The sequence below is a fragment of the Amphiura filiformis genome, chromosome 18, assembly GCF_039555335.1.
Source record: "Amphiura filiformis chromosome 18, Afil_fr2py, whole genome shotgun sequence".
NCBI classification, from domain to species: Eukaryota; Metazoa; Echinodermata; class Ophiuroidea; order Amphilepidida; family Amphiuridae; genus Amphiura; species Amphiura filiformis.
In genome coordinates, this window is record NC_092645.1 from 26,052,844 (window position 1) to 26,174,739 (window position 121,896).

The 121,896-nt window shown below is 36.0% G+C and overlaps 3 protein-coding genes across 3 annotated transcripts; all 3 read right to left on the minus strand.

Moving 5' to 3' along the window:
* Positions 1 to 36,676: 36,676 nt before the first annotated feature.
* Positions 36,677 to 120,569, minus strand: LOC140140048 (uncharacterized). The gene is made up of 8 exons (XM_072161860.1): positions 120,494 to 120,569; positions 119,828 to 119,952; positions 116,987 to 117,286; positions 116,311 to 116,505; positions 90,653 to 91,015; positions 44,207 to 44,584; positions 43,613 to 43,807; positions 36,677 to 41,644 (listed from the first exon to the last, which is right to left on the minus strand). The coding sequence occupies exons 2-8, from the start codon at positions 119,901 to 119,903 to the stop codon at positions 37,875 to 37,877; spliced, it is 5,277 nt and encodes a 1,758-aa protein (XP_072017961.1). The 5' UTR covers positions 119,904 to 119,952; positions 120,494 to 120,569; the 3' UTR covers positions 36,677 to 37,874.
* Positions 81,540 to 85,906, minus strand: LOC140140049 (NLR family CARD domain-containing protein 4-like). The gene has a single exon (XM_072161861.1). The coding sequence runs from the start codon at positions 85,784 to 85,786 to the stop codon at positions 83,426 to 83,428; it is 2,361 nt and encodes a 786-aa protein (XP_072017962.1). The 5' UTR covers positions 85,787 to 85,906; the 3' UTR covers positions 81,540 to 83,425.
* Positions 106,613 to 114,742, minus strand: LOC140139598 (NLR family CARD domain-containing protein 4-like). Its single transcript, XM_072161302.1, has 4 exons — positions 114,349 to 114,742; positions 112,633 to 112,827; positions 112,029 to 112,223; positions 106,613 to 110,799 (listed from the first exon to the last, which is right to left on the minus strand). The coding sequence occupies exons 1-4, from the start codon at positions 114,740 to 114,742 to the stop codon at positions 107,393 to 107,395; spliced, it is 4,191 nt and encodes a 1,396-aa protein (XP_072017403.1). The 3' UTR covers positions 106,613 to 107,392.
* Positions 120,570 to 121,896: the final 1,327 nt, after the last annotated feature.

Below are 121,896 nucleotides of genomic sequence, written 5' to 3' on the forward strand. Positions count from 1 at the left end.
ACCCGTACTCATACCCTGATTTGACTTTGGACCCGTACCCGTACCAGTACTCATGGACTGGGACCCGTACCCGTACCCGTACCCATGACCTGGGACCCGGACCCGTACCCGTACACATGGCTTGGGACCCGTACCCGTACCCGTACTCATGGTCCGGGACCCGTACCCGTACCCGTACTCATGACGGGTCCCAATACTACAAGTCTGGACTAAATATTGAACTTAACTAACGGGATATATCGATATGTCATGCCTTAAACCGATGAACCGCGTTGAACTAAATGATAATTGTAAACGATTAGTGTGTAAATATCAAATATCAAATTGATAATTAAAATGTAGTCAACTTGACTTACTATTTTTGACCGACGACGTTTCACATCCTGTTCTGGAAGCTTCCTCAAGCCGTCTGATTTCTCGTAGAAGCCGTACAGTTCTGAATATCCAAAAGATCCCTCGACGTCTTGGTTCTGTGACCCCGTCACGGGTCACTGACCAATCGCCGCCGTGAAATCAGACAGCTTGAGGAAGCATCCAGGATAGGATGTGAAACGTCGCCAGTCAAAAATATTAAGTCCAGTTGACTTGATTTTAATTATGAATTTGATATTATTGTGTAAACATTCTTTTACATTTTACGACTACCACTGTTGCAACCAACAGTATTACATAACTCCTCATCCATTGCGATGAAAATATTGACTTTATTGACATTTATTTAGTGTCGGTATGCGTTATAATTATTTCAAGGCTATACCTTTATTGAAGTTGCTCCATTCCTCTTCTAAGATCTCCTTTGCTTCTATCAGTTTACATTTTTTTAGAGCATCAAGGATTACCTTCCTTGAAGCTTTCCTTTTTCCAACTTTTTACGCCAGAAAAGTAGCACCTGAAAGGCCTGGTGTTTAAAATCGTTGGTCTCTGACTTCCGTTCAGCATTTTCAATATCAGATTGCCTGATATCAAGTTCTATATAGAGCTTCTTGAGGTTAGCATGGCTAAGATCTACATTATTTGCCACGTCTTGCAGATTTTTATTGGTTACCATACCTGCATAAAATCAAAAGGCTACGTGTAATCATAACCATGTTTACGGCTAGTTGTAGTATATTATTATAAATTAAATCTGAAAACGTGGAAACGATAACAATAAATACAAAGACAGTGTTACACACTGATTAGGAAACGCTCTTAGAAACATAATCATTATAAAGCACAAAATATGTTAAGTACCTAATAACCAGCGTGGCTGTGTTGTTATCGCTTTGCTCGGACCGGCTGAGTATTCCGCAGAGCTACTTCTACATTCACTTCCTCTCTTTTTCTTGGCATGTGTCTCGCCGTTGGCATTGTTGTCATGTTCTGCAACATCCTTCGTGACCCGCTTCCGGACTCCTTCTAGACATTCTGCTAAATTAAGCATAATCATTTTACTATTGTGACCTGGATTTTTGCTACAGAATTATCGGGTTAACTTTAATTTGGCTGGATTCTTGCCCGTTTTAGCAACTTTTAAATTTCAAATGATGGGCACCGGGGGGGCACTCAACTTTGGAAGTGACGGTATGTGCCTGTCAATAGGCCCCCTCTCTTTGAAGTCGGCTATACCCGATGACCCCCTTTTTTAAACTCATACCCGATGACCCCCCTTTTTTGTAGTCGCGGCTACCCAATGACCCCTTTTTTTGGTTGCGGTTACCCAATGACCCCCTTTTTTTAGATTTTCTAGAAGAGCATCATCAAGATGCAAAAAATAATGCAGAAACTTTCAAATTTTGCTCTATTTTTTCAAAATTATGCCGAAACTTTCAAAATTTTGCTCCATTTTTTCACTATGCCGAAACTTTCAAAATTTTGCTCCATGTTTTCAAAATTTTCTACCCGATGACCCTTTTTTGAAATCTTATACTCAATGACCCCCTTTTTCAAAATATTATACCCAATGACCCCCTTTTTTATTTTGTTTGTACCCAATGCAGGGCTACGAAATCACCGGTATCGTAGTACCGGCGTTCCCAGAAAAAAATTCAGAGTCGCAGAAAAAAATCAAGACGGGAAAAATAATCTTTAATATCATTTTTCTGAAGCTCTGAAAATATTCTGTGAACACGAACACGATCACTCGTGAAATATTTTCTGCGAACTTTCTGCGACGATAACTGATAAATAAAACTAAACGCCAGTGACAGGAATGAATATAGCATAAGTAGGATTCGTTCCCCAGAAAAGCAGGTTTTTCATTGATTTGCCAAGGAAATAATTTTTTTGTTGCATATTGTTTTGGAAAAACTTCAACTGTTCACATCTTTGGAACTAAATTAATGTTCAATAACTAGGACTTTGGGTCCTAAAAAGGGGGGATCAAAAAAAATTTCAGTCCTTAATAGAGGGGGATCAAAACAATTCGAGGTTAAAATTCCTGAGTAAAATGTACAAGAAGGCATGTACATTCCAAAAATTTTGCACGCTCCGCGCGCACGAATGTTAAGTATTCAATTTTGTAATCTCAAGCTACAAATCAACAAAATGTGCGCACTTTACAATTTGGGTGTAACACTATGACTCCAATGAGTAATAACTCCAAACAGTCATTTTTAGCTAATGACATAGGGGTAGATCCGGGGTGGGAGGGGCATAAATCCCCAATATATTGTTAGGGGATGGTCCATACAATCATCCCCACAAAATTGACGCCTGTATATGGGTTTCTAACCAAAATTAACCCCATATTTGGTCATTTTAAAATAAAAAGTGCCAATTTTTGTGCGCTTTGCGCAAATTAATTCTAAGACTGCGCTGGGGCTTTGCCCCTGGACCCCACATGTTTAATAATTGTGTTCATACTCGCGCTCCGGCTCCACGCTCGCAGAAAATATTTCAAACAACAGTTCACGTTCCCAGAAAGGAAATTATTTTTCGCTGCCCTGGTAAACATGGTCAAGAATAAAATTTGTTTATGTGCCGTTGACAACATGTTGCCAAAATGTATGTAAAAGTTGAATATTTTAATAGTATCTTCTATTCAAGTTTTGTCTGTAGCGCTACATGACCCGTGCTGGGGTCAATCAGGGCCGTCGCTATAGACGATTTTCTCATGGGGGGGTTGTAGGTTGGGGGTGTCATCGAGAAATAAACTTTGCTGGTATATCATGGCCGGATTTACCCTTTGCTGGCCCCTGCGCAACATGATTGCCACCCATCTTCAGTGGCGTACCGTGGCCACTCCTACCGGGGGGGGCTGAAGGAAATTCAATTTAGCCGCCCTTCCTCAACAGCCCGAAAATGTTGACCCAATTTTTTTTCGGTGGTTTGAAAAGTGAAGAGCAAAAAAAAAAAAAGGGATTATAAGCGCTAGCGTCCTAAAAGCAACACATTTTGATGTATAGTACAATTTTTTTCAAAATATTTGATACTTTTCAATTTTTCCGCCCTTTTTTCTTTACTAATTCTTTCTGCCGTCCCTTCTTCTTCCGCCGCCCTTCGTTTTGGCCGTCCCTGCTTTTACCCCTGGGGCTGGCGCCCACAAAGCCCCCCCCAAAAAATACGCGCATGCATCTTCGGATAGAAGACTTCCTTCCCCCACCAAGCTGTCCTCAGAACTCCTTCACCAGAAAAACGCACAAAATTTTGATACAAATGTGCGAAAATTTGCTATTTCAGTGCTAAAATCAAAGGGGGATGTACCGGAGTCACCGAGCCAGTGGGCAAAGTTCCCTCCCACTCATCTGCTACTAAAAGAACATTACTGGGACAAATGCGCAAGTGCAATTTCGATGCTAAAATGAACACAAAATATTGTCCTAAATGAACACAATTGAAGACAATTATGTCCTAAAATCGTGCCAGAAGAAAATGCATAGGCCTTTTACAACTACCTTTGGTTAATTTAGTCCCGGTATTGTGATCCAGCTCACGAGTTTTATACTTATTCCAGGCACCATAATGATTTAGATAATAGAAAGGATCTCATTTTTCAAATTCGTGATTGTGTTCAAGTTTGAGATGAAAAAAAGAAGGAATTTTTTTCAAGAGGGCGCCTCGCAGATACGCACAGAATGGGTTTGTCGAGATAAATGTGCACGAAGCGCGTGGCAATTTGGCACATTAATGTTCCAAAATTGGCTAAAATAGACCAAAAGGAAGATGCAAATCGTAAATTTTGTCACAACATTTGTGTCGATTGAGCAGGGTAGGGGACTGACTTGCCAGCCTGCCCTATGGTCAGTGGCGTAGATTTCTTTTTAACTTTGGGGACTGGGGTTTGAAAGTATAGTGAAGCACCTAATGATGACAAAATCAATTTATTGGTGACGTATGGTACAAAAGTGGAATAAATTCGGAAATTGGAACTTCTTACAATCGCAAATTTCCAATTTGAGAGTGTTCTGTTTTTGGTCAGTTCTTTTTCTTTCTTTCTTCTGTCAAACTTATAACGAGCCATCGTAGCCATATGCTTTAGGCCAATGTGACCATATTTGGTCACAAGGACCATTGGGTGGGGGCACAAATGTTACATGACCAACTCGGGGTCAAAGGTTATCCAAAGGTCATTATGGCCAAAATGTGATTTTCACTCAAATGATTCTACTTCCACAAATTACATGACACAATGTCGTCACTTGCATACCTGCAGCGCCTCTAAAAGTTGTACAAAGAATTGGGGTCAAAGGTCATTAAGGGGGTAAAATCTTACAATTGCATTATCTCAACATCCGTAAGTGGTATGGGGCTCAAACTCGGTGACAACAAATCCCATGACCAGGGGAACATTTTACAGGGGTCAGGTCAAAGGTCATACAGATGTCAAATTTTAGAAATGCATTTTCTGTACATCTGTAAGGGGTACGGGACTCAAACTCTATGACAACAAACTTAATGACCAGTGGAATATTTTGGAACACTTTGCAGAGGTCAGGTCAAAGGTTATATGGGGTCAAATCTTATAATTTCCTTTTCTGGACATCTGTAAGTAGTATGGGCTCAAACTTAGTGACAACAAATCTCATGACCAGGGGAACATTTTGCAGGGGTCAGGTCATGCAGAGGTCAAATTTTAGAAATGCATTTTTTGGACATCTGTCTGGGTTACGAGGCTCAAACTCGATGACAACAAACTTAATGACCAGGGGAATATGTTGGAACACTTTGCAGGGGTCAGGTCAAAGGTTATTTGGGGTCAAATCTTATACCGTAATTTCATTTTCTGTAAGGGGTAATGGGCCTCAATTTCGGTGACAACCTCACCTCACCTCACCAGGCTGTGTTCGACCATTGTTGGACGTAGCCCTCTTCATGATTCTTCCACTGTTCTCTGTCTCTTGCATTTCTTGTCCATGTAGGTCCCATGTAGGCAGTAATGTCATCACGCCACCTCCTCTTCTGTCTTCCTCTTAATCTTTTCCCTGTTCTTGGTTGCCATTCTGTAAGCCGTTTAGTCCACCTGTTATCTTCCCTTCGTGCAAGGTGACCTGCCCATCTCCATTTCGCTTCCTTGAGTTTCACCATAATGTCTTTGACTTGAGTTTGACGTCTTATTTCAGTGTTCTTAATTTTATCCCTTAAGGTAGTGTGAAGCATCTTCCTTTCCATTGCTCTTTGGGCTGTTTGTAATTTCTGTCCATGTTTCTGCCCCATATGTCATTGTTGGCAATACACACTGGTTGAACATTCTACTTCTCAGATGCATTGGTAACTTTTTATCACATAGAATGTCCTTGAATCTTCCAAAGCAACTCCAACCTGCCTTTATTCTGATCAAAGCTTCTTCCCTGGTGTTGTCCTCCATCTTCACTGTTTGGCCGAGATATTTGTAACCATCCACCTTTTCAATAACATCGCCTGCAACTTCAATGACATCCTCTGACTGGTAGTTTGTCATATATTTTGTTTTGCCCTTGTGTATGTTCAGTCCAATCTTTTTACTTCCTTTATTCAGATCATTTAACTGGACCTCCATATCCTTTACTGATCTTGTCACCAAAGCTACATCATCTGAGAATCTCAGATCTGTTAGCTTCTCGCCATCTATGTTGATCCCTCTCTCCTGTAGGTTCAGCTTTCTGAATATATCTTCCATTGCTGTAGTGAATATTTTGGGGGATATTGTGTCTCCCTGTCTCACACCACGCTGAATTCGGATTGTTTTTGAAACATCGTTTTCAATGTGGATTTTGGCTGTGGCATTTGTGTATATGTCCTCGAGAATTTGGACATAACCTTCATTGACTCCAACTTTACGTAGTTCTGTAAAGAGGTCTTTATGTTCCACTGAGTCAAAGGCCTTCTCATAGTCTATATATCCAATGCATAGCTTCAAATTATATTCATTTGCCTTCTCAATAAGTTGGTTGATGGCATGCAGATGGTCTACTGTTGAATATCCACTTCTGAAGCCTGCCTGTTCTCTTGGTTGGTTTCATCAAGCACTCCTTTAATTCTGTTCTGTATTATCCTTCGGTGACAACAAACCTCGGGAAACATTAAGGTCAAAGGTCAGGTCAAAAGGGTTATATGCCTTGCTATTGTCTGCGCTCTGTGAGCGCAAATTATCGCTAGTTTAATTATGTACTTGGATTAAATATACTTGGGACGATCAATAAGTTCCCAAAACTATGGTGTATATCGCTCATGTATGACTTTGATGACTTTTACTTAAATACAAGTTTGTACTTATGTCTTTGAAAAGACGCATTAGCGATTTGGAATACTTGATTATGTAATGACATTAGCATAAACACAATGGCGTATGGACTGATTTATGGTTAAAAGTAGTCAAGAAAATCTCACGCCAAAATTGAGGTATTGTTACATAATTCAAAATATTTCGAGAATAAAAGTATGGAATCTGGCGCGATTTTGCAACTTTGTAGACCTATAACATAGGGTTGATGCTATTCTCATTTTAGACCTATACCATTTGTATTAAAAAATAAAGGAATCATGTTGAATATCTTCGATTTTGAGCAGGGGTTTTTCACCTGTTGTTCTTTACATAATAAGAGATTGCAAGATTAATCGAAGATCTTTCTATATGCTGGCTGCTCCGATTAAAGAATAAAATTTGTTCATCCTAACAACCCAGAAAACTAAATAATTTTCAACCACCTTGGTAAACGCTCCCAAACTCCCTGTTGTAACACAGGGTGTAACATATATATTAAATGCGCCCTCTGTTGTTGTATCTATGTCAGTTTTGAAACCAACAATACTCAAATTTGCACATTAATATATTTTTGCTATCTTCACACTTTGGGGATCTGCCCAGAGGTGAACTACAGAAGTGAAAATCTAATCACGTCCCTAATAATCGTCTTCTTGAAAATCTATCTTGGGTTTGTGAGCTGCGAGTGGGCTTTGAAGCGCATGATCGAGGGGCGGTCAATAAGTTTGTTGAACAAAGTACAGATTACTTGAATTAACACCCGCTAAATTCTTTGCATCGCACTTTACTTTTTGGCATGATCATTGCATAACTTAATAACTTAATGAACCTGTTCCTACTACCCTTGAGAACTTAAGAACTCTCTGCCAGTAAACTGAGAGTTTGCTGATTGTTCCATCAGCAAATCTGCACTGTGAATGCTCACCAACAATGATCACAATAAATTTAAAAAAATTGTAATGCATTATCCTTTACACTCAAATAATGTATCCGAGGCGGTAAAACGTAAATAAAGCGACGAAAAAAGAAAACCCTGTTCTACGGGCAGTGCCGCCGACAAGGAAGGGTAACCGGGTGCGTTACCCCGGGGTCCTAGGGGGCCCGTAAGAAGTGAAGAAAACGTACTTTACTATGGGGCAGTAAAAGCAAAGAAAAGGGACCTCAGGGCCCGTAAAAGGTAATTAAAAAATACCTTGTAATTAAAGCATATTTTCTTTGCTTTTTCTATACGGGCCAACAAAGGTCTCTTTTCTTGTTCATTAGGCCTATAAGGTATCTCTTCTTTGCTTTTTACGGGCCCTCCGAGGTCTCTTTTTTTCTTTTTATGGGTCCATTAAGGTATCTTTTCTTTGCTTATTAAGCTTTTTTACATACTCACTAAGGTCTCTTTCCTTTCCTTTACGGGCCTATGGTATCTTTTCTTTGCTCTTTACGGGCCCACTTCCATACTGTCTCTTTTCTTTGCCTGTCATGTATAAGGTCTGTTTTCTCTGCTCTTTTGCGGCCCATAAAAAGCAAACAAAAGTAGCGGGCCCGTAAAAAACAAAGAAAGGAGACGTGCATTAAAAAAACCCAAGATAGCCTTTGAAGTACACACTCTAATAAGTAAGTTAGTTTCACTTGAATTTACTGTTTGCTTTTGCCAAAATGATCATCCTCGATATTAATGAAATCTTCGAGAAATCGGAGGAGTGCAGCTTAATCGTGGGAACACAAAATACAACTTTTCGCGCGATTCGCGTGCATTGTGCCCTATTATTTGATCATTTACCTTAAAATTGGCCAGTTTCCCGCGCTCCGCACGGCGTTTGTTTCAATAAGTTCAATATGGGAGCAAAAGTCGCTAATTCGAATTGCAAATTTTCGCGCGCTTCGCGCGTATTTGACCAGGTCAACGGTTCATACTTGGATCATTTTAGCTTCAAATTGGCTTGAAATTTTCCCGCGCTCCGCACGGAGTTTGTTTCAATAAGTTCAATATGGGAGCAAAAGTCGCTAATTCGAATTGCAAATTTTCGCGCGCTTCGCGCGTATTTGACCAGGTCAACGGTTCATACTTGGATCATTTTAGCTTCAAATTGGCTTGAAATTGGCACATTTTTGCACTTTGCGTGGAAGTTATTAAGGGAGCAAAATGCCACTTCCAAATTGCAAATTTGTGCGCGCTTAACGCGCATTTGTCTCCTCCAATGTTCATATTTGATTATTGGCAGCTTAACATGCTACTTTCGCTCCGCTTCAACATATGTTCAAGGATTTTACACCAACCAACCTCCCTCCCCCATGTCACAAAGAAATTTACACCACTGCTACCCTACCCCCTCCCCCAACCCACACGCACACACTTATGAAGTCCTGCACCGTCATCACTGATCAAAGGGGCCCGTACGTTCATATTGCCCCCGGACCTGTAATGGTGGCACTGTCTACGGGCCCGACCGACCCAGGTTTTGAACTAATTGGGAAATAAATTATATTTTCCCTGTACAAAATGAATGCCGAACCAAATTTTGGAAATTTCAGGAACAATTTTTTTTTTATTTGATGCTGGAGATTTTTTGGGTCATTTCTAAAAAAAAATTAAAAACAAAAAGCCCGACCGACCCAACTTGAAAGGTACTAGGTCCGTCCTCCCGTAGTTTTCGTCGCCTGATGGATGAGGCGTAGCCGAACCCATAATTTACACGTTTTTACTGCCGAGGATACAATATTTGCGTGTAAAGAATAATGCTGCACCATTTTTTTCTATTCTATTACCACACAATCGTGCGATTTAAATAGAAAATATCACGTTTTGCCCAAATAATATACTGCATCGCGCTTGGGGATATTCGGTGAGCGCAAATTGTACACCATATGGGGTCATTAGGTGAGAGACGGACCGTTTGGATCTAAATTCGGGGGGCATTGGGTGAGAATAAATTATGACCTATTTTAAAATGGGGTCTTTGGGTGAGAGCCAAATGAAGCCTCGAAAATTGAATTTCTAGTTCTAAATGGCTTTGTTATATCCAAAGAAGTAACAAAATCAGTGATAATGACTTGTTAATGTTCAAATGGAAATCTTTGGGTGACAGATCGAAAGGAAAAATATGGGGTCTTTGAGTGACAGAGCATGTGCTCATAAAAATATGGGGTCCTTGGGTTACAGCCCTACCCTGGTCCTTGAGAAGTCTGTCGAGAAACCAAAATACTCTCAAACAAACTGGGGACTAGTATCCCAGCAAACACAAAACGTTTTCGACATCATTCGCAAATGGTTATAAAAGGTTGTCAGAAAACGTTTAAATGTCGGGTTATATAAAGGGTACATTAATGGTATATAACGTTTTCATAACATTAAATAACATTTGTTGGTAATCTACTGCACAATAAACATAATTGTTTTACAGAAAACATTTAAATGTCGGGATAAAGGGTATAAAAACGTTTTAATAACATTCCAAAAACATTTTTGAAAACTTGGTACAAATCATTCTAAACAGAATGTTATTTTGGGGTTGAAAAATATTTTGCAAAAATGTTTGCCCAAAATATTTACAATAACGTTTTTAAATTGTTTTCACGACCTTTATATAACCCGACATTTAAATGTTATTAAAACGTTTTGTAAAAAACATTTTAAGAACATTTCTGTGTTTGCTGGGTGCAAATATTTTAACATAATGTTATTTAAGTGTTGATAAAATATTTGGCCAAAAATGTTTGCAAAAATAGTTTTGACATTTCGAAAACATTTTAAAAATATTGTTGTAGTGTGTTTTCTTAAAAAATGTTTTAAAACGATTTCATGACCTTTATATAACCCGACATTTTAATGTTATTAAAACGTTTTTATCTAAACCAAAACCCAAAATATAACTTATTTAAAACGTTTTAAAAACGTTTTTGTGTTTGCTGGGATAGCACATGTGAACTACTTCCTGATGTCATTTTTGAGACATGGCCAAAATTCGGGTCCCCAGAACGCGCTAACCATACGTCCTAGCATTATTTTGATGCCACTAGTCGATAGAGCGCCCCCTATTTCTATTTGACATACGCCCACAGAATTAATTCTGTGCATACGCCACTCTTACCCCCGATATATGGTTCCTTAAAAAGTGAGAGACCAAAATGCTCCCACAAAAACTGGGGACTAGTGCTTTTGCCCACACAATGGGGTCATTTTTGGGAGTCCCCACTTTTTAAAAATCCCTCTCAACTCCATACCCTACACCGTACACCCCTCTCTCTCTCTCTCTCTCTCTCTCTCTTTGACGACTTGGGCTAGCAACAACAACCCTGATTAGGAAAAAAACATGTTCAGATGTTATGTCTCAAAGGCCATGGCAGTTTCAAAAACGAATGTGAAATGAGGTGTTTTTTTTCCGATTTTTATTTTCTAAGAATATAAACTAAAGTTTCAGATATCATTTTCGAGTGTTCAAAAGTACACAGCATAAAATTGCGGTTGATTTACACAATACAAATATCAATTGTGTTAAACCTAAAGACCAATTCAGTAGTGATTCCAGCGCATGTGTAAAAAAATAAAATTGTTTATAAATTGCTTAAAAGTGAAGGATAAGTCATTCAAATTGTCATTTGGTATTTTTGAAATGACAAATTTGGCAAAAAAAAGAAAACAGCAGTAGGCCTACTGACGAAGTTGAAGCCCCATTCAAATACTAGTACATGAAGCTAATTTAGATCGTTGAATACACAGCTTTCGGCTGAACCACTCGTAGGCAGTGGCATAACTACGGGGGGCAGAGGGGGCAACATGCCCCGGGCGGCGCTACCCTTATGGGGGCGCCAAATGGACCAATTCAGCCATCGATTCTGCGCCCCTCCAAGCGATGAAAGTCAAAATTTTCGCTCGCTAGCGCGCATTTCAGCACAGAATCAATTGAAAGAACATTTTAAGACCGATATTCAACTTCTAGTAACAAAAATTAATTAGTGGTAAGCCTTATTTGTCCAAAATTTCGCGCGCAAATGTTTCAAGAAGATATTCTCGGTGGGGAGGGGGGGTTGTAGGGGCGCTAATTTTGTTTCTTGCCCCGGGCGCTACCAACCCTAGTTACGCCATTGCTCGCAAGCTATGTTAGCACATCTATGACAATGACAAAGATACCAAAATCTGAATTTTAATGATTTTTACGATCGTCCGGATGAGCAAATCACTGAATGGGCCTTTAACAGTGCGAGTATCGAGCCAAGTAACTTTTTTTCCAAATTTGTCTCAGAATTTTATGATTTCACGGGAAAAAACTATATAAAAAAAGGAAATAAAAAAATAATTTGCCGTTTCAGCTGACATGGACGCGCTAAGAAAAACGAGAAAAACAAAGCGGCTTTGAGACATAACAATTTTTAAGCCTAAACCTCTCGCAAAATTATGTCCGTTGCGCCGGTCACGTCACCAACATTATTAACATCGTTTGCGACTGATGTTGGATGTCCCCGAATTATGACACTCTCACGTGACTCGGCATGTCAAGGGTACAGAACACAGCTACTTTTTAGGTCTTAAAAAGTATTTTGTTATCTGTTTCACTATATTTTGAATTAATTTAAAGAAATTTTGGTTTAATTCCTTTTATACTTTAGACAGGATGTCGATTTCAAACACGCAAGCATGATAGCCGACAATTGCATTCGTCATTTTGATGCACATGAACGCATAATGGTTGCTGATTTGCCATTTTCATGAAGATATTAATTGATGTTAAAAGTAAACGTTTTTTGAACATCTTTTACAAGTGCATAACTTCAAAATTCAAACATTCTCAGTACGTGCAGAAAATGTCAATTACCGTTCAGTTATGTTCAATGCCGTTTTGTCCAAAAAAGCAAATGTAACGAATGGTTATTTGAAATTAAATATTAATATAAATTAAACTTTGAATGTTATAACAATTTACAATACTGAACAGTGGTATAAATAAATAAAGCAAACTAGAAACTTAAATAACTTATTTTTATGCAATTTTATTAAAATTGAAGGTCCAAACTTGAGTTTAAATTACAAAAAAATTAGTTAAAAAAGAACAATGAAATTGAAAAACCCCTTTGTAATTTAAACACCAATAAGCAATGTTTTTTTCTGAAAAAATCAGAAATCTGCTCTTGTCTGTATGAATTTAACTCTGTGGCTCAATCAATTCTATAGGTACAATGAGAGGGTGCAAGCTTCAATTATCCTGGATTATGACTCTTTTCATTAAATGGAATGGAAGATATCTCTAGAGGTGAATTTTATTAATTCAGTTTATTTTTGATCCAGCGCCTGATCATGCTGATGGTGCGTTTACATTTCCATGTGATTTTGTCTGTACAAATGTAATTATTGACATCATGATGATGCTGTGCCCCCCGCCAGAAAAGAAATCATGCGTACTGGCCTGGTTTCATATATCTTGTCTGTTGTTAAAGCCATAATGTATGATTTGCATCACAGCGACGCCCTCAATTTTACTCGGATTGCCACTCTTTGCATAGTTATAATGCCCAGTGGTGCACAGTGTCATCGCCCCGATATCTTCATGGCAGAAATCGCCATGGCAGGTTGAATCCACCGCCACGCATGGCCATATCGACCTGTTTAATAGTTTTGAGTCGCACAATGGGCCGAAGGACATCTGACTAAGGCTACTGACAATAGCCCCGATTAGCCCGGTGACTGACCTCGCTGTGTGTACGTCGAGCATGGTACGCCATAGGTCATATGCTTTTAGCCTACCTCCACAATTGGCCTATACACTGCGCTATATAATTCGGCACATATAAATCAGAATTATTGTCAATTTTTGACTCAAGACGCACGGGTCTTTCTCAAGACGCAAGCTAACGACTATCATATCTGTTCAAAATATATATTCAAGTGCAAGGAACCACATCTGTTTTCTTTATACGAAATCATTTACGGGAGATATTCATCATTTTCTACCCCGGTATCCAAAGATTTTCTTCTCATATCAAACTCGTGCATGTGTATCGATACCGGGTATTGATTTTAGTATCTCTGTTGACAATCTGCGTGTTTACACTGAGCACTCTGTATTTTTACACGGTATTACCTGGTAACCCACAATCCGATTCAGGCAACAACCAGCACGTTTCTATTGCTGCTTAAAATAAGGGTTGTGGTGTGTACCGGAAGTAGGCCTACTGAAAATATTTTCCTGACCCCCAAGCTGCTTTTAAGGTCACGATGTGATACATAAAATGTACATAAAAGAAGTTTAGCACCCAGCAACCGTTAACCGTTGTGTTTCCACTGACAGAAATAACGGGTATCACACCACATGGTCTACCTCATGAGGTGGATCACGGTTGCCGGGTGTCCACACCGCATCACTCTGAACCGATCTGTTTCCACTGAGCACATTAACCGGTAACACTCTAAACTAAACCACATTACCCGCCAACCATTCCCCAGTAGAAACACGCAGAATGTAATTATTAGCTAGGCGATGTCGGTGTGTGGTGTACTAAAATACCACGTAAAAGACTATAGCCTGAAGTGCTTTAATAACAATAAAATTTCATCACGTCAGCTTATATGTACACACGTCGAGCGCGATGCTCCGTGCAGTATTACATGTAGTACACGCAAATTATGTAGGCGCTGGAATGAAACTTCTTCGTATACCTCATTTATTTGGCTTGAAATTAAAAGGGGATAATGTGATCAGTGAAATCAAAAATTAAAATAGGATCTATTCTTTATGCTAATTATTGCTTTAAATCTGGTTTGAAACAAATACCATGTGTTTGTTGATTTTTCTCCAAGTAAAATGTACTGTAGGCCAGTGATTTGTAAATGTTTTGAGACTAGTAAAAAAATCTTAGTCCGAATTTGAAAAGCACTTCGCTAGTCCGAATCTGAAAAGCACTTCGCTAGTCCGAATTTAAAAAACACTGCGCTAGTCCGAATCTGAGAAACACTGCGCTAGTCCGAATTTCGGACTAGCGCAGTGTTTTTCAGATTCGGACTTGCGCAGTGCTTTTCAGATTCGGTCTAGCGCAATGGTTTTCAGTTTCGGACTAGCGGTATGCTTTTTAAATTCGGACTAGCGCAGTGTCGGACTGAAGGAGTGTTTTCCCGATTCGGACTAGCGCCGTGTTTTTCAGTTTCGGACTAGCGGAGTGTCGGACTAAAAAAGTGTTTTTCATATTCGGACTAGCGGTGTGTCGGACTAGCGCATTGCATTTCACATTCGGACTAGCGGCGTGTCGGACTGGCAGAGTGTATTTTAAATTCGGACTAGCGGAGTGTCGGACTAAAAAAGTGTTTTTCAGATTCGGACTAGCGGCGTGTCGGACTAGCGGCGTGTCGGACTAGCGGCGTGTCGGACTGAGCGGTGCACCCCCTGATACTCGTCTTTGACCATGCGCAGATCTGGCTGGTCAGGAAGATATTTAATATCCCGAATTTATAATATGCCTACCAGTTCCATCTATAACCGAATTGCTAGAGAATATTTGTTACCATGTTTAATAAATTCGTATTAATCGTATAATAAAATGTGGCCAAATGTATATTTGTGTACATAGTGTTTGGATCCACTCTTCTACGGACTTGGCTACTAAGCATGTCGGGAAGGGATATGGCGGTATGCAGACCTGGGTCAATATGTTCTGAGCAGATGAGGTCCGACCAATTGCCTACGACCTTGTGTGCGATCATGTGTAACAGGCAATTCCCGATAATAATAGAGATTCCCTGTTACACCCTTGTGATGTATGGGAACAAAGGGTACCTCTCGCTCGTGTAGGCGCTTTCACGTGACTTTCGTTTGATCACTTATTGACAGTAGCCTGTCTATTATAGCGTTAATACGCTGTCAGGACAGTTACCGATTTAATGGCGGAAGCCCTTTGTCCCGAACAAAAGGTACCTCTCGATGAATAACGTTTCGGAAACTCAAATAGGCACAAAGGAACAATATGAGTTACGTAATATATTTTCTCTCCTTTCTATCTAACCTTCTTGGTCTTTCCTATTCAGAGGAAATATTGCAATTACACACCTTATTGCCTTTTAACAATAACCAATGACACTAGCACATATCACTTCAGGGCCATGGATTCCTGAAAAGTGTAAACCCAAAGTGCATGATATGCTTGGAGTTGTTCAATGGCTACACAGAACAATAGGCACAGTGTCGACAAAATCAATATCGAGACCTGTACGTGCACACGCAATGTCCAAAGGACCTTGAAAATTCGGGGAAAACGCAAAGTTCTAATTCCCACAAAAATTAATTAACATAGCTGTCAATGTAGATGCAGCAAGTTCAAACATTCATTCAACTATCGTCAAAATTGCAGCTCAGTCGGACATTGGGAAGTGGGTCAAAATCCCGGGTTCAAAATTTGTGTGGAACAAAATCGTTCCAATTTGACAGTCATTGTTACGTTTTGTACTGACGTCTATGGGGCAGCATTGGCTATAGCGGCGAATGTCAGGTTATTATTTCCCAGTCTTGAAAAAAAATTGCAGGAAGAGGTGGGAATCGATCTCGGTATCTCCCGGTTAAAAAGCACTGTGCAAGACCATTAAGCCAACTAAATATCAGTTGTGAGATGTGTGACATTAATCTTTGATATTGCTTAATGGAACAAATGGCGGATCAGTAATAAAAGAAGTAGATTCTTATTTAGCGGTCAAATTGGATAAAAGGGGAAATATTTGTCCCTGCTCTAAAGAAAATATAGAATAGAAAATTATCAAATAAATTTAAATTGAGATTTTATATTTATTTATTTCACGAGGCGGCATTATCACAGACAAACACTGTATAAGCTAAAAACTCGACCTTCATCACTAGATGCTGTCATAGCTCAGTGGTAGAGCATCAGACTGGTAATGTCAATATCGCTGGTTCGAGTCCGCCTGCCAGCAATGGTTATATTTATGATTTTAATGCTACGCTACAATTTGATCATTTTTTTTCGTTTATTTATTTATTTATTTGTTTATATGTTTATTTATGTAAATAATTTGATATTATATTTGAAAGGGGTATTTGAGCAATTTGAAATTTTGACCCCCGTATAATCCTATGGGGTCATTTTGAACCCCCACCCCCTTCCAAGTTGCAAAACGCACAACACCTATGAGTTTGCATCATACATAATGATCAGTACGTCCATGTCATCATCATAAAAAAAAAACATTCTATGTATTCCTGACGCCGGCAACTAGACTACTAGTATCACATCTTTCCTGCTCAAGCAAATCTAATCCTGTAATATAGAACAGGTGGTCATTGTTTACATGGTTTGTTATGGTTGGGATTAGTGTCCGATCTCTGTAAATGAAGCATATTGATATTCAGGATGAATCGATCAGGGCGCTAGCTTTATTGTCCTATGAGATGTAGTGCGAACTGCTCAGCCGATTGTTCATTTAGTATCATAATCTATTAGGGAAAGATAAACACTATTCAAAATATCAATAGACAAGAAGAAAGGGATTTAGAGATTTGTAATCGAGTAGGTAGATGAATAGGCATGATTTAACAGAAGGTTCTTTCCAAAACCAACTCGTAATGATGTATCTTAATGATACACAACTCAAAGCTTTAATTCAAATCCGCTTTATGTTAGAAAGTCCAAGAAGAGTTCAATCAATGGTTCAGGAATTACAGATTCAAATTTTCTGAAAGTTTATCTACAAGGGGCAGACATACAGCAACAATGTTTCAAGTACAGATGCATCATGTGAAGGGCTTTAAAGAAGTTTAATTTAGTTCCATTATAATACCAGATAATCAGTAGCATAGCCAGCGGGGGGTAGGCAGGGGGGGGCAGAGTGCCCCCCGACAAAATATGAAAGAAAAAAGTGCCCCTCTGGCAAAGGAAAAGAAAAAGAGCAGGGAGCCCACATTGTAAAGATAAAGCCCGTTCCCTCATGATAATGGGCGAAAATAGTGTAAAATACCAATTTTGGCGCGCTACGCGCGCTACGCGTCCCAATAAAGCCTTTTGTCTGTATGTATTGTATGATGCAACTGTACTTTTTTTTTCGTCTGTGCCCCCGAGATTTTATTTTGCCCCCTCCATGACCAAAAAATCTGGCTACGCCCCTGCAGAAAATATTGACTTACCGGCATGTAATGCTGACGGTGTTGTTGAAGAGTAGTCGCTATCAGGGACCTGATGTATGTGTGGAAAATCAGATAGTTGATGCTGTGGATTTTTTGAGGTAGGGAATGTTGATGACTGGGCAACTTCAAGTGAGGGCATTAGTTCACTCGAACTGAAATGTGCCTGTGTGATATCAGCTACGGGTTGCTGGAATCCTGTCGCATATGACGTAGTTGACAGCTGGGCGTTTGGTAGAAATAAGGATTGTTCAATAGAATGCATTCGTTGTGAATGGAAATCTTGACTTGTGTGTGTTTCCAAATGGTGTTGGTATCTAGAGTATCTAGTGGTGGGGAGTGTCGTCGCTGTGTTTCTTTCAATTGATGAATGATCATCTGGAACAAAGAAATAAAATGAAAAAAATAATACTTTTAATTATTTCAATTCTGTAGGCCTATACATGATATAAGGAAACCGGAATTCGGAAAGTACAATCACTTTTATGGATTCTTGTCACGAACGCACATGGAAGCAGCACAGTGCTATCACAAAAATATTTACATAATTTGTCTCTAGCCCATCTGGGTAGAAAGTTGAATCATCTTTCATCGTATAGGGCATCTGATTGGCGTAACGTTGAAGTCCTTTAACAGTTTTAACATTGTAAATTCTGCTCGTACAATCGTTTCATCTAAATGCCCGTCAGATAAGTCTGAAAGAATTTTAATTGAAGGAATGATTCCTAACTAGGGTCCTCTTTCCAGTTAAATACAAATGAAGAACTTATTCGTGTATTCATTGGTAAAATCAACTTGACGTCCATAGTACCGCGACTGGGAGCGAGACTAATCAATACCAAGACCCCCCCCCCCACAAACCCGAATGTACCTTTGGCTTGACGGGACAGTTTAGACATTTTCTCTGATTCACACTCTATATGCATACAGGGTAGGGTGAGTTATTCGGAATTATTAATAAAAATCTAAACTACAGGGTGAGTCAAAAAAGTGCAATAGAGCAAAGAATTGATATTTATGTAAGAACCAAGTTAAACTTCCCCATTATTGAAAGTTTCTATAAATGCCACACTCAATAGTCACCTTCTGTGAAAAAATGAAGTGACTCGCTTCTACCGTTTAATTTTTATGAGTCCTTTTGCTGCGATGCCCAATTTCATTATTTGTCCACGAGGTACCATGTATTTTGAATGGGAGCACACAATGCACGATAAATGCACCAGCTCTGAAACTGACTTTAACTTAAATAAGGTTGATTTTTGCGTTATTTTTATTTCTTTTTTTCTGTTCAAACAAACTTTCTAACATTACTTTAAGTCCTTCATACCTCACTCGACTCCAACTCCAGTTTTTTTAATCCCAATATGTCCAACATACTTGATGTTTTGTAATTCACGCCAATCCAAATTGCGCGCATTTCATTTTGACATTTGAAAAACCCGCCTACAAATTTATATGGTTCTGATAGAGAATAAACAACAAATAACAACAAATAATGTTTCTTCTCCTTAAACAAGACCAAGAGCATTAACACTTTCTCCTCTTTGACCTGTTTCTCGCCGTTGCTATGGTTGTCGTCTTCTTTAATTGAAAACAGAGTATGATTGGTACATATAATAACAATATCGCATATACAATAAAATCACACAATGACAGTTTTACTATATCAGTACTTAACCAGCTGTCTTCTTGTTGGTGATCCTAGAGTTCTTGCAATGTTCTGGACGACTGATGTACTATATCCTTATTCTCTTGTTCTGCGAAAATCAGCGAAGTCCATCGTACACTTGCATTTATAAATCCTTGCACATAAAATCCTCATACGAAAATGATGATGCTTCCTCCAATCTCCTTTGCGCTGCTATCTCCACAAATATATCTCCTTGCGCTGCTTTCTCCACAATATTTCTTTGCGCTGCTTTCTCCAGAAATGGCGTTTGTTTCACCAATCACTCTTTTCCAGGGAACAGGTTTCTTTAACACAGCTCCGCTGTTTTTGACAGATGCGTGGCCTTCACAAACTCAGCAAACTCCAGCAATTCGACAGAAGAACTTTTAATCCTTTGATGAGGAAGAGCACTTTTGTGTGCTCGCTGTCTTCTTCGTTGCTGTATTAAAATTAGCTCAATTATTGGCTATATAAACTGGTTAAAATGTACTTCTTTTTTGAAGCACGAAGACCATCACACACATGTGGAGTTTTCAATCTCACATGACATTCTGTAAAGTCCCAACAAAACCTCCAGCTTTTTATATCAGTACTCATGCCAAAAAAACCATCATCTATTAATAAACCATTACTTCAATCACATTTTCACAACATTGCTGCAATCTTGGGATTTCCCAAGATTAATTATACACATTCACATTACATCACTTCCTGGGGGGCTTTCCTGATGGTGCAACAATGAACTGGGGCTTTCCAAGTTCCAAACATAGATCTGACTTTGTTTACAATAATTTGGGGAATTCCAAAATACAAGGGGTTTCCCATCTCATGAAATACTTTCAGCTTGTAAACAAAGTTAAATAATTAAATTAAATCAAATTACTCAGGGCACATCACACTCTAGTCTATCTGGGTAGAAAGTCGAATCGCCATGACTGTATTGTTGGTAGCTGGTTCACGTGATCGTCTAGGGGCATATATGATTGGCGTTGAATTCCTTCAAAAGCTTTCACATTGTACATCTTATAGTCCTTTTCAGTGATCCCAGCGCAAGTTTTTAAAAAAATCACATGTAAATGCCTTATTTTGTCTTAAATACACGGCTTTCGGCTGAACCACTAGCAGGCTATGTTAGCACATCTGTGACAATGACAAAGCTACCAAAATCTGAATTTTGATAATTTTACAATCGTCCAGATCGGCAAATCACTGAATAGGCTTTTAAAATGTTTTAATCTAAATGCAGATCAGATGAGTCTAAAAGAATTCTAAATGAAGGAATTATTACTAACTAGGGTCCTCTTTTCGGTTAAATAAAATTGAAGAACTTACTCGTGTATTCATTGGTAAAATCAACTTGACGTCCATAGTACGAGCTTGTATTACTATTAGACAACACTTGATGCGTGGAATATACTGGATATGGTGCTCTGGAAGGTATAAGATGGGCGGAGGTTCCCGGGTGAGGGTATAATAAGTCTCGCTGAGGTATATCTCCTGATAGTGACGCATTTTGGTTTCCGAACTCTGACAAAAATATAAAAATATGGGGTGATATTTATATGAGAACAAAATTAGGATCTGACAGTGCACATGCATAATAGAAATGTTTGCTGTAACTCAATGAATCTACATACCAATTCGAAGTGACGCATGAAGGCGAAAATTGGGCGCATTACGATATAATAATAATGAGAATGCAAGAACACTAAATAGGTGATTACAACACATTCTGTTATAGATTTTACTTTGCACATCACACACGTCGTCGTTAGCCCATGTGTTTACTGACGTGTGTTTTGGCTACATACTTTAACAGAAACATTACAACAGCGTGGTAATTCATTCATTTTACAGAACTGAAACCTATGATGGTAACTTGGTATAAATGAATTACATTAAAAGGTGTTTTTTTTTATTTTACTCATTTATTTTCACAATACAGCACATTTTACACAGTTAATTTAATCGTAAAGGTGTGTACCTGAAGGAGAGGACGTCCATTTTCTCACTAGCATCTCTTTGGCTTCGATTAAGCTGCACTCTATCAAGGCATTAATAATTGCCTTTCTCGTAGCTTTCTCTCCGTTGGATTGTCGCCAGAAATGTAAAACTTGAATTGACTGTAGTTGAAAATCTCTGGTGTCTGCTCTCCGCTCTGCATTCTCAACATCCAAAGGTTTTAGACCAAGTCGATGGAAGAGGTGATGTAGGTGGTCATTTCCAAGTTGCGCTTTATATACCACATCATGTATGTCACAGTCAGACACCTTGATAATCATACCTAAAGAAAAGAAAGGCTTATTTGTATGGTGAATGTGTATAGTGGCGTTTTTGAATGTTTAACTTGTTGCCACCCATTCTCATGAATAATTATGCTCTTTGACACCCTTAAAAATGTCGTTCATATCGCACGAAATGTCTTTTATATATATGTATATTATAAAATATTCAAAAGAATTACATTCTGTCTATTTAATCGTTTTGATGTTTTACTGATTAATTACCAATTAATTACCCATATAAAAATGGTTTTAATTGTTGGAAACTGGCATTTTTTGGGCAATTTTTAAGCTATTGACTGGTTTTTGCCCTCCTGGTAACACGTATTAGTCCATATCACTTTTATGATATGCCAATGTTATAGGGGCAAATACTACAACTACTGCACTGAAAATTCAGCAACTCAAGGCAAGTAATTATTGATTTATTGATCAAATATTGGTTTCCCTCATTTTTTACTATAACTCCATAACTGTTGTCTGTGCTGAAATCAAATTTCTAGTGCAGTAGTTGTAGTCCTTGCCCCTATAATATAGGCCTACATATCTTACTTGTCACCTATGCGCTATAATTTTTGAGAAAAATGCAAAAATATGCACAAAATTGGACAGGGGTGTAGTACCCGCTTAAACAGGCTAGTTTTCAATCATGGTATATAGCTTTACGCACGATTGCGTTGGATTTTTGTTTGGTTTGGTTTTTCCCCATGAGCCATTTCCTTATGAAACATATCATGCACCAAAAGCCGAGTTATAAAGCTACGACTACGAGACCACACGTTTGCATAATTAAATTCTTTATTTTGGTCACATTAGCCTGCATAATTATATTTGTCAATAATCAAATGACATCTTCTTACCCAGATCCAGTTTTCTTCTTTTCGTTTTATCTTCTTCTACTTCCTCATCTGATCCTGTTCTACTTGACGTTGCCATGTCTCAGTTTATTTAGTCGGATTATTTAGGGTTTGCCAGGTGGATGAAGTTGGCTGAAATAGGCATTATTTAAAAGGTTTAATTTACCGTTACAAAATTTTTCAAAAAATCAGAAGTGGAATTAAGCTATTTATAACTTTGTTTTAACATAATTCTAAAGCATTTACTATGTAACCTTCTGTAATATTTTCATTTTTTATTGGATTCGGTTTGGAAAACAGTGACTATCATGTAATAATACAGTAATTTAATAAATTCCATGTTTCTCTACAAAACTGTCAGTCCCGAAGAAATCAAAAATCTTATTCGGTGAGTAATATTTAGGTTTTAATTCAGTGAGCAATTTAAAAATCAATGAGTGAAATTTGGGTTTTATACAAATTCATAAAGGTAATGCTGACATCGAAAGATGTGAGCCAATGTCAATGAATGATAAAGACACTTTTCTTTTCGGTTTTTTTTTATTTTTTATTTTTTTTTTTTGACCCAAGAACAATAAATTCAGTTTTATTGACAGTTTCGTCCTAGAAATCAGTGTAACAATTTATTTGGTAATTACTGAATTGATAATATTTTTCATTATACAGAATGAATTTATATATTTGAAAAAACTTTCTTTACAAATATTTTTTAAAGCTTATTTAATAAACAATTGTAAGATATTCCTGAAATTAATAGCTTCTTTACTTGCATTTAATTTTTCGGAAATGTGTAAAATGTACAACTTCCATGGTAATATTATTATTAGTTACCAAACTTTCTCTGAAAGGTTAATGGTTATCGGTTCATTGATTTTGAAAAGGAGACCATTATTCGACGTTCATCAATTATTCCATGAGTGCACATCGTGACCTTTGGTTTCAACACCCGTGAACCGAATCTTACGAATTCATTTAACATAAAATATGTATTACATGCACGCAAGGTAGAAATCTACCAAAAAACGTTGACAACGTAAAGAAATCAGCAAGTTTAAAAAACCCACCTCGGCTCACTTTTTGAAACTTGGTCCCATTTGTAAAAGGTACTGATTTAAACTTTATCATATTTACATCAATTTAAAACATTTCCAGAAGTGTTATGTATCTTTAATGTGCTTTAATGTGATGCGATATTAATTTGTAAGCTTTCTGGAACGACCTGAACGGTTATTATCTTGTTCTTGCATGATAAGCCAATATCTTTTTGTGTTTTGTTTTATAATATCATGATTAATGATTGAATTAAACGAATAACAAGTAGGCTTGTTTGTAATCTTGTTGGAAACGCTGTATTCTGTTGAAATAAAATAAAAACACTGATTTGCTGCTGGTGTTCAAATGGGACCAAGTTTCAAAAAAGTGAGCCGAGGTGGGTTTTTTAAACTTGCTGATTTCTTTACGTTGTCAACGTTTTTTGGTAGATTTCTTTTCTTTTTATGAATGTAGCCAAACAGCTCCAAGCTTGGAAAGTCAGGTTATGAAGTGCACCATAAAACGAATAAAACGAAAAATGGATGTTTGAAGTTGCCATTCTTGATTCATGACAATAAATAATTAAAACTTTATCAGTCGTTTATTTTTAAAACTTGCTCGTCACGCGTGACTGTAATGTTCAGAGGCGTTCAATGATCAATAAACATTTTAATATACTTTAATTATTCAAGGCTACGTAAATATGTAAATAAAATGTAAATATGAACAACACACGCCCAATGTTGACAATGCCAGAGAGACACACATAGAGTAAATCCGATTTAGGCCTACTTCATGTCGGAACTGGTAAATGCGCATATATTTAAGCCTATTCGCCACTTGCACGGTTCCGCCATTATGCACTATGTGCGGGGAGAGCCTCGAACTGGCAGCATACATGAATGGGAATTGAACCAGTCATATAACATTCTGTGTAAGGTTACGTAATTCTTCCTTTCATGTATGCTGCCAGCTCGAGGCTCTCCCCGCATATAGTGCATAATGGCGGAACCGTGCAAGTGGCGAATACTACGGAAGCGTCTAAATGCCCCAGATAATCGTGTTTTAATGTTGGTGGTTCTTTGTAGCCCTACGGGGCAATCTACTTGGCTATCCGCATTTCGCGGTTTGTGGTTCTTTGTAGCCCTTCGGGGCAACCTAGTTGAATATTCCTATTAAACGGCGGTTGTCGGCGATCTTTCGTGGTTTGTGGTTTTCATCAAGCCCTGCACTCTATCGGGAGCTAATTTATAGTTTAAGCTTGTTGAATATCCATATTTCGTGGTTTGTGGATCTTTGTAGCCTTGTGGGGCGAACTAGTTGCATATGGTCGCATGTCATAAGTTGGGTACAATTTCCATTACATGGTCAAAAATGAAAAAAATGTATTTTTTGATATGTTGTATATATTGACAACCTCTAATAATTAACACCATTTTTAACCTTAACACATGCTTAATTTTTGAGATATTGCTTAATTACTAATTAATTAATACACTGGCGTCTATGTAAATCTCAATTTTCAAATGCGTTTTTCTCAAATCGGACCTCAATTACAAAAACGACTGTAAAATATTTATTTTATGAAAGAATGTCATCAGATTTGGAGGATATGGTCTCAATACATTAATGCTTCAAATTACCTATTTAAAATAATTGTACGTATGTTAATTACATTGTGGAGGTCAATGACCTTTTTACGAGTAATTACCGAGACGGTTATTCTATTATTGAGGAAATTAATATCAAGAAGAGAAATGTACATAAGCATGTTGCTAAAAATACTGAAATTCAACTAGGATTTCATTAAAAATGAAAAAAAAAATGGAAAATATAACCATTTAAGGTGGTACTTCACTCCTTGATAAATTTGTGACTATTTTTGCATTTTTCTCAAAAAATAATAACACATTGGTAACAAAAGTTGTAAATGTAAATTATAGGGGTATTAGGAATCAAGTTACTACACTGGAATTTCAGTGTCTCAAGACAAGCGGTATACTTTACTTGTGATAAAAGAGGAACTGCTAGAATGTACCTCATTTCTTAACTTATGTCTTGAATTACTGAAATTTCGGTGAAGTATAATGGATTCCTTGCCCCAATAATATACATAACTTTTGTTACCAGTGTGTACACAAAATGTAGTAATTTTGTAGTTACTTTTTGAGAAAAATGCAAAATTAGTCAGAAAATTTATCAGGGGGTGTAGTACCACCTTAAGTAGTCAGTAATTGTTTTAGTTGTACAAATTCAACATTCAAAGCTGTCAATACATCATACCCTCACTAGATTTGAAAAAGTAACCAGTAGTTTTGACATGCTGACATGTGAATTTTCACATGTAGGCCCTATTGCATACTCCCGCATCCGCCTGCTCCACATCCGCCTGCTCCTCCACCCCTGGCATTTTTCATTTCAACTGATGTGATTTTTTTACTGAATAATGTATAATTATATGCTTCAGTAGATTGAAGGAGTATAAAATTAGGCTTAAAATGAGGTATGAACCACTGCTGTAGGATATTTTTTTTACGGAAAGCCAATCAAATTTGTATCACAATTTTCAGAAAAGTGTAATCCCTCCACCCTTTTTGCATACCCAACTTGTGACATGCGACCATATCCTAATTTCGCGGTTTGTGGTTCTTTATAGCCCTGCGGGGCAATCTAGTTGGTATCAATATTTAGCGGCAGTTGTTGTTGATCTTTCGCGGTTTGTGGTTCTTTATAATCGAATAATCGATAGGCCTGCGGGCAATCTAATTGGATATCCCAATTTCGGGGTTTGTGGCTCTTTGTAGCCCAGCGGGGCAATATATATAGTTGAATATCGTGGTTTGTGGTTTTAATTTCCTTCATCAAGCCCTGCCTTCTATCGGGAGCTAGTTTATAGTCTAAGCTTGTTGGATATCCGTATTTCGTGGTTTGTGATTCTTTATAATCGATAGGCCTGCGGGCAATCTAGTCTTTCGCGGTTTGTGGTTCTTTGTAATCTTTCGTGTTTTGTGGTTTTAATTTCCCTCATCAAGTCCTGCTCTCTATCGGGAGCTAATTTGTAGTTTAAGCTTGTTGGATATCCATATTTCGTGGTTTGTGGTTCTTTGAAGCCCTGTGGGGCAATAGTTCCATATCCAAATTTCGCGGTTTGTGGTTCTTTATAGCCCTGCGGGCAATCTACTTGGATATCAATATTGAGCGGCAGTTGTTGGCGATCTTTCGCGGTTTGTGGTCTTAATTTGTTGGATATCCATATAATCGATATGCCTGCGGGCAATCTGGTTGGATATCCAAATTTCGCGGTTTGTAGTTCTTTGTAGCCCGGCGGTGCAATCTAGTTGGATGCCCCTATTAAGCGGCGGTTGTCGGCGATCTTTCGCGGTTTGGGATTTTAATTCCCCGAATTAAGTCCTGCCCTTTAGCCCTGTGGGGAAATCTAGTTGGATATCAATATTCAGCGGCAGTTGTTGGCGATCTTTCGCGGTTTGTGATTTCCATTTATAATATTTATATCAAATATAATTTCAGTCTGAGCTGTGAACAGAGCCACTGATAAATAAATAATAAATAATAAATAAATTTCGGTGTTTTAAATGACGAAGATGCCATGATAGTCAGGCATGGTGATAGCATCTGGATGGTGAAAGTAGGCCCAAGGCCTAGGCCTAAATGTGAATAAAAAATCAAACATGTTTGTTTGATGAAAAAAATAATAATATCACAATAGCAATGGGTGTTCGAAATGGTGTTATTCTTGATTTACGACAATAAATTGATTAATAAAACATTATAAAAAAGTGGTGGGAAGTTTCGAACTTGAGCAAAAATTCATAAATGGATTAGAAGTCCATGGCCTTAAGCACTTCGCCACGGGGACGTCCCGTTATTACGAAGTGTGAAAGTGGAGTATTTATTAATATGAATATATGCTGTGGTCCGGAAAGAATAAAAGAATTGTGAAAAACTTGATTTTTTGGCGAATGGGGTCCAGAATTTGTATGTAGGGTATCCAGGAAAATGCCTGGGTATATTTGAAAGTGAATCTGAAAAATTAGTGCGACAGTGACAGCCATGTATGGCTGTAGCAGTGTCGAAAGATTGTGGATATCAGTATGATTAGCTATGATTTGCCACTAATTTTGACTATGAAATACCGCGTGAAATAAAGCAAGAATGTTTGTTTATTATCAAACAATCGGATTGACTGTAAGATTCGTGTAACTTTTTGAAATAAAGAGTTATTAAAATATGACACTTTGGACAGTAAATACGATTTAGCATGGTTTTAGATATATTTTGTACCCAGCGAAAAATATCATAGAACAATAGCGTTTTGTTCCGTGTAAATATAGTCTCGCGGTGCATCTGTTTATTCTTCTTTATCAGTCGTTTTTTTTTAAACTTGCTGGTCAAGCTACCGCGTGACTCTAATATAAATAAAGTACAACATTTATGTATGCACCTTTTGCATTTCCTTTAAATTTTGAGACGTGACAGCAAATCCTGTTTGTTTAATAACTGCTAATCCTAGTTGGGATTTATCCCTTATGACAATCTTAGGTCGGTAAAATTAATTTAGATTAATGATCTGAACAAGTGATCACATACATTTAACATCACTGAAATAAAGGAAATACTAAGAGATCTGCAGGAATTGCTATTTTTGAATGATTTATTAAACCTGTTACGCAAGCTTACCACTATAATAATACCGCTTGTTTTAATCTTAATTTTGGATTTATAGTTTTATATTAAATTTAGACACTAATCTTAGACTAAGCAAAAAAAATCAACATGGGGTTGTTTTTTATAAGGATGATTTAAGATTATTAATCTAATTCTGATATGTTTACTTTTAATCTATTGGATCAAGAATATGTAGGCTACTCTGACTTTGGATTTGTCCCTCATAACATTCTTAAACCTGATGTCGTTTAAAGTCATATTATAACATTTGCTGAGGAAAACGCCCTCAAATTCATTTTATATTCTGGTTTTTACACAATTGTAATGTATGCCCTACTTCATTCAATAAAGATACTCTGCAAAAATCAAGACTTTAGGTGCTGTAGTTTTGTCAAAATCCGAGATTTTGAATAAAACGCAGGAACCGTCGTTTTATTATTACGATGGAAATATTAGTCGAACACGTATGCACAGTACGTACACGGCGTCCGGGACACACACACACCCCCACACACACCCAGAGGATAGTACCGTATTACAATCGCGGGAGTAACATGCATTGGCGCTAGTAGTAAATTCCAATTTTCTATGCTTTACCTCACTTGTTCAGCTCAAAATTAAAAGGGGACATATCTGACAGTAAAAGCTAACATTTTATGGAAAATAAATACTAATCTATTTTTACAGAAATGTTATAATATGGCTTTAACTTTTTAGTTCAGGAATTTTGAGAGTGAGCAATATCATGAATATAATAAACGCAAACAAGAATAAAAGAAATAAACGATCTGAATAAGGAGACTTTGTGGAACTTCCTATTTTGTTACCCGGGGGGGGGGCACTTCAATTTGAAATGGATATAGCTGTAGGGCTGGCGCTTTCGCACTAAGGGGCATTCGGTGAGAGCAACATGTAAAAAATATGGGGTCATTGGGTGAGATCATGATTTTTGGCATTCGGTGAGAGCAAAATGTAAAAAATATGGGGTCATTGGGTGAGAACATGACCTTTTTTAAATGGAATCTTTGGGTGAGAAACAAAACAGCGCCACAAAAACCTCGAAAATCGAATTTCTAGTTCTAAATGGCTTCAAATTTCTTTATTTTTTCAAAATAAGTTACAAAATCAGTGATAAATGAAAGTTGCTGTTCAAATTGAACTCGTAAGGGTCTTTCGGTGACAGATCAAATGGAAAAATATGGGGTCTTCGGGTGACAGAGCGCGGAGCGAGCATGTGTTCGTAAAAATATGGGGTCTTTGGGTGACAGCGATGCTGAAAAGGGGTCTTAACAGCCCTACATACGCGTCATCTCCAAAGTTGGTGTCCCCCCCCCCCCCCCGGGTTTTGTTACTGCCGGGACATTTCACTTAAATTCTTTTCTATATATCCGAACATTATTTGGAGCTTTAATAATTGTGTTATACATGCAGTAACTTCCTCATTTATATAACAGGATCTTATTCAAATAATTAATTATTTATCATCAATATTACTCTAGTCTTGCATATTTCATTATCACCAAAGAGCCAGAAGACTTTGACAGAATGGAAAAACCCTCATCCACTGAATAATTTCCTTTATTTAAATTACAACATGTCACATGATGGGCGCCATGTTGTTTTATAAACTTTTGTCTGGAAGGAAGTAAATTCATAAAAATAATTCTTGCACAATGCAATGACCAGCTATCAACGTTGAAATCATGATTTAACAATGGTTACACTTTACTATTATCGTTGGAAATGATAGTTAAAATAATCAATTTATTTTTATATCGTGTAAGTTATGCCTAATTGCATTATTTCGTTAAGCATGATTCATAAATGATAATCAATTTGAGAATGTGTTTAATATGCTGTGGACTAACGTATGTGTGCCCATTATATGGTATGGAAGTTTCACTTACCTGGGAATCGCCTTCTGCTGGTCCTGTTATTTTAACGATCCGAATTAAGGTGAAATTATTTATTTTTATTCCTATAAAATAACGACATAAAAACCAAAATGGCGATTGAAGCTGGGCACAAATGCACACCTGGTACATTTACACCAAAACTGAATATGGGAAACGTACCCAGCATACCAAATCAGTGGCGCTAACCTTGACTTTGGGCATGCTTCACTGGGTAGTCTAAAATAATATTACTGCCAAAACCGAAAAGATTTCACATTCACAGGACCATGATAGCCAGGGGTGCGGGATGCACTCCCGATAAATCGGCATAAAGTCTGCTTTGTAAAAGAAAAATGGCCAAACCTTTCATAATTTTAGATAAATATACCTCAAATCATTGTCTGCTGCAATATTAAATCGCCATAAGGCTAATGGAAGTTAATTTTATGCTTCCCGTCATGGATTTCAAATGAGGAGGTCACTTTTCATTATTCATTATTAAAAAAAAGGTTTGCTTTGTAAAAAAACAATATTTGGCCAAAACTTTCACAATTTTAGATAAATATACCCCAAGTCATTCATTTGTCTGAATAGAGTTCAACTTGATTAAAAAGATCAATCAGCTCACTCAATATTTACGGTACATATTATTTTTATGTAAGAAATTACCTTTCAACAAACAGAACCAATTCAGTCTAGGCTATATAATCACCACAAAAGATGGTTTAAATCACACATTCTTAGTCTAGTCAATTAGTATAGATGTAGTCAATCAAATATTGGAAATAAGACAAAACAATTGGAGATCATAAACAAACTGAAAGTAATTATTATTATTTCTAGTAATGCAATACCCATGCAATAGTGATAACACATCGAATTAAGTTTAACACATACAAAGTGAGAATTTTTCTAGGATTCGAGCTTTAATTTTACTGGTATCAAAATGTATTGTAATCCCGGGATTGTAATGCAAACAACAAAGCGATGACATGAAATCCTCGCTTTGTATGCATGGACAAACCACCCCATACCATGATACGTTTCCGTGATCGCGAGCAGGAAATACACATTAAAAGCTTTCCCCATTATTTGAGGTGGTGTTGAATCAATGCCTAATTAATACGATTTACAGAATACAATAGGCCCAAAAGAACTTAAGGGAATCTGTTTTTGGGGAGAACTTGTCGCAGTAGTATTTTTCCTGTCTGATTATTCCTGTCAATACATGCTAGGAATGGAAGAGGAATAAAAGGAAATAATCGTAGGCCTACACTCTAAATTTCAAGGATTTGTGATTAGGGACCAATCAAGTATTATATTTAAAATTAAATCTTATAGATTAAAAAAATTAAATCTTTAGGATTTAAAATTAAATATTTAAAAATAAAAATCTATAAGATTAATTTTAAATCTAAAATTGATTGCTCCCTAATTACAATCCTTAAGGATTTATTTTTAAATCCGTGTAATTAAGAGTGTACTCTTAATGAGATTTCCGCTCCTATACTGACGAGAAAGAACCAGGAGGTTGCATCGTCCATTGGTGGGGACGTTGGACCTCAATTCACACATAATATGTGATAACTTGTTTGGAGAGAATGTTCACACACTTCAACAATTATTCCGCTGCCGTTAGGATATATCAGAATTATTTCCGCTTCACCAAGTCTGCAACTGATGCGCAGGCACTTTCAGCGACTGTGATTACCCCCATTTTACACCTGGGTGGAGTGAAGCAATCGATATCTTGCTCAAGGAGGCAACACACTGGCCGTGGTGGGGCTCGAACTCGCAACCTTTCGATTATGAAGCTCGCGCCCTAACCATTGGGTCACCGTGCTTCCCATATTTCCGTACCTTTACATATATTGGACGACCGCAAAGATACAACAATAAATAAAAACAAACGATAAATATATTTCTTTTACAAACAAGACAAGCATTTTATTTAAACATAAAGGTAAAAGGTAAACATAAATAATTTACAAAGGCAGATAAGTCAAAAGAGGATAAAAGCCAACATTCCGCCCTCAATAGCACTAAAGTCTATAACATGTAATGTTAGTTTTGGTTAATTTGAATTAAATATAATAAGTAACGAGTGACATTAAACAATTTCATGCAATAGACAAGATTATATGAAACTAGATTTCGCGGTTCTCTGGTCGGGCGCTTCTCGTGATAGGCCTATTTCTAATTACCCAAACCCGTTACCCATATACCTGCCCTGACTTTTTAAACTACTATGAAATGCGTCTCTCAATGATCAAGACCCAACTTGACACCACTTAATCAACTCTGTTTGTTTTATAGGTGTGATGCTTACTTCGGTAGTTCGGTAGGCCTACCCATAATCTGGAAACCCATCATTCGCCTCTTCCAAGCCCTGCCCTGTTACCACATTTAGAGAAACCGAAATTAGTATCTGGACGTGGATATAGGCCGTTACTAAAGTAATGAAATCAATCGCGAGAAACGTGAACGCAAAAACGGTTATAGGCCTTACCACAACGGTAAATTTTTATGTTCACCATTCTGGAGGATTCCGGAAATAGTCATGTTCTGCTGAAATAGGCCTTTATGCACGTGTTTGGTGTGTGCACGTGTTCGGTATTATTGGTCCGATGAGATGCACCTGTTAGTCACACTGTAATGCTTTTCCGATGCGCGCACTGTACTCCGCGCACACTCCCGTTGATACTACGCGATAGCGCACCGCGAGCACGCGATAGTGCACCGCGTGAACGCGAACCGCGCGGACGCGAACGCGAACGCGATAGCGCGCGGACGGACGGACGGACGGACGGACACGCCGTTATTACGGTAGTATTAAGATAATGTGACAATGGTTTGTAATATATAACGTCAATCAATGTAAACACGAAATTCATGGTACTTACAACGAAATAACTCCCAGATGGGGTTGGAAAGCCCATAATTAATAGTTTTAACTCTTTTTTGGCATCAATTGTATTAGTTGATTTTGTTAATCTTGAGGGGTTTTGACGGCAATAAAGGCATTATTGCGTCATAACTGTTTCCCTCACAAAATTAATATACCCTCGTAACACTTTCAGGTTCAGATAGTTTGTAAGAATTACGAATTTAACATAATGGCAGTATTATCAAATATTTATATGGCTTTGTTCCATGAGGTAGGAATAACTTTCTTGTGTTTGGATCAAATGTGTTTAACTTTAATCACGTTGTTATATACTTATTGCGCATATAGTATAAAAACAATACAAACATAATTGTATACAAAATCTCCTTACATACAGGTACACAAACCAACAAACTTGAGACCCTCAATATACATATCGAAACTTTAACCTAATTGTCCAAATTAGAGATGACACAAGTTGAAATAAACATAGACATATAAATAATACAAACACGTGTCTTCACGAAAGACATTATGTGACTATCCACCACGAATGTGCTGTAATGTAGGAAGAGTTTGTTTTGAAATATGCCACATTGAACCTCTTAAGGGATCTAAAATGAGCGTTTATTGCGTTTCGACAGTATTTTTGTGGGACATGAGAGCACCTCAGACCTATCGAATTGCATTCTGAATACGAAGCATGTCTTTCTGATATCAAATAATTTTCATTTTTGAAAATCACAATATAATACAAATTTTATGACAAATTATAAAAATTTGAAATTTTGATATATAACAGTACTCGAAGTAAATTATATAAATCTAATGACATATTCTTAAAGTGTATGTAGCAGGGAGGAAAAGCCGACGGTCAATTGAAAATTTTGACCTTTCATATTGAAGATATATGCTAGCATTACTGCCTATCGGTCACGTGATCTATATCTTTGTCTAGACTTTATTATAATTTATTGTAAACACACCACAAAAATAATATGATACAACAACTCGTATCTACTTACAGTTACCCAGACCAGCGAACATGACAATCTCAAAATACATGTCGAAACTTAAAATTACACAAATGATTGTTAAAATTAGAATAGCAATAGTCAAAAAGTATCTTTAAGCATAAGCAATAAGTAATAGAAACATTTGTCTTGGCGGTCTTGTCTTGACACAGTTTAAGACACATTTTTCTCATTTGAGACATGTCTCATGAAATATTGTCTAACCAGAAAACACAACATCAAAACGTGTCTCAAACTGGCTTCAAATGACAGATGCACGGACGCATGACTCTGTCTTGTATAGAGACTCGTCTATCTGATGAAGTACAGGGACGCGTGACTCTGTGTCTTGTATAGAGACACGGTCTATCTGATGAAGTACAAGGACGCGTGACTCTGTGTCTACCCGGACGCATGACTCTGTGGCTTGAATAGAGACGCGTCTATCTGATGAAGTACAAGGACGCATGACTCTGTGTCTACCCGGACGCATGACTCTGTGTCTGTGTATAGAGACGCGTCTATCTGATGACGTACAAGGACGCATGACTCTGTGTCTGCCCGGACGCATAACTCTGTGTTTTTAATGTCCTGCACAGAGACGCGTCTATCTGAAGAAGTGTCTCGAACCTGTCTTCAATTGTCTTTATGTGTCAATTGTGTGTTCAGACAAGACACATAATTATGTTTTCTACGGTTGAAGATATGTTTAATTATTGCATGACACATTTGCAATTCACAAGTTTAACAGTGCATATAGCAAACAATGAGTATGATGAAAACTTGTTACCATGGCAATGAGAAGAATATTGCACAAAAGTCGTTTTTGCAAGACGAATTGACTCACAAAAGTGCACATAAAATCATCTATAACAAAACTCACAAAAAAATACGATTTGACAAAGTTTCTAAAAATAATGTCATTGACTTAGAGAATAAAGGTATTGTTTTTAGCCGCTGGAGTGCATCTATCGTCTCATATAACACGGGCGACATCATTATTTTAAGTAAAACAACGAGGCGGAGCCCAGTTGTTTTACGCCAAAAATAATGATGTCGCCCGTGTTATATGAGACGATAGATGCACGACAGCGGCTAAAACAATACCTTTATTCTCATTCTTAAACACTTTAATTCAAATATTTAAATTCTGCATTTTACAAGAAATTACCTAGGGCTTAAAATCGATCAGTCCCGTTGTTGCAGTGCGCCTCCGATTGTTTCAAATAGCGAGCGCGTATCGCGCCGATGCACACGCGCTTACCCGTGTGATATCGTATCATATCACACGGGTAAGAACAAATAAGATTGCAGGAACGTTCTCAAGTGTTTAAGAATGTATATTAAAACATCAGTCCATAGCTGCAGAAAGCATTAACATTTAGGGGAGGGTGGCTCAAGATAATCAATAAATAAAATATATACTATATTTATAGTAGTAGATATCCAATAAATACAATACATACTATAAACAGTTTACAACAAATATAAACAACACAATCATATCTTCTTAAACCATGCTGTCAGCAGTAGACACCAAATATATTGAATACCATCAGCACTATAGTGCAAATAAGTATAATACAATTAGAAGTAGGCATCAATTATATACAACACTACCAACACACGGTTACAAATATATTATACAATATTATAATAAGTAGACAGCAAATATATTAAATTCCATCAGCACACAAGTGTAGCAAATATAGTGAATACCATCAGAAGCAGGCAGAAAATATATACAACACTGCCAGCACACGAATACAAATAAATACAATATTATCAGAAGTAGACAGCTAATATATTGAATACCATCAGCACTATAGTGCAAATAAATATAATACTGTCTGAAGTAAGCAGCAAATATAGTGAATACCATCAGCACTAGCCCTGGGTGCAAATAAATATCAGAATCAGGCAGAAAATATATACAACACTGCCAGCACACGAATACAAATAAGGGCAATGCTGTCAGAAGTAGACAGCTAAATTATATTGAATACCATCAGCGCGATAGTGCAAATAAACATAATACTATCGGAAGTAGGCTGAGATTATACAACACTACCAGCACACGAATATAAATAAATACAATGTTATCAGAGGCAGACAACAAATTATTATATTAATATCGCTATATCATTAAATCGTAAAAACGTAACGCTATTAGAACTGGACAATATAAATAAATAAATATTATAAATAACGCTCAATCAACAATTCTTAAGGGGGTACTACACCCCTGCGATAAATTTGTGACTATTTTTTCATTTTTCTCAAAAAAGAATAACACACTGGTAACAAAAGTTATGTATATTATTGGGGCAAAGAATCCAATTACTACACTGAAATTTCGGTGACTCAAGACAAGCGGTTCAGTATTATATGATATGATATGAGGTACATCCCAGCGGTACCTTAGGCCTATTTCTTATCATAAAAAACGAACCGCTTGTCGTGGGTCACTGATATTCCAGTTTAGTAATTAGATTCCTGCCACTGTGTTATTAGTTTTTGAGAAAAATGCAAAATAGACAAAATTTATCGAGGGTGTAGTACCCCTTAAAGCTATCATAACGGAAATATGCACGGTCTCATAAGCAATCGAGCAAATGGAATTGAATCTTTTCATTATTAGTATCTAGCCATTGAAAATATGACCACTGTGGTATCATTGCGTTTTGTATACATCGAGTAATCAAGCTCGAGTTATACATTACTGTTATTTATATTAGACAGACAAACACCATCGCAAATACCAGGCGGTGATGGAAGCGATATCGCCAATTTTGAGGTCGCCATTGGATTAACACATAATCATGAAATCGTCACAAACAATTTTAAATTTGTTATGTGGTGTCAAAGCAAAATTATCTTACTCTAAAACCGTCGGGGTACGACAAAGTACCCCACTGCAAGTATGTTAATTTTCCATTTGTAATTACTAACCGTGTATTTTGAATGGGGCTGTCAGCCCAGTATCTTCGCCAGCCTCGTACGTCACGTGTTGCGCTTCCTATGCAGCCTGGCAAATACTAAACGTCTAATAGCCACCTATAAGAGGATTTATAATACATTACGTTAAAGTCAAGTCAAATATGCACAACTTTTCTTGAAGTTATATGCATAAGTAGCACAGAAGATTAAATAAGGGGCGTTTTGCGCCTGATGAGTAATCTCTTTACAGATGACAAGATATATCAAACAGTTACCCCACATACCATCAGCTACACATATTCGGCAAGAGGTGAAAAGTGGGATGTTATTGATAATAGATTTTGTGAATATTGGTTTCATAATGCAGCAAATATGTTGCACGACTACAGTATGTTTTATCATATGTAGTTAAAGTGACACTGATATTAGCATTAGTATGTTATAGATATTATCAGCGATATGATGATCGCAACTACTTTTTTGTACACATACATTATATATGCAAATTATCCGAGTCTGAGTATGTCGAGTATTTTGCCAGAAAGTAAGCGGTTTTAATAACTAAGATATTCACTTTACACGCCATAATTATACACATATTATTTCGAAGTTGATCAATGTTTTACCAAGGTCAGATAAGTGAGAATATAACATTAGGGTACAAAATATCAAGTCATTGTCACTTCATGTTGTTCACATAAAACATCCCTAATATACACTCTTAATTGGGCACCTTTCATTAAAGGATACCGTATTATATCATCGTGCAATTGACTTTAATTGTGTTACTGCAATGCTTGTTACTGCAATGATTGCTGATATGAATTTTCTTTCAATCCGGGAAACTAAATTCCTATAGATATTTCCTTGCTGCATTCTGCACTAATTGCACATCTTCGTGGTTCATTTCAATATAGTCATATATTGTGCTCTTTCCTATTGCAGCAAGACAATCCTTAACACGATCACTACACCTATTGCCAAGATAGCTAGCAAAAACCAAGTACTGAAGCTTTGTTAAATGGTGAATGTGTTTGAACAAAGCATCAACAGCATGGTTTCCAAAACATGTTGTAGACCAGAAATCAAGGTGAGTCAGATTGGGCATTAAAACAAACCTCTGTGATAGTTCAATAACACCCTCGTCTGTAATATGTGCATAATGTAAGTTTAATTTACTCAACATGGGACAAAACTGTAGTTCCTGTGCTAGAGGTACTATTGCCATTCCTACATTATTCATTGACACATTCAGTTCTTGCAGGTTGGATACCTTGTGAAGAAATTCACTCAGTATTTTAATATGTTCTTTCTGCAGCTGAGTATAACGTAAATTCAAGCTGGTCAATTTGGTGCAATACTGCAGTTGCTGTGCTAGAGACTCTATTGCCAATCCAACAATATTCTCAGACACATTCAGTTCTTGCAGGTTGGTTACCTTGGGAAGAAACTCATTCAGTATTTTAATATGTTCTTTCTGCAGCTGAGTATAATGTAAATTCAAGCTGGTTAATTTGGTGCAATACTGCAGTTGCTGAGCTAGAGACTCTATTGCCATTCCAACGGTATTTTTGGACACATTCAGTTCTTGCAGGTTGGATATCTTGTGAAGAAATTCACTCAGTATTGTAATATGTTCTTCCTTCAGCTGGGTATCAGATAAATTCAAGCTTGTTAATTTAGCGCAGTGCTGCAGTTGCTGTGCTAGGCACTCTATTGCCATTCCAACAGTATTCGCAGACACATTCAGGTTTTGCAGGTTGGATACCTTGGGAAGAAATTCACTCAGTATTTTAATATGTTCTTCCTCCAGCCGAGCATTAGATAAATTCAAGCTAGTTAATTTAGTACAATACTGCAGTTGCTTCGCTAGAGGTCCTATTGCCATTCCTACATTATTCTGTGACAAATTCAACATTTGCAGGTTAGATGCTTTGGAAAGGTATTCACTCAATGTTTTGATGTGTTCTTTTCTCAGATTATTCGCACATGCAATTACCTGTATGCGAGAATTAATAATTTGAGTAAAAAACGCGCTTGCTATTGACTTTGATAGGGAAAATCGTCCCACTTTCAATGTATACATCATCGGTTCAGTCATATCCTTGTTGTAGTGGACATCGTTGCTGTTACAATCAGCAATGTATTCTATTGACAAGTATTCAATGAGGTTATCGTTTATTTCATCTACAGGCGAATCCATATCATCCAGAGTTATTGAGATGTCCTTTAGGACAAACAATCTGAGATTGGTCGAGCCGGACAATAGTTTATTCATATTAAAAACGGCAAAACTAACCTTTTCTAACCTAATATGTGTATAATTACACCTGTGTGTGAAACTGAATAAGTGATGCAGCGGGACATTGACGTTAAGTCTGATGTCACATATAATTTGTATTTCAAACTTTGATAGTTTGTAAAGCAGTTTACCGAGTTTATCAGTCAACATTACTCCAACTTGATCAATGTGGTCAAATTCTGAAACTGTAATATTTACGTCCTGAACATCTGATATATATGTTAGCATATCAGAAATAAAACACGCAGATAAATGTGGATTAACAAAGCTAATCGACTTGACTGCTGACTGTATTGGGTCTCCTAAGTCAGAATTTCCATTGTTGTCAACTTCTGAAAACTCAAACTTTACGTCCACAACATTGGCCATACATCTTAGTATTTCAGCAGTAAAAGATGCAGATAAATGTGGGTTCACAAAGTTGATCGACTTAACCGCTGACTGTATTGGATCACCCAAGTCAGATTTGGTATTGTTGTCAACTTCTATAATCTTAAATGTCACGTACGAGACAATTGACATACATCTTAGTGTATCACCAACAACAACTGGTGATAAATGTGGATTATCAAAGCTAATAGATTTCACTGTTGATAGTATTGATAATCCTAATTCAGACCTAACAAAATTGTGAAATATTGATATTGCTTTAGGATATTTATTAGCTACAGCTATTGTGAATCCATCATCAGGAAATATTAATTTGAATGTTTGAGTCAGTGAAGACTTCAATACACCACTCGTGTGCCTATTTACAATTTCGCAATCTTTCCTCGGTGGGTCCATTGAACACTCTGTCCTACTGATGGATTTGTCTTGGCACTGCTGACTGACAGATGATTTTGGATTAAAACTGTCAACATTTGAATCACAATCACTAGTGGTCTTGTCATTTTCATACAACAAGGTCAATATGTTTACTACATTCTTCTTGCCATCGTCGGGTTTGTTATAGCCTACGCAAATGTCTTTTGGATGAGAGTGACGTCGATAAAGAGATATTGCATGTTGTATGATAGAACTTACCCCGCCTCTTTTGACTAATCCACAACAAAATTTCGCAAATTCAAAGTTGCCCATTAAAACGGTCCATGGTTTCAATCGACTCAGAATCTGACTGAACTTATCGGTATCTGTGGTATACAAACTAGCCCAGTACTTTGCTGCACAGAATTCTTGAAAGGATTTATGAAGAAATGTTACGGTACTGTGCCTACTTAACCTAGATCTTAAGCGTTCTCTGCTAAGTAGACCTGTTTCACACCCCAACTGAAACGAATTACCAAAGTCGTTATCAGTAAATACAAGCTTTTCCTGCTTGATATTATTTTCTGAACATAAGCCATCCAAGGCAACCTGACCTATTCCTAAAATAAATTGTCCGAACTCGCCATCGATGATGTTTCTGAAATCCACAGTTTTACACCACCTTTTGCAATATTTCCTCCATAAAAAGAGAACAAATTCTTGGTACAATTCTGTTTGAGTGTCTGGTAATCTTTTCTCATCTTCCCAAAGTAGACACATCAACATTAAGATTACTGGTATCTTTGACAAAAAGATTAGTCTTTCAGATTCTTCAATTTTTTCTTTGAGCGCTCTGACTTCCCCTATGTTACCACTGAAGAATCTTTTCATATACAATTCCACATTTTTGCGGGAAAATCCTAGCACATCTACTAATACGTAGCTTGATTGATGATTTTGCAAATCCTTGTGAGGTCGAGTTGACAAGATTGTGTAACAATCCCGGAAAGATTTGAAAATGAGAATTTCTTGCAAGCTCCCAACTGGGTTAGAAAGATCACTGGCCGAATACTCATCGAAGCCATCCAGTAGAAGAAGGATTGACTGCGGATGGGATTCAATATATTCTTCCAGACCATCTTTGGACACTTTTGTGTTGCTTTCAAAGATTTGCTCGAACAATTCATCAATCAAGCTAATATTTCTAACTTCACGTAAACTTAATATGAATAACAATTCAAAGTTGGAGAGTGGAGAGCCATTCTTTTGTTCTGCCCAAGTGTAGGCCAATTTGGCTAACAAAGTTGACTTTCCACTGCCAGCTACTCCCTTAAGTAGTATCCGTGTTTCTGGTTCGCCATGTGAAGATTTGATACACACAAGAGCTTCGTTATTTGACAGCGATGTTGTTCCTTTTCCAGACCTATTTTGCAACTTCAAAGTGACATAAATGTCGTTCATATCTCTTGACTCGTCACACCATGGCAACAATTGCACTCTTCTCATTTCATGGCGGTAGTATGTGACCAACTCTGTCTTGCACTCTGCCAAGTTGAATACTGGTGATGTATACACTGTAGGTAATGAGAAAACAAACGAAACATTTAGCACTAGAATTGCATGTTTTATAAGTAAGAAAGCAAGAAAAGCAAATGTAAGATAAATCGGACAAAATATTATCGCAAGTTCACTTTGAAAAAACATTCGGCATCAGAACCAAAACATATAATAATCTGTAATCCTTCTCGAAAATACGCTAATGTTTTGCATTTGGAGCAATCTTCATTGATATCAATAATTAGTTATTTAAATCTTTGCAAGTTCAAATATTAGAAAAAGTTCTGACGTCGCACCAGGAAATGAATACCTAACTTTTTATTCATAGTAATTTACTCATGATAACTGATATTTTATCACGAAGCATACGATATTTCATACTAAATGAAACGTGGGGACTACAGGGTGCATCAAAATGATTAGTACCGACGACTTCTCATTATTGCAGGATTTTTTCTACAATTTTTGTACCAATTTGGGGTTAATTGTTTTAATATTTGAAATTATAATAGTTTTATATTCTCTAAGAATTTTAGATCATTAAGATAGCACATTCCATTCAGAAGTTACATGATTCTAAAGAAAAGTAGGTGTTTTTACACGTTTCATCGCAACGGTGGATCAGTAGCGCACCATTTTCAAAGCTCTATTTTACTACAAACACCTTTTAAGTGAAAATGATATGTTGAACATTTTGGACATGTTTTATTTTTTCCTTGCCTATTTCTTCATTCATAATGGTATATATGATCTAATCAATATTTATTGGTTAAGAGTAATGCCTTTTAGGACGGTAATATAAATTGTAGTATAAGATGCATTGAGATTACTAAGTAGATGGTGTGGCAGAATGGTTATAGACTATAGACAGTGTTAGGTTAGACCTGGTAAGAGTTAATGGCTCCACAGTATTCCACACTTCAGCGTGGTTTACACGAAGCATTGGAGAAGTGCAGGGAAGATTTAGAACACAGTTTCCGAGAGCAAGGAGTATCCCATGCAAATTGCTATAACTTACAATGTTTCAAAATTTGATATGGGCAGTTACAGAATGGGCCCATCCCAGGTGTTAAGTTCATTCAAGATGGGGCTTCACCTCACACTGCCATAGTCGTAAGGCAGGAACTTCAAGAACTATCTTTCTAAAAGTACGTGTAAATCAATTTTATGTTATATAGACTGAAATGAGATATTGATTGAGAGCATGTACGCAATAACTAGTTCAAGCAGTGAACCTATTCATCTTGTGTTGTGTAAGTAAAACTATGATTATGACAATCTTTGTTTAATGACAATAGCTTCTAGATGCATCAACCTATTATCGTCAGATTATTAGATCAATAAGTTAACATATGCCCCTTTCTATTTATAGTACAAAAACTATATTAATAAGCAATTTTTTATTTTTTATATATTTTTGAAAATGTCACATATCCCGGTACCAATCATTTTGATACACCCTGTATTAAATACCGGATATTTGGGTTATACCAATGTGAACTATTTTTTATTCATCTATTTGTCAAGTTTTATGGCGTCATCAAATCATTACAATCTTTGACAAAAATGGCAACAGAACTGGCATCCAGAGTTCTGTCATTCCTACTTTCTTATTAATAACTAACAGGAAATGTTTTTAAAAAGACACTTGCGATAGGATAACAAAAAATAGAGCCTTACATGAGACATGCATAGGAGATGTAAAGTTTAAACTTTATCCAACACAACTGAGCTTGTTCCAACTCATGTTTCGAGCACAAAATATAGATCAATATAGATCGACAGAGAAAGAAATTCCTCTAAGCCTCCTCTATTTAGTGAAATATTCTCAAAGTAACACTGTTCTAGTCACCTCAACACACTCCAAATAAAAATATAAGCCCAATTTAATATTGCAATTAAAATCAATTCCGCCAGTGCTGGATGTAATCTAAGCAATTTAGAGATGCACCTGTTTTATATACAAAAAATATTGATTATTTCACCTTGTTGCCGTGATGAAGTTGTAGGTGATGTCTCTACTCGAGAAGACGATAATGATTGTGACTGATGAGTATGCTGAGCAGGGATCGTCTGAGGTGAGTTCTGACGAAAACCTTGTGAACCCGGTCCACGTGTTGGTGGTATAACATGTGCTTGCTGTTGCAATGTTGTGTTTCTTCCTAACGGGTGATGGTAACCTAAGAACAGAAGGGAAGTGAAAGGGTGTCGAGTAAGTGAGAGATCCATAGAGAGAATGGGAAAGAAGCAGAAGTTCTCTGCATTAACGAGTAAGTGGTCAGGGACTCACTAGGGATTCAACATTTACTTTTTCCGCTTTGCTGTGCCATCATTGTCACGCTTAAGCAAGAAGTTATCAACATTTTAAAGAAACGTCAATATAACATGTAGACATGTGCACACCATTATTCCTCTCAATCTGTCTACCCCAGGAGCATTGGACAATGTGGCAAAGAAAAAGACTCCTACAATACAACTTCTTATCATACTGAATATACATTTTCCAGTATACAGCCAATTTAACAAAACCATGTTACATGATTTAGCTATTTATTAAAAACCAAACAATCGTGACTTACAAGATGATGATGCATGTGCCCCAAGTTGCTCTTCGGGAACCTGGCGTACTGGTGGATAATCAGACTCTACGCGATGAGATACATTTGACAGATCAAACGATGAAGAAGATTGTACGGGATATGAAGGAACTCCTTCACCTGTAACGTGACGTGCTTGATGATGAAATTGAGGCATTGGTTGTTGTAATCCCTTTGCACAACCTGTTGATATTTGTCTATTTTGAAATGAGGATTGAGGGGAGGAGTAATTGTGAGAATGTAATTGCGAGGTATGATGTATCTGTGGTAAGTGAGGGGCTGGTTGTGGTGGTTGGTTTGGCTGCAAATGACGATGAGGTCCTGAGTAGGCTTGGTTAATGATCCATGTTGATTGTGGATCTGGAAAGAAGTACATTTTAATCACATTAATTATATTTCATGGCTTGACATTGAAAAGAAAATATCCAAATGATACACAACTCAAATCTTTTAAACATTATTTATCTTATAGAAAGTGTAAGGTTAGCAACTATTTTAAACTGTTGCGATTTGGTAGTTCACAGCATCTTGCAAATAGCTTTGGTAAAAATTGCATTGATTATTTCATAGCGAGTGTGTAGAAGATTCAAATATCACAGATATACTTGTTTATCTCCTGTGGTTCTTGAGTTACATGTATGTTGTAAAGAGGGCTGAAACAACAATACTTTTACGTACATAACTCATTAACAACAATAAATGAAGCAAGTTTTCAAAGTATATGATTTGTAGAATGAACTTTTGCAAAACATCAAAGTGTTATTTTTATTAATATATTGATTTAGATGATGAAAATCAACAATACCTACACTACCCTTAAGGAGAGCATGGAAACCACAAATGGTTCAGTGATAACATTGGATTAGAGATTCAAATATTCTGAAAGTTTATCTACACTGGCAATGGCTATTGCAAGGCTCATCAATTAGTACCAAAGTAAATATGAAGCTCATGACAGACATACTACAACAATATTTCAAATAAAAATTCATCATTTGGAAGGGCTTTAAAGAAGTTTAATTTAGCTCCATTATTAGTCTTAGTGTAGACTTGTGCCAGATTATATTCACTTACCAGATGACGGGGTTGTTGAATAGTAGTCTATATCAGGTCCCTGATGCATGCGTTGTGAGGTACGGAATGTTGATGTCTGGGCAATTGAGGGCATTAGTTCACTCGAACTGAAATGTGTTCGTGGGAAATCAGCTACTGGTTGCTGGAATCCTGTCGTATATGACGTAGTTGATAGCTGGGTGTTTGGTAAAAATGAGGATTGTCCGATAGGATGAATCTGGTGTGTATGGAAATATTGGCTTGTGTGTGGTACCAAAGGGTGTTGATATCTAGGGTATCTAGAGGTGGTGGGTGTCGTCGCTGTGTTTCTTGCAATTGATGAATGATAATCTGGAAAAAAATAAATTAATTAAAAACATTAATTTTCATTATTTTCATTATTTCAATCCACATACATTGTACTTGACTGTATAAAGAAACCGGAATTCAGAAAGCACAATCACTTTTTTACATAATTAGTCTCTAGTCTATCTGGGTAGAAAGTCGAATCACCATGACTGTATTGTTAGTAGCTGGTTCACGGTGATCGTCTAGGGGCATATGATTGGCGTTGAATTCCTTCAAAAGCTTTAACATTGTACATCTTGAAGTCCTTTTCAGTGATCCCAGCGCAAGTTTTAAAAAAAAAATCACAGATTCATGTAAATGCCTTATTTTGTCTTAAATACACGGCTTTCGGCTGAACCACTAGCAGGTTATGTTAGCACATCAGTGACAATGACAAAGCTACCAAAATCTGAATTTTGATAATTTTTACAATCGTCCAGATCGGCAAATCACTGAATAGGCTTTTAAAATGTTTTAATCTAAATGCAGATCAGATGAGTCTAAAAGAATTCTAAATGAAGGAATTATTACTAACTAGGGTCCTCTTTTCGGTTAAATGAAATTGAAGAACTTACTCGTGTATTCATTGGTAAAATCAACTTGACGTCCATAGTACGAGCTTGTATTACTATTAGACGGCACTTGTTGCGTGGGACATACTGGATATGGTGCTCTGGATGGTATAAGATGGCCGGAGGTTCCCGGGTGAGGGTATAATAAGTCTCGTTGAGGTATATCTCCTGATAGTGACGCATTTTGGTTTCCAAACTCTGACAAAAATATAATAAAGGGGTGATATTTATAATGAGAACAAAATTAGGATCTGACAGTGCACATGCATAATAGAAATGTTTGCTGTAACTCAATGAATCTACATACCAATTCGAAGTGACGCGTGAAGGCGAAAATAGGGCGCATTACGATATAATAATAATGAGAATGCAAGAACACTAAATAGGTGATTACAACACATTCTGTTATAGATTTTACTTTGCACATCACACACGTCGTCGTTTAATAGCCCATGTGTTTACTGACGTGTGTTTTGGCTACATACTTTAACAGAAACATTACAACAGCGTGGTAATTCATTCATTTTACAGAACTGAAACCTATTTTGGTAACTTGGTATAAATGAATTACATTAAGGTTATTAATTATTTTAAACTGTTGTGATTTGGTAGTTCACAGTATCTTATGAATGGTAGTGAGCTTTGGCAAAAACTGCATTGCTCAATTCATAGCGAGCGTGCAGAAGAATTAAAATATCACAGATATACTTTTATAGGTGCTGCGGTTCTTGAGTTACGTTGTAAAGAGGGCTGAAACAACAACACTTTTGTAAAAATAAATTAAGCAAGTTTGCAAAGTATACGATTTGTAGAATGAACTTTTGCAAAACATCAAGGTGTTAAATTTCAATAATATATTGATCTAGATAATGGAAAATCGATTGTTAGGTTGCTTCGACCAACAATACCTCGTCTACCCTTAAAAGGTGTGTTCCTTCATTTTACTCATTTATTTTCACAATACAGCACATTTTACACAGTTAATTTAATCGTAAAGGTGTGTACCTGAAGGACAGGAAGTCCATTTTCTCACTAGCATCTCTTTGGCTTCGATTAAGCTGCACTCTATCAAGGCATTAATAATTGCCTTTCTCGTAGCTTTCTCTCCGTTGGATTGTCGCCAGAAATGTAAAACTTGAATTGACTGTAGTTGAAAATCTCTGGTGTCTGCTCTCCGCTCTGCATTCTCAACATCCAAAGGTTTTAGACCAAGTCGATGGAAGAGGTGATGTAGGTGGTCATTTCAAGTTGCGCTTTATATACCACATCATGTATGTCACAGTCAGACACCTTGATAACCATACCTAAAGAAAAGAAAGGCTTATTTGTATGGTGAATGTGTATAGTGGCGTTTTTGAATGTTTAACTTGTTGCCACCCATTCTCATGAATAATTATGCTCTTTGACACCCTTAGAAATGTCGTTCATATCGCACGAAATGTCTTTCAACATATGTTATAAAATATTCAAAAGAATTACATTCTGTCTATTTAATCGTTTTGATGTTTTACTGATTAATTACCAATTACCAATATAAAAATGGTTTTAATTGTTGGAAACTGGCATTTTTTGGACAATTTTTAAGCGATTGACTGTTTTTTTGCCCTCCTGGTAACACGTATTAGTCCATATCACTTTTATGATATGCCAATGTTGCCAGGTCATGAATTAGGGTTAAAAGATCCAGGATTGTTTGAAAAAAAATCTATAATATTTAACCATGGAGGTATATAAATAAATGGAGAATGATCCAGCCAAGCCTCTTTTGTACTACGTTGGTTATGACCAATTATTGTTGAATAGGCAATTTCAGGTTTATATTGATTATGCTAAGCTGATTACATTGTGAAGTCTGTTTCACTGGCCATTGATTTCAATGGGGTAAAATGAAGTTTTTACTTATTGGAAAGTGCTCATGTTTCATAAAATTTTGATATCAAAATCCCATTTTCGCTAAAAATTAAATTGCATCAAGAAATCAGTCTTTTTGAAAAAAGAAACACCTTATCTGTTGTCATCTTGTGACTCCCTACATTTTGGTCATGAAAAATTGAATTATGACTTTTTTCCAAAAAGTTATGACCCCCCGTATATTTGCAACCCCTCCCTCCAAAGAAAATGATAGCCTCCTAATAATATTAATAATCATTTAGGCCTAAATACTGATAATTATTTATTATACAATGAGAAGTTTAATGATGATGATTTAGGCGGCCTATACGATTTCATGACAATACAGAATTAAAAGTTTAAAAACAATAACATGTCATCCGTCATGGCACTCAATCAATTTGACCCGAAGCTTCAACCAAAATCACGGTTATCATACACGAAACTATGAGAAACTGTTTAAACAAAGTATGTAGGGCCTATACATTCCGTATATCAATTTCTCTCTAGAAAAGATTGTCTGATCATCACTTTTGCTTGAATTCCGAAGTACTTCCGGTAAATTTTGCTCGCTCGTAACTCAAATGGCCCAAATTGGCCCAACATAATTTTTTCACAATCGGAAGGTAAAAACGTCTTGTTTTCATTTGCACTATATTTTAACTCCCTCAGACCCCCTTAAAAGCTTAATATATGAACATGAAAACTAAGTATATTTGTCAAGTTACGGCACAACTAGTGTAGAAAACAGTTTCATAACTTGAGAACAGAACATCCGAATTTCTTCGGGTTTTCGCACGATCATACATTGAAACTATAAGCTATCAAAACTGGTGACTTTGAACTAGCTGATTGACTAGCTGACGTCATTATACAGTCTCTTTTACAAGGCTTCCGGTACGGGTCAATGTAGGGTCAATTCCTATGAGGAAATTTTGGGAGTGACAATCAATGAACCATGGTAGAGGCTCATAACCATCGTGGAGATCAATAGCTTGGCTGAAGTGGCTGGTCAATTGAAGTTTGGTGACTCATTGAATAGAGGTAACGGGATAATCTCCACTTAGGAGATTAACATTCTGGCGATCATTCTCCATTTATTTATATACCTCCATGATTTAACAGGGTAGTTTTCGATCATGGTTTATCAGGAAATGTAGATTTACGCACGATTGCGCTGGATTTTTGGTTTGTTTGGTTTTTTCCCACGCCACATCTATGAAACATATCATGCGCCAAAAGCCGAGTTATAAAGCTACGACTACGAGACAACACGTTTGCGTAATTAAATTCTTTATTTTGGTCACATTAGCCTGCATAATTATTGTCAATAATCAAATGACATCTTACCCAGATCCAGTTTTCTTCTTTTTGTTTTATCATCTTCTACTTCCTCATCTGATCCTGTTCTACTCGACGTTGCCATGGCTCAGTTTAGTTTTTAGGGGTTGCCAGGTGGAGGAAGTTGGCTGAAATAGGCATTATTTAAAAGGTTTAATTTACCGTTACAAAATGTTTTCAAAAAATCAGAAGCGGAATTAAGCTATTTATAACTTTGTTTTAACATAATTCTAAAGCATTTACTATGTAACCTTCTGTAATATTTTCATTTTTCATTGGATTCGGTTTGGAAAACAGTAACTATCATGTAATAATACAGTAATTTAACCAATTCCATGTTTCTCTACAAAACTGTCAGTCCCGAAGAAATCAAAAATCTTTTTCGGTGAGTAATATTTAGGTTTTAATTCAGTGAGCAATTTAAAAATCAATGAGTGATAATTGGGTTTTATACAAATTCATAAAGGAAATCGGAAGATGTGAGCCAATATTAATGAATGGTATAGACACTTTTCTTTTCATGTTTTTTTTTTTTTTTTTTACCCAAGAACAATAATTCGGTTTTTTTTGCCACTTTCGTCGTAGAAATCAGTGTAACAAATTTTTTTGGTAATTACTGAATTGATAATATTTTTCATTATACAGAATGAATTTATATATTTGAAAAAACTTTCTTTAAAAATATTTTTTAAAGCTTATTTAATAAACAATTGTAAGATATTCCTGAAATTAATAGCTTCTTTACTTGCATTTAATTTTTCGGAAATGTGTAAAATGTACAACTTCCATAGTAATATTATTATTAGTTACCAACCTTTCTCTGAAAGGTTAATGGTTATCGGTTCATTGATTTTGAAAAGGAGACCATTATTCGAAGTTCGTCGATTATTCCATGAGTGCACATCGTGACCTTTGGTTTCAACACCCGTGAACCGAATCTTACGAATTCATTTAACATAAAATATGTATTACATGCACGCAAGGTAGAAATATAAATAAAGTACAACATTTATGTATGCACCTTTTGCATTTCCTTTAAATTTTGAGACGTGACAGCAAATCCTGTTTGTTTAATAACTGCTAATCCTAGTTGGGATTTATCCCTTATGACAATCTTAGGTCGGTAAAATTAATTTAGATTAATGATCTGAACAAGTGATCACATACATTTAACATCACTGAAATAAAGGAAATACTAAGAGATCTGCAGGAATTGCTATTTTTGAATGATTTATTAAACCTGTTACGCAAGCTTACCACTATTATAATACCGCTTGTTTTAATCTTAATTTTGGATTTATAGTTTTATATTAAATTTAGACACTAATCTTAGACTAAGCAAAAAAAAAATCAACATGGGGTTGTTTTTTATAAGGATGATTTAAGATTATTAATCTAATTCTGATATGTTTACTTTTAATCTATTGGATCAAGAATATGTACTCTGACTTTGGATTTGTCCCTCATAACATTCTTAAACCTGATGTCGGTTAAAGTCATATTATAACATTTGCTGAGGAAAACGCCCTCAAATTCATTTTATATTCTGGTCATACTGCAGTTACTGTCCGTTTTCCTATACACAATACACAGTGCTCTTTCCCATTGACGCGTGACCTTTACAAATAGCCCTACGTTAACAGTATGGGGATATGACTAGTTAACGTCGCTGTGTGAAAAATAACCGGCCAATATTAAAAGTACTCTTCTAAAGTTCTAGAAAATATAGTTTTTTAACATGTCCTAAATTTTTAGCTAATTTAGATGTTTGGAAATATTCGTACTTTGGTGTTTTAGTTAATGTTATAGGTAATAGTACATTGCCTAGTTAACGTCGCTGTGTGAAAAATAACCGGCCAATATTAAAAAGTACTCTTCTAAAATTCTAGACAATATAGTTTTGTAACATGTCCTAAATTTTTAGCAAATTTAGATGTTTGGAAATACTCGTACTTTGGTGTTTTAGGAAGGATATGTAAACGACAGATAACACCAAAAATATGAAGAAATTATTTCTAAACCGTGTTAAGTCAAAAATCATTATGTTGCTCATTTTCAAGAATGCTGGTTTACAAAAAGCACGACATTGTCTGATTTCGTGAACAAAGCCACACATAACATTGTTTCCTTTCGTTTCCTTTATAATCGGTTACCCAACTGAAGCTATGAATACCATCTTTATTGCGATATCGCACATGAAAACAGTCACTTGTGCACAACCAGAGAAGATCCGATTTAATCAGTTGAGCTGTTTCAATGAGTGTTATCTTGGTTTAATAGCTTTTAATGGGGTTAAGTCCTGCAAAGGTCGAGATGAATTCTACTGTAGACATGACTGCATCATGTTTTTACACAATTGTAATGTATGCCCTACTTCATTCAATAAAGATACTCTGCAAAAATCAAGACTTTAGGTGCTGTAGTTTTGTCAAAATCCGAGATTTTGAATAAAACGCAGGAACCGTCGTTTTATTATTACGATGGAAATATTAGTCGAACACGTATGCACAGTACGTACACGGCGTCCGGGACACACACACACCCCCCCCCCACACACACCCAGAGGATAGTACCGTATTACAATCGCGGGAGTAACATGCATTGGCGCTAGTAGTAAATTCCAATTTTCTATGCTTTACCTCACTTGTTCAGCTCAAAATTAAAAGGGGACATATCTGACAGTAAAAGCTAACATTTTATGGAAAATAAATACTAATCTATTTTTACAGAAATGTTATAATATGACTTTAACTTTTTAGTTCAGGAATTTTGAGAGTGAGCAATATCATGAATATAATAAACGCAAACAAGAATAAAAGAAATAAACGATCTGAATAAGGAGACTTTGTGGAACTTCCTATTTTGTTACTGCCGGGACATTTCACTTAAATTCTTTTCTATATATCCGAACATTATTTGGAGCTTTAATAATTATGTTATACATGCAGTAACTTCCTCATTTATATAACAGGATCTTATTCAAATAATTAATTATTTATCATCAATATTACTCTAGTCTTGCATATTTCATTATCACCAAAGAGCCAGAAGACTTTGACAGAATGGAAAAACCCTCATCCACTGAATAATTTCCTTTATTTAAATTACAACATGTCACATGATGGGCGCCATGTTGTTTTATAAACTTTTGTCTGGAAGGAAGTAAATTCATAAAATAATTCTTGCACAATGCAATGACCAGCTATCAACGTTGAAATCATGATTTAACAATGGTTACACTTTACTATTATCGTTGGAAATGATAGTTAAAATAATCAATTTATTTTTATATCGTGTAAGTTATGCCTAAGGCTAGCTTCAGACTCCGTATTGTACGTACAATATTGTATGTACAATACTTTTCGTGACGTCAAAAAGTATTACACGTGCAATAAATATACGTGCCACGACGAGTTGAATCAGATTAAATAACGCGCTATAACCCTGACGGTTCATTGTTTGCTAAATCCAAGCGAGGTCACCAGAAAATCTATGCAAGAGAAATTTCTACTGCTGCTGATGAAAAATCCTAGAGTGCGTTTGGAGGTTTTTTCTGCACTTTACCAGTAGCCCTAAAAATTCATTAAAAAAAAATCAAATTAAGATTTAGGGCAAATGTTTTTACTCACTGCTCATCTGATCCACTTTCCCAGGAAACTAAATACCGATACTCCTTAGTTTTTCCCTGACTTTCCAGACATAATTATGAGTAAACATCAAATTTAATGTTTACAAAACAATTAAATATATATACATTCTTTTGCATTTTGTACATAAATATTGATATCAATAATGTAGGCCTACAAACATTAAAAAAGGGGGCCTAAGAGTATGTCTATTTTTACTAATTCCGCCATGCCCAAACATATCTTATTGTGAAATCGTATAATGGAACCCAAATTCCAATCAAAAATAAAAACAAATTTGTTATCAAATACACTAGGCCTATACATTGTATTATAGGAATTTAATAGATGGTTCACTTTAATAAATAAATAGATTAACACGGGTAATGGACAAGAAATATTTGGCAATACCGGATTTACCAGAGAGCCAGTGGATAAAGAAATTAATTAAAATTAAAACAAATTAAATGAGAAAATGAAAGCAAGGACATCTGGCGAAGTATTGTTTTAGAATTCGAAGGAGTCCTAAATGTTATCCTGGCCCCAGGACACTGATTAATGTAAATTCGACCCATAGTTATTTTATCTACTTTTGCCAGCATTCAACCTGTTCAATGTGATTTATGCCTATTTTTAATAAAATTCCGAAATCTGACGTATCAACGTTGTATCGTGCACAAATTATGATTCGAGACTATTTCATTTGACACGGTTGTATGGATTTCAGAAGATCGGTCCTATAATAGATATCGATTAGAGAATTACAGCAAGAGGCTTTGAGGATGCCGTAATCCCCTTGACCATCAACCAATCAGAGAGACATATTTCAGAAATATATTCGTAGGTTTGAAACTCTTTCAACTCTGAAATATAATATTTCAAGTAATCTCGTTTCACACTTTGGCTTGCAATAAAGCCACGAAGGGGCGGTTATGTTAATATACGATTTCAGTCAAATATTGGTGCAAATATACGATTTCGGTCAACTGTTTGGCTATCCTTTGCCCAAAATTATGAAATGTTTATTAGTAACAACAACTCTTAGGAGGGTTTTCGAGTAATTTGAGCGAAATAATGAGGTTAAATAAAAGAAAACCCACTTACAATTTTGGACGCTTAACTGTGGTGTTCTAGGGGAATTAAAATATCACAATTAACATGTTTAATTCAAAATCGTTGTCCTACAAGCACATGTTCAGATTGTGTGAACATTACAAATACAAACAATAAGGTTGAAAAATAAAAAAAACATATTTAAAAATGATTTTAAAAGATCGTCTATTTTGTAGCTTTTATGAAACTGAATAGCCCAAATATCTGCCTCTGACGAAAAAAAATGCTGATTTGTTTTTGTAACAAGTACCGTATGTCATTTAAAAAAGAAAGAAAAAAAGGCGGATATTACTTTTTAAAAACTAAACGCATTACTATTAATACGCCTATAATTAATGAATGGAAAAGTATAGAAGGCGTTGCATCCGGTTCTGATGAGGGGGGAGGGGCACAAGCCGTTTTCGGCAGTTTTCCTATGGGATTTTCTAATATTTCAGATCAAGGGGGGGGGGGCTTCCGTGCCCCTAACGCTACGGTTACTGCATTAACACGTTTATGGATGTATTGTGATGATCATAAGTAGGCCTATCATAACATGCCTCAACGATATCAATATGTAAAAAGGTGTTGGAAATTCATAACACAGCGTGTTATAATGTAACGAATGCTATGCCAAAACTTTAAAAATTAACAAAAATATCAGTATCAATAAAATCAGAACCAGAATAAATACAAAGGCCTACAAATAATACTTTTAAACATTCTAAATCAATATAGGAATCTCTAAATCAAGTAATCAATCAGTTATAAATAAATAAATAAATAAATAAATAAATAAATAAATAAATAAATAAATAAATAAATAAATAAATAAATAAATAAATACATAAATAACTAGAGTCAACAGACGCTGAATACAAGCCGCAATTTGACCCCTATAACTTGACCCCTGGGTTACGGATGGGGTCAAATGCTCTTGCATTGTGCTTAGGATGTCATAAGAAATATTCCTGGTCAATTTCATCTTAATCGGAACTTATACATGGATTTTGATTTTTTTATAAATTTTTGATTGACCTTTTGACCCCCTTAATGACCTTTGACCTCAATGAAAAAAACCCCTTATGTACACCGACAAAATGCATTGTTACCTAGCCGGGAGCCGGGACACCGGCTAGGTCTTGTGATGCTATCGGATCTTTCTTCGTCTTCTTTCTTCTGGCAACAAATTTCAAAATGCTTCTTCTCCTACATGTTACATCCTACAATGACGTCACTTGCACATATGCATCGGCTATATCCAGTGTCTATAGGATATTCACAAATTTGGGGTCAAAGGTCATTAAGGGTTCATTTCCGGTATAAAACCAAATATCTTCAAAATGCTTCTTCTGCCACAAATTACATAGTACGATGATGTCACTTACACATATGCATCGGCTATTACAGGTACACAAAATTTATTCTCCGATTTTGGGTCAAAGGTCATTAAGGGGGTCATTTCCGGTCTGAAAGCTAAAAATATTCAAAAAATCACTGTTGTTACAAATTACATAGCAGAGTGTTGTCATTAGCACATATGCATTGCTATCAACCAGTGCCTTTGGGGTGTCTACAGTTTTGGGGTCAAAGGTCATTAAGGGGTCGCTTCCGGTCAAAAACCAAAAATCATCAAATATGTTCATTTTTTTATATCTCAAAACGTAACCAGACCAGAGTGACATAAATTTCATATATGTATTAGTGATGCCCGATGTATGCACGGTATTTTTATTTTTTGGTCAAAGGTCATTTAGACGTCATTTCCGGTTTTAAGCTAAATAACTTCAAGAATTTTTATCTCCATAACTAAGCATAGTAGATTTTTAAAATTTAAACTGTAACAACGCATTTTCTCGGTGTATATAAAGTTTTTTTTTATATTGGGGTCAAAGGTCATTAAGGAGGTCAAAACGTCAAATTTGCCAAAAAATGTTTAAAATTACGGAAAAGTAGCTGTATCTCAGCCTATGGAAGACGGATAAAGCCCCTACATGCTACAGTGATGCACCATTAATGGTGTGAGATGTCCATAATAGCCGGTCAAAGGTCAAACTTTAAGTTAAGACTGGCATTTCCGGCCCCGGCTAGGTCCAGATCTGTAACCAGATCTAGTTCTAATTTTAATTTAAAAATTCTAACATGTTCAGTTTTTGAGATAAAAATTCTTGAAGTTATTCAGCCAAAAACAGGAAGTGACCCCTTAATGACCTTTGACCCCCAAAATAAAAATACCATGCATACATCAGGGAACACTAATTCATGTATGTTGGTTATATTATTCTGGTCTGTTTACATTTTGAGATAAAAATGTTTTGAACATTTTTGATAATTTTGGTTTTTGACCGGAAGTAACCCCTTAATGACCTTTGACCCCAAAACTGTAGGCATCCTAAAGACCCTGGCTAGTAGCAATGCATGTGTGCTAATAGCGACTCTCTGCTATGTAATTTGTAAAGACAGTGATTTTTTGAATATTTTTTACAAATTTTTCAGACTTTTACCGGAAATTACCCCTTAATGACCTTTGACCTCAATTCTTTTTAGGAAGTTTTAAGCACTGCCACATGTTGATTCATATGCATGAGTCACATGATCATTGCATGTAATTTGTGGAAGGAGTAGCATTTTTGTGAAATCACATTTTGACCATTATAGCTAGGTCAAAGGTCACAGCGAGGTCAAAGTCAAATGGAAGGTTTGGCCTAGCCCAATGGTCATTTGGGTCAACTTTGGTTGAAATCTGTCAATCCCTTGCGGAGCTACATGCAGTTGATTGCGGTTGCCAGAAGAAAGAAGAAGAACTAGACTAAGCTGTGGTCTAACCCACGAACACAGCCGTGTTGTTATCCCTAACGACCTTTGACCCCAAAATATATGAAAACGGCCATAGACATTGGCTAATGTCAATGCATGGGTGCATGTAGCACTACTTTGCTATGTTACTTGTGGCAGAAGGGGCATTTTGAAGGTTTTTCGTCTCAGACCGGAAGTGACCCCTTAATGACATTTGACCCCATATAAAAATACCACATATGAATTGGGTACCCACAATTCATGTGTGAACATACCGTTACTGTCCTATGTTTTTCTAAGCAAATAAAACATTTTGACGGTTTTTCGTTTTATACCGGAAGTGACCCCTTAATGACATTTGACCCCAAATAAAAAAATACCACATATGAATTGGGTACCCACAATTCATGTGTGAACATACCGTTACTGTCCTATGATTTTCTTAGCAAATAAAACATTTTGACGGTTTTTCGTTTTATACCGGAAGTGACCCCTTAATGACCTTTGACCCCAAATCTGTGAGGACCCCATAGACACTGAGTAATAACAATGCATGTATGCAAGTGGTGTTACTGTTCTACGTAATTTGTGGGAGAAAAAGCATTTTAAAGGTATTTCGTTTTATACCGGAAGTGGCCCTTAATGACCTTTTGACCCTAAATTAAAAATACCACATATACACAGGGTAACTACAATTTATGTGTGAACATACCGTTACTGTCCTATGTTTTTCTTAGCAAATAAAAAAATTTGAAGTTTTTTCGTTTTATACCGGAAGTGACCCCTTAATGACCTTTGACACCAAATCTGTGAGGACCCCATAGACACAAGATAATAACAAATCATGTGTGCAAGTGGTGTCACTGTCCTACGTAATCTGTGAGAGAAGAAGCATTTTGAGTTGAAATCACGTTTTTGACCCCTATGACCCCTGCGTGACATTTGACCCCACGAGTTTCATATGACATGTAGGGGCATGGTCAATGATGGTTGTGACAAAGTTAGGTCAAAATCGGTGTAAGCATGTAAGTGCTAGAGCAAATTTAGTGGTCGGCAGAAAGAAGAAAGAAAGAAGAAAGAAAGAAGAAAGAAAGAAGAAAGAACCTGTAAGAAAAAAGACACAGCCGTGACTAACGTCACGGCTGTGTAACTAGAGTCAACAGACGCTGAATACAAGCCGCAATTTGACCCCTATAACTTGACCCCTGGGTTACGGATGGGGTCAACTGCTCTTGCACTGTGCTTAGGATGTCATAAGAAATATTCCTGGTGAATTTCAGCTTAATCGGAACTTATACATCGATTTTGATTTTTTGAAAATTTTTGATTGACCTTTTGACCCCTTTAATGACCTTTGACCTCAATGTATAAAAAACCTTATGTACACCGACAAAATGCATTGTTCCAATTTTAATTAAAAAATTCTAACATGTTCAGTTCTTGAGATAAAAATTCTTGAAGTTATTCAGCTAAAAACAGGAAGTGACCCCTTAATGACCTTTGACCCCCAAAATAAAAATACCATGCATACATCAAGGAACACTAATTCATGTATGTTGGTTATATTATTCTGGTCTGTTTACATTTTGAGATAAAATTTTTTTGAACATTTTTGGTTTTTGACCGGAAGTAACCCCTTAATGACCTTTGACCCCAAACCTGTAGGCATCCTAAAGACCCTGGCTAGTAGCAATGCATGTGTGCTAATGGCGACTCTCTGCTATATATTTTGTAAAGACAGTGATTTTTTGAATATTTTTAGCTTTCAGACCGGAAATGACCCCCTTAATGACCTTTGACCTCAATTCTTTTTAGGAAGTTTTAAGCACTGCCACATGTTGATCCATATGCATGAGTCACATGATCATTGCATGAAATTTGTGGAAGGAGTAGCATTTTTTGTGAAATCACACTTTTGACCATTATAGCTAGGTCAAAGGTCACAGCAAGGTCAAAGTCAAATGGAAGGTTTGGCCTAGTCCAGTGGTCATTTGGCTCAAGTATGGTTGAAATCTGTCGAAGCATAAGAGAGCTAGGGCGAAACGTGGCAATTCACGCAAAATGTCACGAGGTTGCCAGAAGAAGAAAGAACTAGACTTAGCCGTGGTCTAAGACCACGAACACAGCCGTGTTTTGACCCCTAATGACCTTTAACCCCAAAATATATGACAACGCCCATAGACATTGGCTAATGTCAATGCATGGGTGCACGTGGCACAACTTTGCTATGTTATTTGTGGCAGAAGGGCATTTTGAAGGTTTTTCGTCTCAGACCGGAAGTGACCCCTTAATGACCTTTGACCCCAAATAAAAAATACCACGTATGAATTGGGTAACCACAATTCATGTGTGAACATACCGTTACTGTCCTATGTTTTCTTAGCAAATAAAAAATTTTGAAGGTTTTTCGTTTTATACCGGAAGTGACCCCTTAATGACATTTGACCCCAAATCTGTGAGGACCCCATATACACTGGGTAATAACAATTCATGTGTGCAAGTGGTGTCACTGTCCTACGTAATTTGTGGGAGAAGAAGCATTTTAAAGGTATTTCTATTTATACCGGAAGTGGCCCCTTAATGACCTTTTGACACTAAATTAAAAAAATACCACATATACACAGGTTAACTACAATTTATGTGTGAACATATCTTTACTGTCCTATGTTTTTCTTAGCAAATAAAAAATTTTGAAGTTTTTTCGTTTTATACCGGAAGTGACCCCTTAATGACCTTTGACCCCAAATCTGTGAGGACCCCATATACACTGGGTAATAACAATTCATGTGTGCAAGTGGTGTCACTGTCCTACGTAATTTGTGGGAGAAGAAGCATTTTAAAGGTATTTCGTTTTATACCGGAAGTGGCCCCTTAATGACCTTTGACAATAAATAAAAAAATACCACATATACACAGGGTAACTACAATTTATGTGTGAACATATCTTTACTGTCCTATGTTTTTCTTAGCAAATAAAAAATTTTGAAGTTTTTTAGTTTTATACCGGAAGTGACCCCTTAATGACCTTTGACCCCAAATCTGTGAGGACCCCATAGACACTGGATAATAACAATGCATGTGTGCAAGTGGTGTCACTGTCCTACGTAATCTGTGAGAGAAGAAGCATTTTGAGTTGAAATCACGTTTTTGACCTCTATGACCCCTGCGTGACCTTTGACCCCACGAGTTTCATGTGACATGTAGGGGCATAATCAATGATGGTTGTGACCAAGTTATGTCAAAATCGGTGTAAGCATGTAAGTGCTAGAGCAAATGTAGTGGTCGGCAGAAAGAAGAAGAAGAAGAAAGAAAGAACTAGACTTAGCTGTGGTCTAAGACCACGAACACAGCCGTGTTGTAACCCCCAATGACCTTTGACCCCAAAATATATGGAAACCCCATAGACATTGGCTAATGTCAATGTATGGGTGCACGTGGCATCACTTTGCTATGTTATTTGTGGCAGAAGGGGCATTTTGAAGGTTTTTCGTCTCAGGCCGGAAGTGACCCCTTAATGACCTTTGACCCGAAATAAAAAAAATACCACATATGAATTGGGTAACCACAATTCATGTGTGAACATACCGTTACTGTCCTATGTTTTTCTTAGCAAATAAGACATTTTGAAGGTTTTTCGTTTTATACCGGAAGTGACCCCTTAATGACCTTTGACCCCAAATCTGTGAGGACCCCATAGACACTGGGTAATAACAATGCATGTGTGCAAGTGGTGTCACTGTCCTACGTAATTTGTGGGAGAAGAAGCATTTTAAAGGTATTTCGTTTTATACCGGAAGTGGCCCTTAATGACCTTTGACCCTAAATAAAAAAATACCACATATACACAGGGTAACTACAATTTATGTGTGAACATACCGTTACTGTCCTATGTTTTTCTTAGCAAATAACAAAATTTGACGGTTTTTCGTTTTACACCGGAAGTGACCCCTTAATGACCTTTGACCCCAAATCTGTGAGGACCTCATAGACACTGGATAATAACAATGCATGTGTGCAAGTGGTGTCACTGTCCACCGTAATTTGTGGGAGAAGAAGCATTTTAAAGGTATTTCGTTTTATACCGGAAGTGGCTCCTTAATGACCTTTGACCCTAAATAAAAAAATACCACATATACACAGGGTAACTACAATTTATGTGTGAACATACCGTTACTGTCCTATGTTTTTCTTAGCAAATAAAAAAATTTGACGGTTTTTCGTTTTACACCGGAAGTGACCCCTTAATGACCTTTGACCCCAAATCTGTGAGGACCCCATAGACACTGGATAATAACAATGCATGTGTGCAAGTGGTGTCACTGTCCTACGTAATCTGTGAGAGAAGAAGCATTTTGAGTTGAAATCACGTTTTTGACCCCTATGACCCCTGCGTGACCTTTGACCCCACAAGTTTCATATGACATGTAGGGGCATGGTCAATGATGGTTGTGACCAAGTTAGGTCAAAATCGGTGTAAGCATGTAAGTGCTAGAGCAAATGTAGTGGTCGGCAGAAAGAAAGAAAGAAAGAAGAAAGAACCTGTAAGAAAAAAGACACAGCCGTGACTAACGTCACGGCTGTGTAAAGAACCTGTAAGAAAAAAGACACAGCCGTGACGTTAAGAAAGAATTGAGAAGAGACAGAACAAGCCGACATCCGTCGTCGGCTTGTAACGAGATCTGATTGGTTGCGGTCACCTGCGACCGCGAGCACAGCCACCAGGCGGTTTTGTTGATAACCGGAAGTGATCCCTTAATAACCTTTGACCCCGCAAAATATTACATACTGCACAGGATGTCATAAGGAATATTCCTGGTGAATTCCAGCTTAATCGGAATTTATAAATGGATTTTGATTTTTTTAAATTTATGATTGACCTTTTGACCCCCTTAATGACGTTTGACCTCAAAAAAAAAAAACCTTATGTACACCGACAAAATGCATTGTTCCAATTTTAAATAAAAAATTCTACTTTGTTTAGTTGTCGAGATAAAAATTTTTAAAGTTATTTAGCTAAAAACAGGAAGTGAACCCTTAATGACCTTTGACCCCCAAAATAAAAAATACCGTGCATACATCAGGTAATACCAATTCATGTATGATGGTTATATTGCTCTGGTCTGTTTACATTTTGAGATAAAATTTTTTTTTAATTTTGATAATTTTGGTTTTTGACCGGAAGTAACCCTTAATGACCTTTTGACCCCAAAACTGTAGGCATCCTAAAGACCCTAGCTAGTAGCGATGCATGTGTGCTAATGGCGACTCTCTGCTATGTAATTTGTAAAGACAGTGATTGTTTGAATATTTTTTACACATTTTTCATACTTTTACCGGAAGTGACCCCTTAATGACCTTTGATCCCAATTCTGTGAAGGGCTTTTAGACACTGGCAATAGGCGATGCATGTGTGCAAGTGACGTCACGGTGCTATGTAAAATGTGGAAGAAGAAGCATTTTTAGTGAAAATCACGTTTTTGGCCACTGACCGGAAGTGGATGACATTTGATCGGAAGTTGATCATGTGACATATGTGGCACCACCCAATAGTCCCAGTGACCAACTATGATCAACATGGCTGAAAGCATGTGGCTACGATGGTTGATTTAATGATGTTGACAGAAAGAAGAAGAAGAAGAAAGAAGAAGAACGCGGTAAAAAGAATGCACAGCGCCGATGGCGGCTGTGCAAGAAGAAGAAACTAGAGTCAACAGACGCTGAATACAAGCCGCAATTTGAACCCTATAACTTGACCCCTGGGTTACGGATGGGGTCAACTGCTCTTGCACTGTGCTTAGGATGTCATAAGAAATATTCCTGGTGAATTTCAGCTTAATCGGAACTTATACATGAATTTTGATTTTTTGAAAATTTTTGATTGACCTTTTGACCCCTTTAATGACCTTTGACCTCAATGTAAAAAAACCCTTATGTACACCGACAAAATGCATTGTTCCAATTTTAATTTAAAAATTCTAACATGTTCAGTTCTTGAGATAAAAATTCTTGAAGTTATTCAGCTAAAAACAGGAAGTGACCCCTTAATGACCTTTTGACCCCAAAATAAAAATACCATGCATACATCAGGGAACACTAATTCATGTATGTTGGTTATATTATTCTGGTCTGTTTACATTTTGAGATAAAATTTTTTTGAACATTTTTGGTTTTTGACCGGAAGTAACCCCTTAATGACCTTTGACCCCAAACCTGTAGGCATCCTAAAGACCCTGGCTAGTAGCAATGCATGTGTGTTAATGGCGACTCTCTGCTATGTAATTTGTACAGACAGTGATTTTTTGAATATTTTTTACAAATTTTTCAGATTTTGACCGGAAACGACCCCTTAATGACCTTTGACCTCAATTCTTTTTAGGAAGTTTTAAGCACTGCCACATGTTGATTCATATGCATGAGTCACATGATCATTGCATGTAATTTGTGGAAGGAGTAGCATTTTTTTGTGAAATCACATTTTTGACCATTATAGCTAGGTCAAAGGTCACAGCGAGGTCAAAGTCAAATGGAAGGTTTGGCCTAGCCCAATGGTCATTTGGGTCAACTTTGGTTGAAATCTGTCAATCTTTGCGGAGCTACATGCAGTTGATTGCGGTTGCCAGAAGAAAGAAAGAAACTAGAGTCAACAGACGCTGAATACAAGCCGCAATTTGACCCCTATAACTTGACCCCTGGGTTACGGATGGGGTCAACTGCTCTTGCACTGTGCTTAGGATGTCATAAGAAATATTCCTGGTGAATTTCAGCTTAATCGGAACTTAAACATGGATTTTGATTTTTTGAAAAATTTTGATTGACCTTTTGACCCCTTTAATGACCTTTGACCACAATGTAAAAAAACCTTATGTACACCGACAAAATGCATTGTTCCAATTTATTAATTAAAAAATTCTAACATGTTCAGTTCTTGAGATAAAAATTCTTGAAATTATTCAGCTAAAAACAGGAAGTGACCCCTTAATGACCTTTTGACCCACAAAATAAAAAATACCATGCATACATCAGGGAACACTAATTCATGTATGTTGGTTATATTATTCTGGTCTGTTTACATTTTGAGATAAAATTTTTTTGAACATTTTGGTTTTTGACCGGAAGTAACCCCTTAATGACCTTTGACCCCAAACCTGTAGGCATCCTAAAGACCCTGGCTAGTAGCAATGCATGTGTGCTAATGGCGACTCTCTGCTATATATTTTGTAAAGACAGTGAGTTTTTGAATATTTTTAGCTTTCAGACCGGAAATGACCCCTTAATGACCTTTGACCTCAATTCTTTTTAGGAAGTTTTAAGCACTGCCACATGTTGATTCATATGCATGAGTCACATGATCATTGCATGAAATTTGTGGAAAGAGTAGCATTTTTTGTGAAATCACATTTTTGACCATTAGCCCAGTGGTCATTTGGGTCAACTTTGGTTGAAATCTGTCAATCCTTTGCGAAGCTAGATGCAGTTGATTGGTTGCCAGAAGAAGAACTAGAGTCAACAGACGCTGATACAAGCCGCAATTTGACCCCTATAACTTGACCCCTGGGTTACGGATGGGGTCAACTGCTCTTGCATTGTGCTTAGGAGGTCATAAGAAATATTCCTGGTGAATTTCAGCTTAATCGGAACTTATACATGGATTTTGATTTTTTGAAAATTTTGATTGACCTTTTGACCCCCTTAATGACCTTTGACCTCAATGAAAAAAACCCTTATGTACACCGACAAAATGCATTGTTCCAATTTTAATTAAAAAATTCTAACATGTTCAGTTCTTGAGATAAAAATTCTTGAAGTTATTCAGCTAAAAACAGGAAGTGACCCCTTAATGACCTTTGACCTCAATTCTTTTTAGGAAGTTTTAAGCACTGCCACATGTTGATTCATATGCATGAGTCACATGATCATTGCATGTAATTTGTGGAAGGAGTAGCATTTTTTGTGAAATCACATTTTTGACCATTATAGCTAGGTCAAAGGTCACAGCGAGGTCAAAGTCAAATGGAAGGTTTGGCCTAGCCCAATGGTCATTTGGGTCAACTTTGGTTGAAATCTGTCAATCTTTGCGGAGCTACATGCAGTTGATTGCGGTTGCCAGAAGAAAGAAAGAAAGAAGAAAGAAAGAAGAATTGAGAAGAGACAGAACAAGCCGACATTCGTCGTCGGCTTGTAAAGAAGAAAGAAGAAGAATTGAGAAGAGACAGAACAAGCCGACATCCGTCGTCGGCTTGTAAGAAAGAAGAAAGAAGAATTGAGAAGAGACAGCACAAGCCGACGTTTGACGTCGGCTTGTAAGAAACTAGAGTCAACAGACGCTGATACAAGCCGCAATTTGACCCCTATAACTTGACCCCTGGGTTACGGATGGGGTCAACTGCTCTTGCATTGTGCTTAGGAGGTCATAAGAAATATTCCTGGTGAATTTCAGCTTAATCGGAACTTATACATGGATTTTGATTTTTTAAATGTTTGATTGACCTTTTGACCCCCTTAATGACCTTTGACCTCAATGAAAAAAAAACCTTGTGTACACCGACAAAATGCATTGTTATAATTTTAATTAAAAAATTCTAACATGTTTAGTTCTTGAGATAAAAATTCTTGAAGTTATTCAGCTAAAAACAGGAAGTGACCCCTTAATGACCGTTGACCCCCAAAATAAAAATACCATGCATACATCAGGGAACACTTATTCATGTATGTTGGTTATATTATAAAAGTATATTTAAAAAATAAGAAAAAAAAATTTTAAACATTTTGATAATTTTCGTTTTGACCGGAAGTAACCCTTAATGACCTTTGAGCCCAAAACTGTAGGCATCCTAAAGACCCTGGCTAGTAGCAATGCATGTGTGCTAATGGCGACTCTCTGCTATATAATTTGTAAAGACAGTGATTTTTTGAATATTTTTTGGGGTCAACTGCTCTTGCATTGTGCTTAGGAGGTCATAAGAAATATTCCTGGTGAATTTCAGCTTAATCGGAACTTATACATGGATTTTGATTTTTTAAATTTTTGATTGACCTTTTGACCCCTTTAATGACCTTTGACCTCAATGAAAAAAAAAACCTTGTGTACACCGACAAAATGCATTGTTATAATTTTAATTAAAAAATTCTAACATGTTTAGTTCTTGAGATAAAAATTCTTGAAGTTATTCAGCTAAAAACAGGAAGTGACCCCTTAATGACCTTTGACCCCCAAAATAAAAATACCATGCATACATCAGGGAACACTTATTCATGTATGTTGGTTATATTATTCTGGTCTGTTTACATTTTGAGAAAAAAAAATTTTTAAACATTTTTGATAATTTTCGTTTTTGACCGGAAGTAACCCCTTAATGACCTTTGAGCCCAAAACTGTAGGCATCCTAAAGACCCTGGCTAGTAGCAATGCATGTGTGCTAATGGCGACTCTCTGCTATATAATTTGTAAAGACAGTGATTTTTTGAATATTTTTTACAAATTTTTCAGACTTTCACCGGAAATGACCCCTTAATGACCTTTGACCTCAATCTTTTTTAGGAAGGTTTAAGCACTGCCACATGTTGATTCATATGCATGAGTCACATGATCATTGCATGTAATTTGTGGAAGGAGTAGCATTTTTGTGAAATCACATTTTGACCATTATAGCTAGGTCAAAGGTCACAGCGAGGTCAAAGTCAAATGGAAGGTTTGGCCTAGCCCAATGGTCATTTGGGTCAACTTTGGTTGAAATCTGTCAATCCCTTGCGGAGCTACATGCAGTTGATTGCGGTTGCCAGAAGAAAGAAGAAACTAGAGTCAACAGACGCTGATACAAGCCGCAATTTGACCCCTATAACTTGACCCCTGGGTTACGGATGGGGTCAACTGCTCTTGCATTGTGCTTAGGAGGTCATAAGAAATATTCCTGGTGAATTTCAGCTTAATCGGAACTTATACATGGATTTTGATTTTTTGAAAATTTTGATTGACCTTTTGACCCCTTTAATGACCTTTGACCTCAATGAAAAAAAAACCTTGTGTACACCGACAAAATGCATTGTTCCAATTTTAATTAAAAATTCTAACATGCTTAGTTCTCGAGATAAAAATTCTTGAAGTTATTCAGCTAAAAACGGGAAGTGACCCCTTAATGACCTTTGACCCCCAAAATAAAAATACCATGCATACATCAGGGAACACTTATTCATGTATGTTGGTTATATTATTCTGGTCTGTTTACATTTTGAGATAAAAATTTTTTAAACATTTTGGTTTTTGACCGGAAGTAACCCCTTAATGACCTTTGACCCCAAACCTGTAGGCATCCTAAAGACCCTGGCTAGTAGCAATGCATGTGTGCTAATGGCGACTCTCTGCTATATATTTTGTAAAGACAGTGATTTTTTGAATATTTTTAGCTTTCAGACCGGAAATGACCCCTTAATGACCTTTGACCTCAATTCTTTTAGGAAGTTTTAAGCACTGCCACATGTTGATTCATATGCATGAGTCACATGATCATTGCATGAAATTTGTGGAAGGAGTAGCATTTTTTGTGAAATCACATTTTTGACCATTATAGCTAGGTCAAAGGTCACAGCGAGGTCAATGTCAAACGGAAGGTTTGGCCTAGCCCAGTGGTCATTTGGGTCAACTTTGGTTGAAATCTGTCAATCCTTTGCGAAGCTAGATGCAGTTGATTGGTTGCCAGAAGAAAGAAAGAAAGAACTAGATCTGGTTACAGATCTGGACCTAGCCGGGGCCGGAAATGTCAGTCTTAACTTAAAGTTTGACCTTTGTCCGGCTATTATGGACATCTCACACCATTAATGATGCATCACTGTAGCATGTAGGGGCTTTATCCGTCTTCCATAGGCTGAGATACAGCTACTTTTCCGTAATTTTAAACATTTTTTGCAAATTTGACGTTTTGACCTCCTTAATGACCTTTGACCCCAATACAAAAAAACCTCATATACACCGCTAAAATGCATTGTTACAGTTTAAATTTTAAAATCTACTATGCTTAGTTATTGAGATAAAAATTCTTGAAGTTATTTACCTTAAAACCGGAAATGACGTCTAAATGACCTTTGACCAAAAAATAAAAATACCGTGCATACATCGGGTAACACTAATGCATATATGAAGTTATGTCACTCTGGTCTGGTTACGTTTTGAGATTTAAAAAATGAACATATTTGATGATTTTTGGTTTTTGACCGGAAGCGACCCCTTAATGACCTTTGACCCCAAAACTGTAGACACCCCAAAGACCCTGGTTAGTAGCAATGCATGTGTGCTAATGACAACACTCTGCTATGTAATTTGTAAAACAGTGATTTTTTGAATATTTTAGCTTTCAGACCGGAAATGACCCCTTAATGACCTTTGACCCAAATTCTGTGAATAATTTATAGGCACTGGATATAGCCGATGCATATGTGTAAGTGACATCATCGTACTATGTTATCTGTGGCAGAAGAAGCATTTTGAAGATATTTGGTTTTATACCGGAAATGACCCCTTAATGACCTTTGACCCCAAATTTGTGAATATCCTATAGACACTGGATATAGCCGATGCATATGTGCAAGTGACGTCATTGTAGGATGTAACATGTAGGAGAAGAAGCATTTTGAAATTTGTTGCCAGAAAGAAGAAAGATCCGATAGCATCACAAGACCTAGCCGGTGTCCCGGCTAGGTTACTAGCTCTGGTTACAGATCTGGACCTCGCCGAGGCCGGAAATGCCAGTCTTAACTTAAAGCTTGACCTTTGACCTGCTATTGTGGACATCTAACACCGTTAATGGAGCTTCACTGTAGCATGTAGGGGCTTTATCCGTCTTCCATAGGCTGATATACAGCTACTTTTCCGTAATTTTAAACTTTTTTTTGCAAATTTGACGTTTTGACCTCCTTAATGACCTTTGACCCCAATATAACAAAAACCTTATATACACCGAGAAAATGCATTGTTACAGTTTAAATTTAAAAAATCAACTGTGCTTAGTTATGGAGATAAAAATTCTTGAAGTTATTTAGCTTAAAACCGGAAATGACGTCTAAATGACCTTTGACCAAAAAAATAAAAATACCGTGCATACATCGGGTAACACTAATGCATATATGAAGTTTATGTCACTCTGGTTTGGTTACGTTTTGAGATATAAAAAATGAACATATTTGATGATTTTTGGTTTTTGACCGGAAGCGACCCCTTAATGACCTTTGACCCCGAAACTGTAGACACCCCAAAGACCCTGGTTGGTAGCAATGCATGTGTGCTAATGACAACACTCTGCTATGTAATTTGTAAAAACAGTGATTTTTAAATATTTTTAGCTTTCAGACCGGAAATGACCCCCTTAATGACCTTTGACCCAAATTCTGTGAATAATTCATAGGCACTGGATATAGCCGATGCATATGTGTAAGTGACATCATCGTACTATGTAATTTGTGGCAGAAGAAGCATTTTAGAGTAAAAATTGCATTTTGCCATTGTGAGCAGGTCAAAGGTCAAATGGAGTCCAATGTCATGTCACATGTGGGGACATGGTCAGTGGTGTTTGTGACCAAGTATGGTCAAAATCAGTCAAAGCATAACAGAGCTGGGGCGAAACGTGGCAGGTCACGCAAAATGTCACGTGTTGCCAGAAGAAGAAAGATCCGATAGCATCCCAAGACTAGCCGGTGTCCCGGCTAGGTAAAGAAAGAAGAAGAATTAAGAAGAGACAGAACAAGCCGACATCCGTCGTCGGCTTGTAACTAGAGTCAACAGACGCTGAATACAAGCCGCAATTTGACCCCTATAACTTGACCCCTGGGTTACGGATGGGGTCAACTGCTCTTGCACTGTGCTTAGGATGTCATAAGAAATATTCCTGGTGAATTTCAGCTTAATCGGAACTTATACATGGATTTTGATTTTTGAAAATTTTGATTGACCTTTTGACCCCTTTAATGACCTTTGACCACAATGTAAAAAAAAACCTTATGTACACCGACAAAATGCATTGTTCCAATTTTAATTAAAAAATTCTAACATGTTCAGTTCTTGAGATAAAAATTCTTGAAATTATTCAGCTAAAAACAGAAAGTGACCCCTTAATGACCTTTGACCCACAAAATAAAAATACCATGCATACATCAGGGAACACTAATTCATGTATGTTGGTTATATTATTCTGGTCTGTTTACATTTTGAGATAAAATTTTTTGAACATTTTTGGTTTTTGACCGGAAGTAACCCCTTAATGACCTTTGACCCCAAACCTGTAGGCATCCTAAAGACCCTGGCTAGTAGCAATGCATGTGTGCTAATGGCGACTCTCTGCTATATATTTTGTAAAGACAGTGATTTTTTGAATATTTTTAGCTTTCAGACCGGAAATGACCCCTTAATGACCTTTGACCTCAATTCTTTTTAGGAAGTTTTAAGCACTGCCACATGTTGATTCATATGCATGAGTCACATGATCATTGCATGAAATTTGTGGAAGGAGTAGCATTTTGTGTGAAATCACATTTTTGACCATTATAGCTAGGTCAAAGGTCACAGCGAGGTCAAAGTCAAACAGAAGGTTTGGCCTAGCCCAGTGGTCATTTGGGTCAACTTTGGTTGAAATCTGTCAATCCTTTGCGAAGCTAGATGCAGTTGATTGGTTGCCAGAAGAAAGAAAGAACTAGATCTGGTTACAGATCTGGACCTAGCCGGGGCCGGAAATGTCAGTCTTAACTTAAAGTTTGACCTTTGACCGGCTAGTATGGACATCTCACACCAATAATGGTGCATCACTGTAGCATGTAGGGGCTTTGTCCGTCTTCCATAGGCTGAGATACAGCTACTTTTCCGTAATTTTAATTTTTTTTTGCAAATTTGACGTTTTGACCTCCTTAATGACCTTTGACCCCAATATAAAAAAATCCTCATATACACCGAGAAAATGCATTGTTACAGTTTAAATTAAAAGAATCTGCTATGCTTAGTTATGGAGATAAAAATTGTTGAAGTTATTTAGCTTAATACCGGAAATGACGTCTAAATGACCATTAAAAAAAAAAAATAAAAATACCGTGCATACATCGGATAATACTAATGCATATATGAAGTTTATATCACTCTGGTCTGGTTCCGTTTTAAGATATAAAAAAATGAACATATTTGATGATTTTTGGTTTTTGACCGGAAGCGACCTCTTAATGACCTTTGACACCAAAACTGTAGACACCCCAAAGACCCTGGTTGGTAACAATGCATGTGTGCTGATGACAACACTCTGCTATGTAATTTGTAAAAACAGTGATTTTTGAATATTTTTAGCTTTCAGACCGGAAATGACCCCTTAATGACCTTTGACCCAAAATCGGAGAATAACTTTTGTGTACCTGTAATAGCCGATGCATATGTGTAAGTTACATCATCGTACTATGTAATTTGTGGCAGAAGAAGCATTTTGAAGATATTTGCTTTTATACCGGAAATTACCCCTTAATGACCTTTGACCCCAAATTTGTGAATATCTTATAGACACTGGATATAGCCGGTGCATATGTGCAAGTGACGTCATTGTAGGATGTAACCTGTAGGAGAAGAAGCATTTTGAAATTTGTTGCCAGAAGAAAGAAGACGAAGAAAGATCCGATAGCATCACAAGACCTAGCCGGTGTCCCGGCTAGGTAAAGAAAGAAAGAAGAAGAATTAAGAAGAGACAGAACAAGCCGACATCCGTCGTCGGCTTGTAACTAGAGTCAACAGACGCTGAATACAAGCCGCAATTTGACCCCTATAACTTGACCCCTGGGTTACGGATGGGGTCAACTGCTCTTGCACTGTGCTTAGGATGTCATAAGAAATATTCCTGGTGAATTTCAGCTTAATCGGAACTTATACATGGATTTTGATTTTTGAAAAATTTTGATTGACCTTTTGACCCCTTTAATGACCTTTGACCACAATGTAAAAAAAAAAACCTTATGTACACCGACAAAATGCATTGTTCCAATTTTAATTAAAAAATTCTAACATGTTCAGTTCTTGAGATAAAAATTCTTGAAGTTATTCAGCTAAAAACAGGAAGTGACCCCTTAATGACCTTTGACCCCCAAAATAAAAATACCATGCATACATCAGGGAACACTAATTCATGTATGTTGGTTATATTATTCTGGTCTGTTTACATTTTGAGATAAAATTTTTTGAACATTTTTGGTTTTGACCGGAAGTAACCCTTAATGACCTTTGACCCCAAACCTGTAGGCATCCTAAAGACCCTGGCTAGTAGCAATGCATGTGTGCTAATGGCGACTCTCTGCTATATATTTTGTAAAGACAGTGATTTTTGAATATTTTTAGCTTTCAGACCGGAAATGACCCCCTTAATGACCTTTGACCTCAATTCTTTTAGGAAGTTTTAAGCACTGCCACATGTGATTCATATGCATGAGTCACATGATCATTGCATGAAATTTGTGGAAGGAGTAGCATTTTTGTGAAATCACATTTTTGACCATTATAGCTAGGTCAAAGGTCACAGCGAGGTCAAAGTCAAATGGAAGGTTTGGCCTAGCCCAGTGGTCATTTGGGTCAACTTTGGTTGAAATCTGTCAATCCTTTGCGAAGCTAGATGCAGTTGATTGGTTGCCAGAAGAAGAAAGAAGAAACTAGATCTGGGAACAGATCTGAACCTAGCCGGGCGTTCCGGGCCGGAAATGCTAATCTTTGAACTTTGATCCTATTTACATATAACTTGAGACAGAAAGGTACAATCACAATGGTGCATCACTGTAGCATGTAGGGGCTTTATCCGTCTCCCATAGGCTGAGATACAGCTACTTTTCCATAATTTTAAACATTTTTTTGCAAATTTGACGTTTTGACCTCCTTAATGACCTTTGACCCCAATATAAAAAAAACCGCATATACACCGAGAAAATGTATTGTTACAGTTTAAATTTAAAAATCTACTATGCTTAGTTATGGAGATAAAAATTCTTGAAGTTATTTAGCTTAAAACCGGAAATGACGTCTAAATGACCTTTGACCAAAAAAATAAAAATACCGTGCATACATCGGGTATTACTAATGCATATATGAAGTTTATGTCACTCTGGTCTGGTTACGTTTTGAGATTTTAAAAATGAACATATTTGATGGTTTTTGGTTTTTGACCGGAAGCGACCCCTTAATGACCTTTGACCCCAAAACTGTAGACACCCCAAAGACCCTGGTTGGTAACAATACATGTGTGCTAATGACAACACTCTGCTATGTAATTTGTAAAAACAGTGATTTTTTGAATATTTTTAGCTTTCAGACCGGAAATGACCCCCTTAATGACCTTTGACCCCAATTCTGTGAACAATTATTAGGCACTGGATATAGCCGATGCATATGTGTAAGTGACATCATCGTACTATGTAATTTGTGGCAGAAGAAGCATTTTGAAGATATTTGGTTTTATACCGGAAATGACCCCTTAATGACCTTTGACCCCAAATTTGTGAACATCATATAGACACTGGATATAGCCGATGCATATGTGCAAGTGACGTCATTGTAGGATGTAACATGTAGGAGAAGAAGCATTTTGAAATTTGTTGCCAGAAGAAGAAGAAAGAAGAAAGATCCGATAGGATCACAGGACCTAGCCGGATCCCCGGCTAGGTAAGAAGAAAGAATTGAGAAGAGACAGAACAAGCCGACATCCGTCGTCGGCTTGTAAGAAGAAAGAAGAAAGAAGAAAGAAGAATTGAGAAGAGACAGCACAAGCCGACGTTTGACGTCGGCTTGTAAATAGGCCTAAATAGATAAATCTATAAATAAATAAATAAGATCTGAATGTGCCATTTATATTATTATTACAATTTTAATATTATTAATATTAGTATTAATACGACGTATTATTAACTTTAAAAAGGTGCCTATTGATTATATAATAATTCAAGTATTAGTTGAATCATGGTAGGTATTATGATACCTACCATGGTTGAATACAAGAAGACATTAAAAGATGTTCATCATTCCGTGCACTCACTAAATTTAGAACTCTTAGAAATTTGGCAACTCCGTATCAATTAAGCAACCTATGATTGTAGCAAAATATATATTTTCCCGGTACATACTATTTATTGCACGTGTAATACTATTTGACGTCACGAAAAGTATTGTACATACAATATTGTACGTACAATACGGAGTCTGAAGCGCGCTTAATTGCATTATTTCGTTAAGCATGATTCATAAATGATAATCAATTTGAGAATGTGTTTAATATGCTGTGGACTAACGTATGTGTGCCCATTATATGGTATGGAAGTTTCACTTACCTGGGAATCGCCTTCTGCTAGTCCTGTTATTTTAACGATCCGAATTAAGGTGAAATTATTTATTCTTATTCCTATAAAATAACGACATAAAAACCAAAATGGCGATTGAAGCTGGGCACAAATGCACACCTGGTACATTTACACCAAAACTGAATATGGGAAACGTACCCAGCATACCAAATCAGTGGCGCTAACCTTGACTTTGGGCATGCTTCACTGGGTAGTCTAAAATAATATTACTGCCAAAACCGAAAAGATTTCACATTCACAGGACCATGATAGCCAGGGGGTGCGGGATGCACTCCCGATAAATCGGCATAAAGTCTGCTTTGTAAAAGAAAAATGGCCAAACCGTTCATAATTTTAGATAAATATACCTCAAATCATTGTCTGCTGCAATATTAAATCGCCATAAGGCTAATGGAAGTTGATTTTATGCTTCCCGTAATGGATTTCAAATGAGGAGGTCACTTTTCATTATTCATTATTAAAAAAAAGGTTTGCTTTGTAAAAAAAACAATATTTGGCCAAAACTTTCACACTTTTAGATAAATATACCCCAAGTCATTCATTTGTCTGAATAGAGTTCAACTTGATTAAAAAGATCAATCAGCTCACTCAATATTTACGGTACATATTATTTTTATATAAGAAATTACCTTTCAACAAACAGAACCAATTCAGTCTAGGCTATATAATCACCACAAAAGATGGTTTAAATCACACATTCTTAGTCTAGTCAATTATTATAGATGAAGTCAAACAAATATTGGAAATAAGACAAAACAATCGGAGATCATAAACAAACTGAAAGTAATTATTATTTCTAGTAATGCAATACCCATGCAATAGTGATAACACATCGAATTAAGTTTAACACATACAAAGTGAGAATTTTTCTAGGATTCGAGCTTTAATTTTACTGGTATCAAAACGTATTGTAATGCAAACAACAAAGCGATGACATGAAATCCTCGCTTTGTATGCATGGACAAACCACCCCATACCATGATACGTTTCCAACGGGTGTAAGTGATCACGAGCAGGAAATACACATTAAGGGATCTAAAATGAGCGTTTATTGCGTTTCGATAGTATTTTTTGTGGCACATGAGAGCACCTCAGACCTATCGAATTGTATTCTTAATACGAAGCATGTCTTTCTGATATCAAATAATTTTCATTTTTTGAAAATCACAATATAATACAAATTTTATGACAAATTATAAAAATTTGATATTTTTCGAATTTTTGATATATAACAGTCCTCGAAGTAAATTATATAAATCTAATGATATATTCTTAAAGTGTATGTAGCAGGGAGGAAAAGCCGACGGTCAATTGAAAATTTTGACCTTTCATATTGAAGATATGGATTTTTTCCCAAAAAGACCCAATTTTTTTTGGTGTTTTGGGAAAAAAAATCCATATCTTCAATACGAAAGGTCAAAATTTTCAATTGATCGTCGGCTTTTCAACCCACCTACATACACTTTAAGTATAAATCATCAGATTTATAAAGTTTACTTCAAGTACTGTTAAATATCAAAAATATCAATTTTAATGATTTGCCATAAAATGTGTATTAAATTGCGAATTTCAAAATTCAAAATTATTTGATATCAGAATGACATTCTTCGTATTCAGAATGCAATTCGATATGTCTGATGTGCTCTAATGTCCCAAAATAAATACTGTCCAAACGTTCATACCCCAGCCCTTAAAAGCTTTCCCCATTATTTGAGGTGGTGTTGAATCAATGCCTAATTAATACGATTTACAGAATACAATAGGCCCAAAAGAACTTAAGGGAATCTGTTTTTGGGGAGAACTTGTCGCAGTAGTATTTTTTTCCTGTCTGATTATTCCTGTCAATACATGCTTGGAATGGAAGAGGAATAAAAGGAAATAATCGTAGGCCTAAATTCCAAGGATTTGTGATTAGGAACCAGTCAAGTATTATATTTAAAATTAAATCTTATAGATTAAAAAAATTAAATCTTTAGGATTTAAAATTAAATATTTAAAAATAAAATTCTATAAGATTAATTTTAAATCTAAAATTGATTGCTCCTAATTACAATCCTTAAGGATTTATTTTTAAATCCGTGTAATTAAGAGTGTACTCTTAATGAGATTTCCGCTCCTATACTGACGAGAAAGAACCAGGAGGTTGCATCGTCCATTGGTGGGGACGTTGGACCTCAATTCACACATAATATGTGATAACTTGTTTGGAGAGAATGTTCACACACATATTTCCGCTTCACCAAGTCCGCAACTGATGCGCAGGCACTCTCAGCGACTTAGATTGTGATTACCCCCATTTTACACCTGGGTGGAGTGAAGCAATCGGGAATTAAGATATCTTGCTCAAGGACGCAACACACTGGCCATGGTGGGGCTCGAACTCGCAATCTTTCGATTATGAAACTCGCGCCCTAACAATTGGGTCTCCGTGCTTCCCATATTTCCGTACCTTTACATATCTATTAATATATTTTCCAATAAGATAATCAAGTCAGTATCCAATTGATGAGATGAAAATGACCACAATTAAAACACACCACTGCTCAGAATTATGGTTGAGATTATTACAAATGTCATCTTTTATTTAACTTTGATGATAAACTTTTCACGTAATAAACGCTAAGCATTTGCTTACATAATTATGTACGCTGTATCAAAATGATTATTACCGACACATTCAATTGAGTCATTTTCAAGAAAACACTAAATTAATATATATCAGATTGCTTACATTTGGAATTTATACACTGCAAAAAATATTTACTCAACATTGAGTAAAAAGGTCACAACTCAACAAATTTAAGCTCATATTGATAAATATTACCCAACATTGAGTGAAAAATTTCTCAACATTGAGCTTAAAAAGGTCACAACTCAACAAATGAGTAACAAATTACTCAACATTAAGCTCATAATTGATAAATATTACCCAATATTGAGGGTAATATCTATTAAAATGAGCTCAATGTTGGTATTATTTACTCAATTTGAGTAATGTTTTACTCACTTTGTTGAGTTGTGACCTTTTTACTCAAGTTTAGTAAAATATTTCTAAGAGTGTACCGACTGAAATGGTATGTTAGTGCTACTTGATATGTTTTCGTTGTTGACATATTTGAGTTCAAATGAAAGAAGGTGATATCGTTAATTTCATCCATAGCTTTCTTCCACAGTGCCCCAGCAAACACGAAACGTTTTCGAAATCATTTGCAAAAGGTTAGAAAAGGTTGCCAGAAAACGTTTAAATGTCGGGTTATATAAAGAGAATATAAAGGGTATAAAACGTTTTCATAACATTCAAAAACATTTTATGATAACTTACTGCAAATATTCTAACATGATGTTATTTAAGTGTTGACAAAATATTTGGCAAAAAATGTTTGCAAAAAATATTTTACAATAATATTTTTTAAAAAGTTTACAAATATGTTTGTAGTGTGTTTTCATACAAAACGTGTTATAAAGTTTTTATGACCGTTATATAACCCGATATTTTAATGTTATAAAAACGTTTTTACCAAAGCCAAACACCCAAAATATAACCTGTATAAAACATTTTAAAAACGTTTTGTGTTTGCTGGGTACCAAAGCAAAAGAGAATTTCCTGTACTTTACGATCATAATTATTGTCTCAAGTTGATCACACAATGTGTAAAACAAGCTGCAAACGTGTTTGAAAAAAAAAAGATAAATATATTTCTTTTACAAACAAGACAAGCATTTTATTTAAACATAAAGGTAAAAGGTAAACATAAATTATTTACAAAGGCAGAGAAGTCAAAAGAGGATAAAAGCCAACATTCCGCCCTTAATAGCACTAAAGTCTATAACATGTAATGTTAGTTTTGGTTAATTTGAATTAAATATAATAAGTAACGAGTGTCATTAAACAATTTCATGCAATATACAAGATTATATGAAAATAGATTTCGCGGTTCTCGGGTCGGGCGCTTCTCGTGATAGGCCTATTTCTAATTACCCAAACCCGTTACCCATATACCTACCTGCCCTGACTTTTTAAACTACTATGAAATGCGTCTCTCAATGATCAAGACCCAACTTGACACCACTTAATCAACTCTGTTTGTTTTATAGGTGTGATGCTTACTTCGGTAGTTCGGTAGGCCTACCCATAATCTGGAAACCCATCATTCGCCTCTTCCAAGCCCTGCCCTGTTACCACATTTAGAGAAACCGAAATTAGTATCTGGACGTGGATACAGGCCGTTACTAAAGTAATGAAATCAATCGCGAGAAACGTGAACGCAAAAACGGTTATAGGCCTTACCACAACGGAAAATGTTTATGTTAACCATTCTGGAGGATTCCGGAAATAGTCATGTTCTGCTGAAATAGGCCTATATGCACGTGTTTGGTGTGTGCACGTGTTCGGTATTATTGGTCCGATGAGATGCACCTGTTAGTCACACTGTAATGCTTTTCCGATGCGCGCACTGTACTCCGCGCACACTCCCGTGTTCTCGTTTGTCTGTGGTTGATACTACGAGATAGCGCACCGCGTGCACGCGATAGTGCACCGCGTGAACGCGAACCGCGCGGACGCGAACGCGATAGCGCACGGCGGACGGACGGACGGGCACGCCGTTATTAGTATTAAGATAATGTGATAATGGTTTGTAATATATAACGTCAATCAATGTAAACACGAAATTCATGGTACTTACAACGAAATAACTCCCAGATGGGGTTGGAAAGCCCAAAATTAATAGTTTTAACTCTTTTTTGGCATCAATTGTATAAGTTGATTTTGTTAATCTTGAGGGGTTTTGACGGCCTGGTTGCCTTTATTGCGACATAACTGTTTCCCTCACAAAATTAATATACCCTCGTAACACTTTCAGGTTCAGATAGTTTGTAAGAATTACGAATTTAACATAATGGCAGTATTATCAAATATTTATATGGCTTTGTTCCATGAGGTAGGAATAACTTTCTTGTGTTTGGATCAAATGTGTTTAACTTTAATCACGTTGTTATATACTTATTGCACATACAGTATAAAAACATCACAAACATAATTTTATACAAAATCTCCTTACATACAGGTGCACAAACCAAAAAACTTGAGACCCTCAATATACATATCGAAACTTTAACCTAATTGTCCAAATTAGAGATGACACAAGTTGAAATGGCAATACATTCAAAAAAACAATTGGTAAAAGAGTCTACCAAATAGATCCGTCTTTAAACATAGACATATAAATGATACAAACACGTGTCTTCACGAAAGACATTATGTGACTATCCACCACGAATGTGCTGTAATGTCGGAAGAGTTTGTTTTGAAATATGGCACATTGAACGTTTAAAAAAACAATAGAAAACAAAGGATTTCCGAACTATTTTACTGATTGTTTACTACCTTGTAAACAAGCAACAGGGGTATGCAATATAGGAAAATTTGCCTTTCAATGTCTCAAAAAATGAGAATGCTGACATTACTGCCCATTTGTGGTGGATGTCACGTGATTTATATCTTTGTCTAGACTTTGTTATAATTATTACACATCTAAAAACTCAAAAAAAAAATGATACAAAAGTTCGTATCTCAATGCAGGTACCCAGACCAACGAACTTTTAAATAATCTCAAAATACATGTCGAAACTTAAAATTCCACAACCTGATTGTAATATTAGAATAACAATGCATTTTGAAAGCTACTGACAAAAGTATCTTTAAATATAGACAATAAAAATTAATAGAAACATTTGTCTTGGCGGAAGACACAGTTTAAAACACATTATTCTTATTTGAGACATGTCTCATGAAATAATGTCTAACCAGAAAACACAATATCAAAATGTGTCTCAAACTGGCTTCCAATGACAGATGTACGGACGCATGACTCTGTGTCTTGTATATAGAGACACGTCTATCTGATAAAATACAAGGACGCGTGACTCTGTGTCTTGTATATAGACACGTCTATCTGATGAAGTACAAGGACGCATGACTCGGTGTCTTGTATACAGACGCGTCTATGTGATGAAGTACAAAGACGCGTGACTCTGTGTCTTGTATACAGACGCGTCTATCTGATGAAGTACAAGGACGCATGACTCTGTGTCTACCCGGACGCATGAATCTGTGTCTTTGTATAGAGACGCGTATATCCGATGACGTACAAGAATGCATGTCTCTGTTTCTGCCCGGACGCATAACTCTGTGTTTTTAATGTCCTGCACAGAGACGCGTCTATCTGAAAGAAGTGTCTCGAATCTGTCTTCAATTGTCTTTATGTGTCAATTATGTGTTCAGACAAGACACATAATTATGTTTACTACAGTTGAAGATATGTTTAATTATTGCATGACACATTGCAATTCACAAGTTTTAACAGTGCATATAGCAAACAATGAGTATGAGGAAAACTTGTTACCATGGCAATGAGAAGAATATTGCACAAAAGTCGTTTTTGCAAGAAGAATTGACTGAAAAAGTGCACATAAAATCGTCTATAAATAACAAAACTCACAAAAAAATTACGATTTGACAAAGTTTCTAAAAATAATTTCATTGAATGTATATTAAAACACCAGTCCATAGCTGCAGAAAGCATTAACATTTAGGGTGGCTCAAGATAATCAATAAATACAATACATACAGCAGTTGACAGCAATTCTCGCGTTTCACAAATACGATGCGCCTCCAGCGGTCGCTGGGTAGAGGCCAAAATACGCAGTGCATCATAGGAAAATGAGTCGACATCCAAAGCCCGCGTAATACGAATACAATACAGAAACATGCATCATTGTGGGTTTAAATGTCATTATAATGATGTTACATGCGAATGTACACTAAAACAACAATTTACAACTATAGTAGATCCATTTTCTATATATCTATTTATCACAGGGAATCCTTCGTGGAGCTGTTTTCAACATATTTATTATCACACTCGCGTGAAAATTCAATAGCAGCTAGAACGGCGATGTCGACTCTGGCGCATCGTATTGTGAATTACTAGTATATACAATACTATATAATCGTCTCTTAATCAATACATCAGCAATAAACTGTAAATGTGTATGTCCTCTCAACATTACATGCAGTATGGTACCAATAAATAAAATATATACTATATTTATAGTAGTAGCTATCCAATAAATACAATACATACTATAAACAGTTTACAACAAATATAAACAACACAATCATATCTGCTGTCAGCAGTAGACACCAAATATAGTGCATACCATCAGCACTATAGTTCAAATAAGTAACAACACACGATTATAAATATATTATACAATATTATAATAAGTAGACAGCAAATATATTAAATTCCATCAGCACACAAGTGCAATAAATATAGTAGTGCCCGTAGTGAATACCATCAGCACTAGCCCTAGGGGTGCAAATAAATATCAGAAGCAGGCAGAAAATATATACAACACTGCCAGCACACGAATACAAATAAATACAATATTATCAGAAGTAGACAGCTAATATATTGAATACCATCAGCACACGAATGCAAATAAATATAATACTGTCTGAAGTAAGGAGCAAATATAGTGAATACCATCAGCATTAGCCCTGGGTGCAGATAAATATCAGAAGCAGGCAAATATATATATATATATATATATACAACACTGCCAGCACACGAATACAAATAAGGACAATGCTGTCAGAAGTAGACAGAAAATAATTATATTGAATACCATCAGCACTATAGTGCAAATAAATATAATACTATCGGAAGTAGGCTGAAATTATATACAACACTACCACACATAAATAAAAAATAAATACAATGTTATCAGAAGTAGACTGCAATTATGTTAATATCGCTTTATCATTAGGTAGAAAAAAATGTAACACTAGAACTGGACAATAAATAAATAAATATTATAAATAACGTTCCATCAACAATTCTTAAAGCTGTCATAACGGAAATATGCACGGTCTCGTCAGCAATTGAGCAAATGGAATTGAATCTTTTCATTATTAGTATCTAGCCATTGAAAATATGACCACTGTGGTATCATTGCGTTTTGTATACATCGAGTAATCAAGCTCGAGTTATACATTACTGTTATTTATATTAGACAGACAAACACCATCGCAAATACCAGGCGGTGATGGAAGCGATATCGCTAATTTGAGGTCGCCATTGGATTAACACATAATCATGAAATCGTCACAAACAATTCTAAATTTGTTATGTGGTGTCAAAGCAAAATTATCTTACTCTAAAACCGTCGGGGTACGACAAAGTACCCCACTGCAAGTATGTTAATTTTCCATTTGTAATTGCTAACCGTGTATTTTGAATGGGGCTGTCAGCCCTGTATATTCACCAGCCTCGTACTTCACGTGTTGCGCTTCCTATGCCGCCTGGCAAATATATACTAAACGTCTAATATCCACCTATAAGAGGATTTATACATTACGTTAAAGTCAAGTCAAATATGCACAACTTTTCTTTAAGTTATATGCATAAGTAGCACAGAAGATTAAATAAGGGGCGTTTTGCGCCTAATTTTTAATCTTTTTCCAGACGACAAGATATGTCAAACAGTTACCCCACACACCATAAGCACAGATTCGGCAAGAGGTGAAAATATGAATGTTATTGATAGATAGTTGAATGTTGGTTTCATAGTGCAGTAAATGTATTGTTCGACTGTATGCTTTATCATATGGTTTTAAAGTGACACTGATATTAGCATTAGTATGTTATAGATATTATCAGCGATATGATATTCTCAAAATTAAAATCGCAACTACTTTTTTGTACACATACATTATATATGCAAATTATCCGAGTCTGAGTATGTCGAGTATTTTGCCAGGAAGTAAGCGGTTTTAATTTTGAAATAAGATATTCACTTTACATGTCATAATTATACACATATTATTTCGAAGTTGATCAATGTTTTACCAAGGTCAGATAAGTGAGAATATAACATTAGGGTACAAAATATCAAGTCCTTGTCACTTGATGTTATTCACATTAAACAGCCCTAATATACACCCTTGAGCACCTTTCATTTAAGGATGCCGTATATCTCATCGTGCATTTGACTTTAATTTTGTTACTGCAATGCTTGTTACTGCAATGATTGCTGATATGAATTTTCTTTCAATCCGGGAAACTAAATTCTTATAAATATTTCCTTGCTGCATTCTGCACTAATTTCACATCTTCGTGGTGCATTATGATACGGTTAGATCCTGTGCTCTTTCCTATTGCAGCAAGACAATCCTTGACACGATCACTACACTTACTGTCAGGCCAGCATTCAAAACTTAAGTACTGAAGCTTTGTTAAATGGTGAATGTGTTTGAATAAAGCATCAACAGTATAGTTTCCAAAATATGAACAAATAGCATGAAAGAGACTAAGGTGAGTCAGATTGGGCAATGAAATAAACTTCTGTGATAGTTCAACAACACCCTCGTCTGGAATATTTGTATTACATAAGTGCAATTTACTCAACAAGGGACAATGCTGTAGTTGCTGTGCTAGAGCTCCTATTGACATTCCTAGATTATTTTCTGACAGAGCCAGTTCTTTCAGGTTGGATACCTTGGGAAGAAATTCACTCAATATTTCAATGTGATCTTCCTTCAGCTGGGTATTAGATAAGTTTAAGCTTGTTAATTTGGTGCAATACTGCAGTTGCTGTGCTAGAGGTCTTATTGCCATTCCAAGATCATTTTTTGAGACATTCAGTTCTTGTAGGTTTGATACCTTGGGAAGATATTCACTCAATATTTTAATGTGATTTTCCTTCAGCTGGGTTTTAGATAACTTTAAGCTTGTTAATTTGGTGCAATACTGCAGTAGCTGTGCTAGAGGTCTTATTGCAATTCCAAGATCATTATTTGAGACATTAAGTTCTTGTAGATTTGATACCTTGGAAAGATATTCACTCAATATTTTAATGTGATTTTCCTTCAGCTGGGTATTATATAAATTTAAGCTTGTTAATTTGGTGCAATACTGTAGTTGCTGTGCTAGAGGTCTTATTGCCATTCCAAGATCATTATTTGAGACATTAAGTTCCTGTAGGTTTGATACCTTGGAAAGATATTCACTCAATATTTTCATGTGATCTGCCTTCATTTGAGCTAATGTTAATTTCAAGCTATTTAATTTGGTCAAACACTGCTTATCAGTCAATATTACTCCAATTTGATCAACGTGGTCAAATACTGAAATCGTAACACTAACATCATGAACATTTGACATACATCTTATTATAGAAGCAACATAACATGAACATAAATGTGGATTGACAAAGCAGATCGATTTGATTGAAGGTTGTATTGAGTTTGCTAATTCAGATTTGACATTGTGGTCAACTTCTGAAAACTTAAAAGTCACGTCTTGAACATTTGACATACATTTAAGTGTATCACCAATGACATTCTCTGATAAATGTGGATTCTCAAAGCTAATCGATTTTACTGTTGATAGTATTGATAATCCTAATTTAGACCTAACAAAATTGTGAAATATTGATATTGCTTTAGGATACTTGTTAGCTACAGCTATGGTGAATCCATAATCCGGAAATATTGATTTGAATGATTGAGTTAATGAAGACTTCAATACATCACTCTTGTGCCTCTTTGCAATTACGCAATCTGTCCCCGGTGGATCCAATGAACACTCTGTCCTGCTGATGGATTTGTCTTGGCACTGCTGACTGACAGATGATTGTGGATTAAAAGTGTCAACATTTGAATTACAATCACTAGGGGCCTTGTCATTTTCATACAACAAGGTCAATATATTCACTACATTCTTCTTGCCATCGTCGGGTTTGTTATAGCCTACACAAATGTCTTTTGGATGAGAATGACGTCGATAAACAGATATTGCATGTTGTATGATAGAACTTACCCCACCTCTTTCAACTAATCCACAACAAAATTTCGCAAATTCAAAGTTGCCCATTAAAACGGCCCATGGTTTCAATCGACTCAGAATCTGACTGAACTGAGCGGTATCTGTGGTATACAAACTAGCCCAGTACTTTGCTGCACAGAATTCTTGGAAGGATTTATGAAGAAATGTCACGGTACTGTGTCTACTTAACCTAGATCTTAAGCGTTCTCTGCTAAGTAGACCTGTTTCACATCCCAACTGAAACGAATTACCAAAGTCGGTATCATTAAATATAAGCTTTTCCTCCTTGATATTCTTTTCTGAACATAAGCCATCCAAAGCTACCTGACCTATTTCTGAAATAAATTGTTCGAACTCGCCATCGATGATGTTTCTGAAATCCACAGTTTTACACCACCTTTTGCAATACTTCCTCCATAAAAAGAGAACAAATTCTTGGTACAATTCTGTTTGAGTGTCTGCCAATCTTTTCTCATCTTCCCAAAGTAGACACATTAACATTAAGATTACTGGTATCTTTGACAAAAAGATAAGTCTTTCAGATTCTTCAATTTTTTCTTTGAGCGCTCTGACCTCCCCAATGTTACCAGTAAAGAATCTTATCATATACAATTCAACATTTTTTTCGTGAAAATCCTAACACATCTACTAATACGTAGTTTGATTGGTGATTTTGCAAATCCTTGTGAGGTCGAGTTGACAAAATTGTGTAACAATCCCGGAAAGATTTGAAAGTGAGAATTTCTTGTAAGCTCCCGACTGGGTTAGAAAGATCACTAGCTGAATATTCATCGAAGCCATCCAGTAGGAGAAGGATTGACTGCGGATGTGATTCGATGTATTTTGTCAAGCCATCTTTGGACACTTTAGTGTTTGTTTCAAAGATTTGCTCAAATATTTCAACAATCAAGCTACGATTTTTAACTTCACGTAAACTTAATATGAATAACAATTCAAAGTTGGCGAGTGGAGAGCCATTCTTTTGTTCTGCCCAAGTGTAGGCCAATTTAGCTAACAAAGTTGACTTTCCACTGCCAGCTACTCCCTTAAGTAGTATCCGTGTTTCTGGTTCGCCTTGTGAAGATTTGATACACACAAGATCTTCGTTATTTGACAGCGATGTTGTTCCTTTTCCAGACCTATTTTTCAACTTCAAAGTGACATAAATGTCATTCATATCTCTTGAATCGTCACACCATGGTAACAATTGCACTCTCCTCATTTCATGTCGGTAGTATTTGACCAACTCTTTCTTGCACTCTTCTATGTTGAATACTGGTGATATATGCACTGTAGGTAATAAGAAAATAAACTTAACAGTTAGAATTAGAACTGCCTGTTTTATAAATATGAGTTAATAAAGCCAAAGGTAAGCTATTTCTGACCAAATTCTAAACAAAGCAAAAACAAAATAATAGTTTGCATTCCTTGTCAGAGGTACGATCAGATTTTGCATTTGGAGCAATTTTATTTGATATCATTAATTAGTTATAACCATCGTTGCAAGTTCTTCTTCAGTTCAAAGATTAGAACATATTGTGATGTCGCACTAAGAATTGTATAATAACTTTTTTATTCATAATATGTACTCATGGTAAACCGATATTTTATCAAGGAACCGATTATCATTTATAATAAATGGAACCTGGAGAATATTTAATACCGGATATTTGGGTCATATCAACATGAACTATTTATTTCATATATATATCTTCTTGTCAAATTTAATGGCGTCATCAAATCATTATATTCTTGAACTAAAATGGCAACTGAACTCTAGCGCTCTGAGTTATGTCATTCCAACGTGCTTAACTAACAAGAAAGGTTTTAGAAAAAGACAATCGCATGCAGGAGACTACGAGTTTAAACTTTGTCCAACACAACTTAGCTTGTTCCCACACCACTCCACGCCATACATAAATTCTGCCAGTCACATTTCCCCGATATGAAATTTTTTTAAAGTAAAACTTTAATTTTAATTTTACTTCATTAAAGTTTGGCGGAGGCGGGGTTCGAACTCACGGCGCACTACTTTGGACACACTATGAACCGAGCGCCTTAGACCACTCGGCCACTTGTCTTGTTGGAATCCATTTGAAACTTATTTGAAGATATAATCGCAACTTCAACATCGCCTACCACGTGACAAGCAAAGGCAGAAAACGTACCATATTTTGGAATTTTATTTGCCTAAAAACATTAATGTGTATTATTAGCGCTCAATTGATGTTAACTGCTCAAATCCAACAATAAACATGATAAATGGGCGTCTATATGGACAATACATTATATCGATTTTGACACGTGCTCGTGTCTCAGTACATTTCCATGGTCAGTAAAATACTATAGAGGAACCTACCATTTTCTTGTATACACGTTCGATGTTTTGATCAAGTATGTGAATATTCGATATTAGACCCAAAATGTTTTTCAGGAAATAAAAGATTAGATTACCATAAAAACGAAACAGTAATATTTGGTTGGGTCTAATGTAATATTCACATAGAATTTTCAACGTTTTTTCTATCCTTATTCTTGCCCAATTAAAAAAATATTTTGGCGTATATAAAATTGAAATAAAATTCTCTGCCTCTTAAACGACATCAAATGTGCCACAATTGGGTATCACGAATCGTTATATATGATATTCATATTTTCTTTTATACAGAGGATGCTTCAGTTTTGACAGGAAAAATATTTTCTTGGAAACCCTCTCACTCGGTTATTTTAAAAAGGTAACCACGCTTCCCTAGAATGTGCAATAAATTAGCATTAAAAATTTTCTTATTCTAACAGCAAGCGTTTCTAAAATGTAGTATGGCGAAATGTGGTGTAGCTTGTTCCGATTCCAGGTTCGAACACAGATATAGGCCTAGATCAATATAGATCAACAGAGGAATTACCTCTTCTGTGCCTCCTCTATTTCGTGATATCCACGAGGTAACACAGTTCTATTCACCCCAACACACACTAAATAACAGTATGAGCCTATTTAATGCAACACAATTACGCCAAAAATGGGTGTAATCTAAGCACTTTAGATCACTTTATTTCACCTTGTTGTCCTGCTAAAGTTGCAGCTGATGTCCCTATTTGAGTAGTCGATGATGATTGTAACTGAAGAATATGCTGAGCAGGGATCGTCTGAGGTGAGTTCTGACGAAACACTTGTGAAGCCTGTCCATATGTTGGTGGTATAACATGAGCTTGCTGTTGTAATGTTGTGTTTCTTCCTAATGGATGATGATAACCTAAAAATAGAAGAGAAATGGTGCGGATTAAGTTTTTTCCGCTTTGCGCGTAAACATGGTAAATTCAAATATTTTTGCCAGATTGTTGTTGTTGCTGTTTGTTGTTGTTGTTGTTGTTGTTGTTATTGTTATTGTTATTGTTTAATTGACTCGACAGGCCTTTTATTTCAATTATTTTAATTTGATACTTATTATGATGGCGCTTGTAACACAAGCTCTAAGTCTCGAGTGCGGCTTAAGTTTGTGAGTTCCTGACTTTAAGTCACGAAAATAGGATCTCGAAATAACAAAAGTGGATAGGCTTACAATTAAGATACTGACGCCGTGAAAATTGAACAGATTTCATGAGTTCTTGAGATCCAGAGTTGTCTTAACTATTTCTCTATTTTCATATATACACTATTTCTTTATTTCAAACTGGCTAAGTCAAGGGATTCGTGATCGCAAAATAGGGACATCGTAAGTTACAAAGCGAACCACATGGCCCTTAGTTACTTCCGTACGTATGCGATGTTCATAACTGTATGTACACGGTGTGCGGGACGATCATACACACACATCAAAGGATCGTACCGTATTACGACCGCCAGAGTAAAATTGGCGCTGCTAGTAAATTCCAATTGTCTTTGCTTTACCGCACTTGTTCGGCTCAAAATTAAAGTGGGACATATCTGACAGTAAAAGCTAACATTTTATGGAAAAGAAATACTAATCTATTTTAATATAAATGTTACAATATGGCTTAGGAATTCCTCTCAACCTAACTACCGAAGGAGCAATTGACAAATGCGGCAAAGAATAGCACTCCTACAATACAGCTTCTTATCATACTGAATGTACGTTTTTCCAATATACAGCAAATTAAGTAATATCAAATTTTGGTTTTTGTAAAACCAAATAAATCGTGACTTACAAGATGATGATGCTTGTGCCCCAAGCTGCCCTTCACGGAGATAACTTTGATCGGGAATATAGCGTACTTGTGGATGATCAGACTCTACGCGATGAGATACATTTGACAGAGCAGGCGATGAAGAAGACTGTACGGGATATGAAGAAACTCCTTCACCTGTAATGTGCCGTGCTTGTTGAAATTGAGACATTGGCTGTTGGAATCCCGTTGTACAACCTGTTGATGTTATTTGAAATGAGGATTGAGGGGAGGAGCGGTGGTGAGAATGAGATTGTGAAGTAGTATATATCTGTGGTGAGTGAGGGGCTGGGTGTGATGGTGTGTTTGGCTCCCAATGACCCTGAGATCCTGAGAAGGCTTGGTTTTTTACCCATGTTGATTGTGGTTCTGGAAATAAGTAAATTTTACTCACATTAATTATATTTCATGGCTTGGCATTGAAAAGAAAATATCCAAATGATACACAACTCAAATCTTTTAAACATTATTTATCTTAGAAAGTTTAAGGTTAGCAACTATTTGAAACTGTTACGATTTGGTAGTTCACAGCATCTTACAAATAGCTTTGGTAAAAAATTCATTAATTATTTCATAGCAAGTGTGTAGAAGATTCAAATATCACAGATATACTTGTTTATCTCCTGTGGTTCTTGAGTTATGTTGTAAAAAGGGCTGAAACAACAATACTTTTACGTACATAACTCATTAACAACAATAAATGAAGCAAGTTTTCAAAGTATATGATTTGTAGAATGAACTTTTGCAAAACATCAAAGTGTTATTTTTATTAATATATTGATTTAGATGATGAAAATCGATTTTTTTTACTGCTTCAACGACCAACAATACCTACACTACCCTTAAGGAGAGCATGGAAACCACAAATGGTTCAGTGATTTCATTGGATAAGAAATTCAAATATTCTGAAAGTTTATCTACAAGGGGCAATGGCTATTGCAAGCCTCATCAGTTAGTACCAAAGTGAATATGAAGGTCATGACACACAGTGGCGGCGCCAGGAATTTTTCCAAGGGGCATTGAGGGGGGCAAAGTGAATTTCAGGGGGCGGGGGCAAAATCAACAAATTTGCGCAAAATTACCGCAAAAAGGTGAAATTTTCGTAATTTGGGGGGAAAGAGGGGGGCATTTGCCATCTCATGCCCCTCGCGCCGCCACTGATGACAGACATACTACAACAATATTTCAAGTAAAAATTCAATATTGGAAGGGCTTTAAAGAACTTTAATTTAAAGAACTTTAATTTAGCTCTATTATTGGTCTTATTGTAGCCAGATAATATTCACTTACCACCTTTGAAGGATGACGGTGTTGTTGAATAGTAGTCTATATCAGGTCCCTGTTGCATGTGTGGAGAATCCGACGGTGGGTGTTGTGGGTTGTATGAGGTAGGGAATGTTGACGACTGGGCAATTGAGGGCATTAGTTCACTCGAACTGAAATGTGTTCGTGGGAAATTAGCTACTGGTTGCGGGAATCCTGTCGTATATGACGTAGTTGACAGCTGGGTATTTGGTAAAAATGAGGATTGTTCGGTTGGATGCATCTGTTGTGAATATTGACTTGTGTGTGGTTCCAAATGGTGTTGGTATCTAGGGTATCTAGAGGTGGGGAGTGTCGTCGCTGTGTTTCTTCCAATTGATGAATGATAATCTGGAAAAAGAAATGATAGAAAACTTTACCTTTCATTAGTTCAATCCACATACATTCTACTTGTCAGTATAACGAAACCGGAATTCAGAAAGCGCAATCACTATTATGGATTCATGTCACGAACGCACATGGAAGCAGCTCAGTGTTAACACGTACATTTTTACATAATTTGTCTCTAGTCTATCTGGGTAGAAAGTCGAATCGCCATGACTGTATTGTTGGTAGCTGGTTCACGTGATCGTCTAGGGGCATATATGATTGGCGTTGAATTCCTTCAAAAGCTTTCACATTGTACATCTTATAGTCCTTTTCAGTGATCCCAGCGCAAGTTTTTAAAAAATCACATGTAAATGCCTTATTTTGTCTTAAATACACGGCTTTCGGCTGAACCACTAGCAGGCTATGTTAGCACATCTGTGACAATGACAAAGCTACCAAAATCTGAATTTTGATAATTTTTACAATCGTCCAGATCGGCAAATCACTGAATAGGCTTTTAAAATGTTTTAATCTAAATGCAGATCAGATGAGTCTAAAAGAATTCTAAATGAAGGAATTATTACTAACTAGGGTCCTCTTTTCGGTTAAATAAAATTGAAGAACTTACTCGTGTATTCATTGGTAAAATCAACTTGACGTCCATAGTACGAGCTTGTATTACTATTAGACAACACTTGATGCGTGGAATATACTGGATATGGTGCTCTGGAAGGTATAAGATGGGCGGAGGTTCCCGGGTGAGGGTATAATAAGTCTCGCTGAGGTATATCTCCTGATAGTGACGCATTTTGGTTTCCGAACTCTGACAAAAATATAAAAATATGGGGTGATATTTATATGAGAACAAAATTAGGATCTGACAGTGCACATGCATAATAGAAATGTTTGCTGTAACTCAATGAATCTACATACCAATTCGAAGTGACGCATGAAGGCGAAAATTGGGCGCATTACGATATAATAATAACTAGACTTAGCTGTGGTCTAAGACCACGAACACAGCCGTGTTTTGACGCCTTAATGACCTTTGACCTCAAAATATATAAAACGCCTATAGACATTAGCTAATGTCAATGTATGGGTGCAAGTGGCACCACTTTGCTATGTTATTTGTGGCAGAAAGGGACAATTTGAAGGTTTTTCGTCTCAGACCGGAAGTGACCTTTTAATGACCTTTGACCCCAAATGAAAAAATACCACATGTACAATAGGTAAACACAATTCACGTGTGAATATACCATCACCCTCCAATGTTTTTTCTTAGCAAATACAAAATTGTGAAGGTTTTTCGTTTTATACCGGAAGTGACCCCTTAATGACCTTTGATTCCAAATTTGTGAGGACCCCATAGACACTGGGTAATAACAATGCATGTGTGCAAGTGGCGTCACTGTCATACGTAATTTGTGGGAGAAGAAGCATTTTAAAGGAATTTCGTTTTATACCGGATGTAGCCCTTTAATGACCTTTGACCCTAAATAAAAAAATACCACATATGCACAGAGTAACTACAATTTATTTGTAAACATACCGTTACTGTCCTATGTTTTTCTTATCAAATAAAATTTTTTGAAGGTTTTTCGTTTTATACCGGAAGTGACCCTTTAATGACCCTTGACCCCAAATCTGTGAGGACCCCATAGACACTGGATAATAACAATGCATGTGTGCAAGTGGCGTCACTCTCCTACGTAATCTGTGAGAGAAGTAGCATTTTGAGTTGAAATCACGTTTTTGACCCCTATGACCCCTGCGTGACCTTTGACCCCACGAGTTTCATATGACATATAGGGGCTTGGACAATGATTGTTGTGACCAAGTTAGGTCAAAATCGGTGTAAGCATGTAAGTGCTAGAGCAAATGTAGTGGTCGGCAGAAAGAAAGAAGAAAGAAGAAAGAACCTGTAAGAAAAAAGACACAGCCGTGACTAACGTCACGGCTGTGTAATGAGAATGCAAGAACACTAAATAGGTGATTACAACACATTCTGTTATAGATTTTACTTTGCATATCGCACACGTCGTCGTTAGCCCATGTGTTTACTGGCGTGTGTTTTGGCTACATACTTTAACAGAAACATTACAACAGCGTGGTAATTCATTCATTTTACAGAAATGAAACCTATGATGGTAACTTGGTATAAATGAATTACATTAAGGTTATTAATTATTTTAAACTGTTGTGATTTGGTAGTTCACAGTATCCTATGAATGGTAGTGAGCTTTGGCAAAAACTGCATTGCTTAATTCATAGCGAGCGTGTAGAAGAATTAAAATATCACAGATATACTTTTATATATAGGTGCTGCGGTTCTTGAGTTACGTTGTAAAGAGGGCTGAAACAACAACACTTTTGTAAAACGTACATAATTCATTAACAACAATAAATTAAGCAAGTTTGCAAAGTATACGATTTGTAGAATGAACTTTTGCAAAATATCAATGTGTTAAATTTCAATATTGAAATTCCATGTCAACTCCAGGGATGTGCACCGCAGCACCTCTTCAATTTTTTTTCTTTTTCTGTGTGGTGGTAGATATTGATGAGAAAGTAAAATCCTGAAAATTTGAGCTTCATACTCCATTTCGTTTTCCCGTGGCATCAATTTGAAATTTAGGGGGTCAGCGTAAAAATGTATCGCAACGCGAAAGACGATGTTTGGAGGTCCATAAATGTATAAAGGGAACCCTTTAAAACTTTAAAAAGTATGTATCCTGGGGTACTTTTTGGTGTAGAATTGAAATATGCTATCAGAAAACTTGTAACTCCTTTACTTTAAAAGATATAGGGCCCTCAAAATGCATCTTCGTCCAACCAGGACCAACTTTGTGGAGGGTCAAAACTCCATAAGTAAAAATAATTTTATGGTCCATTTTTTTGCCAGTCAGAGCCCTTTGGTAGGACATTACTCTTATCCAATATTGAGCATATTAGAATACATTTAGCTGAGATATTACCCATGCAAAACCACTTTTTTACATTTTGACCCCCTGAAAACCAATGTCAGACAATTTGCCCCACCATCAACTTCAGGTATGTTGAAGATATGTTCTTGGACAACATTTCTGAGAGATATTGGCTTGGGGTCTTGATGGCTTCAACACATTACTTAGGTTTGCCTTCTCCATAGAGTTGTACATTAAATCATTATACATGCAAAATCAAAAATGTGTACAACTCTATGGAGTAGGCAAACCTAACTAAATGCCACGGGAAAACGAAATGGAGTATGAAGCTCAAATTTTCAGGATTTTACTTTCTCATCACTATCTACCACCACACAGAAAAAGAAAAAAATTGAAGAGGTGCTGCGGTGCACATCCCTGGAGTTGACATGGAATGGGCCAATTAATATATTGATCTAGATAATGGAAATTCGATTTTTAGGTTGCTTCGACCAACAATACCTCGTCTACCCTTAAAAGGTGTGTTTTTTCATTTTACTCATTTATTTTCACAATACAGCACATTTTACACAGTTAATTTAATCGTAAAGGTGTGTACCTGAAGGAGAGGACGTCCATTTTCTCACTAGCATCTCTTTGGCTTCGATTAAGCTGCACTCTATCAAGGCATTAATAATTGCCTTTCTCGTAGCTTTCTCTCCGTTGGATTGTCGCCAGAAATGTAAAACTTGAATTGACTGTAGTTGAAAATCTCTGGTGTCTGCTCTCCGCTCTGCATTCTCAACATCCAAAGGTTTTAGACCAAGTCGATGGAAGAGGTGATGTAGGTGGTCATTTCAAGTTGCGCTTTATATACCACATCATGTATGTCACAGTCAGACACCTTGATAACCATACCTAAAGAAAAGAAAGGCTTATTTGTATGGTGAATGTGCAGTATAGTGGCGTTTTTTAATGTTTAACTTGTTGCCACCCATTCTCATGAATAATTATGCTCTTTGACACCCTTAAAAATGTCGTTCATATCGCACGAAATGTCTTTCAACATATGTTGTAAAATATTCAAAAGAATTACATTCTGTCTATTTAATCGTTTTGATGTTTTACTGATTAATTACCAATTACCCATATAAAAATGGTTTTAATTGTTGGAAACTGGCATTTTTTGGGCAATTTTTAAGCTATTGACTGGTTTTTGCCCTCCTGGTATTATACGTATTAGTCCATATCACTTTTATGATATGCCAATGTTGCCAGGTCATGAATTAGGGTTAAAAGATCCAGGATTGTTTGAAGAAGAAATCTATAATATTTAACAGGGTAGTTTTCGATCATGGTTTATCAGGAAATGTAGATTTACGCACGATTGCGCTGGATTTTTGGTTTGTTTGGTTTTTTCCCACGCGACATCTATGAAACATATCATGCGCCAAAAGCCGAGTTATAAAGCTACGACTACGAGACAACACGTTTGCGTAATTAAATTCTTTATTTTGGTCACATTAGCCTGCATAATTATTGTCAATAATCAAATGACATCTTACCCAGCTCCAGTTTTCTTCTTTTTGTTTTATCATCTTCTACTTCCTCATCTGATCCTGTTCTACTCGACGTTGCCATGGCTCAGTTTAGTTTTAGGGGTTGCCAGGTGGAGGAAGTTGGCTGAAATAGGCATTATTTAAAAGGTTTAATTTACCGTTACAAAATTTTTTCAAAAAATCAGAAGCGGAATTAAGCTATTTATAACTTTGTTTTAACATAATTCTAAAGCATTTACTATGTAACCTTCTGTAATATTTTCATTTTTCATTGGATTCGGTTTGGAAAACAGTAACTATCATGTAATAATACAGTAATTTAACCAATTCCATGTTTCTCTACAAAACTGTCAGTCCCGAAGAAATCAAAAATAATTGTCGGTGAGTAATATTTAGGTTTTAATTCAGTGAGCAATTTAAAAATCAATGAGTGATAATTGGGTTTTATACAAATTCATAAAGGAAATCGGAAGATGTGAGCCAATATTAATGAATGGTATAGACACTTTTCTTTTCATGTTTTTTTTTTTTACCCAAGAACAATAATTCGGGGTTTTTTGCCACTTTCGTCGTAGAAATCAGTGTAACAAATTTTTTTGGTAATTACTGAATTGATAATATTTTTCATTATACAGAATGAATTTATATATTTGAAAAAACTTTCTTTAAAAATATTTTTTAAAGCTTATTTAATAAACAATTGTAAGATATTCGTGAAATTAATAGCTTCTTTACTTGCATTTAATTTTTCGGAAATGTGTAAAATGTACAACTTCCATAGTAATATTATTATTAGTTACCAACCTTTCTCTGAAAGGTTAATGGTTATCGGTTCATTGATTTTGAAAAGGAGACCATTATTCGAAGTTCGTCGATTATTCCATGAGTGCACATCGTGACCTTTGGTTTCAACACCCGTGAACCGAATCTTACGAATTCATTTAACATAAAATATGTATTACATGCACGCAAGGTAGAAATATAAATAAAGTTCAACATTTATCTATGCACCTTTTGCATTTCCTTTAAATTTTGAGACGTGACAGCAAATCCTGTTAGTTTAATAACTGCTAATCCTAGTTGGGATTTATCCCTTATGACAATCTTAGGTCGGTAAAATTAATTTAGATTAATGATCTGAACAAGTGATCACATACATTTAACATCACTGAAATAAAGGAAATACTAAGAATGTTTTATTAAACCTGTTACGCAAGCTTACCACTATTATAATACCTGATACCGCGTGTTTTAATCTTAATTTTGGATTTATAGTTTTATATTAAATTTAGACACTAATCTTAGACTAAGCAATAAAAAATCAACATGGGGTTGTTTTTTATAAGGATGATTTAAGATTATTAATCTAATTCAGATGTGTTTAATTTTAATCTATTAGATCAAGAATATGTACTCTGACTTTGGATTTGTTCCTCATAACATTCTTAAACCTGATGTCGGTTAAAGTCATATTATAACATTTGCTGAGGAAAACGCCCTCAAATTCTTTTTATATTCTGGTTTTTACACAATTGTAATGTAGGCCCTACTTCAGTCAATAAAGATACTCTGCAAAAATCAAGACTTTAGGTGCTGTAGTTTTGTCAAAATCCGAGATTTTGAATAAAACGCAAGAACCGTCGTTTTATTATTACGATGGAAATATTAGTCGAACACGTATGCACAGTACGTACACGGCGTGCGGGATACACACACACACACACCCACCCCCAGAGGATCGTACCGTATTACAATCGCGGGAGTAACATGCATTGGCGCTAGTAGTAAATTCCACTTTTCTATGCTTTAGCTCACTTGTTCGGCTCAAAATTAAAAGGGGACATATCTGACAGTAAAAGCTAACATTTTATGGAAAATAAATACTAATCTATTTTTACAGAAATGTTATAATATGGCTTTAACTTTTTAGTTCAGGAATTTTGAGAGTGAGCAATATCATGAATATAATAAACGCAGACAAGAATAAAAGAAATAAACGATCTAAATAAGGAGACTTTGTGGAACTTGCTATTTTGTTACTGCTGGGACATTTCACTTCAATGAATTTCTATATCCGAACATTATTTGGAGCTTTAATAATTATGTTATACGTGCAGTAACTTCCTCATTTATATTAACGATCAAAGCATGTTAATTAAAGGGCATTTCGTGATCCACAGCCTCATCCCCCCAATTTTCTCAAAAAAAGTTGAGATTTTTATATCACTGGAAACATCTGGCTACATACTGTTTATGTACAAAATATTTCTTGCAGATTAATTCGTTTAGCAAAGATATCGTGAAATTTGAATTTCGTTCTGGTGCACCAGAACGAAATTACAACGCATTGTCTATGGAGCAGTGTAATACACATAATCATGCATAACTCGCGAACGCAAAATCGGAATCAACTGAAATTTTGGGAATAGGTTTTTTACGTGGATATTTAATGAAAAATGACATAAATAGAGGATACTAGGATCACGAAATACTCCTTTAATATACAAATAAATTCTTATTCAAATAATTAATTATTTATTATCAATATTACTTTTGCATATTTCATTATCAGCAAAGAACCAGAAGACTTTGACAGAATGAAGAAAACCTCATCCGCTGAATAATTAAAACATGTCACATGATGGGCTCCATGCTGTTTTACTTTTAGCTAGAAGGAAATGAAGTCACTAAAATATTTTTTGCACAATGCACAGCCATCGACGTTGAAAACATGATTTTGACAATTGTTTCACTCTGAAACCCATTATTGTTGATTCATGAAAAAGTTTCCTTAAAAATTAAAAATAATCAATTCATTTTTTATATCGCATAAGTTATTTGCATTATTTCGTTAAGCATGATTCATAGATAATAATCAATTTTGAGAATATGTTTATATAATATGCTGTGGGGTCAAAACCGATAAATCGGCAGTAGGCCTACTTGGAATTGAAAAATCGGCAAAAATAAAGTATCGCTAAACTACTCCTTTTTATTCATAAATCAAAGACGGTCCTTCGAAGTTTCATTCTGGAAAATATGACGATCAAATCTTATGAACTTTTGTTTTTACATCAATTTCAATAATGCCCGTGTGTTTTCTATGGGAAACTTACATTACTAAGGGAAACATATGTTACCACTAAATTGAAAGGAGTACTGCAAGCTCTTTTATTGACAATGCAAAAACTAATTGTTTTGGCATAAAACAATGCAATGACGCCTTTTAGTTCAAAAAGAAACTTTTGTTAAATGGGAATTGATTGCCTCAAAAAGAGTTGGAAAAGAATTGAAAATTTAGATGAAACTTACAATTAGGATACTTTTCATTGATCATATTTTCTGTAATTTTCTGTAATTTTCTTTCCTACGTACTTATAATGCATGGTAGCGTTATAAGAAAACAATACACTGGTAATCGGACGCGGCTTTAGTACATTTTAATAGGGTTTTAAAATTAATGGTAACGTATGTTTCTGTCACGTAGGTTACATTTTAATTTCAAAATGCCTGACAAGTATGTTGGAAATGCGTTAATGAAATAATGTTAATAACGTTTATCAAGTGCACCCGCGGCTATAATTTGCTCAACAGTTTATAGTCACTTTTTTGTCTTAATCCTGTACTTTATGGTAACGTATGTTTCATTTCTTAAAAATACGGTCTGAATTTTCGAATTTCCTTGGAGTTCTTTCTCAAATACATAAATCATATGGACCTGAAAACATTACTATCATAATAGCTTGCATGATAAACAGTATATTTAAGGACACTTTGGTTCAATTTCAGTGTTTGCAACGACTAAGGTACGTGTTAACATATCGGGGTAACGTAGGTTTCACGAAACCTTGCGACATATTTCGATGGTATTTCTAAAAGCTCAAAGTAGGCCATGACATTTAAATTTTCGCTGCTTTGTATCAGTACAGATTGTTGCTTCAAACACGAGCCATGCTCCAACTGAATGCACGTCTGGTTAAGAATGAGCAACATTAAATATCAAAAATATTTCATCTGCGACACAGTGTTTTCACCATAAATCCCTCAAACAACCTGCGGTGGTTTATAAAAGGAATTAATGCGAGATTAAAAAACATTGCCATTTTTCTGAGTGTAGTCTGGTTATTTGAATATATAAAAGCAATTAACAATGGAAATTAAAACATTCGTGAAAATTATAATTCAATGTGTGCGACGCGATTTTTTCCAAGTACTGCCGATTTATCGGTTTTGACCAAATTTATATAAAAGTCAACTTACGTATGTGTGCCCATATGTGATGCGATCAAGCAAAATCAGTCGCAACTTGGAAATATTGCTTTTGAGATAATAGCCAAACAAAGGGAATATTTCTTTTTGTTACCAGTTGTTTTGGAAACTCTTTAATTGCTCATATCTTTGCAACTGGTTGTTCAATTTCAATGAGATTTTCTGCAAAACGCAGCTTTGTGAATGCTTTTTACTATCCTATAAGAAAGTGAAAATTCAATACTTCCGGGTTCCGACTGATTTTACATCACATTATGTTGTGGTGAAAGTTGCACTTACCTGAAAATCGCCTTCTGCTAGTCTTGTTTATATTTTAACGATCCGAATTAAGGTGAAATTAATTCGTTTTATTCCTTTAAAATAACGATGCACAAACCAAAATGGCGACTGAAGCGGGGTACAAATGCATACCTTGCACCCCCGTTGGCACCTTTACAGCTAAACTGAATAACGTACAGGCCCAGCATACCAAATCAGTGACGTTAACCTTGACTTTAGGCACGCATCACTGGGCAGCTTCAAATTATTTTATTACTGCCAGCACCGAGAAGATTTCATTCACATGCAGGCCCGTGGCCAGGTGGTGCGGGATGCACTCCCGATAAATCGGCATAATTCTAATGGAAGTTGATTTTAAGGTTCCCGTCAGGGATTTTTTTAAATGAGGAGATCACTTTTCATTATGCATTATTCATTATCCATTATTGCAAAGAAAAATCAATATTTGGCCAAAACGTTCACAATTTTAGATAAATATACCCCAAGTTGTTCATTTGTCTGAATAGAGTTCAACTTGATTGATAAGATCAATCTGCTCACTCTATATATTATGGTAGGCCTACATATTATTTTTTACATAAGACATTACCTTTCAACAAACGAACCAATTCAGTCATTGATCTCGTATAATCAACACAAATTGAATTCACACGTTTTAAGACTAGTCGATTATTATAGATGTATAAATCAAATATTGGAAATAGGACAAAACAATCAGAGATCAGAAAACAAAATGAAAGTAATGATTATTTCTTGTCACGGTGATATAATTACACAGGCAATGGTGGTGACACACTGAATTAAGTTTAGCACATACAAAATGAGGATTTTACTAGGATTCAAAACGTATTGTAATGCAAACAGCAAAGCGATGACATAAAATCCTCGTTTTGTATGCGAGGACAAACCACCCATACGTTTTCACACGAATGTATAAGTGGGTGAAGAATCGGGAGCAGGAAAATACACTTTCAAAGCTCTTATTATTCCTGTCAATGCTTGGAATGGAAGAGGAATAAAAGGAAATAATCTTACTAGGACTGCTCTTAATGAGAATTCCGCTCCTATACTGACGTAATAGAACCAGATGGTTTCATCATCCTTTGGCGGGGACGTTGGACCTCAATTCACATAATATGTGACAACTTGTTTGGGTAGAACGTTCTTCTTTACCTTCACTAAGAGTTATGTAAAAAATGTATTTATTTTGGGGTGGTTAGCATGTCGTCGATATAGTTTTATACAAGTACTTAATTACACCATCACGTATGAGTCCATTTCCGTACCTTAACATATCTTTTATATATTTTCCAATAAGGTAAGCAAGTCAGTATGGAATTAATGAGATGAAAAAGACAACAGTTAAAACACACCACTGCTCAGAATTAACTTGAGATTATTATAAATGTCTTCTTTTATTTAACATGGATGATAAACTTTTCACGTAGTAAACGCTAAGTAAAACAGCAGTTGCTTACATTTGTACCTACTGAAATGGTATGTTAGTACTACTTGACTCGTTTTGGTTGTTGAAATATTTGTGTTTGAATGAAGGAAGGTGATATCGTTAATTTCAGCTTTATTCCACAGTGCCAAAGCAAAAGAGAAACTCCTGTACTTTACGATCATAATTATTGTGTCAAGTTGATCACACAATATGTTTAAACAAACGTGTTTGAAAAAATAAAAATCTTAATTCATGATCTAATTGTGGACAAATATAATTTTTATATAATAATGCAAAAATAATTTATGACCAACATGTAAACAGTCACTCACCGAACGACCGTAGAATATACAAAAATGTATAAAAATATAATTCTTTTACAAACCAGACAAGCATTTTATTTAAACATAAAGATAAAAGTTAAACATAGATCATTCACAATTGCAGAAAAATCAAAAGAGAAAAAAAAGCCAACATTCACCCCCTCATATAGCACTAAAGTCCATAACATGTAATGTTAATTATGGTTAATTTGAATTAAATAAAGTCTGCACAAAAAGTAACGCAGCTGTTATAAATACGCCTATAGCTTCAGAACTACAAATCGTGTCCACGATATTTCTACATATAGAAAGAAGGGTGATTTATTTACGCGCATTTTGATACCCCATTTGTCAAATGTCGTTCAATATTAACAACACAGTAGTGCTTTGAAAGAAAAATACCCGAATTTAAAAGTTGCAGTTTACAGCGATCAATGGTTATGACGCAAGCAGCATGGCACGTAAAACCCTCCATTTATCTTCGCGCTGACTTCAAATCAACACAAATAGCTTTAACTTTTAAATTCGGGAATTTTTCTTTCAAAACACTGCTGTGTTATTAATATTGAACGAAATTGGACAAAATGGGGTATCAAAATATGCGCAAATAAATCATCCTTCTTTCTATGTTAAAATATTGTGAACACAAGTATTAGTTCTGACGCTATAGGCGTATTTATAACAGCTGCGTTACTTTTTGCGCAGTCTTTATGATTAAGTAATGAGTGTAATTAAACAACTTAATGCAATAGACAAGATTATATGAAACGATGTTATATATAACGTCAATCAATGTAAACACACAATTCATGGTACTTACAACGAAATAACTCCCAGAGGGGGTTGGAAAGCCCAAAATTAATAGTTTTAACACTTTTTTGGCATCAATTGTATGATTTGATTTTGCAATTCTTGGGGTCTTGACAGCCTGGTTCCTTTTCAGAGGATGATTTAAGTACTACCCAACACCCCACTGGGTTAACTTGCAGCTATAGCATAGCAGTGTGAATGAACATGACACCACTGTTCTACCACTGCATAGGGGTACATGGTTAAATTTGAATTTTTACAGTTTTATTTACAATAAAAACGCTGTCAATATGCTGGTCGATGTTATGTTATCTACAGAAGGTTTGAATTATCCTTTATAAAAACATCACTTTTGTTCTGAAATCGACCAATTAATAATGACACACTCACAATTTTAAAACAACATCTTTTGTACATAAATCAATGGGATTTGAAAGGTTAAGTGGCAGTTGAAACTCTGATGATTACACTTTTACAATGCATGATCGGAAGTACTTAAATCATCCTCTGGTTGCTTTTATTGCAACATAGATGTAACTGTTTCCCTCACAAAATAACATACCCTCGTAACACTTTCAGGTTTAGATAAATTGTAAGAATTTTAATTCTTAAAAGAATTTAACATAATGGCAGTATTATCAAATATTTATATGGCTTTGTTCCAGGAGGTAGGAATAACTTTCTTGTATTTGAATCAAATGTGTTTAACATTAATCACGTTGTTATATACTTATTGCACATACAAACATCACAAATATAATTTATACAAAATCTCCTTACAGGTACACAAACCAACAAACTTGAGACTCTCAAAATACATATCGGAACTTATAATTATTTAACCTAATTGTCCAAAATTAGAGATGATACAATTTGAAATGACAATACATTTAAAAACAATTGTTAAAAGTGTCTAGCAAATAGACACGTCTCTAAACATAGACATAAAAATAATACAAACACGTGTCTTGGCGAAAGACATTATGTGACTATCCACCACGAATGTGCTGTAATGTCGGAAGAGTTTGTTTTGAAATATGGCACATTGAACCTCTCAAAAAACAATAGAAAACAAAGGATTTACGAACTATTATACTGATTGTTTACTACCTTGCAAACAGGCAACAGTGGTATGCAATATAGGAAAATTAACCTGTTCAATGTTTCAAAAAGTGATAATGCTGACATTACTGCCCATTTGTGGTGGACGGTCACGTTATTTATATCTTTGTCTAGACTTGATTATAATTATCACAAATCTACCACAAAAATAATATGATACAAAAGCTCGTATCTCCTTACAGGAACCCAGACCAGCGAACTTAACAATCTCAAAAAGAATGTTGAAATTTAAAATTTCACAACCTGATTGTAATATTAGAATAACAATGCATTTTGAAAGCTACTTCAAACATAGACAATAAATAAAAGAAACATTTGACGAAAGACGGTTTTTAAAAGACACATTACACTCACTTGAGACACAAGACATAATATGAAAACGTGTCTCAAACTGGCTTCAAATGACAGATGCACGGACGCATGACTCTGTGTCTTGTATAGAGACGCGTCTATATGATAAAGTACAATGATTTTGTGTCTGCACGGATGCATGACTTTGTGTCTTTAAAGGAAGTCTCCGGCAATCACAACATTATTCCGTATATGTTAGAAAAATAATTATCAAGCACGAATCACATGGTTTTATTTAAAACAAACTCACAGTGACCATAAAAACGAATAAAACATCCGTTTCTCAACACGCGATATTCAAAATTCCCGGGCGCTGAGTGCAATGACGTTCCAGTAATACAATGAAGGCTGACGACAATTGAACACAAATAACCATTACGTCATTGCACTTAGACAATTTCGGCGCGGTAATTGTGAATATCGCGTGTTGAGAGCCGACTGTTTTTATGGTCAATATGAGTTTGTTTTTATGGTCAATATGAGTTTGTTTTAAATAAAACAATGTGATTCGTGCTTGATAATTATTTTTCTAACATATAAGGCATAATGGTATGATTGCCGGAGTCCCCCTTTAATACCCTACCTAGAGACGCGTCTATCTGAAGAAGTGTCTCAAACCAGTCTTCAAGTGTCTTAGATTATGTTTTCAGGCAAGGTACATAATTATGTTTTATACGATTGAAGACATGTTTAATTGCATGACACATTTGCAATTCATGAGTTTTAACAGTACATATAGCAAACAATGAGTATGATGAAAACTTGTTACCATGGCAATGAGAAGAATATTGCACATAAGTCGTTTTTGCAAGAAGAATTAACTGTAAAAATTACAAATTGACAAAATTTCCACAAATAATGTCATTGACTGTATATAAGATATCAGTCCAGAGCTGCAGAACGCATTGTATTTTTGGGAGGGTGGAGAGTAGAAATTACATTTATACAATATATGATTTTCTTTTGATATAGGAGAGTGATTTTTTTTTGATATAGGATAGTGATTTTTAGCTCCCCTTTGTTGACCATTCTCTCCTTACATTCTATTGTAAATGCTCTAAAAGGCAATGTCAAATTTAGGGGGAAAGTGCCCCCTCCGTGGCCAACTTTCACCACCAATTTAATTCTAATTACTAGAAACATCGACCAAGGTCAAAAGGTCTTTTGAATTTGCACCCTTTAAAGATTCACATTTAGAATCAATTCAGAATTGCATGTCCAATAAAATTAATCACGCACATTGTTTATTATTGAAGACCGACTTTAAAAGACTAGTTTACGTCTGACGTCAGAGCAATGGCGCGATGTGAGTGGTTGCTGACCTGCGCAGTACGGCATTTTTGGTCTGGTTGTCAGGACGTCAGACGCAAACTAGTATTTTAATTCGGTCTTCAATTATAGAATATTTTACGTTTTAAATGCAAAAAATACCTAATAAATAAAACATTAGCGGTTCAACATAATGTATGAACTATTATTGAAGTAATATATACATACAATAAACATTGAAGTGTGAATAACAAGTATTAATAGACAAGAAATACAAACAATACTGTCAGATATATAAAACCATTTTGCTGGCAGCCGATGCTGTCAACAAAATTCAAATATTATTGCATCTGTTTACTGCTGCAGTAGATAGGTAAAAAGCAGTGTATGAACAATAGACCAAAATAAATATCAAGAATAGGCAGTTAAGTAATACTTCGTGTGTGCTATCAGCAGATGATAACAAATGAAAGAGTATTATCAGCAGCAGCAGAAAATAACCAATAAATACAATACATACTATTAGGAGTAATTAATTAATTAATCAATCCTCAGAAGCACTCCTCAGATTCAGAATCACTCCTTCTGAGGAGTGAGGCCCTGTGGCCTTTTTCGCTCCCATTTTTGGTTGAGCACTTTACCTTTGGATGATTTCAACCATCTTGGATGTATATCTTGGATTTATCTATTTACTATTAGGAGTAGACATCAAATATATACAATGCTATATTACCGTCTCTTAATCAATATTTTCAGCAATAGACTGTAAATGTGTATCCTATCAGGATATCAATAAATACAATAAATACTATCAGTAGTAGATATCCAATAAATAATATACATAGTATAAACTGTTTACAGCAAATATACACAAAACTATCATATCTTAATCGATGCTGTCAGCAGTAGACAGCAAATATAGTGAATACCATCAGCACTATATAGCGCAAATAAATATGATACTATCAGAAGTAGGCAGCAAATATTATACAACACTACCAGCACACGAAATCACGAATACAAATAAATACGATGCTGAACATATTGAATACCATCAGCACTGTATAGTGCAAGTAATTAAAATACTATTAGAAGTGGGCAGCAAATATATATACAACACTACCAGCACACAAATACAAATAAATACAATGTTACAGAAGCAGACAACAATTATATTAATATACTCTATATTTAAATAGTAAAAAATGTAACACTAGAACTGGACAATAAATAAATAAATATTATAAATAACGCTGCATCAACCATTCTTAAAGCTATCATAACGGAAATATGCACGGTCTCGTCAGCAATTGAGCAAATGGAACTGAATCTTTTCATTATTAGTATCTAGCCATTGAAAATATGACCACTGTGGTATCATTGCGTTTTGTATACATCGAGTAATCAAGCTCGAGTTATACATTACTGTAATTTATATTAAACAGACAAACACCATCGCAAATACTAAACGTCTATAGCCACCTATAAGAGGATTTGAACATTACGTTAAAGTCAAGTCAACTATGCACAACTTTTCTTTTAAGTTATATGCATAAGTAGCACAGAAGATTAAATAAGTGGCGTTTTGCGCCTGATGAGTAATCTCTTTCCAGATGACAAGATATATCAAACAGTTACCCCACATATATCAAACAGTTACCCCAAGATATATCAAACAGTTACCCCACACAGAAACAATATATATCCAAATTATCCGAGTCTGAGCAAGTCATGTATTTTGCCAGCAAGTAAGCGGTTTTAATTTGAAACTACGATAATCACTTTACACGCCATGATTATACACATTTTGTTTCGAAGTCGATTAATGTTTTACCAAGGTCAGATAAGCGACAATATAACATAAGGGTACACATATTTAAGTCCTTGTCGCATCATGTTATTCACATTTAATATAGCCCTAATATATATTATAGCCCTCTTGAGCACCTTTCATTAAAGGATGTCGTATATCTCATCGTGCATTTGACTTTAATTTTGTTACTGCAATGCTTGTTACTGCTTGCAATGATTGCTGATATTAATTTTCTTTCAATCCGGAAAACTCAATTCTTATGATATTTACTTGCTACATCCTGCACTAATTGCACTTCTTCGTGGTTCATTTCCATAACCACAATGTAGTCTTGTATTGTATTTCCTATTGCATCAAAACAATCCTTGACACGATCACTACACTTACTGACAGGCCCGTAATTAAAATGCAAGTACTGTAGTTTTGTTAAATGGTGAATGTGTTCGAACAAAGCATCAACAGCAAGGCTTCCAAAAATTGACCCATAACCAGGCCAGAGATCAAGGTGAGTCAGATTGGGCATTGAAACAAACCTCTGTGATAGTTCAATAACACCCTCGTCTGGAATATGTGCATTACTTAAGTTTAATTTACTCAACATGGGACAAAACTGTAGTTGCTGTGCTAGAGGTCCTATTGCCATGCCTACACTATTGCGTGCCACATACAGTTCTTGCAGGTTGGATATCTTGGGAAGAAACTCACTCAATATTTCAATGTGATCTTCCTTCAGCTGGGTATTATCTAAATTCAAGCTAGTTAATTTGGTGCAATACTGCAGTTGCTGTGCTAGGGACTCTATTGCCAGTCCAACAATATTCTCAGACACATTCAGTTCTTGCAGGTTGGTTACCTTGGGAAAAAGTTCACTCAATATTTTAATGTGATCTTCCTTCAGCTCGGTATTAGATAAATTTAAGCTTGTTAATTCGGTGCAATACTGCAGTTGCTGTGCTAGAGATCCTATTGTCATTCCTACAGTGTTCCGTGACACATTCAGTTCATGAAGGGTGGATATCCTTGGAAAAGGTTCACTTAATATTTGAATGTGATCTTCCTTAAGCTGGGTATCAAATAAATTTAAGCTTGTTAATTTGGTACAATACTGCAGTTGCTGCATTAGAGATTTTATTGCTATACCTACATTATTTTGTGAGACATCCAGTTGTTGCAAGCTTGATACCTTTGGAAGAAATTCACTCAATATTTTAATGTGTTCTTCCTTTAGCTGTGAATTAGATAAGTTTAAGATGTTTAATTCGGGACAATGCTGCAGTGGCTTTACTAGAGACTTTATTGCCATTCCAACAGTATTGCAGGACATATTCAACTTTTGCAGGTTTGAAATCTTGGGAAGATGCTCACTCAATATTTTAATATGTTCTTCCTCTAGTTTGCTATCTGTTAAATTCAAGCTTGTTAATTTGCTGCAATACTGCAGTTGTTTGACTAGATGTCCTACTGCCATTCTAGGATAAATGTTTGAGACATTCATATTCAGTTCTTGTAGGTTTGATACCTTGGGAAGATATTCATTCAATATCTTAATGTGATCTCCCTTCAGCTTGTCTAATGTTAATTTTAAGCTAAGTAATTTGGTCAAACACTGTTTATCAGTCAACATTACTCCAAGCTGATCAATGGGGTCATATTCTGAAAACGTAACACTCACATCATGTACATTTGATATATATCTTAGTATATCGGTAACAAAAGAAACAGATAAATGTGGATTGAAAAGGTTGATCGATTTGACTGATGGGTGTATTTGCTTGCCCAAATCATATTGTACATTGCCATGATTGTTATCAACTTCTGAAAACTCAAACTTCACATCCTCAACATTTGACATACATCGAAGTGTATCACCAACAACAAGCATTGATAAATGTGGATTCTCAAAGCCAATCGATTTCACTGTTGATAGTATTGAAAATCCTAATTCAGACCTAACGAAATTGTGAAACATTGATATTGCTTTAGGATATTTGTTAGCTACAGCTATTGTGAATCCATCATCAGGAAATATTAATTTGAATGCTTTACCTAGTGAGGAATTCAAAGCACCACAATGGTGGCTCTTGTCGGTTATGCAATCATTCGCTGGTGGATCGAATGACGTTGTTTTACTCATCCGTTTTCCTTGGTAATGCTGCCTGATTTTCAAATGTGCTAAAGTGTCATCAACTCTCTCCCCACCGTCGGACATGTCTTGACTTTCATACAACAAAGTCAAAATATTTATTATGTTTTTTGTACTGCCCTCTGGTTTATTATAACCAATACGAATATCACTTGGACAGGAGTTCAATCTCTGGCGGTTTCGATATAAACTTATTACAAACCGTGTAATGAGTACTAACCCGCTCTTCTCAACTAATCCAAAACAAAATTTAATAAGATCAAACTTGCTCATTAAACCCGTCCATGATTTAAATCGACTCAGAATCTGACTGAACTGATGGGGACCTGTAGTATACAAATTAGTCCAGTACTTTGCAGCACAGAATTCTTGAAATGATTTATGAAGGAATGTTACGGCACTCTGTGTACTCAACTTGGATCTCAATCGTTCCCTACTAAGTAGCCCTGTTTCGCACCCCAACTGAAACGAATCCTCAAAGTCGTTATCAGTAAATACAATCTTTTCAGCTTCTATATTTTGTATTGAACATAAACCATCTAGTGCTACCTCACCTAATCGTGATATAAATTGCTCAAACTCGCCATCAGTTTTGCTTTTTAAATTTACTTTTTTACCACGCCTGGTGCAATACTTTCTCCATAAAAAGAAAATAAATTCTTGGTATAGTTCTGTTTGAGTATCTGGTAATTTTTGCCCATCTTCCCAGAGCAGACACATTAACATTAATATTACTGGTATCTTTGACAAATAGATAAGTCTTTCAGATTCTTTAATTCTTTGTTGTAGCCCTTGGGCCATATCAATGTTGCCATTAAAGAATCTTTGCATATACAATTTGACATTTTTGCGTGAAAATCCCAACACATCTACTACTACATAGCTTGATTGATAATTTTGCAAATCCTTGTGAGGTCGAGTTGACAAAATTGTGTAACAATCCCGGAAAGATTTGAAAGTCAGAATTTCTTGTAAGCTCCCAACTGGGTTAGAAAGATCACTAGCTGAATATTCATCGAAGCCATCCAGTAGGAGAATGATTGACTGCGGATGTGATTCGATGTATTTTGTCAGGCCATCTTTGGACACTTTAGTGTTGGTTTCAAAGATTTGCTCAAATATTTCAACAATCAAGCTACGATTTTTAACTTCACGTAAACTTAATATGAATAACAATTCAAAGTTGGCGAGTGGAGAGCCATTCTTTTGTTCTGCCCAAGTGTAGGCCAATTTAGCTAACAAAGTTGACTTTCCACTACCAGCTACTCCCTTAAGTAGTATCCGTGTTTCTGGTTCGTTTTGTGAAGACTTAATACACACAAGATCTTCATTATTTGTCAGCTGTGTTCTACCTTTCCCAGACCTATTTTGCAACTTCAAAGTGACATAAATGTCATTCATATCTCTTGACTCGTCACACCATGGCAACAATTGCACTCTTCTCATTTCATGTCGGTAGTATTTGACCAACTCTTTCTTGCACTCTGCCAAGTTGAATACTGGTGATGTATACACTGTTGGTAATGAGAAAACAAACGAAACATTTAGCACTAGAACTGCATGTTTTATAAGTAAGAAAGCAAGAAAAGCAAATATAAGATAAATCTGACAAAATATTATTACAAGTTCACTTTGAAAAAACATTTGGCATAAGAACCAAAACACAAATAAAATAATAATCTGTAATCCTTCTCGAAAATACGCTAATGTTTTGCATTTGGAGCAATTTTCATTGTTATCATTAGTTAGTTATTTAAATCTTTGCAAGTTCTTCTGTAGTTGTTTGTTCAAATATTAGAAAAAGTCGTGACGTCGCACCAGGAAATGTATACCTAGCTTTTTATTTATAATAATTTACTCATGATAACTGATATTTTATCACGAAACATATTATTTTTCATAATAATTGAAACCTGGAGACTATTACATACCGGATATTTGGCTCGTATTAAATCAATTATTGAAAAATAACACTTTGATGTTTTGCAAAAGTTCATTATACAAATCATATATATACATGTACTTTGAAAACGTGCTTGAGTTATTGTTGTTAATGACTTTTGTACCATGTGTACGTTTTACAAAAGTGTTGTTGTTTCAGCCAGCTTTACAACATAACTCAAGAACCACAGGACCTATAAAAGTATATCTGTGATATTTGAATTCTTCTACACACTCGCTATGAAATGATCAATGCAATTTTTGCCAAAGCTCAATACCATTCGCAAGATGATGTGAACTTCCAAATCGCAACAGTTTAACATAGTTGCTAACCTTAAACAACATGAACTATTTTTTGCATCTTTTTGTCAAATTTAACTGTTTAATGGCGTCACCCATCAAATCATTAAAATCCTCAAAGAAAAATAGCAACCTAACTAGCATTCAAAGTTATGCCATATCACTTAGATTTAAAAAAAATAGAGCCCTGCAAGTGACTGACATAGGAGACCTAAATTTCAAAACTTTGTCCAACACAACATAGCTTGTTCCGATTCCAGTTTCGAGCACAGTTATAGATCAATATACATGATATAGATCAACAGAAAAATAACCCCCTCCTCACGAAATAAGGTAACACTGTTCTTGTTCTATTCAACCCAACACACATTATAAGCCTTATTTAATATAGCAATTAAACTCAATTAGGCCTACTCTAATGCTGGGTGTAATTTGAGCGATTTAGAGATGCACCTGTTTTATACACCCATTTATGCGCTGAAAATGTATTAATTGTTTTCACCTTGTTGCCCTGATGAAGTTGTAGGTGATGTCTCTATTTGAGTAGATGATAATGATTGTGAGTGATGAATATGCTGATCTGGGGTCATCTGAGGTGAGTTCTGACAAAAACTTTGTGAAACTGGTCCATGTATTGGTGGTATAACATGTGCTTGCTGTTGCAATGTTGTGTTTCTTCCTAATGGATGATGATAACCTAACAACAGAAGATAAAGGTTGAGGATTAAGTGAGAGAGCGAGTAAGAGAATGGGGAGAGACTCGTCTCCAAGTTCTCTGTTTGCGCGTAGGCCTACACTCTGATATTTTTTGCAAGATTTTTTTTTTTTTAATTGGACGTTGAATGTACAATCTCATGAATATTGCTTGACAAATTTTCCAATATGTCAGCGCTCAAATCGGACACATAGATGAATGGATGCAGCAGTCCTTTTCTATTCACCATAACACACTGTTCCATTGACCCTAACACACTCCAGTATGAGCCCTTTTTAATATTGCAATCAAACATAATTCCGACAATGTTGGGTATCAGGTATAACCCATTTATGTGCATTTCATGATGCATAGCAATCTTAAAATCGCTCAAAAGAGATTTATTTTTCACCTTGTTGCCCTGATGAAGCTGTTGGTGATGTCTCTATTTGAATAGATGGTAATGATTGTGAGTGATGAATATGCTGATCAGGGGTCATCTGAGGTGAGTTCTGACGAAAACTTTGTGAAACTGGTCCATGTATTGGTGGTATAACATGAGCTTGCTGTTCTAATGATGTGTTTCTTCCAAATGGATGATGATAACCTAAAATATAAGAGAAGATGAGCGGATTAAGAGAGTGAGGGGAGAGGGACTTCGGAAAAGGTTCTTCTATGTTCTCTGAATTAACACGAAGTTGTCCGGTGTTCCATATGGATCACATTTACTTTTTCCGCGTTTGCGCGTACACTCTGATATTGTTTGTAAGATTGGGTTGTTGTTTTTGGTTGTCTTCAATTGACTCACCAAGTCTTTTATTTCAACAACAACAAAAATAGAATCGCATAATTCCTAAATGAAATATTGTGGCTGTGACCCGACAGCTTTATGGGTACCAATGAGGCTAAACACTATTTTCAACACTAAAATCGCTATTGATCCAATTTGTCACAATATTTGATTAACGTTGGCAATATAGGCGTGAATAACTTGAACCGGAGCCGATTCATATACTGATTTATTGGTGTAATAAATAATACTTCTACTAATTACTAACTACCAATGTTTGTCTTTGTTTTTGTGTGTGTTGTTGTTGTTGTTTTTGTTGTTGTTGTTATTGTTGTTGTTGTTGTTGTTGTTGTTGTTGTTTATACCCTTTACCAACTGAAGTACTGAAAGTTGATGGAAATTGGGTAATATCGTGTTATAATTGTGTTGATAACTATAGAAATAATATCATGGCTATTTTAGTGCCAAACTGCATTTTGTTAACTTAAAAGGTCCCAATCATGTGTCGCACTGATTTTGAACAATCATCCAATTTCGATCTTGGTTTTTAGTACTGACAAGAATAACATCACGGTGATATGGCACTAATGGACACTGAAATTGACAACAGATATATTTCAGCAGATTGCTATGCCATATTATATCACTCATACATAAATTCTAGACAGTTCATTGGTTGATTACCATTTATCATTTTTACCATCAGCCTCTCCGTGTGATAGTTTTTACCATCACGTGCTTTGCCGTAGTGCGCTTGTGCCAAGCCGTGTGCGCTGACTCTTAGACTCGCCGATTTAGTTATGGGGTGGACCCCAAAATGTGAAGTATATCACGGCAAAACATGGTGTTATGTTGATGAAAATATGTATTTCCTACCTTAAATTGTATTACCATTGTATTAAATATTAACTGTCTTAAATTCGTGTAATGGTCGAAATATAATCACTCGGTGAAAGATGGATTGTTCCATTCCACTCGCCGTTCCGGCTCATGGAATGGAACAATCCATCTTTCATCTCTCATCTCTTTCATAGACAGTTAATATTTGTATACTGTCACGCTTTTGATTAAAATCTAAATAACTATTTTTAGTGTGACTTCAACCTATTTATCAACATCAATAAAAGCATGTCAGCATTCGCACACCATTTAATATTCCTCTCCATCTGACTACCCCAGGAGCATTGGACAAATGTGGCAAAGAATTAAACTCAACTTAATTACAATAAAGCATCGTATTAGACTGAATGTACGTTTTTTCCAATATACAGCAAATTAAGTATACCATATAAAAAAAAGAATTTGTTATTGTTAAAAACGAAATAAATCGTGACTTACAAGATGATGCTTGTGCCCCAAGTTGCTCTTTTGGGAGATAATTTTGATCATGAAGCTGGCGTACTGGTGGATAATCAGACTCTACGCGATGAGATACATTTGACAGATCAAACGATGAAGACTGTACGGGATATGAAGGGACTCCTTCACCTGTAACGTGACGTGTTTGATGATGAAATTGAGATATTGGCTGTTGGAGTCCCGTTATACAAGCTGTTGAGGATAATGAGGATTGAGGGGAGGAGTAGTTGTAAGAATGTAATTGCGAAGTACGATGTATCTGTGGTAAGTGAGGTGCTGGGTCTGGTGGTTGGTTTGGCTGCAAATGACGATGAGGTCCTGAGAAGGCTTGGTTTTTGACCCGTGTTGATAATGGATCTGGAAAGAAGCCCATTTTAATCCCATCAATTATTAGTATATTTCATGGCTTGACATTGAACAGAAAAGAACGTTGCCTCTATCAAATGTGTATCCTAATGCTACACAACTCAAATTTGTTAAACATTTTTTATCTTAGAAAGTTTAAGGAGAGCAGGGAAACCACAAAAGAAAGTTTATCTACACGGGGCAATGGCTATTGCAAGGCTCATCTTATTAGTACCAAAGTGTATATGGAGGTCATGACAGACATACTACAACAATATTTCAAGCAAAAATTCATCATGTGGAAGGGTTTTAAAGAAGTTTAATTTTAGCTCATTAGTCTTATTGTAGACCTGGCCAGATAATATTCACTTACCAGATGCCGGTGTTGTTGAATAGTAGTCTATATCAGGTCGCTGATGCATGTGTTGTGGGTTTTGTGAGGTACGAAATGTTGATGACTGGGCAATTGAGGGCATTAGTTCACTCGAACTGAAATGTGTTCGTGGGAAATCAGCTACTGGTTGCTGGAATCCTGTCGTATATGACGTAGTTGACAGCTGGGTATTTGGTAAAAATGAGGATTGTCCGATAGGATGAATCTGGTGTGTATGGAAATATTGGCTTGTGTGTGGTACCAAAGGGTGTTGATATCTAGGGTATCTAGAGGTGGTGGGTGTCGTCGCTGTGTTTCTTGCAATTGATGAATGATAATCTGGAAAAAAATAAATTAATTAAAAACATTACTTTTCATTATTTCAATCCACATACATTGTACTTGACTGTATAAAGAAACCGGAATTCAGAAAGCACAATAACTTTTATGGATTCATGTCAAGAAGCACATGGAAGCAACCCAGTGTTAACACGTGTTTACATAAGGGTGATGCAATAATTATGTGTACCCCCGGGGTGGTTAATTCTCAAAATGGTCTGCCAAAAATCGCTTGCCCCCCTTTGGTCGTGCCAAAAAATCTTTAACCCCTTTCGACGTGCCAAAAACCTTTTGCCCCCCTTTGACGTGCCAAAAATCTTTGCCCCCCCTTACACATGCAAGATTTTGGGGAACCCGAATTTAAAACCTTAAAATGTCGTATCATATAATGCGAGCGCAGCGAGCAGGAAATTTTGCATATTTGAACGTGTTCCGAACGTTTTCCTACGCCTTTTTAGGGCGTAATATAAAATGGTACACAAAATATCTGTGCCAAAAATTGCTTGCCCCAACCTTTCGACCTGCCAAAAATCGCTTGACCCCCCCCTTTCGACCTGCCAAAAATGCTTCCCCCCCCCTTTTGGCCTGCCAAAAATCTTTGCCCCCCCTTATAATTCACCACCCCGGGGGTACACAGAATTATTGCACCACCCCTAATTTGTCTCTAGTATCTGGGTAGAAATTCGAATTACCATGACTGTATTATTTGTAGCTGGTTCACGTGATCGTCTAGATTGGCGTAACGTTGAGGTCCTTTTAAAAGATTTAACATTGTAAATCTTAAAATGTTTTAATCAGATCAGGTAAGTCTGAAAGAATTCTAGACGAAGGAATGAATCCTAACTAGGGTCCTCTTTCCAGTTAAATAAGAATGAAGAACTTACTCGTGTATTCATTGGTAAAATCAACTTGCCGTCCATAGTACGGAGTTGTATTACTATTAGACGGCACTTGTTGCGTGGGACATACTGGATATGGTGCTCTGGATGGTAAAATATGAGAGGAGCTTCCCGGGTGAGGGTATAATGAGTCTCGCTGAGGAATATCTCCTGATAGTGCCGCATTTTGGTTTCCAAACTCTGACAAAAATGTAATAAAGGGGTGATATTTAAATGAGAACAAAATTAGAATCTGGTAGTGCACTTTGGGATACAAACATGATACAAATGTTTGCTGTAACTCAATGAATCTACATCCCAAATCGAAGTGATTGACGCATGAAGGTGAACATAGGGCGCATTACGATATAATAATGATAGTGCAAAAACACCGAATAGGTGATTGCAACACACTCTGTAATATATTTCACTTTACACATCGCACACGTCGTCGTTAACCATGTCTTACTGACGTGTGTTTTGGTTACATACTTTAACAGAAACATTACAACAACGTACTAATTCATTTTACAGAACTGAAACCCGGGGCTGAAACCAATGGTGGTCACATGGTATAAATGAATTAGGCCTACATTAAAAGGTTTTTTTTCATTTTACCAATATATTTTCACAATACAGCACATTTACACAATTAATTTACTTTAATCGTAAAGGTTTGTACCTGAAGGACAGGAAGTCCATTTTCTCACTAGCATCTCTTTGGCTTCGATTAAGTTGCACTCTATCAAGGCATTAATAATCGCCTTTCTCGTAGCTTTCTCTCCGTTGGATTGTCGCCAGAAATGTAAAACTTGAATTGACTGCAGTTTAAAATCTCTGGTGTCTGCCATGCGCTCGGCATACTCAATATCTGAAGTTGTTATACCAAGTTGATGGAAGAGGCGTTGTAGTAGGTTGCGTCCAAGATGTGTTTTGTACACCACGTCATTTATATCATTGTCAGACACCATGATAACCATACCTACAGAAAAACATGGTTATTTGTATAATTATTGTGTACACTGATGTTTTTGAAAGTTTCTTTTCGACACGCATAATGGTACACACAGGTTTCAAAAGAAATCCCCCCCCCCCCATTTATTTGCATAACTTGACATACATTTCTCAAAATCTTTTGGTTTTGGTCAAAAATAATCATATTTTCCAAAAATGATGCTTTCAAAAAAAGTTGTACTTCTCAACATCCCATATGACATTCAACCTCTTAGTTCAACCAATATCGCATGACCATTTCTTCTTTGACTTGTACGCCTTTATCCATGAGAGCCATTGCTCTAGATCTCTGCACACCAAATTGTGACACTTTTGGTTAAAAATGACAAAAATCCTTAAATAGCGTAACCATTTCCATGAAAACGGAGTAGAACACGCGAGTTACAAATTTGCCAACACGGCAGGGAAAGATTCTCCAGACTGTCCTGAATATTAATTTTGATCCATTTGAAACATCTGTTCTACGAAACCGTTAAATAGAGCACTTTGGGTTTCATGGCCTCTATATTGATATCAATGTATTTAGGTGGATGTTTGGATCATAAAAGGAAACCACAGACCATTTTAGCATGAATTTTTTTTATAATTTGGATTTTGCTACTTTTTTAAAAAGGCCTAGTTAGCAGGGTGGCCGCAATAACAAGTCTTAGAAAAGATTTAGAAATTTGCAGTTTTGGGTTATGTGTGTTATGTTGTTGTTGTTTTTTGTTTTTTGGGTTTTGTTTTTTTTTTACATTTTTTTACCAATAACATGAACATGGAAAATGCATGTCACTTGTATTTTAATAACCATTAAAAACTACATCTCTATAATATTCATGCAACATTATTTTGGTGATTTTGATCAAATTTGACTAAAAAAGTTAATTTTACATGATAAAATTTTAAAAATTTAGAATATTTGAAACTAAAAGTTTACCAATTTATTGATACGATTGTGTATATCAAAACCTCAATCGTGGAAACTTCCTGAAATCTAAGGTTTAAGTCAACATAAAACGCATGTTTTCAGCATTTTGGCTAAAAACATATATTTTTTCAAATTGTTTTAAAAGTTTTCTTGCTGTACAGAAATGATTAATGTTCTTGATATTAAAGTGTACTTAGGATAGTTGCAGAAACCACATTTCCCGCCATTTTCAGTCGATTTGAATGGCACTCATTACAGTACAAATTGCCCAAAATGGGCGTGGGTGTTGTCATAGTTACTTTCACATATTTTAATTCTACAACTGCCTTCAAATTGAAGTACAAATTCATAAAATAATATAAATTTGTATAGCAAACAAACCATAATTAGGATGGAAAAAAAAACGTTCATTTTATGTTGACCTGATATTTGGATTTCTAGGTTTTCTCGATCGCCATGTTATGCTATAAAATATCACGCGCCAGAAGGCGACTTTAAAAAGCTATGAGACAAACTTTCTCCCCGATTTATAATGTGAATTCTTGATTTAGTTAGCCTACTTATAGATCTCATTGGCCTACGTAATTGTCCAAAAGATTGCTGTATTGCCCTTACCCATCCCAAATTTGACAAAATCATTGGTGGATGATTTTTTAATATATTTTTTTAAAGGAGTATTTCATGATCCTAGCATCCTCTTTTTATGACATTTTTCAGTACATATCCACGAAAAAAGCATATTCCCAAAATTTCAGTTGATTCCGATATTGCGTTTGCGAGTTATGCATGATTATGTGTATTACACTGCTCCATAGACAATACGTTGTAATTTCGTTCTGGTGCACCAGAACGAAATTCAAATTTCACGATATCTTTGCTAAACGAATTAATCTGCAAGAAATATTTTGTACATAAACATTATGTAGCCAGAGGTTTCCAGTGATATAAAAATCTCAACTTTTTTGAGAAAAGTTGGGGATGAGGCTATGGATCACGAAGTGCCCCTTTAAATAATTGAGGGAAAAATAAAAATAAAAATAAAATGTCAAAATTTAATCAAACAGATTTGTTTGCTGTCAATACAGCCAAAAATTTGTTGTTGTTTTTTTCTCTTTTACAGTTTAAAATTAATACTTGAGTTATGCATGATTATGTGTATTACACTGCTCCATAGACAATACGTTGTAATTTCGTTCTGGTGCACCAGAACGAAATTCAAATTTCACGATATCTTTGCTAAACGAATTAATCTGCAAGAAATATTTTGTACATAAACATTATGTAGCCAGAGGTTTCCAGTGATATAAAAATCTCAACTTTTTTGAGAAAAGTTGGGGGATGAGGCTATGGATCACGAAGTGCCCCTTTAAATAATTGAGGAAAAATAAAAATAAAAATAAAATGTCAAAATTTAATCAAACAGATTTGTTTGCTGTCAATACAGCCAAAAAATTGTTGTTGTTTTTTTCTCTTTTACAGTTTAAAATTAATACTTGACTTCAAAGTGTAGGTTAACAATGGTTGAAAAAGCACCGCCCGACCCTATGCAACATTTTCATGTAAGGACAACACAACATTTTCTAAGCCCACGCATCTTACCCATATCAAGTTTTCTTCTTTTCGTTGTATCTTCTTCTACTTCTTCCTCTGATCCTGTTACACTTGCCGTTGCCATGGTTCCCTTTACTCGGATTTTCCAGGCTTTGCCAAATGGAGATAGTTAGCTGAAATAGACGGTTATATAAGGTTTCATTTACACTTGTTCGTTCAGTGTTTCCCCACACTGGAGAGTGTGATAGTAGTTGCAACATTATATCTGGGAGTAGTTGCACAAATCAGAAGCTTTCTTTTTACAGAATTTTCAAGCTATTGCGACCAAAGATCCCAGATTTATTATAGAAAGAAGAAATCTTTTATTAAACTGAATACATGTCACATGATGGGCGCCATGTTGTTTTATACACGTTTGTCTAGAAGGAAGTAAAGTCACAAAAATAATTCTTGCACAATGCACTGACCAGACATCGACGTTGAAATCATAATTTTAACAATTGTTTTACTTTACCATTATCGTTGATTCATTAGTTTCCTTAAAAAAACAATCAATCATATTTTTTTTTATATCGCGTAAGTTATATATAATTATTTGCATTATTTCGTTAAGCATGAATCATAGATAAAAATCAATTTTGAGAATGTGTTCCATATGTAGTGGACTAACTTATGCGTGTCCACACATTTTGCTGTGGTAAAAGTTTCACTTACCTGGAAAGCTGGAAATCGGCTTCTGCTAGTCCTGTTATTTTAACAATCCGAATTACAGTGAAATTATTTGTATCCCCATATTTATTCCTTTAAAATAACAAACTAAAATGGCTGATTACAACTCAATGACGTGGATAAACATAGATCGCTGAGCTAGAGCTGGTACGTTGCTGTTTCATTGACAATCACACACTGAACAAGTCATTACGAAATGAATGGACCTAACAAAATCTGCATCAAATACAACTAAAAGGGTAAATCATCGGTTCAGTGAGCAGGGTGCTATATCCTTATCTACCTCGATGGTACAAATGCACACCTTGCACCGTATACACCAAAACTGAATGATAATGTGAAACCCAGAATACAAATTCAATGACGTTAACCTTGACTTTGGACACGCTTCGCTGGGTAACTTAAAAATAATTATTACTGCCAACACTGGGACGATTTCATTCAGTACATGTACATGCAGGCCTGTAGCCAGGGGGTGCGGGATGGTGTTGGTTCAATGCGCAATTAACACGATTTACAGAATGCAATAGGTCCAAAAGAACTTAAGCGAATCTGTTTTTAGGGAAAATTGGTCACAGTAGTGTCTTTTCCTCTTATTTCCTATTATTCCTGTCAATACATGCTTGGAATGGAAGCGGAATAGTAGGAATTATCTTACTAGGCCTACTTTCCGAATTCCGCTTCTATACCGACGTGAAGGAAGCACAGGAGGTTGCATCGTCCTTTGGCTTTGATGTTAGACTTCAAGTCACATAATATGTGATAACTTGTTTGACAAGAACGTTCTTCTTTACCTTTATGAGTTATAAAAACGTATTTATTTTGGGGTGGTTAGCATGACATGGATATAGTTTTTTATACTACTTAATTACACCATCACGTATGAGCCTTCCGTACCTTTACATATCTATTAATATATTTTGCAATCAGGGAAGCAAGTCAGTATGAAAAAGACCACAATTAAAAACACACCACTGCTCAGAATTGGGCTATTCCAGATGTATTCCGCACCCCACCCCTATAGAAGACATTTAACAAAAAATACAATTCCAGCTGGAATTGAGATGTTCTAGAATTCCAGCAGTCATTTTTAACACAGATTCCGGCTGGAGGGTATGGAAGACATTGAGATTAGGTGAAATTCCGGCTGCTAAAATTAACAAAAAAAAAACAAGAGTGGGGATTGTGAATACTCTCAATCATCTGGGAATCATACAATGAGAGAATTAATTTAATCTATTCAACCAGATTAACGTACCTTGGAGCAACCAACATTGCGTGGGGATAAGAGTGGGGATTGTGAAAGGTCATGATGTGCCTATGGAAGACATTCATATTTCTTAATATTCCGGCTGGAAAATGGTCAAAAATGCTCCAATTCCGGCAGG

Excerpts from the sequence above, each read along its gene's own strand:
- LOC140140049 (XM_072161861.1), bottom strand. The coding sequence starts at position 85,786 with ATGATAAGATTCTTTACTGGTAACATTGGGGAGGTCAGAGCGCTCAAA.
- LOC140139598 (XM_072161302.1), bottom strand. The coding sequence starts at position 114,742 with ATGGGCTTCTTTCCAGATCCATTATCAACACGGGTCAAAAACCAAGCC. Across the intron at positions 112,828-114,348 it reads TGGGGCACAAGCATCATCTT|GTTATCATCATCCATTTGGA; the intron begins GTAAGTCACGAT and ends CTTATATTTTAG. Across the intron at positions 110,800-112,028 it reads AACTTCATCAGGGCAACAAG|TGTATACATCACCAGTATTC; the intron begins GTGAAAACAATT and ends CATTACCAACAG.
- LOC140140048 (XM_072161860.1), bottom strand. The coding sequence starts at position 119,903 with ATGGCAACGGCAAGTGTAACAGGATCAGAGGAAGAAGTAGAAGAAGAT. Across the intron at positions 117,287-119,827 it reads AAGAAGAAAACTTGATATGG|GTATGGTTATCATGGTGTCT; the intron begins GTAAGATGCGTG and ends GTTTTTCTGTAG. Across the intron at positions 41,645-43,612 it reads AACTTCATCACGGCAACAAG|TGTATACATCACCAGTATTC; the intron begins GTGAAATAATCA and ends CATTACCTACAG.